We start from the raw sequence: 144179 nt of genomic DNA, 5'->3' as shown, positions 1-144179 counted from the left end.
TTCCCCTGAATGACCAAGAGTGGCAAAGACAGAAGCTGCAATGTTTTCCATAACTGAAACTCCAAGTCACACACTGGTCACTTCCCCAGTACAGGAGGCCCCCCTTATCTGCATAAGATACCTTTCATGACCCCCAGTGGACACCTAATCTACCTTCTGTCTCTACGGTGTGCCTACTCTGCACATTCCATATAAATAGAATTACAGCGGAACCTCGATTCTTGAACTTACTTCATCTGGAAAACTATCCATGAAACTGTTCAAAAACCTAATCTCCTTTGTTTGTCTCCAAAGACACATGTGGCTGATCATACAGATATCAGCATGAAAGGGTTGTCATCGGGTAGAGAATTAAGACCCAAAGTTTTATTAGACAACGGAAACACTTTTTCCATTGAACACCTTGGTCAAGAACCAAATTGTTCAAGAACCAAGATGTTCAAGAACCAAGATTTGACTGTACATAAAATGTGGTCTTTCTTTCCTTGGCCTCTTTCACTAAGCCAAATAAAGCCACGTTTTCAAGGCTCATCCATGTTACAGCATATATCAGCGCTTCATGTCTTTCTATTGACAAATGATACTATAGCTATTGTAACGTGTGTGAAGTGGTATCTCACTGTAGTTTTGATTTGCATTTCCCTGATTGCTAAAGATGTTGAGCATCTTTTCATATGTTTATTGGTTATAGTATGTCCCCTTTAGAGAAATATCTATTCAGGTTCTTTGCTCACTTTTTTCTTTTTTGTCATAGGATTTTGTCTGCATTTATTATTTTTTATTATATATATTTATTGATTATGCTAGTTCAGTTGTCCCATTTTTAAAAGGTTTTATTTATTTATTTTTAGAGAGAGAGGAAGGGAGGAAGAAAGAGAGGGGGAGAAACATTGATGTGCAAGAGATACATTGACCTGTTGCCTATCGCACATCCCCATCTGGGGACCTGGCCTACAACCCAGGCATGTGCCCTGACTGGGAATTGAACCAGTAACCTTTTGGGTCACAGGTTGGCACTCAATCCACTGAGCCACACCAGCCAGGGTAAGTTGTCCCATTTTTTTCCCTTTGCCCCCTCCACCTGGTACACCCATTCACTCCAGCAATCCCCTCCTTATTTCATGTCCATAGGTCATACATATGAGTTATTTGGCTTCTCCATTTCCTGTATTATTCGTACTATCTCCCTGTCTGTTTTGTATCTACTAATTATGCTTCTTAGTCCCTGAACCATTCCCCCATTCTCTCCCTGCCCCCTCCCAGCTGATTACCCTCCATGTGATCTCCATTTCTATGTTTCTTTTCCTGTTCTAGCTGTTTGCTTAGTTTATTTTTGTTCTTTTAAATTCCATTGTTGATAGTTGTTGAGTCTGTTGTCATGTTACTTACTATTCATTGCTTTGATTTTCTTCCTTTTCTTAGATAAGAGTCTTTAACATTTCCCATAATGGAGGCTTGATGATGATAAACTCCTCTAGCTTTACCTTGTCTGGGAAGCACTTTATCTGCATTTCCCTTCTAAATGATAGCTTTGCTGCATAGAGTAATCAAGGTTGTAGGTATTTGCTTTTCATCATTTTGAATACTTCTTGCCTTTCTTTTGAGAAATCAGCTAACAGTCTTATGGGAACTCCTTTGTAGATAACCCTCTACTTTTCTCTTGCTTCTTTTAAGAGTGTCTCTTTACCTTTCAACTTTGGCATTTTAATTATGTTGTGATTTGTGTAGTCCTCTTTGGGTCCAACTTGTTTGGGATTCTCTGAGCTTCCTGGACTTGTGTGTCTATTTCCTTCACCTAATTAGGGAAATTTTCTTTCATTATTATTTCTAATAAGTTTTCTAAATAAATTTCTTATTCTTTCTCTTTTCCTTCTGGTACCCCTATGATTCTGATATTGGTACGTTTAGAGTTGTTCCAGAGGTTCCTAAGTGTCTCCTCAATTTTTAAAATTTTTTCCTTCTGCTCCAGTCGAATGTTTATTTCTTCTTTTTGTTCCAAATCATTTATGTGAATCCCAGCTTCTTTCCCTTCACTGTTGGTTCCCTGTATATTTTTCTTTACTTCACTTTGTACATCCTTCATTTCTTCCTTTATCTTGTGACCATATTCAATCATTTCTCTGAGCATCCTCATCACCACTGTTTTGAGCTCTCCATCTGATAGGTTGGCTATTTTCATGTTACTCAGTTCTTTTTCTGGAGTTTTGGTCTATTTTTTCATTCGGGCCATATTTCTTAGTCTCCTCAATTTGGCAACCTCCCTGTGTTTCTGTGTATTAGGTAGAGCTGCTTTGATTCCTCTTGTTGATGCATTTGTTACATTGTAAGGAGTGGAGCCTTAGATATTTGCCAGGGCGGTCCCACCTGCTTTGCTGCTTTGTGGTGCTGTGTGTGGGGGAGAGGTCAATGCTACTTGCTCAGCTGTCATCCCATTTCCAGTCACTTCCCCCACTTATCATAAGCAACTGGTGTCCTTCTAGCTGCTGCCCTGGTGCTGATTCCCAGATTGCATGGATTTGCATACATTCTAGGACCCTGTGTGCCTTTAAATGGACTCTCCTGAGAGACTGGCTGTTTCTTCCACTGCCCCTACCCCTACTGACTTTTATAGCCAGAGGTTATGAGGTTTTATTTGCCCATGCTGGAACCCTGGTTGTGCAGTCTGGTCTGGGGTTGGAATTACTTGCTCCTCATATGCCCCTCCCAATTTTTATCTGCACACATGTGAATGTGGAACCACCCATCCTGCCTGCCACTGCAGCTGCTGCCTTACTGTTGCCACCTCGATGTCCTCTCCGCTCCTCCTATCAGTCTGGATGGATATTTCTTCTTTAAATCCTTGGTTGTTGGATTTCCATACAGTTTGCTGTTCTGGCAGTTCTGGTTATTTTTTGTTTTTAGATTGGTCATTTTTCTACTTATGGTTGTGTGAGGAGGTGAAGTGAGTTTACCTGTGCCTCCATCTTTGCCAGAAGTCCCTTTGCTCATTTTTTAAATTAGATTGTGTGTCTTTTTATTATTAAATTATAAGAGTTTTTTATACATTTTAGATATGTGTCTTATTAGGTATATAGTTTGCAAAAATTTTCTCCCATTCAGTGGGTTGTCTTTTCACTTTCTTGATGATGTCCTTTGAAGCATAAAGTTTTAATTTCTATGATATCTAATTTCTCTATTTTTTCTTTTGTTAGTTATGCTTTTGAGGATATACTTTAGTGTTCTTTTTAATCATCACCTGAGGATATGTTCAGCGCTGAGAAAGAGAGAAAGAGAAACATTGATGTGTCTCTCTCATACACATTGACTGTCTCCCATACACATCCCAATTGGGGATCGAACCCACAACCTAGTTTTGTGCCCTCACTGGGAATTGAACCCATAACATTTTGGTGTATGAGATGGTGCTCCAACCAACTGAGCCACCCAGCTAGGGCTCTAAAGCTATTTTAAAAGTGAGTTTTTCCTAGTTTCCTGTTCAGGTTCAGAAATACAATTCTGATTTTCATTTCCTAACCCAAATTACTTGGAGTAACAAATGTTAATATTTGCAAAGCACTATGTGTCAGACTCTTGCTAAACATTCAGAAGGTAGGGTAACCAGCTAAGGCTCTTAGGGCTAGTAGGTATCGGTCCAGCCCACCTGACTCAGGAGCCCAAAGCTTCAACTACTTTACTGACCTACTGAACACATTCTCTTCATCCTGACATTTGTTTCATTTCTGTAAGAGGAAAATGGTGTATCTGCTGTTGGTGTTGGACACATTACTCTGCTCATGTTCTTTGTTCCTTCCCTTCCCTGAGGTGAGTCCCTTGTCCCACCCTTTCTAGGACTGCCAGAATCTCCAAACTGTCCAACACACACACATACTCATCCAAAAAGGCAGAACAACACCCTCATTCATGACATAGAATACCTAAGGCCCTGATGCTATAACTGCAGTGACTCCCTGACCCTTGCCCCACCCTAAGTATGAGGCCTTTTCTTTATTTGTGGTAAACAAACGTTTATTTGTGGTAACGTCTAGGGTCTGACGTTAAGGGGCAGCATTGACACTCCTTGGAGGTGAATTCCACTCTGGCTTGATTGGAACCCACATTAAAAACCCCCAGGTTTAAAGCAGCTCAAATGTCAATTCAATCAAGTGTCAGTTCAATCAAATGTCAGATCAATCAAGTTTTTGTGTCACATGGAATGGTAGATGACAAAAGCAAGTCAGAGGAGCTTCTTGGTTTCCTTTCACTTTGACAACACTGATGTTTAGACTTCACCTTTATTTCTGTTAATAAGTGAGCTTCTCCTCACCCCCCATTCTGCCTCCTTTCCCTGTACTCTCGATTGCCTATCAAATCTGTTTGAAACTACTTCAGAAATGTCTCTGAGACGCATCTCCCTCTCCCAGTTCATCCTTTTTGCCATTGCATCTCTTGAGATCATTATCATCTCTTACGTGAGCTAACTGGACTCACTCATTCCATAGTCTGCCCTTTAAACGAATTGAATTGTCTTGCTCAGTAGATTATGAGATCCCTAAGGTCAGATATAAAAACAGTTAATTCCCCCAGGGCTTAGCATAGAATCTGCCATCTAAAGGTATTTAATTAACACATGTGGAAGAAACACTGTGCCATATGTGCCTAGCACCTACAAATCGTTTAAAAAAGGCTTTGTGATAATATTAGATGTCACATGACCCAGGTGTTTCAGGAACCCCTTCCTGTCCTGCTATGCACATGAACTTTGCTAGCACTCAAGGGGGATCAGGGCAAAGCCAGCATCTTGTCTCTCATGATGAGGGAGTCATCTCCTGGTCTGTACACTTCTCTTTGGTGGTGGAGAGTCTGGCCTGTGTTTCTCTTATACCCATCTCCACCAGGGCCCACCAATCGATCAGGAAATTTGTTGTCTTTCTCAAACACATCCATACCCACCTTGCTGAGTCCCAATTCACCCTGAACTCTGATGGAGTAACGAAGAAAGTTAGGTAAGTATTGCAAAATCATTCCTAGTAGGAGGACCAGTTGTTATAACCATATCTTAGTAACCTGCTCCCCAAGACCACATGGGGAAGGCTGAAGGGAAGCAGATTAGACAAGAACTCACAGTTTAGGTCTTCAGAAGCTATCTCAAATGGATGCTGTCTTGCTCTCTAATTCTCTCCCCGCAGGCTTCTGGGCTTCAGCAGTCCTCTTCTTATATTCTCCCCCTATACTCTCTAGGTAACATCCCCATCCCTTTGCCACAGAAAACTGCCCTATTCTGCCCCATTCCCCACAAGACTATTTGTCTCAAGTTGTTGCTGTCTCTTCTTGTTTAGTGCAGAAAGCATCTGTGGTTGCCAGGGGCTTGGGGGAAAAGAAGGGAGGGTGAACAGGTAGAACATATTTTTAGAGCAGTGAAACTATTTTGTATGACACTGTAATGATGGGTACAAATCATTACACGTATGTCCAAACCTTTGTAAACTATAAACTTCCGGTGATAATATGTCAGTGTAGGTTCATTGATTATAACAAATGTACCCCTGAGGTGTGGGATGTCCCTAGTGTGGGAAATTGTGCATCTGTGGGGGTAGAGGGTATATGGGGACTCTGCACTGTACACTCAACTAAATGAATCTAAATGTAAAAAAAAAAAAGAAGAAGTTATCAAACCATGAAAAGACATGGAGAAACCTTAAATGTGTAATGCTAAGTGAAAGAAACCAATCTGAAAAGATACACACACACACACACACACACACACACACACACTGTGGTTGCCAGAAGTTTAGCAGGAGAGAGGGAAGAGTAAATAGTTGTAGTACGGAGAATTTCATAGCAGTGCAACAATTCTGTATGATACTGTAAGAGTGAATATGTCATTGTACATTTTCAAAACCCATAGAAATATGTAACACAAGAGTGAATCCTAATGTAAACTATGGAGTTCAGTTCACAATAAAGTATCAGTATCGGTTCATCAGTTGTAACAACTGTACTGTGCTAATGGAAGATATTAGGAACAGGGGAAATAGAGGGGTGTGGGCGCAAAAATTACATCTTGGCACCCTTTTCACTCAATTTTTCCATAAAACTAAAACTTTTCCTCTAAAAATGTTTATTAGCAAAAGCAAAAAGAAAAACATTTTGAACACATTAGTTAGCTATTACTACTAGTACAATTATTACTTTTCAAACTATTACCCAGTGTTCCCTATATGAATTTTACACTGTCTTTCTAAAAAACCCTCTAGGCCACTTCAAAACCAGAAGGGCCTTTGAAGTATGATAGCTTTATACTCCCAAACTTCTTAAAGTTAGGTTTCACTATATAATTTGTGAAATGTAAGATTTCCAGGTATGAGTTTAAAAGCCATTCTGCAATTGCCTTGGACCACATATGTTGAAATAAAACCACATCAGTTTGGGTCCCCAAGTGACTGTGAAGTGCATAATTGCTCTACCAACCTGTATTGGCATGTTACTTGCATGAGAAATTAATTTGTATTAATTCATGAAAAATTTGGGATTTTTTTTTGTGTTGCATAATCTAGCCTATCCAGATTTACATTCCTATTAAGTCCTGCCCAGTTTTCATAATTCCATTCAAATGACCTGTTCTGCATAATCTTTTTTTTTTATTTTTGAAGCTGAAAGCAATCTTCCTAGTTTCTCAGTGCCAACAGTAGCTTACCTGCACCTTCTAATGGTATTCAGCACTTTAAGTGTTAGAGTAACTCTTAATCTTGTATTAAAAGCATATGCATACATGTCTTATCTGTCCTTCTAGAACATAAGTTTTTCTAAGGTCCATAGAATGTCTGATTATCACAGTATATCACAAGCACTAAGCATGTGGCATAACTTTTTAATACTATACAGGTTTCTATTCAATAAAATGAGGTTCTTATTATAGACATCAGAACCAACAAGAGAAAGAAAATGCTTGTATAAATAAAAGAGTTACTGTTCTCAGATTTTATGTACAAAAATATACAAAATAAACATCTTCCTTCAGATTAGTTTAACACTTTTAGACAACAAATTTTAGACAATGCTCTTCTGTACAAGACAGTTTATTTTTAATTTAAAACTATATCTCTGTTCCAAAAAATTATTACAATTAACATAGAAATGGTGAATGAACTAGACAGGAACAGAAACTGTTCTAAGAAAAGATATTATTTTAATTTTATTTATTCATTTGGGAGAGAAACACACACACACCAATTTGTTGTTTCACTTATTTATGCATTCATTGGTTGATTCTTGCATGTTCCTTGAGTGGGGATCGAACACTCAACCTTGGCATATCAGGACGACAACCCAACAGCTGAACTACTTGACCAGGGCTGGAAAAGATATTATTTTAAAGTTACTGGACAGATATTTTCTTGTCTCTTGCTTTTGGTCTTTTCTGCATATTTGGATCATGGCTAGCAGAAATTTATGTTTCAGATATTATTTGTTGTTTCCACAAATAGCCTGGATCATCTAAGGCAAAACTAGAACTTGCAACACACACATTGCCATTCAGCAAAATAAAAGTTGTAAAAATAATGTAATAACAACTACTAGGAAACAGGCTAGCAATGAAGAAATACCAGGAGCAATTTTAAATCTATCTTGGAAAAAATGTGTAACATTGAGGTTCCTTGTCTTTAAGGAAGAATGAGAGAAATATCCTCTGCTGTAAAAGTTTGCAATCTAGCTGGTAGACATAAAAAGATGAATAAAAATGCAAAGAGACCTAATGCCAAATGAACAGTCTAGCACATAAATGCAAAAAAAAAAAAAAAAATTTAGTCTAGTTCTGAGGATTATGGAGAAGACTAGGATTTAAGATGTACATTCAATTAAAAAACAATAACAACAAAAAAACACCCTCATGATATTTGTAAAGTAGAGAGGGAAGGAGGAAGGGGGGGGGAGAGAGAGAGAGAGAGAGAGAGAGAGAGAGAGAGAGAGCGCGCGCCATCTAGAACATCAGAGTGGGGCCAGATGATAGATAGCCTTGAAAGTCAAGGATGAGCCTTGACATCTGTCCTATAGTTTGGACAAAGGAGAGCTCCATCCTTGACTTTTCTAACCTGGAAGGACATGTGAAAAGTCATCTTTCAAAAAGACTTATTTGGAAAAAGCTTGTAGGATGGCTCAGTGAGAATAGAAACTTAAGTTCTGGAAAGAAAGCAGATATTTGGAATAAAGGACAAATGTGATATATTGTTCTTCTCCTGAGACAGGAAATAAGAGACTGAGGTGAGAAAGTAACAAAGGCTGAAGTAGAAGAGTACCAAAGATGATTTCTAAGGCTGAGAGGAGATAAAATGAGAATATGGCCCCTCTTCCTCCGTGAAGTAAAAGAGTCAGCCTTTCAAAATGAGGGTGCTGGAAATAAAACTGAGACTTGAGATATATAGCAAAGATTTGAAACTGCTATAAGATATCTGATGAGGAGCTTACAAACTACAGCAATGGGATTTGGTTTAACTTAGGACGAATTTGTAGTGAACCCAAGTCTATAAATTCCTCCAATTACTTCTGGCCAGCAAAACAACAGTTGAGATGAACCAATGCAGTGGATCAGAGAAAACTGGGGAATTACAGTAGAAGGGTATACTGTTTTGTAAAAGTCTGTGTTAAAATGTGAAGTCAGAGTTTAAAAAAGGGGGATGTGATAAAATCAGAAGGGGGTTGATGGCCTGGAGGGACTGGTAGGAAGTATTTGAAGAAGTAGAACAGGTAAGAAAAAAGTTCATGATGTGTGAATCACAGTGAGAGAGTATTTGACATATATTAAAGGACTCGTGGGGTAGGTGAATACCCTTCAATCTCTCAGAAATGGTCTAAAGTGTCATGTTTTAAACACATGCACTAATGAATACTTCAGAAAATATTTTCTTCAAAGTGTCCTGCCTATAAAATGCAGTGTGGTAACTCGTCAAAGAATAACACTTAAGAATGAGAAAAGGTGAAACTGGAGAATATTTCTCTAAACGAACTACTTTGAAGTAAGTTCCTATGTAAGAGGGATTTTCTGAAAAGTACTGAGAGACTTTCCCCTCAAGACTTTGATGGACACCAATGGAAAAGAAGCACATGAAAAAATGCTCAACACCATATATCATAAGGACACTCAAATTAAAACAAAATGAGATGCTACTACATATCTACTGGAATTGCTAAAATCCAAAACACTGACAACGCTAAATGCTGACACGGATGTGGAGCAACAAGAACTCTCATTCATTGCCAGTGGGAATGCAAAAATACAGTCATTGGAGGACAAAACAAAACATACTCTTACTACATGATCCAATAATCATGCTCCTTGGTTTTCCCTAAATGTGTTGAAAGCTCACTTATGTCCACAAAAATCTGTACATTAATGTTTATAGCAGCTTTATTCATAATTGTCCAAACTTAGAAGCAACAAAGGTTTTTGTCCACACAACAAACTAACTACACATTCTTTCTCTCTCACCTTCAGTAGGTGAATTGACAAATCAACTGTGGTACATCCATACATATGGTATGATTCCAATTATATGACATTCCAGAGAAGGCAAAAAACCATGGAAACAGTAAAAATTAATGCCTTGATCATCAGCTATAATGTTAATGGAAGATTTCTCCTGTCCAGCTTGTCACCAATTCAAAGTCTATGTGCTCTGTGCTTCAAAAGGCCAAAACTCAAAACATTAGAATTTGGAGTAAGCAAAGTTTCACTTATCGAGAAGGTGCCAACAGAGAAGATGGGGGCCCTAGAGGCACCTGAAATTCATTTTTTAAAGTACAGAGTTCAGGCTTCTTTTATGTCAAGGGAAAAATGGGAGATGCTGTCTTGTAAAACTCCAGCCCCAAGAATTCTTCTAATGATTAGCATGTCTATGTGCAAGACAAAGCAGGAGCTATTAGCTTTGGGAAGGCCTTGGGAACCACATAGTCTTAAACAAGATGGAGTCAGAGAAACTGAGCGTTTCACGGTTACAAGCTAGCAGCCAGATCTCTAGTGAGACCCATGGGTTGGTCCTGTGGTGAAACACACCATGTGCCTTAAATTCATTTCACTCTCAGAAAGCGAAAGCTTGCTCCTTTGATTCTAAAATATAAAATAAGTTGCAAATCTGCCATTCTCAATTCACTGAGATTTTGCTTCCCAGCAAAATTGTCATCAGTTTAGCTCAAGTAAACTCATAAAACTTCTCTATAGGTTTGGACGTTTCTCAGGTTGACAGCATTCTTTTCCCAAAGACAACACAGGCCAGTAACACAGGAGCAAAGTATTTTCAGCCTACTAACATGTTCTTCACCTGACCCTATTATTAAAACTGAGGTATTATTGGAGTAAAGTAGTTTTTGTTTCCTTTCTGGATCTATTTTATTGCAAAGGTCCCTCCTTAGTTGGGCATATTTGTTTCCTTCCTATGATATAATTTGTTGCTACCCAAATTTCTCTCCTGGGGAAGTGGGGGTTGGGAGGAACTCTGCTTATCCTACTACAGAGGTAAACAGAAACTTTAGAACTTCCCATGTATAATTAGCAAGATAATTGAAAGGGGAATGTTTATGGATTCAGGGCCTTGATCTCAAAGTCTTCTTGAGAAACAGATGTCTTCAATTTCAAAGGAAATAGTGAGATTGCTAATCATGTGTCTTTTTGCCTAGGAGCTAGACTCCTCCCCCTCCACTTTCAGCTCACTATCGGTAAGACGAAAGGAAGCAATCTAAGATTTGTAGAAGATTCTTGGAATTTGGTGTAACTCAATTGTCTACTGAGTATCTGCTACGTGCAGTATTGGGTGGTGAAATGCAATTTTGTATCATTCAGGGAAAAATTCCCATGGTTTCTTCTACAACCTTTCTTTGAGAACTCATGCTAGAATAAAGGTTGACACAAAGAGTATTATTTCTTTTGCCATGTCAACCTGATAGCAAAGGAAGAAAACATTTCCCAAAATGACTTATCCTAAAAGCCCTGAGCCCCACCAGGGATTCTCACGGGATAGGTCATTGAGGTTCAGAGATTATGAAGAGGCTATCCAAATTTCTTCTGTTCCTTCAGTAGTGACTTCACATAACCTTGACAGTGACAAAGTTACTCCTTTAAGAGCAAAACTATTTCAAAAGGAAAAAGACGGACTGAATAGTAATTCAACCTTAACCATTCTTTCAACTGGATATATAAGCATATTAATGCTACCAGAAAAACGTATTAGAGGATCGATTGAATTTTTTAAAATATGACTTTTTATTAAATTCTTTCAAATGACAGAAATCATTCATGAAAATCCAAAAGTGAGCAATTTTGAGAGAAAAACACTACTATTTTACTAATCGGTCTTCAGAAATACCCTAACTTTCCATCCATCCTTATTCTAAGAAGTCATCTATTGCCACTGGAAAATTCCAGGCTAAGGCAAAAAAGTTTATTTAACTTGCATTATAATGCAAAACATCTTTTGCCAGAGAACTTTAATTACTTATAAGGGTAGCTTTAAAAAAAAAAAAAAAAAAAAAAAGAGGCATTATCAAGTGATTCTAAATTCTCAGATGTATTTTTCTCTCTGCCTTTATTCTGATGTCAGATTCTAAACAAAATTGGAATCATCACACATACAAACAGGTGTTTGAAAAGTAAGACATTCTTGATGACTTTTCCTTTTCCATTTGCCAAAAATACAAGGATGTTTTTTATTTTACATCTTATCGAGCAAAACATAAACCCAGTTGACAACCTTGATTTCCCTTTCCCCCCTTCCCCGTGGCCAGTCCGTCCATGTGACCCATTGTCACTGCCCCTAATCATAAGCCAGGCCTTTTGCTTCTCTCTATCTCCATGGCTACTGGCCAGTCCAATCCATCAACATCTCGTACAAGGAGCAGTAGCCTGATCTTCTACAATCTCTTCTCCTTCCACTCTTGCTCCCCTAAAATTCATGCTTTACATAGTTGCCAGGTTGATATTTAAGAGCTTAAATTTGATCATGTGACCTTCAACCCCTTGAAATCTTCCAATGTTTTCCATCACACTGAAATAAATGAAAGCAGGCCTATAAACCCACATAATTTGGCCTACTTCTTTGACCTTATTATATACCTCTCATCCCTTACCCACTACTACCAGAACTGGTGTTTCTCTAACTCAAATATCAAACATTTTATTACCTCAGCGCCCATGCAATAGCTGTTTCCTCTTCCTGGAACTCTCTTCTCTAGATTCTTTTCATTATCCTTTCTACACAAAAAGTATTCTCTGGACTAGCAGTATTAAGTGTCACTTGTCACCTTATAAAATATGCAGCTCTCAGGCACAATTCCTCATCTACTAAATCATAACCTGCATTTCAAACAGATCCCCAGGTGATTCAGAAAGGCTTTGCTGATGCTCAGTCTAAACCAGCTTCCCAGGCCAGGCCAGGCCTGAAGCAGTACCTGAAGCCAAGATGGAGGTGTCTTTTTGAGACTTTTATCTTACTGTCTTAGAAGTTTTAAGCAACTGTCCTAAATAAATAAGAGAAATAAACCCCAACAATAGATTTATAATAGCAAAAAAATGTTAAATTTCAACAATACCAAGTTGTTTATATAAAACATTTCATATATAAATGAAATACTGTAAAAGAAATAGAAATAAAGCCATTCATTAAAAAAATAAGAAATAATAACTAAGCTTCCCAAATCACTCTCTATTACACCTGGTGTTTGTTCCTCATGGCAATTAGATTTAGACGAAAATATCTTAATTGTTAACTAATATCTTTATTGTTTTTTTTTCTCCACTACAGTGTAAGCTCTATGAAAGCAGGGGCCAAATTTATGTTGTCCAGTTCTGTTTTAGTACCTACCATATCTCATCAATAGATATTTAATAGATGAACGACTATTCAAATACATTTATAATCTTCATGATCAAAAAGATGGCAGAATAAATTTTTGATTTCTGTTTTTCTGGCTTTTTCTGACTGAATTACCATCCAGAAGAATTATGAGTCAAATCAGAGTTGTGGCACAATCATTTCCAATATCTTAATCAAATTGAGGGAAAGAAGGGAGGGAGGGAGGGAGGAAGGGAGGAAAGTGATTTCTTACTTTCTAGAGCTTTTAAACACTGAAGATTGAAGCTTTATATTTCCTATCCTGCTGCCTAAAACATACCACCAATTAGCAGCCATTGAGTAGGAAAAAGTATGTTAACATTGGTGTAATGAAAACGCTCAGTCCCATGAGCTCTCGCACCACTCACACTACGGCTACACTCAGACCCCTTTTGATACCAGATGCATGGGTTTTTTCTACACTGAGCAATATTCCATGACACCAGCTGGGTCCTACAATTTATATCAATTCCAACACCCTCTACCTAGAGATAACCTTCAAGCCCACAGGTTAAGGGCTCAGTCCCAAGAGCATGCCCCCCACTCCACTTCACTTCAGACGCCAACCACAGTAGTGGGGCCCCATGTTACCCACAACTTTTGTCTATCTTGGCGACAAACCTGAGGTTCCCATACCTCCTCCCCCTTGGATTTAATTGTTTGCTAGAACAGCTCACAGACCTCAGGAAAACACTTATTTTTACCAGTTTACTAAAGGACACGATTTTAAAAAAAAAGTAAAAGACTAGATTACCTTTTTCCCTCAACAGGTTTGGGATGTTTTCAGTCATTATTTCTTCAAATAGGTTCTTAATCTCTTGCTCTTTCTCTTCTCCTTCTGGTTCCTCTACGATGCAAATATCGTTATGCTTTACATCATCTCAGATGTCCCTTAATTCATTTTTGCTTTTTTGCTTTTTGCTGCTCTGACTGGGTGTTTTCTGCTATCTTTTCTTCCCAGTAACTGATTTGATCCTCTGCTTCATCTAACCTGATATTTATTCCTTCTAGTGTATCATTCATTTCAAGTATTGTCATCTTTTCTGACTGGTTCTATTTTTATAGTTTCTATGTCATTTATTTATGTTTACTGTCTCTTTAAGTTCTCTCATTGAGTTCATTCATTCTTCCCCAAAGTTTTCTGAGCATCCTTTTAACCATTGTTTTAAACTCTGCATGTGGCAGATTGCTTACCTCCATTTCATTTAGTTTTTGTTGTTTTCTGGGGATTTCTCCTGTTCTTTTATCTGGGGTGTAGGGGGAAGAAAAACCAAAAACCAGAAAGCCCGATGCTATTAACCAGCTCGGCTCTGGCTTCTGTAAATTTGCTTAGCCTCTCCCCGCCTTCGCCAGCTGCGATGAGCCCTCAGACAAAGGGCTGACCCTTACAATCTACTTCCGCGTTCCGATCCTTTTCCTGCCCAACTCTAAGGCTGGTAAACCCCGGCCTAACCCCAGTTCGGGGCGCAGAATTTGGAGACTGCCTCCTCCGAGCCCGCGCGCGTGAATAAAGGCTTACTCCGTTCCCTGAATCGTGTCTGAGTCTGTTTTCCCGCAACAGGGGCATGTTTCTTTTGGCTGCTTGTTTCTGTGTGTTATGTAGATCTGTGTTTCTCCGCCTTCGTAGGGCTGCCTCATGTAGTAGGTGTGCTGCGGAGCTCAACGGCACAGGCTCCCTGATCAGCTAAGTGAGATGCCCCTGGGATGTCCCTTGTGTGGGTTACGTGAGCCATCCTGTTGTAGTCGAGTCTTGACTGTGTGTGCGGAGTTGATCTTCGGGATAGCTGACCATGAGAACTGACGCTGACCAGAGTGCACAAGCTGCTGGGCAGGGACTGACTCCACAAAGCAGAATTGGCCCCAGCAGGGTCTGGTGCCTGCTGAGATCTCCCTTTTGGGCATGCCACTTGTGGAGGTAGTTAGTCTGTGCTCTGATGTGGTCTGAAGCCTGCCACTGAGTGTATTGGTTCTGGGGCATCTTGGGAAGGACTCTGGTGCAGATCAACGTGACACCTTGCCTGTGACAAGACCTGGCCTACCTGTTAGAAACTACAAAGTGATCCACAGTTGTGGCTACCTCTGCTGGACCTCAGTGTGCTTGTGAGAAGCCTAGCTGTATACCAGTGTGGCTTCCACCTGCACTGGGCCTGGGGTCAGGTCAGCAAAAGGTCCGAGGCACCCCAAGACCCACCTCTGCCTGCCAGCTGCAGGTTAAGCTCAGCCACTGAGAGAGCTCCCGGCAATGTGAGTTAGGAGAGGTAGGTTCTCAGTGAGTCACCAGGTAGGGGCACGTGGTGTTGATAAAAATTTGATCTTGGCGCCAGTGCTGGGTCTGAGGCCATTCAGCAAAAGCCTCAGGGCACGGCAAGGCCAGCCCCCACCTGCCTGGGGCCTGTCGACCTTTGTGTTGGGGTGGTGTCTCAGGGAGTCATCAGGGTGACGCCAGTAAAACTCATCAGAGACTAAAACAGATTAAGATTTGGCTGTGTGCAGGCAGGTCTCTGCACAGGAACGGTGCCGCTGGTCAGAGCGTGTGCAGGGGGGAAAACTGACCTCCCGGAGAGTCTTTCAAGAAAATCTGTGCCTCAGGCCCAGGCTGGCTGCAGCCAGCAGACCCCTCTGCAGGGTGTAATTTGGCTGGTGGGGCCACAGGGAATTAGGAGGGTGGAGCAAGGACACCTACCCCAGGCTGTTTCCACCTGGATAGGAGTGCCCAATGCGGGGAAAATGACATCTGTTTGTGGCGGGGAAGATGGACTCAGCACAGGGACAACGGCAACTGTCCTTATAGCTTTCTCCTCAAAGGTACACAACCCAATCTCTCCCTGTGTGACCCCAGTATGATCTGAGCCACAGTCCCTCAGTGGAAGCCCAGGATGAGTGCCCATGAACAAGATTTTGTGCTCTGGCCCTTTGAGACGGGGCTTAGGTCTCTAAGAGCACACTCCTGTCTCTCCCTGGTGGATAGATGTTATAAGGGCTCCTCTTCCCAGCTCTGGGGCTCTGGGCTGGGGAGCCCGGCATAGAACTGAGACTCCATACCCCCCAGGAGGGACCTTTGCACCTGAAGTATCCCTTCCAATTCTCAATCACAGCACATGGGCATGGGCTCAGCTCTCCTTGTATCTTTACGCTTTCTACCAGTCTCGACAGGGCTTCTTCTATAAATCCTTCTGTTCAGCTAGTGTTCAGTTGGTTATTCAGTTTAATTGTACTATAATTTAGCTTTAGTTCTGGTTTGGTCCTAGGAGGAGGTAAGTGTAACTTCGACCTACTCCTTAGCCTTCTTGGATCTCCACAAATGTCCAATTTGCAAGGGTTTTAGAAGACCCATGTGAGGGATGAGGAGCAGAGACCAATAGAGATGTTTTCTATTATCTCACAATATCCAATTAAGAAAATTAATCACATGACAACTTAATGCAAGTTGTGATTCTTGATTGGATTCTGGGGCAGAAAAGTAAAAAGTATTTTTGAGACATCTGGGAAAGTTTGAATGTGACTTGTATATTAATAATGTTTGTATAACATCATTCAAAAACATAGTGGCTTATAAGAACAATCTTTGTTTCATTTCTCACTCTTTCTTGGGTCGGGAATTTCAGAGTAGCTAGGCTGGGTCGTTCTGACTCAAGGCCTTCTATGACGCGGTGCTGAGATGCTGGCAGGGGCCGCAGCCGTCCAGAGCTAACACGGGCTGCAGGACTCGCTTCTAGGGGGGTTCCCTTAATGGCTGTTAAGTTGGAGCTGGCAAGTTGGCTCCTTTCCATGTGGCCGCTTGGGTATCCTCACTGCATGGCAGCTGCCTTCCTCTGGAATGAACGATCCCAGAGACCAAGGTGGAAATTATAATGCCCCTCGTGGCGTAGTCTAGAAACCACAAACCACCTCCTCCACCCTGTTGTATCGCATTCATTTCATGAGCCAGCCCTGATTCAGAGGGAGGGACCTGCGTGAGGGTATAAATACCCTGAGGTGAGGATTGGGTGCCAGCTTTGAGGCGGGCTGGTACAGATTTTATATTAGATAGCATATTAATTTAAATTTCTTGAATGTGATCACTATAATGTCCTTGTTCTTTAAAAAAAAGTGCTAAGGTGTTTAGGATGAAATGTCACAATATCTGCAATTCGCTCTCAAATGGTTGAGCAAAAATTACCATAGACAAATCCAAAAAACTAAACACCATACATACATACATTTTACATTGTTACACATGCATATATAATTTTATATACAGGTTTGGGCAAAAGTTGGTTTACAGTTGTTTGTATGGAAAATAATACAATAATAAATAATAATTTAAGGGTAAACTCTGTTTCATGTACTTACAACTGTAAACTTAACTTTTACCCACTCTAAGTGTGTGTACATGTGTATATATATGTCGCACGCGCGTGTGTGTGTGTGTGTGTAGCAAAAAGGAACCAAATTAATATATACATGTTCCAACAGAAGTAATGCCTGCTTGACTATGGTTGCTAGGGCAATAATACAGGTGTAGTAATTTATAGTTTTAATTTGAACACTTCACCTAAAATGTCATATGGTGTGCTTGAGTGTGATGTTGTTATGTTACAGAATTACATGCTTATGATTTTGTAATAAAATATTTTGTAATAAAAAAAAGGGGGGGCATTACTTGTGCAGGACCCTGTATAAAGGTGGTTAATCAGAAAGATATACTGCTGAAATGTGACCATTGTTAAGGACAAAAATGTTCATCAAAATTTATTAGTCATTCTCAGGCCATACCTTGGAGGGAGATAGGATGCATTTAAAGGATATATATTTGCAAGAAAATTTGAATGTTCAGTAACCATACTAGGGACAGGTTGCCTCTGTTTATGAAATCTGAACCATAAATCTTAAGGTATTACTAAGAGCCAGGTTGAATAATAAAACATCAGGAGCTTGTGTTTGGCACACAGTAGGCAATCCAAATCTATGTAGTGAATGAATTAAGAACAGAATGACTCCCTTTCCCGATCTCTTTCCTGATCTCTTTCAGGATAGGCGACTCCATAAATAAATATTAACCATCTCTTGGCCAAAGATGGAGACTGTGTAGAGAGAACAATAGAAAACAGAAATAGAAGAATGTGAGCCATGGCTCCAAAACTGCCCTTCCCCTTGGCATATGGGGAGAAGCAAGGCCTGCTTTAGGAACAAGAGACCTGTACAATCACAGCACATGCATTTAATGCTCTATGGTCACCGTCCTGAGATTTTTTTTAAAAATAATTTTATCTTTGAATTTGCATTTTACAACTTACGCTGATGCATCAGGGGCACATATATGTGAGCAGAGGAGATAAGTATGAGTGTCCATTTTTTCTTGATGTTCCATTTGCATAAAGAATTCTTGATGTTTCTTGAGCGCTGAATTCTCACGGAGCCCCAATGATGCCTGGGAGTTCAGTAACTCAAGACAAGTACAAGGTAAGTGAGTTGCATCTATAACGAAAGAAGGAGAGGTGAGAGGTCACTCATAGCTCTGAGAAACCATGCTGTCTGCTTAAACCAGAACTTGATTTAAATGCACACTGTAATGGCACTCTACATGTAAATGTTAGTTATTTAATAAATGAATAAAGAACTTTATCATATCCTTTCTTCATTCATGCTACACCCCTGTATTGGGTGTAACCCACTGAGGTTCAGTGTAACACCACTGAGGCTACAAAATGGTGAAACAGAAAGGGAAAACTGGCAACCCAAAGTTCATTTTCCTTCGAGCCTTTCCTTACTCATCAGTAAATGATAGGTGGAGTGTGTGTGCATCAACAGGTGAAATAAAGGTAGCTGGGTTAGTTTGGTGCAGCATTTCCACTATTCCAGTAAGAACAAAATTGAATGAATGCTTGAGCTACAGAATACAAATTGTCTAATTTCACTAATTCTGCATAGGAATGTAATGCTCATATTTTCATACAAAACAGATATTGCACAATAAAAGAAATGGTAAACTGTATGCTAATAATGTAAAATTTTAATTTTCCTTTACTTAGAATGACATTAAGTAGCAAATTGAAAATGCCATGACAAGTCAAGAGAAGGAATGAGGCAGAAAGGATAAAACTTCCTGTTTTAAAAATGACTTCTGCAAGCTGTCTCTCAAGAAGTTTTTCTTGCCCTGGTTGCTGTGGTTCAGTGGAATGGGTGGTGGCTTGAGAACCAAAAGGTCACCAGGTTCGATTCCCAGTCAGGGCACAGGCCTGGGTTGTGGGCCACGTCCCCACTTGGGGGCATGTGAGAGGCAACCAATTGATGTTTCTTTCCATCTTTTTCTCCCTCTCTTCCCTTCTCTCTGGAAATAAATAAATGAAACCTTTAAAAAGAGAGAGAGAGAAGCTTTTCTTAAAAGGGACAGCCTTCTTCTCCACCCCTAAAAGCATCAAAACACATTTCAATGTACAGAGTTGAATACTTTCTCTTTCTGGTATCATTTCTCTTTGATATTAAGATTTGCTCCTTAACCAAACCCCTGAGTGGAACAGCAAGCAGCTCAAAGCTTGAGTGAAGGTTGATTTATGCTCCCTAGAGGCTCAATCCAAGGCTTATCCAGACCAAGACAACATGGAAAACACTGGTTAAACTTGCAGCTTTAAAGTTCAACTACTCACAAACAGTGCAGCACTGTCTAGGGCAAGGTCCATAAAGAGAGATCCCAACAACCTTAGCTTTTAGTGTCTTGATAGCTCTGAATCATGGAGACCTTTAGGTTTTGACCTCTATTCGGAGATTTCGGAGAGATAAGGTTTTTCTTCCTGGCCACACGGTCTGTTGCCACTTGGGTAATCAAACTATTTCCTCTACAGAGCTCTCCAAGCACAGGTCCCTGGGGAGGGAAATATAAAGGGCAGAGTGTACATTTCTCCTGGAAGGTTGCACGATGGCTGATGAGAGCCTTGGACATGAAATCAGAGTCTCTTCTTCTCAGTTGTGTAAGGCTGGCCCAGTCACTCTCCCTGTCTAGGCCTCAGTTTCCTCATCTATAGTGATAGCAGTGATACATAGCCTGCCTTCCTCGAGAGGGTATTGTGAAAAGTAAAATGAGATCATTTTAGGGGAAAGTGTTTTTTAACAGTCAAAACATGCCCAAAGTGATACGATTATTAAAAATGAAGGGCTCTGGAAAACACTTTCAAATTAATGTTTTCAGTCGCTTAAATATTCATTAAGCACCTACCACAGGTCAGGCTCTATATACATCAGTGAAGGGAAACAGACAAATACCTTTTGTAGAATTTGTAGCTTGTTAATTAAGGATAATAACAATGAAAAAGTGAGAGTCAAGTTGCAATTTTAATTGGCTGGTGCAGCAGACTGTGACAACTGCGCCCCCACAAACCATGCCATCCTGTGTCTCCACCCCTTGCAATGCACTCGGCTGTTCCTGACAAGCTGATTGGGGGCCTGGGCCCTGAGAGGCCTTGGCGCTGCCGTCTCACTGGTTTGAAAGATTCGCGCTGTTGTGTGAGGAAGCCCAGACTAGGCTGCACGAGAATGAGATACCCCGAGAGGCCCCTGCCAACGGCGCCACTCCGGCCCTGTGATTGCAGCTCACGGATAACTCCAGTGAACCCAGCCGCCCACAGCATTATGAGAAATAATAAATCAGTGTTTCAAAAGGAGGCCAGGGAAAGAAAGCCTCTCTGGGACGGGGACATGTCAACAAGAACAGAAGAAGGAAGTTATCGACTGAATGCTTGTGTCTTCCCCAAATTCCTGTATCGAAGCCCTAACCCCAGCGTGGCTGTATTTCAAGATGGGGAAGTAATTGAGGTTAAATGAGGTCATGAGGATGCACTGAGAGAAGGTCATGTGAGGACACAGCAAGAAGGTGGTTGTCTGCAAGCCAGGAAGGGAGTTCTCAGCAGAAACCAAGTCAGCTAGAACCTCGATCTTGCTTGCACTTCTGTCCCCAAGCACTGGAGAGAATATATACATGTCTACCAGACTACGGTATTTCGTTAGGGCTGCCCGAGCTCACTGAGACACAGACCATGCAGATATCTGAGGGAGAGCATTCCAGCAGAAGGAACAGCTGTGCAAAGACCCTGAAGTGCAGGCAGGCTGGGATGTGAGATGCTGGATCTCAGGAAGGGAGGGCAGAACTGGGGACACAGGGTCAGAGAGGTAAGAGGGGTGCAAATCAGTAGGCCCTTGAGGATTTTGTTTTTCACTCTAACTCAAAAGCAAAAGTCTGTGTGGGGTTTTGAGGGGCGGGGTCACACGTTTTCAAAGGACACGGTTTTCTGTAATACTTGACTTTTATGTAACGATAAACATGTGTTACTTTTGTAATCAGAAAAAAAGACATCAGAACACTTAAAAGACTATATAAGAATAAGAAGGCAAAAACAAGCTGTGTCCTTTAATGCCAACATGTGGGCACAGAGGAAGGGTAGGGAGCAGAGGACGGAGCTGATTAGAAGGGCAGGTCTCAACATCCACGACCCTCGGACTCTTTGAGGCCTCCTTGTGCTCTTTGACTCTTCTCCCACTGGTAACCGCACGGCTGTGGAACCGTGCCTGGACAGAGGTGGGGGCAGGGAGCAGAGCGTGCAGCAAACACAGAAAACTAAGCAGGGATTGCATTCCTTCTTGGTAGGATTCAAGTACATATGATTTACCCCAGCACTCAGCACATTGCCCAGTTTCTATAAGGTGGGCGCAAGATTATTTCTTGAAGGAATGAATGAACTGACCTGAGCAATTTCCCCGTTATTCGGCACCCGAGTCTTCCCATTATCGTTTCCCCTTCTTTGTTGGTACAACTGAATTCTAAATGGAGTCTTTCAGACAAAGAGTGGATAGAGCGGAGGATTGATCTTTGAAGTAAAAGAACAGTAAAAGTCTGCTGTATTTAAGCCCTGAATATCTCATCATCTGTTTCTAGTATTAAAAATGTCATAAATGGAGCTGAACTTTCAAGTCAAGTGGAGATTCAAGTCACAGATTCTCAGATAACTGTGTCCATCTCCTCGTTGTTTGTAGCTAGGTATGGGCTGGGACTGGCAGAGTTAAAAGTTTGTCATGTCACTGAAACCAGAAAAGTTGGTGTTCATGCTGCCAGTCACCACCAGAACCAATAAGCAGAGACAAAGATTGGATATTTATGGGCACTTTATTCAGATGGTCAGCAATCTGAGAAGATGGTGGGTTTGTACCCTAACAGATTGTCTTACATTTCATCTCAAACCAGTCTATTTTATAAAGAGGAAATAGTATATAGGTAAGGGATTTGGAACTTAGGAAAGAGTTTAGTCAGATAAAAGCTGCAGTCCTGCAGTCCAGCAATTTCCCCAGCATCATTTCATCCATTGACTGGCGCCTCTTCCTCTGTGTGTGTCCTGGGCAGCAGGGTGTCTCTCCCTGGAGCACAGTGGCTCAGATACCATCCTGACTGCTGGCAGTCCCCTCTGGAGCACAAAGGTCAAATCGCTTGTGGACTCCTGGAGCCAGGGTGGGTCATATCTTCAGTTCCTGAAACAATAGCTTTTTACCGGCATTAACTACTAAGCTCATGAACTATTAGTTAAAACTAAAATTTTCCAATCCTTGAGCTCCACCATTATCTTGTAAAAGCTCTATTCACTTTTATTTATTTATTTTGGTTGGCAAAGGTGTAGATAAGTAAACAGAGGTGCTCAGTGCAAGCCTGGATAGAAATTACTTTTTAAATAAGCATTCTGTTTATGGTGCAAGTGTGCTTTGCTATGACCAACAGATGTATTTCCTAAGCGTTGTATATACCCACCTTTTTTCTGACTCCAAGAAGAGCTAACTGACCCTTGATGAACAGAAGGATTTTGTTTTGCAAGTGATTATCCCCTTAGCCATAAATTTGGCATTTTTAAAAAGGTTTTATTTATTTATCTTTACAAAGAGGGGAAGGAAGGGAGAGAGAGGGAAACATTAACGTGTGGTTGCCTCTTGTGCGCCCCCTACTGGAGACCTGGCCTACAACCCAAGCATGTGCTTGGACTGGGAATCACACCAACGTCCCTCTGGTTTGCAGGCTGGCACTCAATCCACTGAGCCACACCAGCTGGGCAGCATTTTTGAATCAGATATTTTAAAAATAGGGCACACACACAAATATATATCCATATTTGAAATGAATTCTTTAAAGGAAGCAACAACCAGCTATTTGTGATCAGAGAGATTATTTTTCATCTTCTTGAATAGATTAGAAAAGGTTGAATACTTTCAGCTCCAATGACCAGTCTTAGTACAAGTTTCAAATTAACCAAATAGAAATACAAAATATTGATCAGCCCAGTGAAGGGTAGCAGAATATGCCATTCCAAAATATGACACTTTAGTATAAAAATTATTTTGAGCAGAAGGGAATTGAGAAAAAGTAGATAGAAGGAAAGTTCTCTGCCCACCTGTGTTTGCCCAAAAGCAGGATGTAAATTTGCAAAGGTGTCCTGTCTCCCCTCTTTACCAAAAAGGACAGAAATTGATCATTGCAGACAACTCTACACCCTTATCAGCTCAGAGATGACACCAGGGGAATCTATATAAGAAACTTTGCTAAACTTATCCTTATCTACCATTAATTTCCCCATACACATACCTTTCCATAATCTGCTACCCCAGAAAACCTTGAAGTCCTTTTGCTTTGTCTTGTCATTTCTCTAAATATTTAGGTAATTAATTTTTTGTTAAAATACTATATAAGCCCAAGTTCTGACCATGTTTTTGAATTGCTCATCTCTGGGTGCTTCCGTATGTATGCATGATGCACTGGTTAATAAACTTCTGTTTGTTTTTCTCTTGTTGTCATTTGTCAGTCTAATTTACAGGGCCTTGTCAATGAACCTAATATGGGTAGAGGGAAAATAATATTCTTTCCCTCCTCTATAACAGCAACCGATTCCTATTCCTTGCACAGCTGGAGCAGTCAACATTTTTACTGAGGACCTAATAAATTGGCCCAAGACAGAGGTCCTTGTAGCTGTTCTTTGGAAATCTGTTTTTAGGCCTTTGGCCGGATGGGACACTGGGTCTGATCCAAGTTTAGAGAACTACTTAGAAACCTTCATAACCAACCAAAGAGGGTTCTTAATAATACAAAGTCTGGTTACTTTGATTTACTAAGCAAAAATAAACAAATCAACAAATGTATGAAATGCTGCTTGTGAGACACTAAGTCCCCAGTGATGTGGCTTTGCTGGTGTTTGAAAGGAGGGGAAGGCAGACGTGAGTTTTACATGAGCTCATTTCCTTAGCTCTAGTATAATATCACATTTAAATCGTTTTCTAATTTTTATTTTTTGCTATAGGCACATCTCCCAAATACTTTAGAAACATTCATGAAAACAACTGAAACATATTAAACACTCAACATGGTAGGCATTGTCCTAAGCGCTTCATGTGTGTTTACTCGTTGACTCAGACAGCTGTGCCGTGAGGTGTCTGCTATCATTAACCCCGCCCACGTGAAGTAGCTTTGCAGTGAGGCTCTTCCAGCCGCTTGATTCTTAGCCACCACACTCTGCAGCCTCTCAGTTCTGGTGACACAAAAAGCAGGTGGTTGAACTGTTGGCAGGAAGCTCTGTTTATACACAGGGAATTAAGTCTGAGGCCAAGAATATCAATTTAATTTCATACAACTAGGAGAATTTTAGCAAGGAAGAACTCAGTATGAGTAGTTACTACCTCTTGCAATGTCCCCCAGAGCAACTGCCACAGGGCCCGATTCACATGTCATTTACCATTGTGTCTTCAGCTCTGGCTGGTGGAAGAACTGAGGCCATACTTAGAATGTGTCATTGGGCTAATTTTATTCTGTAAATAATAGAGTAACTGTTTACATTTTAAAACATCCCTGCCCTTTGCCAGGCCTCCTCTGAGCTTCTTATTGCTCCATCCGCAGACTTTCTTGGTCACTACTGACCCTAATTTTAGTCCTAGTGCTTGAGAAGATTCTTCTGTTTATACTGATTGTAAGAGTTGTGTTATCTTGTAAAAAAGCTCTACTCGCTTTTACAAGGGGTCAAAGATATAGAACGAACATAAATGCTTTTCAAATGACAATTTTTATTTTGGTAAAAATTTACTCCACCAATTTGAGCTTACTTTAGGTTAAGTATTAGAACAAATTACAGTGAAAAAGGAAGGCAGGCCAAAAAAAAGGAAATCAAAACACTCTGGAGGTTTCAAAATTCAAATCTGGAGGTGAGGGGAGCATAAAGGTACCAGCAGGGGGTGGGAATGTTAGTTTGCTCAACTTTCTTCCTTCTTTTCTTCTAATCAGTTTTTTCCATGTAAAACTTTTGTTTTCCTCCCCACCGACCACAAATATCTGATTCTTGTCCTAGTTCAGACGGTGGAGTCTGTGACTGTCAACAGAAGAAAAAGATCCAGTAAAAATAAAGGTCAGGATGATGCAGGCGCCAGAGCCGCCTGGGTTGGTAACAGCTCGGGAATCTGTCTGAGATGCCGGGCTGGAAAGAAAAGTCACCTCTGCCTGGAGGGCCCAGCAAATGTTGCCGTGTTGTCCTGCGCCCACCGTTCTGGACCTGCTGAATGTCACTCTCCACCGCATTTACTCTGCATCAAATAGCTGAGACAGAGCTTTCTCATTTCCGAGTAAATGACCATGAGCAAAGGCGGTCATGCCTTGAACATTTCATGAAGGAAAATAATTACATGACCTTGGGCGGGGTGCCGTTCATGACTGTCAGGCAGCCTAACAGAGGAAACAAGTCGTAACGCTAAGGACAGATGCTGAGACACATCAAAAACTTCTAATAGTAAAGAATGAAGGAAAATCCTAGCTGGGGGCAGATTTATGTAACTGGATGTCAACATAGATTTCAAAACCTCTTTCTCAATTGCTGACAGAGCACCGGCCCTCTCTCCTGTGGTCTGGTGAAAGAGCACAGTTCTGGCTGTAGGCACGTCTGAGTTTCAGACTATCTGCTACTTACAGTGTGGAACCAGAGACAAGCTACACTGAATCAGTTTGTTCATCTCTTAAATGGGCCTAATACCTTTCTATTAGTGGTCTTGTGAGGATGAGATTAAATATGCACAACGACTGATTTAGCAGTGCCCCCGTTTCCTGCTGCCTAGATGACCATGAGCGGATTGCCTAACCTGTTTCTTCGTCTGTAATATGGGGATAATTGACACCTCCCAGGTCTGCGGTGACAAGTAACTCAGAGGAAGTCAAGTGCCTATCTAGCATAGTCTGAGCTATTATATTGTTCAATGCACTTCCTGTCTTCTTCCACCTTCAGAATCAGAAACCTGAAACAGAATTCCCTAAAAAACAGCAGTTGTTTTCAACAGAGAAGTGGAAGGTGTAGTCTTGAATATGCATCAGCTACTTCTCAGGCAGAGATGAACACACTGTCTTCGCCTGAATTTCCTGCCTACTGTGATGATAAATTAATAGCAAGCTGTACTTAGGCTCCGTTTGTCTCCACGGTACCTAAGCACCATGCTGACATAACCTCACAACATTCTGGAGAGCAGAAGGTTTTGAGTGATTTAATCACCACCTTCAAAAAGATGAAGGGTTAGGATCTGGCTGGTGACCAGCTGTTTCTACCACAACCAAAGCCAGATAAAGAGCCAATGGGCCTGTGTTACAGGCAAAATTTGTGCTAAACCCTTGGAGATATACCTTGAAAAGGTTTCCGTCTAGGTAGTACTTTATTTTAAAGTACTGAATTATGTACTGTTTACTTTTTCACTGGTATACTGAAAGAAATGTGTTTCTTCACAGTGTTTATACAGTGTGGCTTAACACCTGGGTGATTCCTTTGGGCGGGTCTTCCTCAGAAATTACTCCAGTCAACTATGTCACGCAGGGCTATTTGGCAGTTTCCCAGGGACATTCTGAAAAGGCTCGAAATGAGCAGGTTATCCCATGGTTGAGTGAGCTTTAAACAGCTAACTTCGACCCAACCCGAAGGTTAAACAGGGGTTTTTTAGTTACCCAGGCTTGTGAAGGGCATCTATGGGCTAAGCACGAGCGCATGTCATTAGGGCAGTTATAGGACCTTCAAAACCTCAGGTTCCTGGGAGAATGTTATACAAATAGCACCCTTTTGTTATCACAAAATCAAAGCACGTAATTCTGTAACATAACAATATCACACTCAAGCATATCATTCGACGTTTTAGGTGAAATGTTCAAATTGAAACTGTAAGTTGTTATACCAACATTATAACCCCACCAACCACATTCAAGCAGGCGTTAACTTCTGCCGGTCTCTGTATAAGACCATCCACCCTCTTTGAGCGGTGGACAATGGCAGTTTGACTATCACCCCTCCTTCCTGTGGTGGCTATGGTGACAGTATGGCCGCCAGCAGGAGCAAATGGGGATAGAGGGACATGGACATTGGTATAAACTACAATAACCAGCAAAACCCCAATTCCTCCCCAACTGGAGCCCCGCAAGAGGATGATAGGAGAGGGAGAACCCAATGGTGGTCAAAAAACTGGCCACCAGCACCACCCTCTTTCCCAGCCCCTGATGATAACCAGCTGGTTTGTTGATAGGTCTGTTCTACAGGACAATGCTTCTCAAATTTTAACCTGCATGTAAATTACCTGGATATCATCTTGTTAGAATATAGATTTTTGACTCTATAGGTCTGGGGAGGGATGTGAGATTATGCATTTCTAAGAAGCTCCCACACCCTGTCCCTGCGGGGCGGATTGGGAAGATCTTTAGCACTTGCTGCATGTATCAGAGCCTTCTCATCCATAGAGGCTTAGACAAGACAGTTTATTTCCTCTGAACGTAACCTTGCTCCTTTAAGTTGTCAGGAGCTGGGCTTCTTCTCTTCTGCTGCGGGGCCAGGCCTGGCCCTAACGGTCGACACCGGATTCATTTTTTATCTGCAGTTTAACAAGCAGGAGCGGAGCAGAGGCCGGCACGCCCTTACCAGCAGGGCCCTGACCCAGAAATTGCACGTTCCACTTTCATTCCCACTCTTTGGGCTAGAATGTAGTCACATGCCACATCCTAGCCCCGAGTAATGTTTTATTTTATACACCTTTTATTCTGTGTTCCCAGGTGTCCACTGAAAATTCCAGGACCAGGGAAGGAGAGAATGTCTATCAGGTGAGGCTACGAGTCTTGTCAGTCAAAGGTAAAAGAGTAATAGTGAAATGCTGTTGAGTACTTACTATCTGCTGGGCACAGCACCTTAAATCAATCACCTCATTCAATCTTCCCAAAACATGCCACTGGTAGACACTATTATTATTCCCGTTTATAGGTGAAACAGGCCGAGAGGTTAAGTAGCTTGTTTTGGTCACACAGCTGAGGCAGCAGCAGATTCAAATCCAGGCACTCTTGCTCCAGAGCCTGGTCTCTTAGGGGTAAAGGACGGCCAGATACAGGGACAAGCAGGCCGTTTGTACCACCAGGGGCCCCACAGAAGCAGGGAGGAGGGTAGCAGATTATGAGTTTACCAGACAAAGCCTGCAGGATTGACTAAGCAAAAAAATCTTGTGTATTTCACAATGCCTTTCCTGGGACAATGTATATATTGTACTTTCAGAGGCAGAAGAATGAATTTGGGAAAGCTACTCTTCTTCGGAGTTTTAAGACTTGCGAGCTAAGGGGCTTCTTGTTCCCCACGCTGGCAGGGTGAGTCGGCCCAGGCCCGGCCAGACTTGCGGCAATGGTCTGTGGCCCGCTCTTCTGCTGCCCCCTCCCCCGCAGCACACACCACTCCGAACACCTGGTGCACTTGTCCTAGGAGAGCCACAGCTGGCCAGGACCAGACGGGCCACTTCTTTGTGTCGCAGTCACAAGTTAGAGGACATTTGAAAACTGTCTTCCAGGGTTTCTTTTTTTACCCCCCTTCTTCTTTTCATGAAAGGGGCTTTTTGTTAGTACGGTCTTTGTTTGGGGATTCAGTTGATAAAGGGGCCATTTTATTGGAATGAATTACTGACGCAAGTGGTGCCAGAAATCTTAGGGAGAGGACAACACTCTGGCTTTCATTCAGCAAGGTGAATGGAAACAGCTCTCAGGCATAGGTCTCAAGGGCACTCTGGAGTCTGCTGCCATCAGCAGCTTGGAGCTTACTTGCTGGTTGAAATAGAGTCCAGGGGAGGTAGTCAGAGAAAGTACTAGCGACATTAATAAAACATAAGACTTTTCCTTTATTTATGAAAAATGTCAGATGGCCGACTTGCAGGCCAGGGCTTATATAGAACAAGCTCTTTCTACCTATTACATTGCCTGTAATGGGGTCCCTGCAATCATCTCAGCTCATCTTTCCGAATCCCTGAAAAGTCCTCTCTGCTGAGCCAACTGAATGCTGGTGGGGAAAAAAAAGCTAAACAGGAAAAGTAAACCAGATTTTCTCAGACTTTATGGGACACACATGCACAGCACATTGAGATACTTGAAAATAATTCTTCAGATGGTACTCAAGGTACTTTGAAAAAAGATATACAAATACTAGTAAGGCATAACTTGTGCACTCTAACTTGTGTTCCCATCTGCTGCATGTGGGACCAACATAAATTGGTGAAAATACATGGGTCTAGTGTATTTGGGCCCATATTCTAATCTGCTGTTTTGTTGAGACTCCAGGGCCCAGCACATTTAAAGTCTGTTGATGAATCAGCATTTCTTAGGAAACTGCTTTTAAAATATTGCTACTTGCAAACAGTGGCAAGGAATGCAGCATTTAAATCAATTGACCGTGACCTCGTTTGAGTTCAAGGAAATCATTAAGGGGCTGATAAGGTCAATAGAAGTCTGGGTAAGAGAAGAGGTACCCCTTGATATTGTTTGAAGGCATGTAACACCAATCAGTTCTAAGTGACTGAATCCCAAGTATTGATTTAAAAACAGGTGCCTACAGGCAGCTGGCAGTGGTCAAGCTTTGGGAGTGTCGCACAGACTCCAGCTCCTACGGTTCTCCCCTCTGCAAAGCAAGATAAGCAAGCAGCGTGTGGCCTGCCACCCGTACCCTTCAAAAACAACACGCACGTGTTTTAAGAAAAGAAAACAAGTTTCCTATTTCGTACAGCAAGGATCGTAAGACCTGGCCTCTTTTAATCTCATGAACAGGATGATGGGGCATCCTTCTAAAAATGGCAGTGGCATCACTAAGCAGGGCGAGCAGTGCCCTGTGCAGCTGGTGGGAGGGCACTGTCCCGGCATGTTTACAGGCAGTTTGTAAGTGCAAAACTCCCCGAAGGTCCTCTTTAAGCGTGACCCCATCCCAGCCATTACTCATTCACAGATTCTGTACACCTTGTGTATTACAGTTGTAATCATTGTTTTTATTATTAATCTCCCGTTTGCTATCAAGTGCCATGCAGCCAAGGGCTGTGACCTGCTCCAACACAGAATCCCCAGTTCCTTGAACTGGCTAGGCACAGAGTAGGCGCACCATCAACACTCGTGATTATATTAATGAATGCTGATAGAAATGGAAAATATGGACATGGGAAAGAATTTCCTTATCCCCCCAATTTGCCAATGTCTGCTGATTTTCTAAATGTGGACTTTTCTAATCCTTTCCTCTACCTCGGGTCTTTTAGGAGAGGGAGTGGCCAGGATGCTGGAGTTGGGGTCAGTTCCTAAATAAGCCACAGTGGCCACAGGCTTTTCGACTGGAGATAATCCTCCGAGCACTTACAAGCGGTATGGTAGGCAAAGGTTCACCACCATTTGCAACAAGGCAGTACCCCCAAAATTCAGTTCTCGGGAAGAAAAGCAAGGATGTGAGTTCATCTTTTCCTATTCTCTGCAAAATCCTTCAAGTCATAATAAGATGTGGCAAAACAATGTCCAGCGTTTCATTAAGTGATACAGAGAGGATACCTCTGTACTTTGTCATTCAGTGTGCCAAATGTGTCGTTTCTCTTGGAACAACAATCCCATAGGAAGGCCTATGAAATACTTGCCAACCGATATCTAAACAGGTGGCAGGAAATTTTTTGATTTTCTGAGATGGATTTAGGCACTCTCTAAGTTAGATAAAGAGGGAAAACTATCATCTAAAATAGACATTCTGCCAGAACTTCCCTGGACATGACCCCTCCTAGCTGCAGACAAACAGAGGAAATACAGCTTGTCACTAAAATGAATAGGGAAAGTTAGGAGTTTTCCAATGAACTACAAGTCCATCCCACCCCCTCCCCAGCGGTGAAAACAGGGTGAGAAATTAAATACTTGCTTTGATTTTGTGTTATCTTCCAAAAGGTGATAGTGGAAGGTCGTTAATCATTAAGCCATTAAAATTTTTTTGTTGGTTGTAATCAGATACATTTATTTTTTAAAAACATTTTCTATTTATTGGTAACCCTATGTTATTAGTAGAAAAATGCACCATATAATCATAACTCCAGACTATGGAAAAAGCAGCTGTTATTAAAAGGAATGCTATTTTCTATTATTTTTGTCATTATTCTTTAAAAACAAACAAAAACCCGAACAAGCGACACACCTTTACTGCATTCCAGACTTTTAAGAGTGTAAAATCTATAAACTGGGATTCTCAGAAGCAGCAGTACCAGTCAAATATTATAAGAAGTGCTTATTTGAGATGCTTTAAATTAAAACAGGAAAGAAATCAATACTTTAGCAAATCTAAATATACAAGTTTAGACCTGATGATGTGTCTTTAGTGGTCTGAGTTAAAATGATATTGCACCAATTAAGCAAAGTAAATCAAGACACCTCAAAAAAGGTGATATAGTAAGAAAATGTCGATTTAATCATTTACTTTAGCAGGCAAGCAATTTGTAAACATTCAGTAGCGGCAGCATCCAAGTTACAAACAATTTAAAAAGAAACCAAGATTAGTGATTATAATTTTTGCTTCCCTTTCCCCCAAAGAAAAAACAAAAAAGAAAAGATCTGGAAATGAATGACTTAAAACACTACAAACATTGAACATTCAGTTATGTCTTCTATCAGCCTTCTATGCATCCTCTCTGTGTTTTATTTTTAAAGATGTGTCTACTCCTAAAACGCATTATTTTGCAATAACTTGTACGTGAACATTTGCAATCTAGGAAGTTGTTCCTGCACATGGCTGTGCACGTATTATCTCAGTTTAAATCCCATTTGCAAAGGGCACATTTATGTCTTGATTCAATGCTTCTTTGACTTCGAGTGGCAGGGTGTCAAAAAGGTGATCTTCCACAACAAGCCCGCTTTTCTTGAGCAGGCGACACTGGCCCAGCTGGGCTGGCAGGCGGTCCAAGCAGTTGCCCTTCAGCTCCAGCTGGGTAAGCTGGGAGAGCTGACCAATTTTGTCTGGAAGGGAGGAGATGCAGTTTTGCCCCAGATTCAAAGTCCTCAACTTAACGCATTTAAACAATTGTTTTGGCAGAACGTCTACTTTGTTCCCAGTGATATGCAAATGCTGCAGGTTCTGAAGCAATCCTATTTCTATTGGAATCATTGAAATGTTGTTGTAGCTTACATCTAAGCATCTGAGTTTCTGTAAACTAAACACTGCCACTGGTAAGGATTCGAGCTTGTTGTTGGAGAAATAAAGCGACTCCAAGTTTTTGACATGGGTAATGGAGGGAGGAATGGTAACAATTTTATTATGCCACAATTTTAAACAAGTGAGTCGTTTTAAATGCTGGAAACTAATGATTTCTTCAATTGTGCGTATGTTGTTTGATTTTAAATCCAGTTCCTGTAAGTTGGAGAGGCTGAAAATTGCATGTGGAATTCTCTCTAGCTCACAGTTCTGGAGTTCGAGCTCGGCGACATTCATCATTTTCTTAAGGCTGTTCAGTACCAGAAGTTTAGTGCCGTCATTATGAATGACTAACTTTGTAAGATGTGGAGCCACATCTGTAATGTTGGAGGGAACTTTGGTCAAATTGCTCTTCACGTGGAGAATCTTAAGGTGCCGCAACTCTCGGAGAGATTCAAGTCCTATCATTTTGTTGTTTTCAGAGTTCAAATTGCCTATCAAGTACAACTCTCGAAGGTTTTTGAGCAAATAGACCCAGGCAGGAATTTCAGCCACATCGGTGAACTTCACGTGAAGGCATCTCAAGTGATCTCGGAGAAAGCTAAAAGCAGTCTGTTCAACTTTTGCAGGGCAGTGGCAGAGGTGAAGCTCTTGGAGATTAGTCATCTGAGAAATCTTAGCAGGAATTTTAGCTTCTGGAATCAGTTCAAGTTTTAGCACATCCAGGTCTGTGAGGTCAAAGACAGCATCGGGCACACCCGACAGCATAAACAGATGTAGTTCCTGCTTGTCCTGGGCATTGCGTGACACATGCTGCCTAAGTTTTTCAAATGTCCACTCATGGTTCAAACTAATTTCCCTAAGTTTATTTTCACTGACTTCTGACAAAAACACACCAAAACGCTTGGAATATAGCTGGTCATACTGGTCTACCATGTGTAGAAGGAACGCAAAATCGTTTTTGACATCGGGAATGTCGCTGAAACTGCTCTCTTCTCTGACTTTTTCAAAAGAATATTCCTTCAAAGGTATCCTGAATAACCAGAAGAGAGTGTAGAGGCAGATAAAACCATAAACACAAATAATGGATATGTAACTGATGAGGAGCTTTTTCAGCATGTAAGCCATGTTGTGGGTACACTCAAATACCTCATAACCAGTCAGGTGCTCAACTTTCGGCTTGCAGACATGTTCAAAGCTGATTGCGTTGACGAAGTTTGCCGTATAGCAGAGAATAAAAATGAACTTGGCAGTTTTGACAACTGTTTGGACCACATAGAGTTTATAGATTAAGTCACTGTCTTCCACATGGGCACGGAACTTCCTCACTTTCTCAAACAGGGCTTTGGCCTGTTCTCCGTCTTTTTTATCCAGGATGGTCATGCTGGGGACTTCGACCACGGGCTTCTCAGCTGAAAATTTGAAGCCACTTTTGTTGATCATTGGGGTACTGGCGCTGGGGCTCCCTTCATCACTGCTGGTAGACACATGCTTTGGTAGAGTCTGGGCACCTGTTATTCTCTGCTTGTTTTCCTCCGAGTCTTCACACGCTGTCTCAGACAACGCTTTCGTAGTCCAAGGAGATTCAAAGCACTTCCCTAATATTGAAACAAAATGTTCTACTTTTGAGCATGTTTTGGGATATTTGAACCAAAAGTTGCTACTGACCATAAGAATAATAGTATGTATAAGAGCAAGGTATGGAAAGTACTTAGAATACCATGGAAGGGCCAGATGGTAACACATCTGATTAATAAATACATATTGCTGAAAATCCAAGTTTGTTTTTCGGCCCGTTGGATCTTTCTTCTCTTTCTTTGCCTCCTGATTTGGAACTGTGGAATCTGGGTGAGGATATGTGGCTCTGAGAGGTATGTCAGGTGTCACAGCAGATGTGTCAAAGGAAATGTCATTTGTCGTCTGCCCATGTTGGTCTTGGTCAGTGGCTGCTTCCGTCTTCGGGATATTGGTGGTAACGTCGGCATTTCCAGGTGGCGTGTGCGCCTTTGAATTTACAGGAGATGGCAATACTGGCAAGCAGACCACCTGATCTTTGGTAAGTTGCATGGTTCCCGCAAAGATGGCTACCATCAACATAATGACAGCCAGGTAATCCATAAACACGTCCCACCATGGTTTCAGGATTCGGTAAGTTGGCTGAATGTCATTAAGTGAAGCAACTTCCGCAAGGGTAAACATTCCTAGAAAACAAGCAAACAAAAGACATGATTACAGAGATGTAAGTGAAAGCGTTAAACGAGAAAAACTCTTTACTTGCTCCAAGCTAAGTTTTCTTATCCTTTTATCCAAAACAGGTGTGGCAGAAAACAAACTAACTAAAAGGAACATCCTTGAGAAAAACAGTGGTTTGTTGTAGTAGCTTTCTCCCAGCCCAAGAGGAGGAAAAAAAAAAAAGGGTGGGAAATAGAATACCTTCAAGGTCCAAAATGATGGTAGTCTTCACAAGATTTATGGTGGTTAGAGTAAGTGGGGAGTAGACATTTGAGAGCTATTTTTTTAGAAGACATAAGTGGAAGACCTGTAACTCACTGGACCTTGAAGAAGGATATGAGAACAGGATGGTGTCTGTTGTGGACTGGACTGATTTAAAGTTGAGACTGAAGTTTTGAGGTAGGGGGTGGGATGACTTCTATTTCTTACAAGCCAAAATTGAAGAGTCTGTGTATACCATCAAACTCTGCATAGCCTGTGTCCCAGCCCCAGACCTACCACTAACAAATGGTGTGATTCTCCAAACCTGATGTTTTTCATCTGTAGTAAGGGGATGATAACTTCTAAGGGTTGTTGGAAAGCTTAAATTAAGGCATGATTGTAAAGCTCCTGGCACAACTTCTGGCCACAGGTATCTGTTAGCTCTTTATGTTAGCTCTTGCCACCCTGGTGGAAATGTCCCACAGATGGCTGAAATTAAGGGTCTAGAGTATATCTTAGTCTACATACTTGGCATTTATCAATACATGTAGCTTAAAGTCTGGCCCTTGATGTGGCACCGATGGAAAATGTGGAACGAGAAGGCCAGAGGCACAGGTGGGCATGGAATGATCACTGATGGCAGTAAGTTAGGACTAATGAGACCGCTGATCCCTGACAAAGCTGATGACCCCAGCAGCAATGCAGAGACTCCTGGTGCCAGGACACTATAAAATGCGGGCACCATTCACTAACGGCCGGCAGCTCTACAGTCCGGAAACTACTCATAACACAGCACAAGGTCAGTCATTCTGAGAGTTACCAAGAAAAACACAATGCCGATAGTGGCAAATAAAGGGAACGGGCTCCTGTAATCATGGATGGGAAACAAATTTCATCTTCCTGAATAGCAACAGTACCACCTTCTGCTTTCTCAGGAGGTTCTCAGGTTCCAAAAGTCATATAAAATGGCTGCTAAAACTTGTAAAAAATGAAAAGATAAAAAGCAAGGAGCGTACCTAAGGTTCTGGAAATGTATTTAATTTTTAAATAAAGGACAGAAGGTAGATTTTTATCTCTATACACACAAGTTGCCCTGAGTGCCACACTGAAAAAGATTCTGGGGCTGACTCTGGCTTCCATGGGAAACAGTATTATGACTGATGACTGGTGTCCCTCCTGGAATGACAAAGTGGAGAGAGCGGTGGCCTCAGTACTTTTATTCTGCTTATCCTCTGTTACAGAGCAGGTGCACAGTATTTCTTAATAAAAGACAACAAAGATCTATTTCATTGTAAGAGCAATTCTCATAGGAGTTTTTTTTTTAAAGTAAAATATCTTTCATGTAACCAGGTAAACACAAGCCCAAGAACTCCAAACACATCTAAACTACTAAGCCGTGCTTATATTTTGTGAAAATTGCTAGAAATTGCATTTCCAGACCGCAGGACTTAGGTATGAAATGCCTGGCACCCAGTCTTTGTAAAAAATTACTAAGGAAGTGGGAAAAAGAAAAAGCAGATAACATCCCCACAGGAATCTTGTTTGTGTGTGGCCTGGGAATTCAAGCAGGAAGCAAGGCTATTGGAATGCACAGTGGGCCAAATTAGATGACAAACTGTTCAAACACGTGCTATGTGAGCTCTTTAGTCCCCATCTAGAAGCACAAAACACAGCACCCAGCCAGAACTTACAGAGCGGCTCTTGCTTCGCGTACAGAAACTGGAGAACATACCTCACACAGGTTTATTCCTGGCAAAAAAAACTTTGTATGTATGATCACACCGGGGACCACAACTTTAAAGGTCCATCAATATGGACGATAGAAGACACAAGGTTTTTTTTTTATTTTTATTTTTTTGCACACAACACTTCTGATAAGATTTTTCTTCACTCTTCAGATAGCTGTACTGGGCTCTAAAGAATTCAGGAAATTTGGGTTGGAGGACTGAGGGAACAGGGAATTTTAAAAGTCACTGTACTGGGAAGGTTGGCTGCTTGTCTTTTAAGCCTTGATTACTACAGCTGGTTTCTCTGCCTCCAGTTTTGATCTCCTTCACTCCACCTTCTGCCCTGCTGATGGTCCTCTGGTGAAAATCCCTCTCCTCTCCAGACACTCTGTGCTCTAGGTAGGTTTTCTCTTCCAGTTTCTCCCATCAGCCATTCTTCCTTGTGTTCAGCTCCTACTACACATTGTTCCCTCTACCTGGAACACCCCTTCCCCAAACCCCTCCACAAGGCTACCAGGTGTCTGTTGTATTTTCCACGAAGCCCTCCCTGATCCCTTGTCTGGATGAGATGCTTCTCTGATATGCTCTTACTGGACTCTGTACCTCAACCCATCACAGCCCTTATCACACTGTGGTAGAACCGACTGTGTACTTGTCTCATTCCTCAGTAGATTACAAATTCAATGAGGTCAGGGACCATGTCCACCTTCCTTACTGCTATGGAGCAATGCCTAACACAACCAATGAAAGAATGTATGAACTACTAACAGTAATCTTCAGCAGCCCCATCAACATTTCTCAAGAATATTTATTAACTGTCTCCATATGGTATTGGGCAGAAGAGCATTTTCTTAAACTTAATTGCCAGCACAAAGCAACCTGGGCCAATGCAGGAATAAAAACTCCAAGCTGGCCTCAGCATACAGATAAATAGTCAAGGACCCCACAGCAGAGAAGCTGTGGGATCCTTGTCATCAATGATTATTTTGCAGATGTCAAAGCTTCAAGAAGTGGTTTTCAAGAACTTCATACTCGGGACAGGCTTTGTTCCCATGAGAGAGAGGAGATGGACCACTTTTTCAGAGGAGGAAGAAAGTGGTGAAAGGCGGGAGCAAAGAACGCAGCCTTCGAGGACTGTAACTTCACACCGAAGCCCCCACAGCTGCCGGCCCAACGCCCCATGTCCTGTGAGGGTGACAAGAGCCAAACACCGGAGACCCGCGTGGGAACGCTGCAGCCTCAGATGGCTCCTCCCGCCAGCTCGCGCTGTCCCCTCTGCCACTCCCCACCCAGGGCTGTGTGCCCCTGCCATTCCCTCCAGCGCGATCCCCTCTTTTCTTTCTGTAGAACTCTAAGGTATTCTTCAAGTTCCAGCTCAAGCATCAGCTCCTTCTCCAAGCTCCTATCACACTGTCTAATTATAAACTTATTTCCAATGTTGGTCTCTTCAACAAGATGAGCTACTCTTGGGCAGAGACTACGTCTTACTGTATATATACCATGTTCTACTCTCTCCTGAAAACAGAGAAGGCATTTAATGATGGTGATGATAATGATGGTAGTAGTAGTAGTAGTAGTAGTAATAATAATAATAATAATAATAATAGCAGCAACTATCATTTGTCATCTTCCTTCTATACTCCAACCACTGGAAAAGGAGCTTTATATCTGATATAATTCCCTGATTGTATAGAGCGCATTCCTGAAGAAATGAATGTATCAAAGTTTAGGGTTTCAGATTTTGGGGACTGAAAAAATGGTTCTATTTCCAAAATGCTACACAACATTATAAAATCCATCAGAATTTCTAAAATTAAAAGGACAGATAATACCAAGTGCTGGTAAGGTTATGGGGCAATCAGAACTCTTAAACACTGCTGGTTGGAGTGTGAATTGGTGTAACCACAGAAAACTTTTGGGTTAGTATCTACTAAAACTGAACATATGTATACTCTGTGACCCAGCAATTCCACTGCTAAGTATCTCCATGAGAAGTACATATACTCATCACAAGACATGTACAATAACATTCACAGTAGCACTATTTGCCACAGCTCTAAACTGGAAACTATGTAAATAACCATCAACAGTAGAATGGAAAAATGAAATGTGAAATATTTCACAAAATGGAAAATCAGGCAGCAATGAGAATGAATGATCTGGTTACACAGGTACAGATTATAAAATGTAATCTGTACACTTAGGCTACGTGCCTTTTTTGGCATGTATGCTTTAACTCCAATAAAACATTTAAAAAAGAAATAGTAAAGTGGCTGCAGCAGAAACAGCTGCCGCAGGAATGTGCCATGACACCAGACTGAGGTTTTGCCTCACCCCCATCCCAAGGCACACCCAGGCTGGCTGGGGTCACAAGTCAGGGAAGCCTGTGACCTTCCTCTGGAGGCCTCCACTTGCTGTCTATCTCCTTGGCTTGAGAGAAGAAGCCTGTTGTCCCTGGAGTACAAGGGACTGAATCTGTCACAGAAAATGGGCGCAGAGGTATGCATACACAATGTACAAAAGCTCTGGCTGGTAACAGCTGAATATATTCGGATGGAACACAAGTGGAACACTTCCTGAATTCCATCTAACCTTCACATTACTCGAAGCTGCCAAAGTATTATGATTTTCCCTTGACAGATGAAGAAACAGGCTTGCAGAAGTTATGGTGGTCAAATAATTAGTGGCGGAGTCTGGACTTAAAATCTTATCTAAAGCCAAATGGCATGTTCTTTCTACCAGATTACATTTGTGTCTCTTTACTACTTGCCATGTTTGCAGTGCTTTAAGTTTTCGAATTACTTTTCTATAAATGATCTCAACCGATTCTCACAATAGCTGAGTGCTTAGTAATTAGGCATACCTATTATTGCCGAATAGTACTATGAGGAAACCTGAAGCACAAACAGCTTAAATGACCTCCCTGAGCTAATTATGAGAGCGCCAACAGAATCTTTCATCTCAAAATCTTTTTCTCTATTACACAGCCATCTGATGTCTGTGCTGTTGGCTAAACACTGGCTGTTGAAGGTGGGACCTTTTCACTGTTGTCCTTAACTTTGAGGGTACAAAGGAATAAAGTTAGGTAATCATCAGGTTTCCTAGGACAACCTTCATGACATTCACTCAGAATTCAGAAAACCATGAGCCAGGCACCATGATGGGAATATAAAATGACGTAATCTAGTCCTTGCCCTGGAGAGACCCCCAGTCTAACGGGAGACGACAAGCAGTTAAGGTTGCTACTACAATACGGTAAGAAAAGTTGCTCTGACCTGGCTAATACAAAGCATAGGAGAGGCACAAGATGGGGCAAACCCAAGTGTGAATTTGATAACTGGCAAGGTTTCACAGAGAGGTGGTTTTTAAGCTGAGACCAGAAGGAAGGACCATCAATGCGTGGTGGGGAGAGTAAGGAATTTTGCAGAAAAAATAGCAAGCGCAAAGGCACAGAGACAGGAAAGAAATCCTGTTATAGAAACTATGTATAATTCTAGCATTACACCATTATATTAGTGTACTATGTCCTCATACAGACATCACATTTTATGGGTACATCAAGAGATGGAAGCTGAGGCATGGGTGATTTATCTGCAGTCTTGAGGAAGTACCTAGGTCCTCAGGCAAGAAACCAGTACTTTTCTGCAGTGTCAGCCACTGACAAGCTCTTATCTCAAACACAGGACTTCAATTAATGTGTCTGTCATCCCATCTGACCAATTGAAAACTAGGTAAAAACTTCCACCTCCCAGGAAATGTTTACCATCTGCTGAATTAAAGATGTAGCAGCACTTTGAAAATAAAAGCTGCTTTTCTCATAATGTGTGTGAGTGTGTACAAATATATATCCATATAAGATAGTATATTAAGTACATTGTAATCCTCAAGTGATTTTCTAATGTGAAAGTCAAAGAGAAAGAAGATCAATATTTAGCTTTCTAAATCCTGTATCTTGAAGTTAAATCTCTTCAGTGAATCCAGACTCAGAATGACTATAAATGGTTATCAGGGTATCTTTTTATTTATATTTTTAACCCGAGAAAGGCACATTTAGAAAGTACTAGTTGCAGCCATTCTTTGGGTTTTCCTTTATAGTACATCTGTTAACAAAGAACTTAAAGAATCATGTTATGAGGAAGTGGATTTCACATTCCAAGGCTTCTCCGTCTATGGCACATATGAAAACTAGCTTAAAATTCCTGTAAGCAAACATTTCTCATTGAAGTTGAGGATGCTTTTTGTACTAATGTGAAAGGGAAATGTTATTGGACTTTGGCTGTACAAAGAATATCAGAGATTGAATCTAAATTCTTTTATGATATATAATTATGTTTTCTTATCTAAAAGTATGCCCATTAATGATGGAATAACCCAATACCCAACAGCTAAGTTCAAAATTAGAAGCTATGATGGTTGGACAACCCCATGAATATACTAAAAAAACACCCCACAATGAATTGTATAGTTTTATGGTATATGAATTATATCTCAATAAAGCTGTTAATATTTAAAAGCTAGACGTCAGTCTTTATTTTACTGCTTAAACTGCCTTTTCAACAGAAATAGGATAGTGAAAGTAGATAGGGGTATAACTTAATTGTAGATTTTATGCTAGATTATATGCTAAATTCAAATGTTTTTCAATTATTGCTGTGTTGTTATGATTACATTTAACTGGTTCTGGAGAAAAATTTTTAGCATTTTAATTATCCTCACTGAGTGTGCATGCCTCATCTATAAAATCTTGACAATAATACCTACCTTACAGGGTCATGTACTGAAAACACCCAGTTCGGGCTCTTATATAAAGTAATCCCCCCAAGATTTTTGATGAATTCTGAATGCAGGAAAAGAATCTTTGAGAAAAGCAAACCATTTAATTGGTCTTTAACTGTTGAAGATTAGGCCAATTTCTGAATTTTGAACTATCATATAGCACCATCCTCATAGAAGTAATCCTAAAATAAATGTTTGACAATGAAACTGTGTTCAATTTCACACAAAGAACTTTAAAGAATTTTTTAATTCTTTAAAAAATATTTCAATTAAAGTTACTTTTATTAGGAGGTGGCAAGTTATACCAGAAAGAGCAGAACTTTGATGCCAAGTAGAGCTGGATTCAAATTTTCTCTTTGTTCACATTTATTAGCAGTGTAAATGTGAGTAACTTACTGTCCATTGGAAAACATATTAATGAGTTTATTAATATGCAGCAAAATTCTAGCATCAAAACAGAAAACTAAGATCACCTAATTTAAAACTTTAAGAAATAAGTCCCACCTGCATTAGGAGGTCATTTTCAATACCCCTTTTTAAAAAGGAAGTCAAAAATGGTTTTGAAATGTTATTTAATGTAAAAAGTTTAGTGTACAAAGCAAATAGCTTGATTAATCCACCTAATATATAAATTTTTCACATAGGTATGAGTTCCTTAATACTTAATGAAAAACCAATTTTTATTTTCTTTTTACAGTGTTCTTGAAAAAAAATCAATCAGCCTTTTTGGCCAAATTGAGGAAATGAGAGAAGACCCAAGAGACTGGTGAGGATCAAATTTTCAAACCCTTCATTGAATAAATTGAAGGAGAACCAATTCATCAAAATGCAACAAACTATATCATCCCTATAAATAACACTTTCTCAACATTCAATATACACACCCACCATACTCAATTCAGATACCAACAATTCATATGGTTAAAAAATAAATGCTTCAGATCCAAAATGAGAAAGAATGATTCAGCTTTTCCCAAAAGAGCTCTGTATTACTGATATTATATAAGTATTAGCAATTATGGATATTGTTATTATGCAAGGTACTCTATAGCTGGTATCATTCTGTATACAAATGAAACAATTCACTAGTGTTACTCCCTTGTAAAAAGTTATTAAATGATACTTTAAAATAGTTTTCTTCTTATACTACTTTGGTTTGGATACCTCAAAAATAACTGAAAAAAAGTCTTTAGGGAAAAACACCCCAGATTTTATAAACATTTTTTATATAAAATCTACCAAAATCAGATTTTGCATTGGGCAAAATGCACCTATTCTGCTAACCTTCAAATGGTTTTTATAAATCCATTCAACACCTGAAAATAAAGGACTACAGAAAATTCAGAACTTGAAATATATAAAAATAGCTTTATGCAAAGTATAGTTTAGTACTTGTATTTTAGTACCTATTTGGGGTTTCTTCCTAGAGTACTGCTAATCATGGAGAAAATTTACTTCAAGGTTAAGGAATAGATTTTAGTAGATGTAAGGCAAAATAGCTTAAGAATGAACAAAGTGTGTTAATATACTATTGTGAATTTTCTTGCTTTTTCTTCTCAATTCTAAAAGTGAAGGCCTGTATTTCAGAGCTAGAAAAGGAGACCTCTTTCAAAGAATGACACAAAAGAGCCTATAAATCAATGGCTTCCACATTTTATTCCACACAACAACAGAGCTTCTTCTACAAGTTACACTAGCATTCCCTTAACTATGAATTTTGGCCAACAGAATTTCACAAATGTTTCAGTACCTACACACCTCATTAAGTGTACTAGAAACTTCACTTCATTCAACAAATATTTACTGAGCATCCTCTATCTGCTAGATACAGGTTCTGAGGATAAAAAAAGGGAAGAATAAAAAAAAAATCGTAGCTCTCCTTACTGAGAAAGCAGCCTAGAGGAAATATGGAGGAGATAATGGCTATTGTCTGATTAGCCGGTAAAAAAGATAGCCAGCAGCTCATGGACCTTAATAAAGGTTCCAGAGAAAGTCAAGCCAAGCTCAAAAGGGAGGCATTTGGTCAGCCCTTTGTAATTCTAACTTCCGCCAGTTTTCAAGGCAGCAGTGGGAATTCTAAGAGGAGCTTTGCACTTCTAAGTTCCTGCTTCTTTCCATCTGTAAGATAAACACCTTAGACCAAAACTGACAGTTTTCCTTTTAAGTTTACTTATCTTTAATACTGTTTTTCTAGAGTATGACCGCACAATGTCTGAAACTGGGCTAAAGGAAGTGAACCAGGATGGAGAGCTCTCTGATACCCTCAGCCACTTTCCATGGTCCCGGAAGCTTGCCACCCTCTCCTCCAAATGCCACTGGGACGGAAACCCATGGATATCTGCTCTGCATAAGGACCACTGAGAGAGAGCCTCCCAGTCCTTTTTCCTGGTTTGTAAAGATTGCTAGAAAGCACCTGAATACCTTGCCCTGGCACTCATTTTACTAACCAAAAAGCTTCTCAAAAGTTAGTAAAAGATACTCAGATATTTGTTACAATATACCTTGGCTAGGTAGCATATTTAGTTAAAAGTCTACTTGGTAGTTTATATTAGGAGCTCTTAGCCATAGGACTAAAAATGAAAACAGACTTAGACAACGGTTGCTCCTAACCCTTGCTGAACTGAGTTCCGTCTGTCTGTCTCCCTTTCTCCCTCCACCGGGGTCTAAATTCCTAACCTAAAGGGAAAAAGAGTTTCTTTATCTGCATGTCCCAGGGGCTGGCACAGGACCAGTGCTTAATAAAGGTCTGTAATGAAATAAATCAGGCAGACCCATTACAGCGTTCTGGAGGAGGTGCTCGGAAGGCACTGAACTCGTGAGCCAAATGCTGTCACTATCAATTACAATGGCATATAAGGTCATTATTAATTATGCCAAAGTTAAAATGATCAGCTCTGACAGGCATTCTTCAATGTCCGGACGGACCATTCTATACAACTCTTTTTAATAGGTGATTCGGAAGGTAACTCATCCTGGTAGACCATCTGCATGCAGCTTGGCTCATAAACATTCTACCAAAATAAACAAAAAGACAAAGGTAAGCTTGGGCACACCCTCACTGGAAGACAAGACCAAGAGCTGAGCAGCACCGTTTCAGCACGCAGCCAGGGGAGGTGAGAGGCCAGGGAGGAGGGAGCCCCAGACAGGCCGACTCCTGAGACAGTGAAGCAGCCAGACAGAGCCTGAGGCCTTCCTTCTCTTGGTCCTCACACAGTTTCCTGCCCTTCTGCACAGGCAGTGGACGCAGAAGTTCTGGAGTTGATAAACACCTAATCAGAACACCAGTGTTCATCAAGTGTTCAGCAAGTGCCCAGAACCTCGTAAGTGTTCAATAAAAGTTAGCTGCTGTGGTTACCCATTGTGTAGAATACGCTGTTTTATACATAAGAACCCCATAAGAACTCTTCTTGGCCAGTTGGTACTAAGAGAAATTTGTCTTTCATGATGTATTATGGCTATAAAGAGCCATGGAATTCAGATGTTCTCCATTTACTTTTGGCTTCCAAGAAATTCAGCTAAATATTCTAAAGACATTATGAATGTTAACCCTTAACACAAGTCTTCATTTAATCATTCACTTATCCCTCCCCATCCATAAAATATATACTGTATACTCAGTGTTAACACAATGCAAGTTACTGGAGAAAAGCTGATGAGCAACTGAGACATAGTTCCCTTCTTACAGAGTGTATAGTGCAGGAAAGAGAAATATTCATTAACTGAATATATAAAATGGTCAACTGAGAAGAGCTACCAAGAGGAGGAACGGGCAGAGGCAGATTACTGGTGCGGTGGAAGAAGATTCAGTTTCAGGACCCCTCCTTTTCAAAGGCTTCTTTTAAGGCCCTGTACCTACTTTCTATCTCTAATTTTGTGTTCCTTTTGTTAAAGAGAGCTCTCCGATTTCAGACCCCAGAAACCCCACACCTTCCTCTGTTGGCATCGTATTTTGAAGATAGGTAATAGGGATTTTCTTTCAGTCGGCTAGATCAGGGAAGCCACAATTTGATTTAAGTGAGGGGTGAAGAATGCAAGGGTAAGCAGGACCAGAATGTCCAAAGGCTCAGGGCGCAGGGAGAGGGCGTGAGTGAAGAGGGGGGGTGGGGAGGGCAGTGAGCACGAGCCAGCAAAGAACACATGAGGGACTGAAAAGGCACAGCGAGTGAAAAGAGTGTGTGGTAGGAGATGAGGCAGGGTCCTACAAGCCAAGTGAAAGTTTTTGATATCCTCAAACTACGGGCAGTGGGAAGCTACTGATGTATTTTTAGCTGAGATGGGAGGTGGCTGACAATCAGATTTGTGTCTCTTTAAAAAATATCACTGTGGGCCCAGTGTAAGGTTAGTGGGGGTTGATGTGAGATTAGGAAATAGCTGTTGCATTACTCTGGGCGAAGGATGGAGGTAAAGATAAGGCTGTGAGTGGTTAAGAAGGGGGTGAGTAAAACAGATGTATTTATGACCTAATAGGCCAAAGAAATAACAACAGGACTTAATGGATTGTGTGGGGAGAGTGAAGGAGAGAAAGATGTCAAGGATGACACTCAGATTTCTTTTAATTCTCCACTTCATTGTTCCATACCCGTTGTGTTTTTACATCTATTTACATGGTTTTATTGAAACTAAATCTTAAATAAAAAAGAAACTAAATCTTTTTTTCATAAGCTCTTCAAGTACCTTTTTCTCACAGTTCCTTGAGAACTTCTTTTTTTTTCTTTTTAAAAAAAATCCCTTTCAAAAGTAGGCAAATTGTACCTGTAAGCCCTCATATACTTGGGTAGGCAATCTATAAGCTTAGTTTGAAAAACACTGATTAGTGATCAACATACAGATGATCAATAACTATCTCTTTAGAATACTTCGGGAATGCAGCATACTTTTGAAGCCAGAAATAGTTGTCTCCATGTATTGCACTGTACAACAGTATTTACAATATAATTAAAAGGAAACCAGGAAATAACACCGTAAGAATTCTACAAAATCCATGATATTCATACTAATAAAATATGGTTTCTAAAATAAACTAAAATACAAACTAGTAAAACAACAAAAACAAAAATAACCTTCACTGTACCTTTTAGAGGAGAAAGGGAAACACAATTTCTTTTTTTTCTATGTTTTCTTTAGGCCAATATTAAAATGAACTTACATTTCCTAAGTATATAATAGCCGAGCAATGGGGGAGCAAAGATAGAAGGGGTAACACTATGAGAACAAAATCAAATACTTTAAATTTGTACAATGATAATCAGGAAATGGCATGATTTGTGCACACATAACCTATAATCTCTTTAACTGAGCTAATAATCTAAAATAGAATTTTAATTCTCAACAAGTAGGTAACGTAATGGATAAGGACATGGCTTAAAGGGTTAGCCTGTCTGTGTTTTTATCCTTTCTCCACCTCTTACCAATTTATCTGTAAAATGGGAATACAAAAATGTCTCACATCACTAGCTGTGGAAACTTGGGCCTTCATTTTCCTTATCAATGAAATGGGGATAAATAAAACACCATTGTTAGAAGATGCACACATCACCCAGAATACTGGTGAACACCTCGCAGACACACTCAATGTCCCCATCGCAACTACTCCCCCAATATCAAGGAAAACCCATGATTTGAGACATGGCAGCAGCAGAAATGAAAAAAGACCATGAAGGCTTTGAGGGGAAAGAAAAATTAGTTAAAAAAAGAAGAAAAAAGAAAATCCAGAAAACCAGTATAAGAGGGGGTTGGAAGAGAGTAAAGGTATAAATCAGTCAATTATGGCAGATTAAAGACAGTCAAAACTCTTAAAAATCATTAATGACCTTTGACAATATAATCTCTAATATAGTGGAATTCATTATGGGCATTAGAAACCGCCTTATAGTTAATTAAAATTTCCCCCAAAGGGTTATTAGCCTTTTAAAGTAATAGAAACAAAGCCTTATTTTAGAATTATTGATAAATTGGTAAACTTTGCTGAATATCACTTTTGTCCTATTTTAAAGCATTTGATAAAACAAAGAAATGTTTTATTCATGTTCAATTGAATTAATCTTGTTTCTAAGGACTTATCATCTATTTGTGTAGCTCCTGTGAAAATTACAAATGATCTTTAGAAAAGCAGGTTTGATAGGACATTTAACTGAAAGATCCTTCACTAGATAAAGTGTGCATGGAATTAACGGTCTTTTCCTTTTCTCTGAATTTTGATGAACTAGTAGGGTTTTCATAGAGAGCCACAGTTATGTTACAGTTTAGAACATTTCCCTCAGTTATTATGCATGAGTGGCGTTGTAATACTGAATCACAATTGAGCAGCCTACAGTTTGTAAACCCCCTCAACATTTTTGTATTGGGAAGGCACAACATACAAATAGGCATAATTTCTAATTCAGTATGCTGTTACTTATTTTAGATGAGTTCCTTCTACACAGATTACATGAAGATCTTTGACTTTAGAAAATTATGGATATTTATTTTCTGAAAAGATATGACAATTTTTGAATTCTGAAAAACAAAATGGCCCAAGATAACATGTTTGGGGAAAAAAATGTGTTACCTACTTGAGTGCCAAGGATGCCAATGTATTCATTTAAGAGTCTGCCATTTAACTAGGGATAGTTGACAGTGCATCCCACGTCAAGGCCCACAACATTTATACAGGCTCTTGGGTAAACTGAAGAGAGTGAACACAATCAGGCTCATGGCTTTAAGCTCCACCCACCACAAATTCCAGACTAAAGTAACAAGTATTGGATAAAAACTGAGGTCTAAATCTTCTAAGATCTAAATGATAGAATTTATCCATTTGAGCGTGTGATAATTTTTGAAGCAATGAAATGTTACCTTTCTCTCTTCCTCATGAAAGTCAAAAACAGTAAAAACATTATAATCAAGACAAAGTTTGCTCATTTGTGTAATTTTTACATACAACACGTCAGAACTATAATTATAATGTCTACTTTCTTCATGAACCAAAATCATTAGGTAGAAGCTGCTAATGCTAAGAAATATTTGAGAATGAAGTTGGCTGTTCATTCACTGATCTGTTCTCAAACACCATACACTGTGTTAGTTACTGGGGACTTGTAATTGAAGACAATTCACCTTGCCCAGAAGAATTTTCATTAAACCTTTGTTGTCATGATGTTGTCAAGCTTGTGCCATCTGCATTTTCAGCAAAGACTTGGCTTAGGTAATGTGGTAAGTGCTGAAAATATATACATAGAGCAAGACAGATGCATTCTTTGCCCTCCCAGAAATTAAGCATTTTTCCCTGCTGACCCTAGTACTGTGGAAAGCATGGAGCATGAGCCACTACTCTATCCAGAATTATTTCCTGGATAGAGTTAACTGTCCTAATACACCCTAATCTAAAATGGCAGCAGAGGTAAGTGTATGAATGCCAAGAACACTATGATAGCTGAGGTGAGGAATATGCAATAAAAGTAAACATATAATTCAACTTCTGGAAAACTTTTGAGAGAAACAAAAAACAGCTGACAATTAAGATGATTTTATTCAGGCTCTTCCAATAGGGAGAAAAGTTGTTAATGAGGGCTGTCTCAAAGACAAGGAAAGGGCCCGAGTTTCAGAAGGGCAGGTGAACACGGGAGCCATCTGAGACCCTTAAGGGAGTCAGGAAGGATGGGGATGGGCCTTGTCTCAGAGTATCTGAGAGCAAGGTATACTTTCTGGTTTCCTAGAACACAAAAAGGTGGGGGGGGGGGCCTTTCCATGGGTAGCACTCAGGAAAAGTGCAACACTATCAGATCTAGATAAGAAAGGGGTAATAAGGAACCCTTGAATGGTTTGAACAAAGCGGGAGGGTGGGGAACAATGAGTTCAGTGTTCCGATTTAGAAAGAATTCTATCCAGAATATGGAACAAGGACTGGAGAGAAGAAATACTGGAGAAAAGAAAAGGAATGAGAAAGTCACATTAATCAAGATGACTTCCAGGTAAACTCAACTTTCAGCTTGAATAGCTCGACTTTTAGGAAAGATGTTTAGTAGTTAGTTGAGTATCATGAGAGGGTCTAGGAAGGAATGACACATTTATGACTAGTCAGGATCTGGACGATGACATGACCCAAGGAGACCTACAGAGAAAAAGGTCAAAGGATGCTGGGGAATCTCTAACACTCAAGGAACAGGGAGAAGGAAAGGATTCAGCAAAGCAAAGGGAGAAAAAAGGATCAGAGGAGGATAAAGAGAACTCTGTCCTGGAAACGAAAGGAGGCAAATACTTAATGAGAGTGGTAAGCAGTATCACGAGCTAGTCAAGGAAGCTGAGGAGTAGAGCAGCTGCAGCTGAGTCACTGAGACTTCAGCCCAACATCAAGCGAAGTGTGGCTCACTGTGGGCAAAGACGAGGTGGCTAAGGCAACGTTCACTTCTCGAAACTTGGCTGGGAAAGAAGGAGAAGCAAGTTTGAGGGCAGGGTGTATTTTTTGGGATAGGAAAGGAACAGAGAGGTAGACATTGAAAACAGTAGGGTGAGAAAGTAGATTTTTTTTCATGTGGCTGTTTCTTATTTTGAGCATCAAGTTAACTCATATGTAGCAAACACATTTCTACTAGGAGCTCGCACTCAAGTATGTGGCATGCTGTTATAACTAAATAAAGGTACCAAGATTAAAGAATTCATAATTCTACGGAAATTCTTAAACAGAGGTTGGATATATATTGTTTGCTTTTCCCTTCAGTAAGTTGGTAAATATTAACCTTGCTAACCACAGTAGTACTTATCCAGTCGTAAAACTTTAAAGGGTCCTTTTGGGGAAAGTCTAAATTAAAAAAATAAGGCGCCTTGCAAAAATAACTCCACAACTCATGTAACTTTGAAAAGAAAACACAGCACATGGACATAGGAGCGAGCAGTTCAGTACATGTTCAAGTAACCCAAACAGTGTCAGGCCTTCTCACCCATGGAAACTCCCTGGAAGGTCAAGCATTAAAAGAACTCAAGTTAGAAGACACTGAAAGGAAGAAGGTGGGAGAAGAAATATTTATTATTCCTAAGGAAAGTGTTAGTGATCTAAAGTAGCTTAATTTACTTCTCATTTCCCTGGTATAGTTTGGAGGGGAAAGATGAGGCAGGGAGGAGAGATGGCATGTGTTGCTGGTGTCTTTAAGTGGTAATCTCAGGGTGTATCTCATCATTCAACACTGAGAGTATTGCAAATATACGGGAGGGGACAGGTAAAAACCTATCTCGTATTGAGTAACCAAACACTCACATACTTGAGCTCATTAAACTGTCACAGCCTCCCCGAGCAGTGTCATTACTGTTCTTGTTTCGTCGAGAGAGAGAGAGAGAGAGAGAGAGAGAGAGAGAGAGAGAGAGAGAGAAGTTTAGAAATTGAGTTTGGCCAAGATCATGCAGTTAAAATAGAGTAGACCAGGATTCACACCCAGATCTACCCTACACCAAGCCCATATCTGCCCTCTTCAGCTTGTTTTAAATTAAAGATTAGTTCGAATTAAATTATATCGCACCCCCTGCCGAAATTACAAAATATTAGAATGAACCCTTAGGTGAAGCAAACAAACCTTGGTGTTCAAATGCTAACTCAGGACACAAGGAGCAAAGTCTAAAAAGCGAAATCACAATTTACAACCTGACCGCCATTTAATGACAGTATTACCTAACATCTTTATCATCATCTCAACTTTTAAAAGCACTTGCACAGATTCCAACTAATCTGATCCTTACAAACTGCTGAGGGAGGGAAAAAACCCCAACACAACAACAACAACCAACTTCGTTATCTTTTTTAGCCAAGAAACTATTACAACAAGGAGATGGCATAGCTGAGATTAGAACTGGATAATCCTACACCATCGAGTGTGCTGGAACAGGCCCCCGTGAGTGTTACGGCCTCACAATTGTAATGATCTTCAGGAGGAGGTGTTCAAACGTCAGACCAAATAGTCAGTATAAGCTCTTCTTTAAATTCAAGTTACGAAGATTTCCTTTTTATTCTGAATTTATTTATTGTAAACTGTAACTGTAATTCTTAAAGAGTAAATAAATTGGGCCAGCCAGTTTGTAAGTGCACAGTATGTACTGATTACCCGTTGTGAACGGAGCACTGCCATAGCGGGGATTTCAGGAATATTAAAGGAGGGGCAAAGGAACCTAATCAGAGCTAAGATTCTTGCATAGTGAGAGGATGGGCTACAGTCACTATACCCTCACAACTCTACTCAGCCAAATACATTTCCTTCAGTGATTCTGAAAAGCACAACTGACACTCCCATACATGCCCTCTGTTTCTTAAATTAGCAATGAAAATAATTGGCATTAGAGAAAATATCTATCATTTTTAATTATGGAGCCATTGGTTATACAATCAAACCCATCAAGTTGTACCCTAGTAATGTACACCTCATGGCTGCCACCTTCCACAGACTATGGCATGTGAGGCGACAGTGCGCTGCTTACATGACTCAGGACTGTTTCACTAATAAGAATTATAAGCAGGAGTAAAACCAGACTTGAACTGCACAAGAAGCATAATTGAGACAGTTATTCCACTGATATAAATTACAGGCCTCCTCTCAATCAGAGACAGTCATCAATCTCATTTAGAGCTTCTTGCCCAGTAAAACCTGCTTTAATTGGTTTTCTTTCTGTTGTTGCTGAAAAATACAAGAGCATGAGCTAGCCCAGGCAGCCTCATGGGAATTTCTCTCTCCTCCTCGCTCTCTCGCTCGCTCTCTCTCTCTCTCTCTCTCACACACACACACACACACACACCCACCCCCATTTAAAGCCTAAGTGAGTACATTTAGTTTTTAAGGAAATACTAACAAGGATCAGGTTGAGGGTATTTTCCACTGGTTTAAAAATAAGGCATTCTACCCTTAAAAAAAAAATAAATCTCTGAATTACAGAAACAGGAAACAGCAGCTGGATTTATCATCTTCCATTTCCTCTGAGAGTAGCAGTAAGGAACTCCCCATTGCGGCGAAAGCAATGGAGGGGTGAGCCTCCTCTCGTCTGGACCCTGTGACCCACATGCTATTGCTGATTGTTACAATGCTAGCTGACCACTTCAAAATGAAATTGCTCATTTTATCTGATAAAGTTTTCTGTACCCAGACGCTGCATTGCGATTAAATGAAAAAATCTGACTAAAATTTAAACATACACATGTAATTGCCCTGCTGTTAGAAAAGCCAAGCTCTCAACTCTCCTGCAGGTCTCTCTCCCGGCTCACTCCTGGAGGCTTCAGGAGGATGATGCCACACCCAAGGGACTTGGTGGCTGCCTTCTGGTGGCTGTGTTGCAAGGGGGGAAGAGGCTAGGCTTCTTTTAGCCACTTGTGGTTGTAACTGAAGTACTTCATCTTTTGCAGCTTCAGTTCTCTCATCAGTGAATTGGCAAGGAGATCATCTATTGCACAGGGGTGTAATGAACAGTGAGATACTGAATGCAAAACACTTTGTATATCACATGTCAATAACAGACTAGATAGAGCAACAGCAATAAAGGTCCTTGGGGAGGGGGTTTCACCAGTTCCAAAGTGTTCACAAATATTATCACTTTGTTTGATTCTCATACTGATGCAGTAGGACAGGTGGTGACAGTGGCAACTATCACCACCTTCATCATCAACACGACTGTTAGTATCATTTTATAAATAAGCTAGTCTAGAGGAACATAATATGAAAATGGTGTCCTAAGTCCTTAGCAAGATTCCAGATCATTTGGAAACATCTCTGGCAGCACGTGAGTGATAAGTACCAGACTGGGAGTTGGAAAAACTGTTGACATTTCAGGTCTGCTAATCCGGGCAAGTCCCTTAGCCTCTCCAGGCAATATGATTCATCCCTTTGTCACCAGGCTTGTGGAAGACAAAAATAAAGCAGACCTGGTTCCAGCTCTAAGGGCTCACTTGGAGGCAAGGGTGGGGGAGGGAAAGAAGTGGCATATAAACAGATTAATTACCGAAAAAAGTATTTACTTAAAATATAGAGTATGAACAAAGTGCCATGGGATCACAGAGCAGGAAATGACTAACTTCTTGTTTGTAAACTTGGGGGAGAAAAGGAAATCGGAATACATTTTTACCAACGTTCCTTTAGAGGCTAAAACTCAGAGAAAACTAGGCTGAGAGACGGTCAGCAAGATAGATACATAGAACAACTCCTTTCACACATCTGTTCATAGCTAGTATATGACTTAAAATAATTTAAATATCTTAAGTGCTAGAAAATTGTATTTTAGAAAACTGAAAAGTCAAAGATTTTTTAGATTACTCAATTACAAATCATATGTGTAAGTATATGGATGCTTCTGGAAGCTGAGTCTATAGGTACCCCTATGTATAGTAATTACAAGAACATACCCCCAGAGCCAGATTGTCTGGGTTCAACTCCTGACTATACCAGTTACTAGCTGTGTTACTATGGAAATTTATCGATCTCTCTATGAAATGGTGATGGTGATGGTGGTAGTAGTAACAGTTGCAATAATAATAATAATAATAATAATAATAATAATAATAATGCCACCCCCTACTTCATACGTTTTTTGTGAAGATTAAATGATAAAAGCACTTACAACAGTTCTGAACACAAAATAAAGGATGATTTTGTGATCTGTGAAAGCATAACTGGAATTTTTGGATTACTTTCTTTAAAAAGTATATTTTATTGATTATGTTATTACAGTTATCCCATTTCCCCCCCTTTGCTCCTCTCTGCCCAGTAGAGCCCCTCCCTCCAGCATTCTGCAACCCCCAGCTCATGTCCATGGGTCATGCATATAAATTCTTTGGCTTCTCCATTTCCTTTACTGTTCTTAACCTCCCCCTCTATTTTGTACTTACCAATTATGCTTCTTATTCCCAGCACCCTTCCCCACATTCTCTCCCTACCCTCTCCCAGCTGATCACCCTCCAAATGATCTACAGACCTAGGATTCTGTTCCTGTTCTAGTTGTTTGCTTAGGTTTTTTGGTTTTTTGCTTTGTTTTTAAGGTTCAGTTGCTGATAGTTGTGAATTTACTGCCATTTTAATGTTCATAGTTTTGATCTTCTTTTTCTTAAATAAGTCCCTTTAACATTTCATGTATTAATGGCTTGGTGACGATGAACTCCTTTAGCTTTACCTTGTCTGGGAAGCACTTTACTTGCCCTTCCATTCTAAATGATAGCTTTGCTGGAGAGAGTAATCTAGGCTGTAGGTCCTTGCTTTTCATCATGTTAACCACTTCTTGCCAGTCCCTTCTTGCCTGCAGTTTCTTTTGAGAAATCACTGATAGTCTCATAGGTACTCCTTTGTGGGTAACTCTCTGCTTTTCTCTTGCTGCTTTTAAGAGTCTAGTCTCTTTAGATCTTTAACCTTTGGCATTTTAATTACGATGTGTCTTCATGTAGTCCTCTTTGGGTCCAAACTGTATGGGACTCTGAGCTTCCTGGACTTGTATGTCTATTTCCTTCACCAAAATAGGGAAGTTTTCTTTCATTATTTTTTCAAGTAAGTTTTCAATTTGTTTTTCCTCTTCTCCTTCTGGCATCCATATAATCTGGATGTTAGCACGTGTGGAGATGTCCCAGAGTCTTCTCATACTATCCTCATGTTTTTGAGTTCTTGTTTCTCCTCTCTGTTCTGGTTGAATGCTTATTTCTCCCTTATGTTGAATCCCAGCTTCCTTCCCATCACTGTTGGCTCCCTGTGGATTTTTCTTTAGTTCACTTAGTATAACCTTCATAACTCCCCCTGTGTTGCTGCTGTACTCAGGGAGTACTCTGAGCATCCTGTCACCAGTGCTTTGAACCCTGCATCTGATAGGTTGGCTAGCTCCTTGTCACTTAGTTCTTTTCCTGGGGTTTTCTTCTGTTCTTTCCTTTGGGCCATATTTCCTTGTCTCCTCATTTGGCAGCCTCCATGTGTTTGTTTCTGTGTATTAGGCAGAGCTTCTTTGACTCCCTGTCTTAGCAGTATGGCCTATGTAGAAAAGTCACTTGTAAATTGTGAGGAGAGGAGCCTTAGGGTATTGCCAGGGCAGGACAACCTGCTTCACTGCTTTGTGACTCTGAACAGGGAGAGGGCTCAGAGAGGGGACTGTGTCGCTGCCTGGCTTCTGGAGGTTTGCCTGGCACTTGCTCCGTTTCCAGTCACTTCACCCACTCCCACATAAGACTGGCACCCTTCCAGCTGTTGCCCTGGCACTGAATTCAGAGTGGGGTTGCATACATTTGAAGACCGTGTGGGCCCTTTAAGTGCAGTTTCCTGAAAATCCAGCAATTTCTTCTTCTGCCTCAACCCCTACTGGTTTTTACAGCCAGAAGTTATGGGGATTTACCTTCCTGGCGCTGGAACCCTGGCCTGTGCCACCTGGCCTGGGGCTGGGGTCACTTACTTTGAAGGTATCTCTCCCGATTTTTGTCCACCACATATGAATGTGGGACCACCCATGCCCATTCTGCCACGGAAGACTCTCTGCAGCACACTTAGTCTCCTTGCCTCTCCACCCCTCCTTCTCATCTGGATGAATATGGCTTCTTTAAATCCTTGGTTGCTGGACTTCCATATAGTTTAATCTTCTGATGGTTCTGAGTGCTATTTGTTTTGAGATTTAGTTGTAATTTCTTTTGTGGTTGTGTGAAGAAGTGAAGCATGTCTACCTATGCCTCCACCTTGACCGGATGTCCTGGATTGCTTTTCTAAAAATATTTTCTTACACCTGAAAGTTTCTGATTTGGTCTCATTCCACAATTTCCACTTTTTAGAAATCTGTGGAAAGTGATGAAATGTAGGTTGTCTGTGTCAGAAATACACTTCAGCAAAATTTTGGAAAATGTAATAAACTAAGTATGGTTTTTAAAAAGGTATTTCCAGTGGCAGATATGAGACTAACACAGGCAATATAGGCTTAAGGTGAAAGAATAAAAAATGTTTATATTTTAGAAAATTGTAGGCATTCCTAATGGGAGTTTTGAATAGTATTTTAGAAATTACAGAAAAGCAGAAAAATGAAGAGGGAGAGACGCCAATATTCCCACAAAATTTCTATTGTTTTAGTTTTATATTTAAAACATAATTTATAATAGTTTAAGATAATAAGCAGTCATGGTAATATTAAAGAGGTAAACAGCCAATCAGCAGAAAATATAATCACTTAAATAGCAAAGTCATTTTTATTTTTGTCTTTGATTCACACAGAATTTTAGCAAATTCTTTGGACCATTATCAGTATCGTTATTAAATAGTAACTGTCAGGTTAAATAGATGGTATCCATATAAAACTGAACTCCTGAAAGTCAAACTGGATGTTTTAATTGGCAGTGTTAGCAAAACTCACCAAACCAAAAGATTCTGCATTTAATATTTAATATATTAAACATCATTCATCCACTGGCTGTCTACCAACATCAATACTTACTCTTGGGGCCTGTGGTTTTTATCTTAGTCAATAATGCTTAGGTTCAGACCTCAAAATTAATCATTAAAATGTGCTGCTGCGGAAGGTGTTCACCAGAACCCAAAAAGAATAAAGGGAGAGGCAGGATATTTATCATATTCTTATTATGTTCTGGAAAGAATGGGGTACTTTTCCCCAATAACAAACAGGTTTTCTTTCTGACTATTCTTAATGCTCTATAACACATCCACAGGAAATGCAGCAAAATAATTTAAGCTGTAATTTACTGTGATTCATGTATGTGCCAGGCACACTGGGAGAGAGTTTTTACAAGGACTATTTCATTTATTTGGTGCAAATCCCTGAGGCAAATTATTTCCCTAATTTTACAGGTCAAAAAAATCAATATCAGAAATGTTAGGCAACATCCTCATAAAGTCAAAGAACGAAAATATGATATACCAGAAAGCAAAACACACACACACACACACACACACACACACACACACACACACACAGAGTTTTGCAGGTTGTCTAGGTGATCATTTTAGGGAAATATGAGGAAGGCATTCAAATATTTCCTGATTAGCATACTAGTCTACATAATTCTACTAGTCAGGAATTAGATGATATTATAAAATAAACTTGTAAGCATTTTGTGGACATAGTCAAAAACTGAGAAATAAATTTTATAGGAAAAGAAATTTTAGGTACCCCATAAGGTCAAAAGACAACTCTCTCACCTAACCAATCCTTATAATCTAAATTAACTAAAAACAAAAAGTATACAAGCTTGTTAGTACTTTTACAGAAAAGGTTTACTTAAGATAGGGCTTAACATTCAAATAATTCAGTGTCATTTATGTTCTATTATGTACTAGGAACTAAGATTAAGAAGATTCTTTTATCCTTTCTTTTTCCTAATTATATTGCGTGACTTTCTGGTATATTTGGTGTAATGATTTCTATCTCCTAGATTACATGGGAGCCACAAACTACTCCAATTAGCAAGTTTCCAGACTGCCCTGCCTTACAGTGTTTTTGTAATAAAATATCAAAATGATGTGGTTAGTCCATGTACTAGGAGAGCTGTTACTTTAGGCTCATACAAACAGTTAAGCAATCCTTTTAAGACAGCTTTATGATAAACATGGCTCTAAAAACAGCACGCTGTTCCAGGAGAAACTATATTCAGAGTCAATCCCATTTTCTCAAAACAATTACAATGTTTCTTCGGTACCCAAAGTTCTATTTTCAGAAGAAATAGTAAAGTTCTACTGGAACTGTAGTTCTGACACTAATTATTGGATCCTACTAATGGCAATTACAATCTTTAGGTCTCAGGCTTCTTATCTGCAAAATGAGAAGTCTGTGATAGACTGTGTCTTTCTTCCTGATGTAAAATTCTATGAGTTGGTTCACACTTAAAATCTAAACTCAAACACAGGGTGCGGCAAAAATAGGTTTATACTTGTGAGTACACAAAACAGAGTTTACTACTGTATATTAATTATTGTATTATTTTCCAAACAAACAACTGTGAACCTATGTCTGCCACCCCCCCATACATCTTTCAAAGGAAGCTATTTGCCTCCTGCCCCCAACCCAAGGCGGGGTTAGCTACTCAGAGTAGCTGAGTCCCCATATTGCTTTATTCACAGATCATTAGGGTTATCATTAAGGTAGAATTACTTGTTTACCCAACAGATGGTAAGCTATTTCAGAGAAGAGATTGTGCCTTACTGGTCTTTTTGTATTGTCATCTAACAGTTAGATTGTAATAGCTTGGTATACAAAAAGTATGCAACAAATGTTCATAGAATCAATTCTTTGAATTATCTTATCAAGTATTTGTTTGGTAACCCTTTTCTCTAGGCCCTAAGACCACACTGTGGAACTATACCAAAGTTCTCTCCCATGAAGTATTTGAAATTCAGAAAAAGAACAATCATGTATGATGATAATTAATAATATGAGTTCAGTATACTTAGAGTCGTAAGTTTGAGTTCTAGTCTATAAGAAAGAATATGTTCTTGAGTCAAAGACCTTCAAGATCCTTTGATGCTTTAACATTTTGTGGCCTTCCTTGCAGAGCCTTACCATTTTTCCTCCTCCCATCCTGCTCTCTCTTATGGTCACGAATCTGTGTCATGCTTATTTGCAGTAATTCAACTGTTTGGGAGAAAAAGCGATCTCAAAAGACTAGAGAATGACTCAGAGCTGGAAAAGACCAAATACTTGACTATAAGCAAAAGAAAAAAAGTTAGGGAAGGCTAACAAAAATTTTTAATGTGTGGTGTAAGTTAAGAGTGAGGTTACATCAGGCCAAGGCAAGGAAAAGATATGTTTTTTGGCCTGAAAGTGTTTAGCTTTCATGTTCCAAAACAAAATTTCATGTAGAACTTGTCTGATCCTAGATATTTATTTTTCTTGTTCATGCACATCCCTGACAGTTAGGAACAAAAGGGAGTAAAGGCAGTTGGCACTTGTGCATAAAGACACAGTAGAAGACGGGAAGCCCAGCACCTGAAGGACGGCCAAGAAGCCCTTTGGGACTCTTTGTGTTCTTAATGCGACAGATCATAATAGCCTCTCTGCATGAATAAATGTTGACAGGTTTGTATGGAGGAGCTTGAGTTACCCACTCTTCTGTGTTTCTTCTAAAGTAACACCTTAATCAAGATGAGCAGGAGTACGTATTACAAATCCCGATTCCTGATCTCCTTCTAGACTTACTACCCCTTTCTTAATGAGCCCCCACCGATCTCCAAAAGAGCCTCTGATAGGCTGGAATGCAATGAGCAATAGGGCAAATGAAATTCAGCGAGGCTGAGCTGAGATGACTCAGCAGGTTAGAGCTGTGACCCTTTACTTCTGGAGTCACTGTTCTGGTTCTTATCCAGTGGCTACTACAACTGCACATGCATGGGTTGGTTTTACTCCAGAGCCTATCTGGGAACAGCACGGAGTGGCTATCACAACTTGGCATGATACATGGGCAGGTTTTTCTGAAGAAAGCTGGTTGCAGGCTCTGGTTGACAACTAGCTCCAAAAAGTTTGGCTGAGAACACCAACAAAACCTTTAAGCTTTAAGGTAAACCTTTAAGGTCTACCTTAAATTCTGTAAAATCCTTTTTAGAAAAGGCACAGAAGTTGGGGGTGTAGAAGAAAGAAGATGGGTGGGAGGTGGAATTGTGGGGTTCTGTCAATTAAGTACTACAATTTCCAAAGCTATCAAATTAATCATCATCATAATAAATTCCCATCAGTGATGACAGTGACTTTACTATTTTCTATTCTTCAGCAGGTACAATGCATCTGCTTCTGTTTGAAATGGGTGTTGCCATGCAATATAGTCTGTATCCTGCTTACATTTAGGGTAAAATTCACCTTTGGGCTAAGTTAAATATCCCACCAGATATTCAGAAGGCAGCACCTGTTTAGCACTTTTCTATGAAGAGGAATTGTTCCTCTCATCCTTTTTTTAAGCAAATGAGGATTAATTTTTTAAAGCCTAAAAGTGGTGCTTGAAAGAAGCTCCACATATAGGACGGAGCCAGAAATGATGGCAGCCAGTTAAAACACCAGGGGAAAAAAATGTGGCAGCCACATATAACATGCTCCACATTTAAAGCTTTAGCTAAGGCCGTGAAGAAGGGCAAAGAAGGGCAATCATAGTGCACAGATGCCGTGTCTCCCTTCCTTGTTGAATATCCCTGGTGAGCCGGGCCAGGTCTGATCCTCCTTTGAAGACTCCACAGCAGGTGCTGCAAGAGGACTTTTATTTATTCACTCTCCTCATATTATGCCCTGGAGAGAATTCCCCACAGTAGTGACCCAGCCTCTCTGTCCGCCTCTCCTTCCTCCTTTTCCTCTACGGGGTCTGCCAGCCTGCGGAGATGGTGGATTCTGGACGCCTCTCCTGCTGGGTGGTAGGAGGCTTTCCCTGCTGGCGGCCAGCTTCCGCTGTCCTGCTGTGCCAGGGAAGGGTGGTTAAGACTATCTGATTCAAGGATGAAATTTCAGAATGCCCATTTGGCTACAGACCGAAAACCACATTCTCCAAAAAAGCATTTTCAGTAATACAGATGGTACGGTGCTGTCCGACAGCCTGCCTCCTTCCTCTGTCTCAAATGCTTTTTAACAGGGGCATGGAGAAGGGGTTTTGTGGGCCCCCTCAAACCGCTCGAGTGGGTTAGTCTCTTTACCTTGTATATCTTATAGTTTTTAGTGACTATTTACTGAAGATAGATATGCAAAAATTTGGTGAGAAGGAAACTAAAATAACCTGGGTTATTCAAGTCTTACTTGTTCCTGGGTGGGTATGCGACCATATCCCATTCCACCAAGTTCTTGGGAAGGTAGCCTAAAACATGGTATCTAATTTCTGTGTGAATTCTTAGAGGGCAAAAATTCATCTAAAGTATATTCAAAAGGGAAACAGCCTTATCAAAAATATTTTTGGTGGCTTAGCACATGGAAATAAGTTTTTGACCTATGAGGATCATTAACCACCTGGAAAGTTTCTTCCAAATATTTTATAAGCCAAATGACACAGGTGAAAACTTAACCCTTAGGATGACTTCTTTGTGTGTGCTAAAATAAACATGAAGGGCACTGAGAAATTTCTTCACAAGTTCTTCCCCATTTTTACAGCCAAATATACTACACTATTAATCTTTTATTTTTTTAATTCTCACCTGAGGCTATGTTTATTGATTTTGAGACAGAGAAGGGAGAGAGGGAGAGGGAGGGAGAGGGAGAGAGTGAGGAAAAAAAACACTGATATAAGGGAGAAACATCAATTGGTTGCCTTCTGTACATGCCCCAACCGGGACTGAGCCTGCAAACCTAGGTTATGTGCCCCGACCAGGAATCAAACCCACAATCTCTTGGTGTATGAACGACACTTCAACCAACTATGCAACCTGGCCTGGGCTATATTACCAGTCCTTTATAGAAAGGTTATTAAAAACCTACAAGTCATGGCTGGTGTGGTTCGAACAGTTGGAGTATCATCTCATAAACCAAAAGGTTGTGGGTTCAGTCCCCAGTCGGGGTGAGTGTAAGAAGCAACTGATCGTCGTTTCTCACATTGCTATTTCTTTCCCTCTCCTTCTCCCTCCCTTCCCCTCTTTTTAATATCAATGAACATGTACTAGGGTGAGGATGAAAAAAACAAACCAACCCTTGAACATAACAGTGTCTCTATGTAAAAATTCAGGTAGCTAGCCATTTGCAACAACTCAATCAGCCTGCCATGGGTAGAACCATCACAGCAAGGGTATTGGACAGCTAACTAACAGAGTGACTTAAACGTGTCATCACTTTCATTCATCCTCACAACTACCCGGTGATTTAAGTGTTATCATCAATCTGAAATTAGGGGAGAAAGCTGGGTTCAAGAGTTTCAACTTCTGGCCCAAGATTACTGAGCTAATTAACAGTGACGGCACTGGGGCTCAAACCCAGGTCTGATAACAAAGCATGTGCTTTACATGAAGGCATGATTGTGGAACTGGGAAGCAAAGGTATGCACAGCCTTCCCTGCAGCTTACTGGGACCTGGGACCGTAGAAGTGGTAAACAGAGCTCCAGGTAGAACAAACTAGCTCGCTGAGTTCAGAGCCTCTGACCTACATTTGTATTCCTGCAGTCTTTTTAAGGAAGAAAAGTGAGCGAACTCATTTAATTTTATTTCCTTCCTTCCTTCCTCCCTTCCTTTCCCTGGCCTGACCCAAAAAGACAGCCTAGGACCCAGACCAGTGGGCAGCTGACGTCTCTAGGAACAGTGTCACATCTGCTAAACTACTGGATGCTCCGTTAACTCCAAAAAGAACCCGAAGGTCCAACTTTCTCAAATCCCCCAGGGTTGACAGTCATTTACAGCTACGATGGAAACTGCAGCTGAGCCTGGGGACTTGTGAAGAACCAAGTTAAGGGTAAGATTCCTTTGGCTTTGACAGATGTATGGAGGGAGGGAAAAGGAGATGCTTTTCAGAGTGCTCAGAAAGGTATCTCTACTGTCATGTTTTCATTCAGCCCTCTCACTCAAATTCTTCCTCCTCTGGTTTGTCCTCGGAGTGACAGCAGCGGGCTTGAAGCCTGAGTAGGGGAAAGTTGGGTGGTCTCAGGCTAAACTGGGAAACCTACGACAATAATTATTCTCAGAGGCAAAAACAGTGAGCAATTGGAGCCTCCCAGGGCACTAGAATCATTAAATAAAATGACAAGTGGATGTTAGATACCAGAGTTAAGAGAATTTTAAAAGTATACTTATGTTTTGGAAGAGATCATGTCAGAACTAACTATAAAATTTCTGGCTGTAACTCAAGACATCAAATTAGTCTTAAGAACGCCATCCAAGGGAAGTAGCAGATTGGAACGTTCATAAAATTAGAGACTCCTTTTCACGAATCATGGTTATCACCACATTTATGAACATCAGCAAATGCCCCCAAACAGCCTCCCCACAAAAAAAGCAGCAGAGGAAATAATGCTAAACTTTCTTAAGGAAACTCTCCTTCTTAAAATGAACCAACAACACTGAAAAGACACATTTCGATGCACATTAACTGCTTGCTTACAGAGAGGCGATGAGATATCTAATACCAGGTATCTCTAGTATTTCTGGCTAATCATGCCACTTCTGTCAGGGCTGAGAACAGTGCCACCTGAGTGGAAATTACATCTGGCCATGTGATACTTTGTACGTCATTGAAAAGTCACCCACATCAGGCAACTTGTACTCTGATCAGATATAGGGCATAAAGAATGATGAGGAGAATTAGAGAGATGGCCTTACAGAGAAATATCTTTAAGAGAAAGCACTTTCTGGAATTCATTCCTGTGAACAATTCAAACAACCTCCTTCTCAATGGAAAAGAACTCAGAGTCAGTTCTTCCTCCCCTCCAACACCGAGCAATACTACTTTGCCTACGCTGTCCCCAGCCCACCACACGACCCGGCTCCTCTTCCTTAGAACACAGAGTACAGTGTAATGGGTAAGGGCAGGGCTCACAACTCACATTGCTGGAGTAAAAATCCTCGCTCTGCCATATGTCAACTGTGTAACCTCCAGGCGGATTACTTAACATCGCTGTCCCTCCCTTTCCTCATCAATGAGATGGGAAAAATAGCATTCATCTCAGAGGCTGTGGTGAGGATTTAATAAATCCACTCGTGCACTGCCTTTGGCACAGTGCCTGTCACATAATAAGCACTCGATACATTTAACTTTGATGATGATGATGCTGCTGCTGCTGACGACAATGATGACACGGGCTTAACTAGACTGTGGTGAAAAGGAGGAACTGGGGACTACTCAGGGACTATACAAAAGCTGTACGTTCCTCATGGCAACCACAGAGATCAAGGCCACTAGAAAAATGCCCTCTTATTCTGTGGGCCCAGGGGTCTCAGCTTGTTTTTTCTTTCCAGTGGCTACAGCCGCTTATCAGAAGGGACAGACTCAAAGGACCAAACCCAGGGCAGGAGAGATATGGATGAACAGAGACAGAGTGCCTGAGTCTGGGAGAAACTAGTTTGGGGCAGCTCGGAGAATAGGTGGCAGCCAACAGCCCACAATCATGGGATTTAGAATCCAGAAATAAAGTCACAGGCCATTCAGATACGCACATTTCGTTAATATGGTAAAATTCTCACCATCTCTTGGTCGAGTTCCCTTTAGCAGGAAGCACCTTCCAGAAACTTCTCTTTCTCTGAGTTCCTATAACACCCCTTCAAATATTTATGGACGCTTTGGTGTTTAACTGCTCTGGAGAATAACTATGTCTTTATTTGACTGTAAATTCTGGAGAGGGGAGTGGGTGTGTCTCTCATCCTGACCTACCTGTGCCTGAGGGCCTAATCCCACCATGGAAATGTTCACCTGGAAAGTACATGATCAAATGGAAGGCTTTGAGTGAGCTGGTTCTCTAGAGATGCATGGTACTACTGTATTAAAATAAGCACCACATGGCTAGTACAGAGAAAAGGGCATGAACAAGGTAGCATGCCTGTCTCTGCCTCTTTGGCACTTTGGTGAAAAGGCTGAGTCCAGGAATTTCTGAGGTAGAAGATTAAGCCTCCAACAGTCTTACATACTGAAAAGATTATACTGTTCCCCCAAACAGAAATTCAATTAAAAAAACCAAACCATAAAATAAGAATAAAGAAGTTCAGCATCCCTGGCTGGTGGGGCTCAATGGATTGAGTGCCAGCCTGCGAACCTAAAGGTTACTGGCTCAATTCCCAATCAGGGCACACGCCTGGGTTGTGGGCCAGGTCCCCTGTTCGGGGTGTGCTCGAGGCAACCGATTGAGAAGTTTCTCTCCCTCTCTTTCTCCCTCACACCCCACCCCCGCTCTAAAAATAAATAAATAAAACCTTTTAAGGGGAAAAAAAAAAAAGTCCAGTAAAAGTCTGCTCCCCCTCCCCCATGACGATGGCTCTGATACATTTTTTTTTTTTAAGCAGTGAATATCAAATTCTTTTCAAAACATTTTCTAGTGGTGCCTTTGCTTTGTGGGTGCCCTAAACACATGTTTAGTCTGCCTATCTGGTAATCTAGCTCTCCTTGGACACCAAAAGGTTCCCTCAAGATACTGAGAGGCAGCATGAAAGAATGAAGTCAGACAAGGGCAGGAAGTTGGAAAAGGAAGAATGAAGGTAGCAGTGGGAACCAAAGGGAAGGAGCAGAGACGAGGAGAGTCAGAGATCAGGCAATGACGCAGTTAGAGTCCTGCCAGCTTAAATCTAAAGAACCTCAGAGATGATCTAAACCCCATCTTCTCCTTTTACAGGAGAGAAATTATAACCCTCTGATGATAACCTACTCAAGGCCAAAGCTGCTACTTTCAGGTGGAGCTGAAATTGAAGTCAGGTCTCCTGGCTGCCTCCTTATTGCTCTTTCCACTCATCACATCTCCTCTGGACATTCTAAGCAGGGGGAATAAAGGATATTCAAATAGCTCAGGACTCAAGTGGCCATAAAAAGCTATGCAGTCTCCCCTGCCTCAGTGCCACGTGTTGACAAAGTCAACAGAAGCCACAATGGGGATGAGGCCCCTGGTTATCACATTGTTCTTGATGAAGTAACCACTGGGTACCTGGCATGGTAATTTCTCAATTACTCAAAGTGTATAATTGTGAAGAATATAGGATGAGGATAAGACTTCTGTCAACTGAAGCAGCTGCTTGTAAGAATAGCCTTGAAGGGATGTTGCTGTGGTTTTGCTGGCTGTAAAATCACACAGACGTGTTCCTGCTTGGAGCTCTGCGTCGTTCACGAACCATCTCTTGGTTTAATTACAGTTCAAACTTCTTGTGCTAAAAAGACTTTCTTTATAAAAACTAGCCTCCTCTCGCTAAGAGAGACTTTCTGTAAGTACCATTATGCTTCAAGTGCTAAACATATATGGCACCCGATCTGGACAAAGCATTCTTTTAAGAAACATCGATGTGCCAGAGAAGCATCGACTACTAGCCTCACACACTCCCTACTGGGGACCTGGCCTGCAACCCAGGCATGTGCCCTGACTAGGAATCGAACCAGCGACCTTTTGGTTTGCAGAACAACACCCAATCGACTAAGCCACACCTGCCAGCGCTCTTTTTAATCATGGGGTTTTGATGATGTACATAAGTCATTCAACCTCATTCTATCTCATTCCTGTTTCATATCCCAAACACCTACACAAAATCAGACAATTGAAGAGGGAAAGATATGATGACTCTTAATCTCTTGCCTTCCTACCTCCTTCGAATCCTCTTCATACATCCTACTCAATAAAAAGTCATTTCTCCCCAGGGAAAGCAAGTGGGACTTGAATAAAATGCCTATCAGCATCACAACCTCACTCCTTCCAGGTTCTCACCTACAAGTCTGCCCATTCTGTTCTCTCTGCCTGAAATATCCCGCTTGCTCCAGGCTCCAGTTCACCTTGTTAGTTTCCCTTTTGTCCATCACTAATACCTGCAAGACCCTTTTCCCAAAACCTCTATGCCAATAACCCAGTCCTTCTCAGGAAGCTTCCTTGATGCTCCCTGAGTATCCTGTGCATTTGTGCCCCTCCACACTTTTTACAGTGACCTGGTTTTGAGTCTATCTCTTTCACTAAGCCGTAAGATTCTCCAGGGTAGGGATAACTTGTTCAGGGTAGGGATAACTTATTCATGCTTGTTTCCCCAGGGAAAAAAATACAGCACCTCACAGATGGAGGGGGTATAACACATAAACAACTGTAAAGTATTATCATACATATTTTTAGCTGGATTCTTTAAGTGACATGTAGGCAAAGAAACTGAGGTTCAGAGAGGTTTTATGGGCTCCCCAAGGCTATTGGCTCTGGCACCTTCGGGTTCCCAGGCTAGATTTTCACTGGACCACATTATAATCAGTTAACTATACTAGTTCCATACCGAAGATAAAAGAGAAGGCACTGGTCCACTGATGTAGGCATATACATAGTGACCTGCGCCACCAAAGAAAAGAGATGCAAAGCTTTCAAATATGGGTAAAATCGTTGTTCTGAAAGCAGGAACACTGATTGGATATGGAGATGGAGTTCACACTAGTTCTACTCTGAAGGACATTCCCGTCCTAAAGCTCTGCAGAAACGCCTAATGGACATGAATGAACGAGGTACAAACAAAAGTTCATCGGGTTAAATGGGTCAAAAAACATCTCTGGTTAAACTGCCAACACTGCCTCAGACATCAGAACTGGACACTGAACAGCTGCTGCGGCTGCCAAGCCAGAAGTAACTCGGAAGTGGCAGGTTCATCTCTGGGCTCAGAGAAGCAATAGCAGGCAGGGACTGGGGCAGCTGGCAGGATGGGGTTGGTTTGGGTCTTTGACCCTTCATGAACCTCTTAAGAGCCTAGAGCGGCTCCTCAGCCAAGGAAAGGAGTTTTCAGCACAGCTGCAGCCTAGGATAACATGGGGCAGCCTCCAAAAGGCATCCAGTGCTGGGCCTGACCCCCAGGGGTGCTGACTTAGCTGCTCTGGGGTGGCCCTTACTTCTGCTTATGAAGAGTTTAAAAGCTCCTTTGCAAGTCTAGTGTGCAGATGACAAGCTCAACTGGATTATCTTTTGGGTTCTTCCATTTCTACATGTCCATCAAAGTTGAAAACGCTGAAGTGAACAGCTGCTTAGCACTCTGGGGGGTGTTGCAACTGCTTTTGAGTTACTTAACATTAACTCCTCTGGAAATGAAGGCAGAGCATTCTTCTACTACATATATATCCTTGACTGAGAGATTTTCCAGCCTCCTCTTCTTTGAAATTGTATGCTTAGAGCCGGTGAATGTTAGCATCTATAAATTCTATCTCAGTAAAGGTGTTTCATGTATGTTTTTTAAAAGGCACTTTGTTTCATTTTGGGAACAGCACTTATTACAAGAGAGTACTTCTGATTAACCTGTGAAATTATCCTCACTATACACTATACCTACTGGGCCCAGCTTTGCTAGTGGGGCACTCAGACTTACGTCTAATTCCTCTTCCACTTGACTTTGCATTTAGGCGTACCCAGGTTTGCATCCATTTACCAGCTAAGTGACCAACAGCAAATGGTCTCTCTCTAAGCTTCAATTTTCTGATCCATCGGAAGTGAGTGTATTTCCTTTGTAAGATTTCTGAAGATTAGAAAGCACCTAATACCTGGAACACTATATGATGATCAATGAATAACGCTTTCCTTTCCTTCCCCATTAAGTGGGAGTAAAACCTTCCCCCAAAGCTGTCCTTTTTTTAGGCTAAGCATCCATGGTTTTAGCAATCCACAGATATTTAATAATTCCTCAACGGGTTGTGGTTTTTTCCTTCTTCACCAACCTAGTTCACATGCTCTGAACTGCTTAGATTTGACAGATGTTTGTGGTGGCCTCACTTTAGCATGAGTGGATTCTCATACAGTAAATGTGGTATACCTCCAACTGATTACCGGCTCACCATAAAAGTTTTAGGAGCCCAGGATTTTCCCTCCCAATATCAGTTGCCTGTGGGCACTAAACCATATACAGAGATCTAGTCACATTGCAGAGAGGATGACTCATCTTTATTCAGCTCCTCAGAAACAAGCATGGAAATTAGGTGGTAATTCCTTCTGTTATCTGCTGTGTCAGGAGAGGTGGCCTCCAATTTGTGACACCATGACAATGCTGTTCCTTCACTGTAAGCCTCCAGGACCAAGCACATACTGTGCTGCCCCTTACGCCGCCTCTATTCTCTATCACATTTGCCCAGTCTTTTTTATCTGTGATCCTGGCTTGACACATAACACTGGAGAAATATGACAGATTTGGCTAAGGCAAACAGGTTGAAAAATGAAGTAGCATGCACAATAAAATGCACAGTTCAATGCCTGGTGTATAAATGGTATCCACAAAGCAGAAGAGTAATCACTATCACCACCACTGTGGTATGGCGATTTCCCATTCTCAGACTGGCCTCTGTCCTGAATGCTAATCTACTTGGCTAGGGTCCTGATCGCTCTGCTTAGTTCTTGCCATCTCTGTCCTTTGGGGGAGGTAAAACCTGATCCTGATACAAGAGCTTCCCCGATTTCTGCCCTTCCTCACAGCCTCCCCCTCTAAGCCCCAGGGTGTGACTTCTCAGCTCCTATCAGCACCTGCCTGTATAAAGGGAGCTGGGAGTCAGGAGACCTGCATTCCAGGTCCCGCTTGGCCCCTAGCTGTTTCCCCTCTGTAAGATGATGGCATCAGACAACACGATCTCTAAGGTCTCTTCCTGATCCAAAGAATTATGCCTCCCAAAGCCCCGCATCCCCAGCCTCTTCCTAGCCATCCTTTACCACTCTCAACGCACCCCTCTGCCTTTCCACTCACCAAGTGGGTGTCCTCCAGCACTGACCCCCTCTCCACACTCTCACTTCTGCTCAAGTCCTGTAAACGTTCTGCTTAGCGGCCAACTATTTTTAAGAAGCCACTCATGACACAGATTTTTGAAGGTTGGTTTGGAAACCTAAAATTCACATACCTTATATCTGTTAGAGAATATATTTGTAAACTATATTGAGATTATATTAAGACTATAATGTCCACTAATGATTCCAACAATTACCTATACGAGAACATGTAGTATATACACCATGTGAAAGGTTTAATAAACACTGGCATGGTTTTCTTCTTCTGGGGTTTCCCATGGAAATGCCCTACCATAGAGCTGGGGATAATCCTCTGGAGTATCAGACTCCTGGGCCTTAGACATTGTACATTGATGTAAAGTGCTTTAAGAAAACCAGATAAAGAGATCACTAGCATCATAAAAGATATTAGCGTGATTGTTCTTTTTTAAAGAGCTCTTCTAGGACATCTAAAAATAATTTAGCTTATAAATGTTCAAGGTCCCTACTTTTCAGAAGCTCAATTGCTGTGTAAAATGCAATGTATCACATATGAAGGAAAACTTGTACACATGAAGATATTTTTAATACATTTAAAAATTACATAAGCCAAAACTGTTCATATAGAAAAATAAAAAACTAAAGATAAGCAAAAAAATGAACAGATAAATCTTTATATACTTTATCAAATCAACATATATACTACTCAGAAGATATATGTACTACATGGAAAAATTTCACTTCACACATATTCATATACAATTTTATGAGCTTGCTCAGGGCTAACTCAAGTTACCTTTGAAATTTAAGCAGATATTTGAGATAAAATTACCTAGCTGTGAATTTTTCTAAGCCGTTTGCCTGTTTACAGCAATAGCTTGAAGAAAACGTATCAAGTATGTCAAGTCTGTAAATACATAAAGATTTAAAACTCTCACCAATATGGAAAAACAAACAAGTTTAAACACCATCTATGAGACTTCATCATATATTCTAGGAATATTAGTAGGCTTATTTTTTTGGGGTGGTAATATAAAAGTTCCATATATGCTCTCAGTATATTCAGTTATATTTTTAGAAATACATAATGATTTTGTTTTTCAAAAATTTTCACTATATTATCGTACACGTTATTAATTATCCAGGACAACTATCTGTCCTCACGCAAGCAGTAGATGAGTCAGTTAACAATGTTCACTGTAACCACTCAAACGCCAGCTTGTGTGCTCGCCGAGTGATGGGTGGGTGGTGTAGAGGACACATCTGAGTCCTGGGGCTAGCAATGAAAGAGCATTAACACATTGCAGAAAATACATCTTTTCCCTTTTTCAATTCTTTCTGAACTAAACAGAACCTCCTGCAACATAAAGGCCAAAAGTTTCCTTACTTTCATATGGTACAGCTTGTATCCTGACAACTATTTAAGTGGATACTCATATTCCTTTTAGGAAAATATACGTATGTCACTCACATCCAAATAATAAGTGTGGCTTACTTTTCTATAATTCAGGTCACTTAATATTGTGCTGATAATGTACACAAACTTTATTTTCTCGGCTAGCTCTGTTCTCATTTCACTGTCAGCCAGTTTATGCCTCCACACTTGATTATATTACCTGCTTCTAAACCTAAAAGAGTATGATTCTGTCTGATTTTTAATAGACTTTAACTTACCTCTTTCTAAATTTCTATCTAAAATAATGGTCAAGGGACCATCTGAATTTCCTGTTTTGAAATTTAACATAGAGATAAACAAGAATCAGATACTTCTACTGTACATTCCAGTCATCTTTTAAGCATTTCCTTTCAACTTCTGTGCTACTGACGCCAAGAATGCGTGCACTTGGCTGACTCTTGAGACAAAGAGTAAAAAAAGTGAGAGATGACACAGAGATACGGAGCATTCTGCTTTCAGCACATACTGCTCTGATGAGAATTATGAGGGAAGGGTTTAGCACATTTCAATCTTAAGCCCATTTGGAAAGGAAAAGCCAAAACTCCAAAAAGCCAATTATTTGCAAATACCAGAACACAACAATCCCAATGAATAATTAAATTACTCCAGATATAGCTGTAACAAAGCTCTTATTTTCTAGTATGCTTTATTGAAAAGACTAAGGAAACAACTCATATCATCTGATTTACACCAAGTCTGCAGTCATCAAAACGTCTTCAATCTAAAAACTAAGTGCATAGTTCACAGCAGTATATTACACTAAGATATTTATGTAGCCAAAACAATAACCCATTATAGTACAGATGGGTTTTCCACTTATGAAATATCATTGTAGTCACTCTAGGGAAAAAAAATGTACACTTGGAAAGATAGAAGCATTCTTACCGACCCTGGAGAATATATAATTTCTAGTATTCTGCTTTGTTTTGAGACGATACTTTGTTCTTGAGGCAATGTGCTAAACCTCTTCTTGCCATTCCTTTCTACTTTTTTTAAAGCTTTCTGAGCAAACAAGGCCAAATTTTAAGCATTAAACGACATTCTAGGAAAAAAAGTATTAACTGTATCTGTCAAGTAACTGGAAGTTATAACCATGTTTTAGCTCTATGACTACTCTTCTGTTCTTTGAGTATGCCGAGCTCACACATGCCTCAGGACCTTTGCACCTGTTCTTCCCTCAGATCTCATGGCTCCTTTCTTCTTACCATTTAGGCTGTAGTTCAACTATCACCTCTTCATTGAGGTCTTTCCTGTTAGTCCCTGCTCTATTGTCTTCACAGCTTTTGTAACTATTTGAAATGATCTTGTTCATATTTTTGTTTGATTGTTTATCCATAGCCAGGACCTTGTCTGTTTTATGCACACTATAGTCATATACCTAGAACAGCGTCTGTCATATAGTAGGTGTTCAATAATTATATGTTCAATGAGTGAGTGAAAGAAAAAAATTAACCAGATGGCAATGAAAGGTTATGAAGAACATATTATTTCAAATGAATTTTGTCTCACCGAATCTTACCCTTCTGTGGTATAGTAAAGTATACCAGAGACAGTCTATCTTGATTTCGGAACAGAGATGAACACAGTAACTGTGAAATTGATAGTAATATCAATCCAGTGAGAAGTTGTGCAGATTTTTACACGTGAATCATTGCACCTAAAGAGAGTTAAAGAATGTCAGCAGGGTTTCTTTGTGCACTTGGTCCTGTGCTATCCTACACTGTTATCAATGGTTTGGAAGGAGAAAAATGCTTAGTTTACACAGAACTGAAAAAGAGTTGGAGAACAGGATTAGGTATCAGAAAGATCTCCACTGGTTGAAGGAACAGGCTAAAACAAACTATAATATTTAATATGGATCAGTCTAAAGTCTTAAAACACTTAGTGAAAATTATTATTTTATAAACAACATTCACAAAAAAAGATCAAGAGGAGAGAGAATTCAGGACACCAGGTGTAACATCAGCAGAACTTGTGAAAAAGGTCCAGTTTTTATCACTGACCATGAACTTCATCTGGGGCAAAAACATGGCTTGCCTACCAAAGAGCCGCTACATGAATGGGAAATAGGAGAATGCAGCATGATCAGGGAGGACAAGCCAGGGTTATAAAGACCATAGTAATAAATTATTTCACTCAATCTTCTCAACTTATGATGTGATAGGCATTACACACAGAACTGGTGATGCACGGATAAGGGACTATCTATTGTCTAGTGTGAGAGAGAGAAAAACCAGAATTGCCACAGATGATAGGATGGATAATGGCAGAAGGGCAAACTGTAAGATACAAGAACAAAGTTTAGCATAGTGCCAGACACATAGCAAGTCATAATAGCAATGCTGGGCACTACTATTCTTATAAGAATCCATATTATTATTTTATGGTTATTATTAAAAATGAACCCATCTTGACAGCTCTTCCTTAGAGCAGAATTTCAATTAATAGATGTAGAAAGAATGATGGAAACACAAAAGCCACCACAAGGCAAACACTATAAAATAATTGTTACAGCCAAGAATCACTGATGGAAGCTAAAATGAGTAGGCAAAAGTGTGATGAGAAACAGAGTATTTGCATGGTCACAAAGTTATCTCTCCACAAGATGCTTACTACAAAGGGAAAACTAGTAACTTGAGAGTGGAGAAACCTGGCAGATGCAACCCTGACCAAGAGATCAAAATTAACGTCACCAGTGATAAGACTTAGCAACGTCATCTATCACTTGTAATAATGGAATCGGGAGAGCATGTCCCTTCTGTGCTATCCTTGCCAAAAACGCACAACCCCAGTCTAATCATGAGAAAATACCAGAGAATCCAATTGAAAGATGGTGTACAAAATAACTGGCCAATATGCTTCAAAAGTGTCAGGGTCATCAAAGACGAAAACTGAGAACTACCAAAAATAGAGGAGATGACGTGCCACGTATAATCCAGGACTGGATTCTGAACCAGAAAAAAACCATTAGCAAACAAAACAAAAAACCTGGCAAAATTCAAATAAGGTCTGCCGATTAGTTCATTGTATTGCATAAATGCTAATTCCCTGGTCTCTGTAACTGTTCTAAGTTATGTAAAACATTAACAATTAGGGGCAGCTGGATGAAGTGTATTTGAGAAACTATTATTTTTGTGACTTTTCCTTAAGTCTAAAAATATTTCAAAATAAAATGTTAAAAAAGTAGATGTACCTGAGCCAGGAGCCTTAGATTCTGCCAGGAGATAAAAAGAGTGAGAAGAGGCTGTCTGACATGTGAATTTTGGATACTGAGACTCCTAGGCCAAACTGCCTCAAAAAGGTTGAATGGGGGATAGACTGCGTCCAGAGCCTGTGGCCAGAAATACCAGAAGTTGGTTTTGACCAGAAAAATGCAGGAAGAGCTACTCTGGGCTGAAGTGCTTGCAGGGGAAGAGCTGAACCTGTTCTCGATGACTCAGCTCTTAACATCAAGAGCAACAGTGAAAACACTGTTTTGTACCATGGAGACCCTCAGGCTCCTGGGGTGTGGTGGGGTGCACGGACTCTTTCTCGCTGCTTCTGGAGTTTTATACAAATATACTAAGTTTATATATAGTACATACTATATTTATATGTCATATATAACACATAATATATAAAATGAACTCTTTTATTTTTAATAGTTTTAGATTTACAGAGAAGTTGTGAGGCTGCTACCAAGAGTTACAATATATCTCACCCCCAGTTTCCTTTATCATTAACATCTTAACATTAGTATTACATCTGTCACCATTAATGAAACAACACTAATATATTATTCATTAAATTCCATGTTGGATGCAGATTTCCTGATTTTGCCTAGTGGTTTTTTCCCTATGCCATGACACGAAATTACATTTCATCTCCTGTCTGGAATTATGGATTCGTTTCCTGTCTGGAATTATGGAAGAAAGACCCCAGAGGTAAAGTGTCATTTTCATCATGTCCCATGAAGGAGAAAAACCACCGTGGCTTATCCCTGTTAATCTTGATTACCTGGCCGAGGTAGTATTTATCAGGGTCCTCTTGTCCATACCATCCGTTTTGGAGAGAAGTCACTATGCAAACCCCACACTGGCAGTGAGTGTGGCAAGCTATGATCCATCTCACTGAGGATGGAATAGCTATGTAAATCATTTGCAACATTTTTGCAGATTTCTTGGTTCTCCCTCATTGATTTACTTGTATCAGCCTAGATATACAAGTATTTATTTTATAATTTGGGTTACAGCTCATTACTATTTTATTTTGTTGCTCAAATTGTTTCAGCATTGGCTATTGGGAGCTATCTCAGTTAGCTCCTGTGCACCTTTGATAGACCTCCATCATTGCGGATTTTTGTGAGCATTTCCTCACTTTCCAGCACTACAAAACACTCCAGGTTTGCCTGTTACATCCCTGCCCCAGTCCTAGAATCAGCCATCCTGCAAGGAATCCTGGTTCTTTTTATTAGAGAAAGGTATTTACTGGAAATCAAGATCTGGGTGCTAAGTATGCATGTTGCTTCTGGGGTGTTGCTGCTTCCAGGCCCTCAGTTGACAGAGCAAGAAACGGGTGGGTAGCCCTGGCCAAGTGGCTCAGGTAGTTGTCCCATGCACCGTAAGACTGCGGATTCCATCCTCAGTCAAGGTGTGTATAGGAGGCAACCAACTGATGTTTCTCTCTCTTAAGTCAATGCACACACACACACTCGGGGGAGGATTAAAAAAACAGTAATAAAATAAAATTTAAAAAAATGTGTGTATACTAATCTATATATGTATACATATAAATATTTCTATGTGGGTCCATCTGTATCTGTATGAAGCTCAACATGACTTCATACTGATATGTATCTCCAACTCTAATCCAATACTCCATGGATTAGTCCCTTCCCTGGTTTATCTGTGGCCTCCCATTCCACAATCAAAAACCAGGCTCCCAGCCTCCACTACCCATTTACTTGATTATTCAATGTAGTAAACATACATGCAGTGGTTTCACACTCATTAACCCGTACCCTAACCCTTACGGGAAATAACTTCAGCTCGAGTTGAAGAAGTGCTTATGTGCAGTTCCTTTGTCTTTGGTCTTTCGGCCTTCACTCATTTCCATTACTCTGGTCAGTACCCTTTTGTCCACTCCCTTCAGTGAGTGCATTTCATACATTTGTACAGCAGATTTCGTCATAGTTTGAATTCCATCCTGGGACTCCTCCAACCCCCTAAATGTCATGTATCCCCTAGGGCATGTTTTACGTCTTTTTGTCTCCTCCTGGGGCATCAGACCATCCTCTCAGGCTATAGTTAATTCAACCATCTCTGAGAATTCTCTCCTCTTCAGCTTGTGGCTGCTAATCTGTTATTAGCCAAAAAAGCTAATTAGGTGAGTTGTTAGCATTATAAATAAAATAAGAATAAGCAGGTATTGAATGAAGCCCTGAAATGTTTATGCCACCTATAGGAAAGCCTTAAACGCCACTGCACAGGGCTTTCTGCCCTGTCCCACATTTTAAATCAATGCTGTTACAAAAACAGTTTTGATTATACAAAGCTTAAGAGTACAGAAAATAGGATAGAAGGAGAACGAGCAATAAAAACACCTCAACAGCATGAACAACAAACCAAAACAAAATAGATAAGATTTAGCAGGGGTCAAGTTCAACAGTTTAATTCAAAAAATTTCATAAGCACAGATCAGGGTAGAACTTGCTGAGTATCTACTGCAGGTATGAGAAAGACTTCCATGTTTTCATAGATCAGGACCTTAACATGAGGCAAAGATGAGACCTGGCCATCAAACAAGCATTACCAGGACAATGACCAGAACAGCGGAGGAGCCTGCCCACTCATCTTTGCACTTATCAGACCATGTCTGTTATTCTGCATTCAACGTAGCTCTGGTCATCAAAGTCCACGTGTTACACAACCAGTAGGTAAACCAGGGTTGTGAAGGGTCTAGAAAATTAACTCAAGCATTTAGTGAGTACTAGGATTCGGACGGGCCTTATAAAATATAGTATCCAGAGGTGATAATGGTGAGAATAATAATAAAAGTTAATCAGCTTATCACATCCCAAGCATTGTTCAAGATGCTTTTTATAATTTAATTAATTTAACCTGATAACGTACTTTGCTTCTTGGTGACTGGTTCAGATATCTGAGGTTTCCAGATTTCTGCCCAAGAGAACAATTACTATATTCAACAGGTTATAATTAATCACTTACTCTCCCACATTTTACACCATATGTGTTCCTCCATTTTGTTTTCCCCCCAAAATAAAATTTAAATAAACACCAAATTGATACACACCCATCATTATTTGGCATAACTTTTAAAAAAGTGACTGTTTAGTGACTTTCTGATTATAAAATTAATAACAATGAACAAAGAAAAACTGAAGAATGTAGACACACAGAGAGAGAAAAGAGGTGAAACAAATCAGATAATTTGTTAACATTTGTGGGGTTTCCTGACACTTTTTGTTATGGGTAAATTTGTGGTTTTTATTTCACATTGCAGTTATCATACTGCATAGGTACTATCTGAATTTGACCTGGTTAATCTGATAAGCATTTTTCCATTTATTAAATTGGTTGTGTTATTGTGAATTTATGGACTGTGACTATACCATATGTTTTAAGATAAAAAAACAAGAAAAATGTTTCCTCCTCTGGCCCATTTAAAATCACTTATTGCTAAGTGCTTTACGGCTTCTAAATAGATGTCCTTCTCCTTGTAAATGAATGCTAATAGAAAAAGAGAAGCAGCCTCTTAATTGCTACTATGATTTAAGGAGCACTTATCTGATTGGATAAGGAGAAATTTTACTGAGTGCCCTAGATTACAAAAGAGCTATCAGATCCTTCCACTACTGAAACCTTTAAAAAGAAACTTGGGCAAAAAAGAAAATCCTAAATGTGACTGCCAACACATAGGCAGTCACAAATTACAACCCCGTCTGGACCTCCTGTGAAGAGAAACTCCCTGTTTAAGGTAGCCTCTCCCATTCGTCACAGACTAAATGACTTGGCCAAAGAGAAATGGCAGGATATTTAAGTTCCTACTACCTGTCACAGATGAGGCACGAGGCTCTAGAAAATGGAAGAGAGACTTTCAAAGAGCAATGAAATTCATCATGGATGAGGCATGCCATAGAACAATTCTCTCAATATCCCTCTTAACTTCTTATGGAGATAAAGGCATAGAAGGAAAAATGCAAGTCAGCGCAGTAAAGTATCTCAACAAACCAGGACAGTTTTAAACTGTGAAGACAAAGCCAAATAGCGTTTGTCTATATGGCCAAGAAACATCAGATTATGCCAAAGAATGCTGATGGCATTAAGGAATGACCTTAAATGCCTTTTTTTGCCTGATCCGCCTCCAGAGCCTGCAGGTTTAAGTCATGGTGTGAGGCGCTGAGCTTCCTGGCAGACACAGACAGCAGGCCTCCATGGGCCTTTCTAACTCCATCCAAGGAAAGAGGTAAAGGAGAAACAGTGAAAACCAGCAATAGCAAAGCAAGGATTCTCCGGGGTGCGGAGAGGGGGAGGTTTAGAAAAATGTCTCTTAGGGTGCATATACCAGAAACACTGCTTTCTTGCCCTTCTCAAATCCCCTAACTCAAAAACATCTTCCTCCATGCTGTTTAATACTCTGGTACTATCGTTACTAGGGTGCAGTGATGACATTATGATGGTCATGTATCCCCGACATAGTCAGAAAATCAATTATCAAGACAAAAATTAAATGGAAAGCAGAGGGATGAATGTATCAAGATATAAAACTCCTCATCCTCTTTTAGAAGAAAGCTGTGTTTCTGGGCCCTGATATTTCTTTCATGATTAATGATTCATGCATACATCATGCATATTTCATATGTATATGAAAACATAAACAATGCTGTGTACAGTATTGTACGCAGGAGGAACAGGAGGAGCAGAGGCACATAGGCAGTTCACTCTTTGTTGAAGGTTAAGATACCTGGTGTGACTGTAGCGTAGAGTTCGTATTGAGTTGTCATACAAAATAAAGTCAAAGGTAAATTTCAGTGGAGAGAGTTTGGTTTTCTTTAACAGGCAACAGAGAGACAGTGGAAATTCACGATCACATGAAACAGCTTTAGAAAGCATAGTCTCACCATGACACATGAGATATATGGTGGAGACAACACAGGGTGGGACATAGGAGAATGAGAGACTCTAGAGATAGGCTGGGAGGTTGCTGCCATAACTTAGCTGGAGGTGAGGTCAAGCACGGTACCAATGGGAATGTGGCAGAAAGCAAATGCAATGTCTCAAAAGGAGAAATGTTAAGTGGAAACTGCGATAGTCTGGATACGCGAGACAAAGGTGAGGAAAGCTCCCCGATGCCAAGATCTGACAGTACACAAACTACGTGATTCCTGTTAGTAATAACCAGTCACTGCGCATTAGGTAGTTTGCTGAAGGCTACGCTGCTGAAAGAGTTGAGACCTGAACCCACGTTTGTCTAGCTCTGTGGCTCTTATCCACATGATTGCTTCCCCAGAGTCAAGGCTTGAAGAAGCAGCAGCAGCCTGCCCTTCCCCACAAATCCTTACCTAAATTAACACAATGCCCTATACACGGGATACCTAGCCTTGCTTTCATTAGTTTACAATATAAAATCGCATACATGATTTTTGATGTTTGGATGCAAATATATATGACACTTTGGGGGCTCTAAAGTGCTGAACAGATGTTAGGTATTATTTTTATTATTATGTGGGCGTTTCCATTCAGTGACTAATGCCAGGAAATAGAAACTCTCCATTATGCAGACTCTACCTTGTCCGCAGCCCACCCTAAAGATGAACTTATTAAGTTTGCTTGTTGTGAGATCATTTTCCTTTCTGCCAAGGTATATGGAACAAACGAAAAATGTGTTTTCACGTGTTCAGGATTCTTGCAGAAAGGCCCATCTGCAATTTTAGGTTCAGGCTATAGCATGACAGACGCTGTTCCAACAATGTGCCCTACTTTCTTCAGCAATGGCAAAGGAAAGAGAGGTTAACAGGAAACACTCTAAACTAGCTTGTTTGTTTTCCTATAAATGTTATCTACAAAGTTAGTAATAATGAGTAAGCAAGAAATGGATCAAAGCAGCCACACTCTGCCAGGCTGGGACGCCCTCCCTGAGCTGGAGCCAGTAGAGGTGCCTGGCTGGGCTTTCAGACAGCAAGCAGCTTCTATAAAGTTCCTTATGTCTCTGCTGACAGACTCACAGACGACTAGGGCTGAACAGGATCTGAAGGGCTATTTGACAAAGGAGGTAATTAAGGCCCTCAGAGAGGAATGCTCCGAGTTCTGCATTTTCTGCCCAGTCATCAATATTCCAACTCCACCAGGGCTACAATGGAGATGTTGTGAGGCATACAACCGGTGCAGCATTAGCCTCTTCTGGTTTTCCTTTCTTGTCCCCCTGCCCAGCTGAAACCCTATGGGTAGCCATTTTCCCAGTGGCCTCCAAAGGCCCAGAATCCCAGCCTAGGCCAGCGCCTCCAGCAGCTAGTTTCTAGCCCCTGTGCCGACTAGTTTCTAGCCCCCCACAAAAGCATGCTGCTCATCTCTCCCTCTTACCATCTCTGCAGGACCTGCACCTTAGAAACAACCCCCTTCTCTCACTGGTCCCTTCCTCTTAGCCCCCACTAAAAAAAATAAAACTCCATCTCAGTAAAACTGAAAAATAAATAATGATCCTGCAACCTCTTCAATCTACCCATCACACTGCCACCAAAGGTAGTTTCTGAAGTACCTCCAGAACAACCCTTTAAAAACTCCTCTGCCCACTGACCAAAGCTGACAGTCACCTGATTGGCAGCTGAAGTCCCTCCATTACCTGCTTCCATTCTTTCTCATCTCTCCCCATTTCCTCATCTGCCCTCAGCTTGCCACCCAAGAGAACCCCTTGTTGTTCCCGGGGCTTCATGCAGGGCTCTTGACATTTCTGGTGTTTAAGCCACTTCCTCTCTGCTCATGTGGAACTGTCACCTGTTTTCCCAGGCCTGGCTCAAATGTCAGTCTTTCTAAAAGAACTGCTATTATAGCAACAAATTAATGTCTGTCTTGCAACACACACATATTTGTTTATGAATTCAACCAACATTTTTTTAAACACTTGGGCACCAGGTACTCTGCTAGAAATACAAAGCACAAAACAGTGGTAAGTTTAAATAGCGGCATGTGTGTTTTGGAGGCGCTATGCCAGTTCTCCTCCTGAGAGGACTGTATGTTCCCTGAGGACAGGGAATGAGCGAGCCTTTTTCTTCAGGATCTTCCTCATCACTTAATACATCTGTGGGCTCACAGAACTCTCAAGTGATTTCACCTTCAGAATAAACATTCATGAGCTGACATTTATATGCTTATCTTTGAGAAGACTGACATTAAATTTTTTCATGTTCCCAACAACCCAGTCCAGAGCATGGCATATAGTCGCCACTCGAGAAATCTGAGGACTCAATAATGGCAGACAGGAAGTTAAGAAGCAAACCACCATGACAGCCTCTTTACCTTTGTGTCCCTGGAGCTCAGTACAAGGCCTGGCAAATAATGGGAACGTAACAAACATTTAGGATGTATGCACAGCCACTGTCCTTGAAGAACCTGTCTCTCAATTGTCAAGTTTCTAGTCGTGTCTCCCAGTCCACGGCCAAAGGAAGCTCTGTGGGCCGGATTATAAGAGGAAACAGAAGTCCTGGTTCCTACTTCTGATGGAAACGAGATCTTAGCTTCACTTCACTCTCCCTGGCACCTGCCCTGAGGGGCACAGCCTTAGCACCCGAACCCCCCACCGCCCCAAGACATGACTCCATTACCTGGATAGGGCTGTGGATAAATTGCTTCCAGGATGAGGCTGGTGAACAGCTCATCAGAAGGCTTAAAGTTACCAGGGCCAACTCCATCTCTTAGGTCACGGCCAGGAGTACCCTCAGCATGGCCTTGTTGCTCTGAGCCAAGGCTCATCGGGCCAATGACAACTTCATTCAGTTATCAATTTGGAAGTGAAAAGCAGAAGCTAAAAATAAAGTTCAGTGAAACTCTCCAAGGTTAATGGGATGGAAACCACAAAGAATTCATGCCTGAGAGCAATGCCCATGGTTCTGAGAGCATGTAATCAGCACCACACTGGTCGGTACTTTGTAACCTCTTGCTGGGCCCCTTCTCAGAATTGTGCTGGTATCTGTGTATTGGAGGACAGAGCTCAGTACTTCAGATGCCTCAACCCTCTTTGGCTTCAAATTCTTTCTTGAATAAGGTGAGTTACAGGTGCAGTTTCATGTACACAATTCTCATTTCCCTGACAGAAAGGACTGTTCTCAAGGGAAAAGTGGTGGTCTGGGGTCTAAATACGAGTTGCCACTGTGTTTAGTTTAAAAAAAAAAAAAAAAAAAAAGAAGGAGTCAGCATTTATAAACTGGGAGATTTCACATTAAAATCCTGTCTTTGTTGGTTTTTTTTTCTTTTTCTTTTTTTAAACTGGTAGACCTAGCAGCCCGGGATCGACATACCCCTATGGAAGCAACGACAGCTGTGCTGCCCCCTTTCAGGACCCCATGCCTCCCAGGCCACCACAGTCCCCCCCGCCCCACACCTTCTTTTTTGACACTCTTACCTGCGGGGCCTTATGACTACCTGAGCTTAGTAACTGTATTTATCTAGTTAACCCAAATTAAAGCCTGAGCATCATCCCTGACTTCACTCTTTCCCCCACATCTAATCAATAGCACGTTTTACTTATCTCTTAAACCTTTCTGAAACTCTTAATTTTTCCAAACCGCTCCCCTGAGCATTCACTCTTAATAAACTTGTTGATCCTACAAAGACAAAAAGCTCCACTGGTCCTACACTTTCCCACTGACACTCAGACCACCCATGTCCTCTCTCTCCACGGGCCTACAATTACAAACACTTCTTTTCTTACTCCTGTGTCAGAACACCTTGCCTCTCTTTCTCCATCCTCCTCATCTGGCAAATCATTGCTCTTGTTGTAAATCTTAATCTCTGCCTACTCTGCACCTGTACCCGGGCTGCTCAACATCGCTGAAGACAAACACATAATCGTGTTGACAAACAAGCTTCATTTAAATTCGTGACCACTGATTTCAGGTGAGTCTTAGGTTACCTGGCGATACCACTGTTTCCCTAGTCCATGACTCTTCTCAGTTCCTAGATCGCTGTTTCAAACATTCCCTCCTGTTTAAAAATCTACTTCCTCATCTGCAGCTGAGAAACCTTTTGCTTTATATTTAGCTGTGTAAACAGAAGCAATCAAGGGAGAATTTCCACACACTTGCACATTCTCTTTTACCAATCTTCCTGCACTCATACCCACACGCTGCATCTGTGAATGAACTATCTGCCCCTGTCTAAAGCAACTCCTGCACTTACGCACTAGACCGCAACTTGTCTAACACCCCCACGGTCATTCCCTCAACAACTGTCTCTTTCTCTCCTACACCACCATCTCCCCCTCGCTGCTGGGTTTTACCTGTCAGCAAGCTGCATGCTATATAATTATTTCCATCTTTAAAAAAAAGCAACAAACTCTCTTTAACCCCACATCCTCCTCCAGGTTCTCTTTTACTCTTGTGGTCCTCTTTACAAGAAAACTTTTCAAAAGAGCTGTCTACACTCATTCTCATTCTCTTTAAAACCCAAACCATCAGGCTCTCATCTCCTCCACTCCAGCCGCCCAGGCCTCCACGCTGTCCCCAAACACATCGCGCACTCTCCTGTCTCAGGGCCTTTGCCTAGGCCAGCCCTCTGCTCGGCACACTCTGCCGGAAGCACATCCACATGGCTCCTCCAGCACATCCACAGCAGGCTTCCCTGACAACCCTCCTCTTGCGCACACACGTCTGGACACTGCCTAGTCCCCTTGCTGTGCTTTATTTTCCTCCACAGCCCTTATGAAATTACATATTCTAAATTCGGTTGTTAGCCATCCCTCACTCTTCTCACTGGCTTTCTCAATATTAAGTTTTAAATATGAAAATGTATGCTGACTTTTACTCTCTGACCTGTGAATATTATAAGATCACAGAATATTCCCTGGATTATCCAGAGGCTAATAATTCAAAATACATCATTTGCCCTTTTTAGAAGTCTTCTGTCTACAGGGAAACACTCCTATAGCTCTCAAACAGGTAGCTGGGAAGACTGGTAGGAAGCCTGTTAGGTCCAACATTTCAACACAGTGAACTCAGTACAGGTCTTCAGATGTCTGATGCAATGGATTACACACACACATAAAACCTGCCACTTACCAGCACATCAAAGTAGGTGCTGAGCATACAACTCTATGCAATTAAGTGCTTGTTAACAATGTTCAGAAGATCTTTTTATAACCATTCAGATGCTAAAGTCACTTGTGGACAGAGGCATAAAATTTATATTTTTCCAAATCACTCAAAGCTGTGGTCAGTGGAATATATCTCAACTACTGTTTCATTAAAATGATACTATCATTTTTTCATCAATTGTCCAGAGAGGAAATAGGTAAAACAAGTACTGTATTTTGATAAAACTATTCCACCAAATGCTTCTGCTGTTGTTGCTGTGTGTGTCGTTTTTGAGCATTAGAAATAAAAGAATCGCATTTTGGAAATCTTACCTAAGTAAACTATGCCAAAACCTAGCAAAAAACCATGGGCCCATGAAAATCAGCATTACAGGTGACAGCATTTTGCATCGCAGAAAAGCACTGTAAACAATGTGATTTTGCAACCATTGAAAAACAATGGTATGCCCATTAAATGGAATGTTATATAGTCTTACAACCGTGATGGTTATATACTAATATGGAAAAAATCGCAGTATCTCAAATGGTCTCTATACCACAACTTTACATGTTAAGAAACACAAAGAGAGTGAGATGTTAATAGTGACTGTGTTAAGGTACTTGCTTGTCTCTATTTTTCCAAAATTTATCATATTGCTTTTATAATTTAAATGTGTAACTAAAATTTAAGAAAATGTAGACAATTTTGACACACACATATATTAACACAAAAAGGCTCAACTCCACCCACATGCTATTTTGCAAACTACTAGGTCTCGAGATTTGTGTCCACATCCTGTTCCAAGTCTCCTGTCACTCCTAACTTCTCTTTAGTTTCAGGCAATCTTCTCTGCTTGATCATTCTATTTTCACTGCCAAGTAGTTTAGAGATCTCTAATTAATATACACAGAAGGTAACAGACACCTTAAAATGTTAGCTCTTTCAACAGAGTAAATTATATACAAAAACATGGAATATCAATATCATTTTAAGAAGAGGAGTCCAAAAAATATCTATTCACTGCCCATCATGTTTTTAATTATAAAGGAACGATATACTCATTTTACAAAATGCGAAGACTGAGAAACTGAGTGAGTGGTTATTGTCTCCCTCAAAATGTTACAGTGCATCTAGAATTTTATATAAAAAATTAGAATGATTTTGTTAAACTAACATAAATCCAACCATTTATTCAACAAATATTTATATGTCACTAATGTAAGGCATCTAGTGCTACAAAGAAATGTCTAAAGAGTTCCAGTCCTCAGGGACTGTGTGGTCTAGCAATAGTGATAAGATGTAAATATCACCGGTGAGTCAGCTGGGGACATGACTCATCTTACTGACTGTGTGTTCCCACCATCTGGCAGTGTGTGGCACACACACAGCTGCTCAATCAATATTGGCTACATAGATGATTGGGTGAAAAATGTCACAAGGGCTATAAAGAGCAATGAAAGAAGGAGAAATCAACTTGGACTAGGAAGGTTAGAGACAGAAGTAGAACTAAAAATGAGAAGAGGCCCAAGATAGGCAGGTGAGAAGGAGAGATTCATATTGGACCAGTTGGAGTCAGCAGGTAAGAACCTACTTTTCCTTCTGTAGGCAATGCAATGCCACTGAAGATCTTATATGGGGCAGTAACATGACATATGCTATTCTTGAAAAAAATTAGTCAGACATTCTGCATTCAGGAGAGCAAGTGTGGAAATCAGTTCAGAAACTACTTCCATAGTCCACCCAACAGAAAATAGAGGTTGAAGGGGCATAGAAGGAAAATATTAGTATATTTAGGATACCCAGTTGGCTGGGCAAGAGCTGCTGCTATAAATTCCATTTTCTGACTTAGATTCAATTAATATTTATTAAGCTTTACATATATGGCACCAAGCCTGAACTGTCGTATACTCGTAGGAGCAGTATTATAGCTCTTCCTGTTACGGATGAAAAGACTAAGTCTATACAGGGTACTCAACATATTGTAAGGGGGCAAAAATCAAACCCAGGTCTCTTAACTACTACTCTGGTATACTTCCTGCTTTACAACAAATATTCAACCTAATGAGATTTCTCTGTGTGACAGCCTAGTACTGGAATCAAAATCTCAACACTCCAATGCTGGCATAACTTGCATGAAACACTCAGCTTCTGATGGTTCTTGGAAGTAACTCTGGAAAATCAACCTTTTCATTTATATTAGAGAATCTGACCCCAATATATATATTTCCCATCTTGTATACAGTTCCCTGTACCCACAAACCCATACACTGACTACTCAACATTCCCTACCCTCACTTACCCTGAACAAAACCTCTCCTTATAACTAACCAACTTCCTCATCAGAATGAGGATTAACAGCACCAAGCCTCACAGAGACATGCAAAAAGACATAGAAAAATGTCTTACACACAGCAGATACCAAAAAGTGTTAATTATTATACCTACCCCTTCCAATCTTGTCTTTTAAAGTACAATCCACATCAACTCCTTGGATTGCTCCAGGAAGAACTGCATGGCTCCCTCTTAACCTTTTTTTTTTTTGGTAATATGATCACAAGTTTCATAAAAAATATATATTTTTGTTGTAATATCTTGGAAGTGTACAGTACCACCTCGTCCGGCGTAACATTTTCCACATCCCTAGCAAATCATTTGATTGAACACGCCCAGGGTCTGCTAAGACTGTGGGCCAGCTCTGGTGCTTACAAATGCTTCCTTGAGCTTACCAGTCTTCTCGTAACTTCTACTCATTAATTCTCACTTTGCAGTTTATATTAATAAAGTTCCTACCCCCCAAAATTTATCATTGGAACCAGTGTCTTCTAAATTGCAAGCTGCATCCTCTCTCTACAGTTAAAACAAAAGGTGAGGGGGGGAACTGAATTTACAGCAGGAGAAAAGGTTTTATTGCCTACTTTCATTTTGCTGAAGTGATGCAAATGGATGGCAATGGGCTGTAGACAAACCTGCTGGAAGAGCAGTACATAAAGACTAGCAGGCAAATGCTGTGGGGGGGTGTGGAGCAGGGAGGCACAGAGAAGTGTCTATAAAGACAGAGCCTGGAGTCAGGCAGGTATGTAACCTAACCGGACTGGACCACCTAACCCCTCACGGGCCGCAACACAGCAGACTTGGATACTCCCACATCCCCTCTCCCTAAGATGACCAGTTTCGGGCTGTCCATGGTTTCAAGCTGGAAGATACTAATAGCTGATCATTTTCCCATTCTCTCTGCTCTATGTAAAATGCGTCCATGAAAACTCTCTGCAGGTTCAATGCAACTCAGACTCAAACACAATCTAGAATTTAAAAACAGAAAACAAACCGAATACTATGACCTAAAGAATGGGGTAACTACTTGCATAGTAAAGCAGCCCCTGCCATCTGGGCAAGGCTTTCTTCTTATATTATTTGCTTATCAAGGAGCGTTGCAACAATCTTCCAGATCAAAAAGGCAGCCTTGGAGAGTAACTGTTCTGCCCATAGTATCTGCTGAACACTGTTTTTCCAGCCTTGGAGAACAGATCTAAGGACTGAAAAAGCATTGTTATATCATTACTGTCTCAGAAAACCTAAAAGAATATTTTCAAGATACCACATTCATTAATTTTTTAAAAAGTGGTATTGTTTCGCCACAGCAAGTATATACTACTGGATTATTAGTACATAATACTCATGGTGATATCATTCTGAATTTTTTTTCACTTTTGGATTTCTATTGCTGTTATCATTTACACACACAATTGCAACTGCCACCTCCCAGTATGTTCCTGCTTGCCCTGCTCACACTTCTGTAAGACATCAAGATTCCTCATGTTAAGAGATTCAGATACATCAAAATAAAATAGAAACATACTTCCCTTCAAATACTACCAGGATGTCTTCAGGTTAGGAACAAGCACGGTGAAATGTTCTGTTTCTCTTTAACTATACGTAGGTTATTTGTAAAGAATTTCTGCAAAATAACCTAGCCACATATCAAGGTTTACAGTGACTGTCAGTAAGACCCAGACAATACCACGCTGCACCCAACTGGGTTAATTGTAATAAACCTACATGAAAAGATATGAAGCACAGCCAGTCTCCAAGTTAGGAACAGACTATATTAGCCAGGTTAGTGCACAAATTATTCTGGAATTTAGAACTCACTTTCTAAATAAGAGTTACTTTCCTTAACTGGGCCACAAAACAACCTATGAAACAATGATAGTAAGAGCAGGAAACACTTATAAAGTTTTTACTATGTGCAAGGCACTGTTCAGGCAGTTATACTCAAACTTCCTAACAATCTTGTAAGGTAGGTACCATTACTATGAATTTTACAAATGAGGAAATTGAGACAGAAAGAAGCTAAATAATTTGACCAAGGTTAAAAAAGCTAATTAAGTAACAGAGCTGGATCCTAATATGGGTACTCTTTAAAAAATCGCAGAAAAGTTTTTCTAAACAGCATTCTTTATAAATGTTCGTTTTCCTACTCACCCTTTTTGCAGTGGCCTGAAGCAAACCCTCGTCAGTACTTAACTGACATCCTACAGCCAACCCTAATCTGAAAACTGTTCTTGTCCAGTACAATCAGATACAGTAGACACTAGCCAAATACGGCTATTTAAATTTAAATTGATTTTTAAATTAACTAAAACTAGATTAAATGAAAATGTCATGTTACTTGGTCACATTACCCACCCATAAGTGCCTAATATCCAAACTTCAATGTCAGTGGCTAGCATATTGGAGAGCGCACAGAAATATTTCCATCTTTACAGAAAGTTCTATTAGATAGCTCAGCTGTCTAACTTTTCCTGTAAAGGGCCGAACAGTAAATGTTTTAGGCTTTGCAGGCTGTAGAAGTCTTTGTAGCAATGACTCAACACTATCATTGTTGTGCAAAGTAGCCACAGAAAATACATGAAGGAATGAATGTGACTATGGTCCCCCAAATAGGCAGCTGTCCCCCAAGCAACAGTTTACTAACAGTTATTCTAGATGACACTGGAGTTTTCACTCAGATTTCTCCTTAATTTCTTCTTTTTAAAAAAAGATTTTATTTACCTTTTAGAAAGAGGTGAAGGGAGGGAGAAAGAGAGGGAGAGAAACATCGATGTATGAGAAAAACATTTGGTTGCCTCTCGCACGCCCTTAACCAGACTTGGCCCACAACCCAGGCATGTGCCTGACTGGGAATTGAATTGGCAACCTTTTGGTTCGCAGACTGGCACTCAATCCACTGAGCCACACCAGCCAGGGCTCCCCATAATTTCTAATCTCCCACTATCCTATAACTTATCTTCCTTAAGCAGCCAAAAAAAGAACTGTATGGTAGGATTGCACAATCTCCCTGTGCTCATGTCATGAAACTCTTTTCTATTTCATTTCTTTCCCTTGAGCCCCACAGTGGTTTTAATCCTGGTGGAAGAAGGGATGGAGAGTTAGGTAGCAAATTCCTCTCTAGAAACTGTAATCCCCAAACCACAGAGAGAAGCTACCACTTAATCCTAGCAGCCCCAGGAAATCTCAAGTGTCAACTGAGCAGATGAAAGTTCTCAAATGCGTCCAGCAGGAAAAGAGCTTTGGGTACTAATAAAAGGGGGTTGGGGGGGCTTTAAAAAAATTCTTTAAAGGAAATTGACTGTTTGGCTCTCAAGTTACAAATTCATTAATTTGCTTCCATGGGTTTCACGATGACTCTTTAACAATGACTTTCATTGTGGATTTATATTGTTGGTATGGTTTGTGATGTGTGGTATTATCTTCCTAGCGTGAGAGTGTCATCTTACAGAAAAGTAAAACTGTTATCACCATTCTTTAAAAAAAAAAAAAAAAAAAAAGTGCAAACAGCAACAACCTAAATGGAGAGTGTGTTCTGTGATCCAGAAGACCCTTGGCAAGCTGCGGCCTGCCTGCCACCTCCCTGCTTCCCGCTCTGGTCTCCTGTGCTCTGCCCACACTGCTCACTCTGTGCTGCCGGGTGTCCTTCCTCAACCACAAAACTGCCATAAGGCATTTGCACTTAGTTTTTCTCTGCCCAGAATATTTTTTCTTCCATATTCCATCTGGCTTGTACATATACTTCCTTCAGGTCTCTGTTCAAGTGTCACCTAATGAGGCCTTCCCTGACCACTAATACCTCCTTCTGTTACTCTGCCTATGTATCCTGCACTTATTACAGGATAGCTAATCCACATCTATAGAATTTATGCTTATCAGCCCATCCTCTACATGATCTCCTTGAGGATAAGGACTTTGTTAGGTTCACTCTGTGTCTCTAGGTCCTGAAACAGTGCCTGGCATACAGCAAATGATCAAAAAACATTTTATGACATGAACTAATGAGTGAATAAAAAACGTTTAACAAGACCTTATTTTATTATGGTATTTTATAAAGGCCTGGTAGTCAGCTATTTTGGAGCTTCTCCCTTTTACTCACATGCATATTTTAAAACTTATAATCTAGGAAATTCCCTATTTAAAAAAAAAATCAAACTTCAATATCTGACTATCAAATGGATATTTTTATTTTAATTCAAGTCCAAAGAGTCTACTTGGCTGCTTAATATGTAAAATATTTATAGTTTTATTTAGGTATCCTATTTAGCCGTATCATGTTTTTGAAGGGTAAGAACAGGATAGATACTTCCCTAACTTAACGATGAGAAAGGAGTCAAAAGAAGTTGCCTTGTCCACACATACCCCACTCAGCAACAAAGCTGAAAGTCCATGCACCCTCCCCTCTCACAAGTTCTGCTGAATCATTATGGCCAAATGATTCAAATTCTGCTTATGAGATAGTCCTATTATAGAAACTACTGAAACGGCAGTCATGACAAAGTCTTAGTAGAACTAAGAATTAAATGGGTATATGAATAAATATTCTCATGAACCAATTCAGCTTAGCCTCCTCCTCTACCAACCTCTTAGCATCTTCAGACTATTGCTTAAGGCAGTGATTTTTCAAGCTTTTTCATTCTTATGGCACACAAACAAATCACTAAAATTTTGTGGCACACATCAAAAAATTTATATTTTGCCGATCTGACAAAAGAATAATTTTCATTCATTCATATCTTGTGGCTATAGTTGTGTTTTGGCTGCCGACATTTTTCTATTTGACAATCTAAGGGAAAAAGAGGTCAGTGCCCCTGACTAAACAGTCAGGTACTGCATGTTTTAAGGCTTCCTGCAGCACACCAGCATGCTGTGGCACACCAGCTGAAAATCGCTGGCTTCAGGCATTATCCTAACTTTTACCTAGGAGCAGCAGTGACTCTTTAAATGCCAACTTTTGGCTACAAGTCAAATTAAACATTTACAATTTATATTACTGCATATGTAATCACCCCTAGGTGATATTGGCATCCTATGTCAATACATCTAGAGTGGAGAGGAATAGAAACAAATGGCAATACGTGACCCCAAATCTTACTGGGCATGGGTTATTTTTGTAGGTGATAAAGTCAATGCAGTAGAACAATAATCCTCATTACTCTTAGTGCGACTCATCCAAGTATAACACCTCTCTCAACAGACAAAAAATAGTTTCATTCTTCTCAAGGAGCAATGAAAAAAACCAGATTCATTATCTAGGAATCATACGTAATCCTACTCGCACTTTATTACAGATAAGGAAATTGAGACCCAAAGAAACTGAAACATTTTTCCAAAGCCATGGCTTGTTTTTGGAAGAGCTAGAACTAAAACCCTAGCCTCCTGTCTCCCCACTCATGGGGCTATGTTTACAAGCTTGATAATCCATGTAAACGGGGACCTTTTCCTCCTACTTTTTCTCTTTAATGATCTTTTTGGTTTTGTGTAGAGGAAAATTAGTCATTAAACAAGGGCTTTTTGATTGTTAAGTGCCCCATAAATATTTGAGTGAACTGAACCAAATCTGGATATGACTTATCCTCATGAGAAGCACATGCTTAATACTTGACTAACCCATTTGTGAATTTTGGTCGCCATAGTGATAAATAACATTTACTGGTACATGTGGCCTGGCTAACATCTATGAACAAGCATTTCCTGATGAATGGCAACTCCCACAAGATATAATTTCCCAAATATTTTAGACAGCTGATGAGGAAAAAGCATTCCTCATTAGAAAAGATTAAAGATGGATTAGGTCATTCCCCATTGAAAGGCACTCTCAGTTTGCTATAATACAGATGATACTCTGCCCTTATAAATTTGTTTTAGGAAAATAAGGGTAAACATTTGGACTTTATTAACAAACTTGAAAACATTATACCACTTAGGTGTAAGAACTATGCCATAAATTTGATTCAATAGTGTAAATCAAGATAGTTTTCAATCTTATACAATGACAAAGATGGTATCTCACATTTTTTTTCTTCAACGTTAGTTTCAACTTCACAGAAGGGTCCTGTTTTGTAAGATAGTAACACCCCTCCCCTATCATAACCAGCATATTTGCAACACAAGAGTTCTTTCAGCCCACTTTGAGTATAAACATGGAGCAACCATGGAAAGCAACCATGAACTTCAATAGTCACCTAGTCTTTCTTTGTTTCCAGCTGCCTTTTCTGTGGGATAGTTCAGTTTATCTGGAAGAACTAAACTTTTCAAATATGTTCAAGGTATTAGGTCTTTAAAAATACAAGAGAACATAAGAAGGGTATATTATGCAATTATACATTTAAAACTATTTCTTTTTCTCCTAACATCCTCTTCCCAGAAGGTTATAACATAAAAATTGTTTTGATCTCTTTCCTATTTTGCAACTTCGTGTTGACAGCTTTGAGGGGTTGCTGAGTTAGAGGGAAGGGGTCAAATATTTTTCAAAGAGGACAGGTTGAATTAGTATCTAAATGTTCCCTGGATCTCTCCCCCGAACAATTACAGAATCCTGTCCACACTGTTTCTAAGAACATTCAACAAAATTGTCTTTGGTGAGAACAAGACAACTGTTCACAGTCTGGGCAGAGTTAAGTAAATTTAGAAACCTGGCTGTAATACAGCTTAAAAGTCTATCTTTATTCATTTCAGGTTGCAAACTATTTCCACTTAAAATTCTCAAAATTCTACCCCAATTTTAACTCTACACTAATCTTCTCCCAAACTTGTGGGAAGTAAAATATTGTTAATTAAGAGTTAAGCCTCTTGCCTTGGCTGGTGTGGCTCAGTGGACTGAGCATCGGCCTGTGAACCAAAAGTTTGAGGCCTGATTCCCCAGCTGCGGGGTGTGAGGCAACAAATCGATGTATCCCTCGCACATTGATGTTTCTCTCCCTTTCCCTCTCTGTAAGAAATAAATAAATAGAATCTTTAGAAAAAAGAGTTAAGCCTCTTAAAAATATTCATCCACGTAAGCTTTGAACAAACATCATAATCACTTATTATATATGTGGCAGAATGCAGGAGGTAGAGGAGTACATGGCCTTTGGTCATGTATATTCATCTAAGAGGAGAGGGGGAAAGTTGGGGAAGATAACGAAAACAGACCAGCATTCACTTCAGGGATATGCAGTCACATTAAGTAAGCAGACAGGGCTCAGAGGAAAGTTCAAGAGCTGAATACAAAGGCTATCTGGTTTCTTCAAAGAACAGGAGAGGTAGCCCTTCCATAGAACTAGGCATATTTCCATAATATCGCTATGATTATGAAAATTTTCTGAGATGTGGAAAGAAGAAACCAAAGCTGGGGAAAACAGAACAGATTGCTAATGTGTCTGGCACAGAGTATGACTGGGTTGGCTCTTGTCTTGCCTCCCCTCGACCAAACAACAGAATACAGTCCTGGTCACTACAGCAGAAGGACCTCCATAAAGAGTAAAGAAAGCATCAATAGCTAATTAACTGATTCCACTCCTCACTCCACTGGGCCTTCTCAGGTGTCATGTCTTGGCAAGGAGTAGTTCGGTCTAGAACGGATAGGCAGCATCTCTGAAAGCATCCAGCAGAGCACTGTGTTCCACTTCCAGATAATAAGGCTGTCCATCAGGCAACCCGGGACAAAATTTGATGAGCACTTAGCACAAAAATACCATGTAGTTTAGCAGTATGCTAGTTACTGTCAGTACATTGTTTACATTGAAACCATAATTCTTGTCCCCAAAGAACTTGCTTTTAAGTTGGAGACCTACTATATTCTCAGAAAAGTGATTATGTATAGACCCAAGCGACATTTCAATGTATAAAATATAAATTTCAAATTTTGCAAGAGATAGCCAGGTACTAAGGACGAGATCATTCAAGGAACTGAGCTATATATACTAAGTCAACAGAAATATAATGGCCCTAATGCCAAGTGAAGGTAAAAGCCATAGGTGTCCAAAAGGAAAACTAGAGAAATAGGAGATAGCACTAGAAAGCAAGTAAGCGAATATAAAGATGGCAAAACAAAAGGACAAATACCTCATAATATTTTCAATGGAATTTTACTACAGAAAAGAGCCACTGAAAGTATTAAAATAAATCTGTCCACCTTCTGTACCAGATATTATGAGTTGCCAACATTTTCAAACTGCAAATCATCAGGAAGTTTTATAATAATTGACATAAATCACTATATCTCTAAAGATGATGGTTAAGGTATCTTATTAGTATTCATGTAACAGAAAGAACTATAATGTTAATGAAATAAAACAAAACCTTGTTCCTATCAGAGACCTAAAAGTAATTATGTCCTATGTAAATTAATGTAGAAGCAAACAGTGTAAGCTTTGAATTCTGTTCAAATATATTTTAAGTCTAAGAGTAAATATATTTTTTAGGAATGGTAAGAGATATCTGTAGCTCTTGAATATTTGAACCCTGAAAGACCGTTAGGTACAAGCACTTAGAAGAAAAGTACTTCTGTGTTTTTAATTAATCATTAATGAGGCTCCAAATACACCAATCAACCTCAGGTAATCATCTACTCACTTTCTTAAACAAAGTGTTGTACAAAAAAGAAACTTTGTTACATTATATTACCTAGGAGACTGTGACATTTAATCCTAGATATATATAAAATAATCTGACTCTGTAAACAAAAGACCAGAGATTCATCATGCTGAATGCTTGGGGTCTGTACTTTCTAGCAGTGGCAAATGAACTTTTCTTCACTAGCCTTTTATCTGTAAACAACTTACATAATCTAAAAGAAAATTTTGCAAAAACATAGGAAAACTTTAGTAAAAATACTAATAGTTTAACTAAACACTTTTTTAAAACCTTATACAACTCTCCGAGTCCAAGAGAAACTTTAGTGTTCATCAATTTTCTACAAAAACTACCAGGCAGGCAAACACAAATCTATCTTCTAATTTGATTGACCAAAACATCCAAGATGAAGAGAACCACGTAAGTTCTGAGACCATCAGAGCAGAGCCTTGAACCTAAGTCTACCACTGGCTTCTGTCTTCTTCACCCTGTCTCTCTCCAAACCCCCAAGTCTGCATCAATATGGTACCTTTTCCACATCTCCCATACTAGAATTTTAAAAGCCATCTTCAAGTTCTCTATCTCTCAACTCTCACATCCAAAAGGTTGCCAAGTCCTACTGGCTTCACACCCAAAACCTTTTACATCAGTCCTCTCTCCACTGCCTAAACCTAAGCCTTAACCCAAACTAACTCACTCCCTGCCACTCCTCTCCACCTACTAGGTCTACCCTCCACAATGCTACCAGTTACATTTCTTCAGAAATAGAAAATTTAAACATGGCTCTCCCAAAGTTGAAATCTTCTGCTGGTTCTAGATCAAGTCCAACCTTCCCAGGTGTGCACGAAGCTGCAACGACCACTCCAGGTGTAGCCACGACCACACACCCTGTAAGGTCCTTGCCACTCTCAACTGTACGTGCGGTGAGCAGGCCAAGGGAGCAGTGACAACATCTCCGTCAAAGTAATACTGAGTCAACATGTATACATTTCCCAATTCCTGGTGTAAAGACTTATATAGGTAAGAAGGACTTTTTATATCAAGTACAGTAGTTCTGAGCACTGTCTGGAAGCCTGGAATCCTCCTGGACTGCCTTTTTAGAGCTGGTGTGATACTAGGCAAGTTATTTAAATGTTGAGCATAAATTTCCTTTTCTGTAACATGGGAAGTAAGAGTAGGACTGACCTCACTGCAATGCTCTGTCAATTAAAGACACAATATACACTGCTTAGCACAGTCCCCAGCATATATTTAAGAGCTCAATAATGAACTCTTTATTACTCTAAGAGTTGATATGCCTTATTTAGTGGGGAGAGGGTATGTGGGTGAGGTTATTTACATAAATGAACCTCACTGGCACTATAGCATAATACCTTTCATGTGTGTATGGTGATAGTTACTGGACAGATTAGGCAGATATTTTAAAAGAAATCTGTGTAATCTGAGGAGGCCTGGTAGCTTTTAATAATTTACTTTAGGGACGTTTTGTTTTGCAACCCCTTTTTAAAATAATGCAAAATGTAAGAATAATTAGCTTCTAATTCTTATATTTTATGATTCTAAACTCGTGGTGTGTGTGCTGTATTCAAGTTTATATTTTCTTTAAAACTAGTAACAAATAGTTTGTGCTAGACACCAAAGGCCATTCGTTGGCTTGGTTGTGCTGGTAACTCAGCACCTTGTAATCTCTTACATTTGAGCTCATCTTCCCCCTTCTCTTCCTTCCTTTGCTTATCACAGACAAGGACTCCATTTAGCAGGTTCCTGAAAATCAGAGATTGTTCAACTGCTTCTACTTAATTTCTGATCTGCCATTATCAGTTCTTACAATGAGGACAGCTGTATTCTCTACTTTCAGTCCTTAAATATTAGTAATTTGAGTCACATTTTATATCTTTCAAGATTCCCAAAGGCTGTATTTCCTTCTTAAATTGTAACCTTGAGATTCTAATAAACCTTCATTTTTAAGAAAAAAATTTAAATTAAATATCTTCACATGAAAAGATGTTCTACATCATTGGTCATTAAATAAATATAAATAAAAAATCACAATAAGATAATGCTTCACACCTATTAAGATGGCTATAATCAGAAAGACAAATAATAGAAAGTGTTTGCCAGAATGTAGAGAAATGGAAACTTTCATACATTGCTGAACAGAATGTAAAATAATGCAGTCACTTTGGAAAAATTTGGCAGTTCCTTAAAACATTCAATGTAGATTTACCATATGACCTATCAATTCTACTCATAGGTATATACCAAAAAGAATGAAAACATATGTCCAGGCAAAAACTTATACACAAGTGGTCACAGCAACATTATACACAACTGCCAAAAAGTAGAAAAGAACCCAAATGTCCATCAACCAGTGAGTACAGATAAATAAAATATGGTATAGCTAGTTTCAGTTTTGCAAGCCAAAAATGTTCTGAAGATCTGTTTCACAATAATGTGAATATAACACTACTGAACAGTACACTGAAAATTTTTTGGCATATGTATACAATGGAATATTATTTGACAATAATATTAATGAAATACTGATAGATACTTCCACATGGCTGACTTTGAAAATATGTTCAGTGAAAGAAGCCAGTAACAAAGGACCACATATAGTATGATTCTTTTTACATTAAATGTCTAGAATAAACAAATCTACAGGAACAGACTGCTTAGTGGTTGCCAGGGGATGGGGGATTGGGACGAATAGAAGATGGAGTTTCTTTTTCGGTGATAAAATATTCTAAAATTGGTTGTGGCGATGGCTGCACAACTCTGTGTATATACTAAACCCCACTGAATCATACACTTTAAAAGAATCAATTGTATAATATGTGAATTATATATCAACAAAGCTATTAAAATTATATATCCAAAAAATGTAAATGACTTGGTTAGGTCCTTAGGCTAAAAGCATGATGTTACGTTTGACTTAATAAAATGCCTTCAACTTTGGGCTCTAACTCAGTAAGATTTTTTTCCTTTAAATTAAGGCTCTGACACACTTAAAATCCTCACCGCCTCTCCTAGCCACATCCCCTCCTCAACTGGTTTTCATGCTCCAGATTTACCCGGCTGCAGGGGTACCTAGGTAACCACAAATAGCCACGGACTCCTAACAGCGAGTGTAGAAGGCCTCAGTGAGACCAGAAAACAAGGCTTCCCCATCCCTCTCACCCAGAAGGGGCTTTGTAAGATGCAGGGATAGGCTTGTAAGCTAGATAGAGGTAGAAAACCAAGGGACTGACCCACTTAGCCGGAACACCCCCGGAAACGCAATGATCTGGCTTTATGTTTGTGCACGGCCTGTGTTCAGCTATTGAGAGCTATAAACAAGTGTTCTCAAATGGGGGAGGGGGAGCCTAAGGATCCCTATAGGACCACAGATACATTCAAGGGTCTGTGACTTCTCCAAAATAATCTTTCGATTTTGTATTTTCATTTCAGTGTTAATCTAAAAGAAAGTGATATGAATACACACTGGGCTGTCTGAATGACCCCTTCCCATTCCAGCACTAACACCGGCACTTATGACCGCAGGGGCACCAGGCAGTTCTCACCAGCAACGACACTTATGATGTGCTGGCAAGCAAACATTCATCAAGTTAAGACTTCGATTTCATGGCACCGTGAGACAGGCCGTGGAGTGCTGTACTATGTTAATTACCACAGGCTAATAAGGAAAGGAGAGAGGTAAGCTTGACACATAATCAATACAGGCACACCAAGCAAAGGTCAAATGACAGTAGGGTATTCATAAGAGTATCCTCATAATGGCATGAAGGTATGACAGAAAGATTTTATTTTAGTGGCTCAAAAATTACAAGGAGGCGGCAATTATAAAAAGTTATGTTCAGGTTGTTTTCCAAATAATGTGAATGAGTCATTTCTATTACCTACTGACTTCCTTCAGCAGTCTGACACTTAGCTGCATGCTAAAACTTTAAAAATTTTCCACATCTGTAAGGACTAAAATTAACAAACATCATAGTCCTACTTCTGATTATAGCAATAGTTGAATTAGATATATGTTTGATGTTGACTTTAGTAACTCTAGAATTCCAACCTTATCTTTGAATGTACAGAAAAGGTATTTACAGCATTAGCAAGAAAATTAGAAATCATTAAAAGTGTAATTCAGTGACTGGTTGAGTTGTGGTCTGATAGTCCTGAGACAGCAAGCAAGGTTTTCAAGTCCATAATGTGCTTCTCAGTAACATCTTTATTGCAAACAAGTATTACCTGCATCACTATTTCCAAAATCAAAAGACTCATACATTACGTATATATTAGGACTTGAGCAACTTTATATATTTTAAAAAATCAACATAGATGATTTCGTTTCAGCAAAAGAGCCTTTGTTCATTATAATATTTTAAATTTCAATGGAATGGTTCTTAAATATTGTTTGCATTTATTTGTGATTTTTCAAATGTTTTCATATTGCAGAAGAGCAATAAACATAAGGCATGTACATCTTATTCATGTTTGTATACAGTTAGTACAAAATGAGGCAAGGCTAATTTATGTTAACAAAGGGAGTTTGCTGAAAATTTTAAAGGAAAGAGATGCATATATGTCTGTTGGATAAGCACTACTATACATAATAACATGGGAGTGATTTGGAAGATGTTCATTCATTCAAAAAAACATGTGAGGTCCAACTGTGTGCTAGACACTAGGATAGAGTGGGGAGCAAGGCAGACATGTGTATGACCTTATGCGACTTGGAGTCCATTAGAAAAGACAAGTTGAGTTGTAGTAAGTGAAATACGGGGGAGGTACAAGGAAACAAACAGAAACAGCAGGACTTCAGGTTAAAGAGGGCTTCTTGAAGGGCATGACACTAAGACAAAAAGAAGACACAGGACTTAGCCAGACAAAAGTGAAGCAACAGAGGGGGACAGAGTATTGTAGACAACAGTCACGCCCTGAAGGCTTGTTGTCACAAAAACAGCAGATTAGAGGAAGAGAAAGAAGTTCTGTGAGGCTGTAAATGCAGTGTGTGTTTAGAGTACGGTGTGGGGTGAGGTAGGACACCGGGTATGAGCTGTAGATGGAGGCAGGGATTTCCTCTCGCAAGGTCTTGAAGTCTTAAGGAGTCTGGCTTTTAACTCCTTATGAAAGAATTCTGAGGGCAGTCAAAAGTCCCGAGAGGGTTTTTAATGGACCTGACATACTAAGTTCTGTTCTATAAAACCTCCCTAGGCTTCTCTGTGCGTGGAGCGCTCTGGAGGGCAGGGGCCGGAATGGCAGCTGGAGGCGGCCTCAGCAGTGGCGGCAAGACGGGAGGGAGGTGGTGGGTCCGGTGGAGCTGTGCACTGGAGCACCTCGTAGGAGAGTGTCAAGAAAGATCAGATAAAATGTAAGGATTTACGAAAGAATTGAGATAACTTGGCAACACACTGTGATGGGTGAACCCCAGAATTGGAAAATTTTAGTGTTAGGTTAACAGTTAATAAGGTTAATAACCAATGTATGTAAAAAGCTATTGTTTCAGGAAGGGAGGATATGACCCACCCTAACTCCAGGAGACCACAAGGAATTCTGACTTCTGTGCCCCAGGGGAGGACTGCAAGCAGTCAAGATGGTATCTGAGCCGGGACAAAGATAAAGAATCACAGTTCAGTGGATGAAAGGATGCTAGGGAAACTGCCTGGCTGCAGCTTTTACCTGATGAACCTTTCTCCTGAATTCTAAACCCCTTACCTACGCTTTTTTCTCCTTATACAAAAAAAAGGCTGGCTTGAAATGGAGTATAAGATGGTCTGTTAGGGTACAAACCCAATGTCTTCTCTCAGATCGCAGGCCTTCTGAATAAAGCGCCAATGAAGAGTCAGTCCCTGTCTGTCTCTACTTATTGGTTCTGGTGGTGACAGGCAGTATGAACTTCAACTTTTCTAGTTTCAATTGGAGGAGTTAAATGAGAAGGATATATTAAGGAAAAGGCCAAAGTGGGAATTGGTGGATGGTCTTTCAACAAGATGAAGAACTGCAGATCCTTGTAAATTGAGGACCAGCTGCATTCAAAGACTGCTTTGTACAGTTGCTTGTAAAAGTGCTTCTGTTTTTCTTGCAATTTCATACCTCTCCATCTATTATGAATATTTTTAAAAAATAAACAAAATTACTGACTTGCATAATCACTCACACCCAGAGGCGGCAATATTCAAAACAAGTCTGTGTTCTTTTTGTAAAGTCTTGGTTCAAAGACAAAAATCAGAAAACAAATTTCTTCTTCTTCATCTTTTTTTGTCAGGATCCCAAAGTAACTGCCTCCTGGCTCCCCCAATAAATCTTTTGATCCTTACTGTTGACATGTTGCTTCAATGCAAACCCAAGAACTACAATAGGGAAGACCTTTCTTTGATGGGACAACAGTGACTGGCTCCAGAGGCACTCAGGTTTAAGAGGCTTGCAGCTCTACACTTTACTGTTTTGTGTCTCAGAAACAAGGATTTAAATATCAAAAGAAATGGGAACTCAAGTTCAAGTGACCAATGCACCTGGCAGAATTTAACCCCACATTAAACCACTCCATGCACATTCACAATATTCTAAGAACAACCCTGGGAAAGTGTTCCCACGACCCACCCCTTCATGAATATTTTTAATATTTCAAAATGCTTAAAAACCGGAACAAAGCAATTTAAAAATCTCAAAGGGTCAGAGCAACTGTAAGTAGTTTAAGAATGCATTACACATGAAAGACACCAAGGTTTTATACACAGGGCATCCTCTTTACACCAAAGCACAAGAAAACAAAGGAAGAACTAAACACAACACAACACAACACACACACACACACACACACACACACACACACACACACACACAAAATACCACGTGAAATTCTTGTGTGGCCTCGCCTAGGACAGAAAAATCTCAAATAAACAGACTTTCTTTCTGTGGACTCCCTAAAAGCAAGAACTAGAAAAAGGAGAATCACAATCACTTTAAATATCTTGAAAGTGAGAGGCAGCAGAATTTTATAAGTATTCCAGGTTACCGAGATTATCGCGGAGGCGAATGGAAGCAGAGCGCCCGGGCCGCTCCCTGACCGCTTCCACACGGCTCCGCCCAGCACCCACTCACAGAGCGGCAGGGCCTTCATTCCGGGTCTGCAGCTCCCTCTCTCTCCAGAGGCGACAGCCCGTAAGGCTATTTACATGGGCGAGCATTTATTCTGTTTAATCAACATTTGTGTTATACTTCCTATACGTGCTAGGCATTGTTCCTAATACTTCACAAGAGCCACTTAATCCTCATAGCAAGTGTATGAAGCAGCTACTGTGATTACTGTTTTACATGGGAGGGCTCTAACATTGGCCAGTCAAACGGCTAGTGATACAGTGAAGATTTGAAACCACTTAATCATCTGGCTTTGGAACTATAAATATAAAGGTTTTTAAAATTTTCTCCTTTTTTTCCCTCCATATTTTATATTTTCTTTAAATGTGAATTTATTACTTTTATCATAGTAAAAAATCTAAAAGATCACTTTCATTTTGAAATAGCAAACCAAAAAATAAATAAATAAAAACAAGACCTTGAATACCTATTGTATGAAAAGATAGGAATAAACACCTCATGTCCAAGAAGCCAAGGAGCTAGGCCAGTTGATCTGGATTCATTTGCCTCAGGATCTTTAATTCTATGCCCTGTCCTCCATTACACAGGCAGTAAGGAGAGCACAGAAGGCAGACAAGGGCAGCAGCTCTGAACATGTGGTCTGGAAAACTAGCATCTACTTCTAGCTTACAAGCTATATAACCAGGAACAAGTTGCTTAAGCCCTGTAAGCCTCAGGTTTCTGATCTGACAAATGGGTATAATTACATCTCTCTCCTAGAGTTAACTCACGTAAACCACTTAAACACATAAAAGTGCCTGGCACAGAAAAAGAGGTAAAAACTGTTATACATAGAAGAACTAAACTGCCCAAATATTTGCTGGTTTAGAACATTCCTGGGCCTGAGCAATCAAATAAAGCAAATATTTTATAAAACCATCAAATGTGGACAAAAGAACCCAAGAACACAAAATTTTTCACCAATGCCTTAGTAAGCCATTAGGGCTACCAATGCAAAGACCCTTTTTGAGCTACAAAAATGCCTCTCAAGTCCCGAGGCTGCAGTCACGGTGCTGTGTTGGAATGTAAGGAAACCGCGACAATGTTAGGGGCCGTGTCTCCCTGATTTGCAACCCCTCCCCCATATGAAGAGTTATGTTTCAAGGAGCAAGTTCCTTCACCTCTCTAATTCCCCATTTCAATTTACAAAAGAAAATCACTGAATTGAGTGGTCCCAAAGAGTCCTTCTAACTCCAAAAATCTGTATACCAGATCTCTTTAAGTCATGAAGCCTGTGCAAATGAGATTCCCTCACATTTTTAAGGAGCATCACTCTGTCAAGCCAGTGGGTCTTCAAATAGAGTGTAAAGAAAAAATTATTTATGTTGCCCCTTTAGTACCACAGTAATTCCCCCAAATTATGTTAAATGTACCTGTTAAAAAGAATGCTTCTGGCCCTTCTGATAGTTTCCCCTCACAAAGACAACATTCTCAATTAAGGGCCTGGCTCCAAAACAGAAACTTAAATAGAGGGAAAATTAAATGCTACCAACAGATTTCTACATCCATAACCCTTTGTATAAAAAGACTTTTCTCATATCCAACTCCCATTTAGTGTTTTCATGACCATTAACTATGACGCAGAAAGTACTACAGTAAAAGCTCATAGGAAAGATAAAGTAGCATTATCAAGGTGTTCAGAGCATCCCTTGTGTCAAATCCAAAGGACACAGAGGACCAATAGCTGCTCACTGCCTTGCCTATGTATCATATATTGATGGTAATGCTTCCTGAGGAGCTCAGGGCATCCCTAGGCACCACTGGAAGGCCCTAAGACATAGGTAAAGAAGACAGCAATAAAAGGAGAGAAAATAAAGCCTCTAAGAGAATGAAACAGGGCAGGAAAAAAAAAAATGGGTCATGGAGTGAAAAGTTACAGAATCACAGTCAGTTTTAAGAAACAACTACACCGAGTGCTTTACATACATTTAATTCACATGATAAGCCTCACATCATTTTATCCACATTTTAAAGATGAGCAAACTGAGGTTTAGAGAATTGGCATTAGTTTCCTAGGATCACACAGCTAGTACATGGCAGAGTTGATATTTAAATGAGTTTTTCCAACACAAAGCTTGTGACTGGTACATACATACCTCTGTGACCTCAGAGAGCATACCTGGCCCACCCTCCCATGGGAGAGTTCTAACCTCTCTAAATCCTTGGCCAAGGATGGACAGCCTCTCCAAGATGCCTTTAATGCTGTGCCCTAGACAATGCAGGCATTTCAGTCCAGTCCGCATGGCTTTAAAGATTTCTCATTTCAAGTCAAAGTCTGTCTCTCTGCAACTTCTACCTGCCTTTATCCCAGATCATCACACCTGCAGCACATGAGGTTTCCTGCCAAAGTCCCTATCAATAGCTAACAGAAGAAATGGAAAATGTTACAAAAATTTCAAGGAATCCCTGACTGATGTGGCTCAGCTGGTCAGGCACTGACCTGCAGAGCAAAATGTCGCCTGTTCGATTCCTGGTCAGGACACATGCCTAGCTTGTGGGTTTGGTTCCCAGTTGGGGCATGTGTGAGAGGCAACCAACCAATGTTTCTCTCATACACTGATGTTTCTCCCCCTCCCTTTCTCACCTCCTTCCCCTCTCTCTAAAAATAAATAAAATCTTAAAAAAAACTTTCAAGGAAAGTTTCAAAAAAAAATTCCTACATATATATTTTTAAAGACACGGCGTCTAAGGTAAAGAACCTTGGAAATAGTCGACTTACTACAGAGAAGGTTGAAGGTGGGCCTATTTTTGGTTAGTTATTTTGTAAAGGATGATATATATCTATTTCTATTAAGAAAGAAATCAGAGTTGCTTTAAGTTTTAGTATAAAAGATTTACTTTAAAATATTACTGATTTAAGAGACATCAGAGAGTGCGGAGATTTTTACTTCTTCCAGAAAAGCTTAAATTATACATTTCCTTTATCTTGAAAGGATTCAGATAAAAGCCTGCCTTAAGTAGATTTGTTAGCTTTCTTTGCCAGCACTGATTACAGCTTACTTAGGAATGAAAAGCTCATCTAATGCGTGACCTTCAACTTAAACTACTTTGCTTTTGGGTTTCATCCATAAAGTGGGAACACTACTTGATAAATTGTATTATAAGACTATTGTAAAGATGTTGCTTTTTGGCCTATTACTGCCCCCTAAAATATATGATTTACTCATTTAGAATTAAACACTAAAAGGCAGGAAAATTTACTCCAGCAAACATATAAAATATTTCATATGCATTATACATATTTATAAAATGTACATTGGTTTGGCAATTGTATAAAAATTATTTTAATGCTCAGGATTTTTACAGGGTACTGCCAAAATCATTTTTGCAATTTTTAAATTTTCACTTCCCTGTTTACAACCAACCTCCTTGAAAGCACAGAATGGGACTCAGCCTCTTTTGTTAGTGCACTGCTCTAGTATCTGGCTCTCGCACTGACCTGCTCAAAAGCTCATTACTTCTTTTGAAGAGTAAATGATTCCAGAAACACAGAGGGGAATCATCATGAAACAAACAAAAAGGCAGATCGAAATTGGTAGCTAACAACCTTTTCCTAAGAGTAATTATTAAAGCATTATGGTTTACATTTATAAAGGCAAAGATAACCTATTATACTATCGTTTCTTTGGGGGTAAAAATCTCAGGGTTGCAGATAATCCTCTTTCCCTGTATTTAAAATAATGAGAGGATTATTTCTTTCCTCCATTTACAGTTCTTAACCTCCAAACATTTCTCACTTAAGTAATTTTCACAGCTGTACTTGAGGAGCAAAAAGGCAGAGAGAAGGCTATAATGTAGACTTTGACAAGTTAAAACCCAAGGGAGGGACCAACAGCAGCAAGTCAAAGGCAGCAGGGGTAACAGGGGTAATGTTTAGACAAATGGGCTAATATAGTAACAAACCCCTAGATTTCTCACCATTGTTTATTATTTTCATGTATTAAGTCTCTTATTCAAAAACTAGTGTTAAAAAAAGTCAACTTACCCTTATTCTCCCCACACTCTGCACAGTCTAATTTATATTGCAAATACATTCACTGACATTTTAAACTTAGCTACCCCTGAAACTTCATTTCTGACCTCTCTACTTCGTGTAAAGTATGTAACATTAAAATATTAAAGATAATTTATTAAATTTTACCCATAATCCCTTAAACAGCAATTGTTTATATTGTTGCATTCCCCTCAAAATTTGTATATACTATAAAACAGTTGCAACAATCAGTGTACTGTGAATGAATTTTTTACACTTCATATTTTTTGTTTTTATTTATATCTAAATGTTTAATTGTATTAGCTTCCAACTGAATATGATTACTACTTCATTTCTTACACAATGATATATTCTGGTTTTAATACTAGGATATATTAAAATGGAGGCCTAAAACTTTCCAACTGGAAATAGAGGGGAAAAAATGGTTTGCTTTTTTAGACTCTTTTCTTTCAGAGACTCAAAAAGCTTTGCTTGGCTTTTGTTTACTTGCATGAAGCAGATAAGCAGCAGAAGAGAAACGTTCCAATGTTCCAGGCTAACAAGCTACAATATTTAAAAAATTTATGACTTTCTTAAAAACACCGACCAATTAACTGGTAAGAAAACCATTTTTAAAAATCTACATTTCACGCTTGCACTGAGCAATGCCACTTTCCGAAACCCTGAATTGGATTTAGTTTACATGAAATCACAAATAAATTCAGAGGATGTAATCAACATCACAAGAATGGCAATGGTAATTTTCTCTAACATGTCATGAAGGGAACTAATTTCCTGAAATCCAGCCTGACCAACAGCCTCAACTTACATTACAGTCTCTTCACTTATTGCCATTGCCAGTACCCCTAACACCCACCCAAAAAGAGAGCAGGTTTCATACCAGCACACCAAAGAATTATTTTAAGTTTTGTGTAAAAAGCTATACTTTCAACTAGTTTTCAAGTGTTCTTAGTCTACTCACTGTCTCCTGAAATAGAGTTAAAAGGCATAAAAGCATTCTCTGTAGAGAAGAACTTAATTATGCAGAAATAGAGGGGTTTGGTTAACTCTGCATTACATGCAGACCTAAGACATCCTGAGGGCTCCTTCTCACTGTGCAGGCAGAGAAGGTACAGGGCAGGAGCCGACCCGTTCCCAGTGCAAGGTCAGGAGCAGCAAGCCCGCTCCCTTTCTCCTACCTGTGGCTGTGGGACGCTGTGCTTATCTCAATGGAGAAAGGGTATACATTGTAAAACGATGGGAGAGTCTCAGTTTGTCTGAAGTCTTTCTTTCTCTTCAAAATGAAGTCTCTTGTTGTTTCTGATTATAAAAGAAATACCTGCTTGCCACCAGAAAATACAAAACCTATAAAAAAGTAAAAGTCATGTATAATCCTACCACCCAAAGATAACTACTGTTCATCTTGTGGTATATATCCTTCCAATTTTTTCTATGCTTACACAAGCTAATGCTTTTGTGTTTTAGAAAGTGAGATCAAGCCTAAGTAAACTCTAGGGTAACCACTAAAAATTGTGTAAAGGAAGTATAACTTGAAAGACTAAAAGAGGAGATAAAATGCAGTCTTATATAATGCTCACTTAAACCCACAGAAGGCACCAATTCCTAAAAAGGGAAAAAAGAGCAAATGCCACAAACAGAAAACAGTTACAAATGTGGTGTATATTAGACCAATCATATCAATAATCACTTTAAATGTGAATCATCTATATTTACCAAAGACACAGACTGTCAGAGAATATTAAAAATAAAAAGACCAAAATATATATTTTCTAGAAGAGAACCACTGTAAACATAAAGCGATAGGTTAAAAATAATGGGAGAAATGGAGCTAATAAGGTATAAACTGCTCTGAGATCTGTTTTTCTACCTTTTCTTGAAAGATGGGTGCAGTAGTAAAAGCCTAGACTATTGAGAGAGTTTATAAATTTCTCCATGTATATATAATTTTACCAATATATATACTGTCCAATATTTCAAAATGTTGACCTACTTTATAATATTTGGGGAATATAGAATTGTATATTATTTGAGCCCAAAAATTAGTAGATGAATACTTAATACAAATGTTCCCCATTAATCTTGTTTGTATCTCACAAACAAATGCGCCAGCCATAACACAACGGATTACTTTTCTTTAAAAAGGGCTCTCACTCCTTATTTCTGGAAGCAGAGAATTACTAACAAATGTCCTTATTCTTACCTGAGAATGAATGTGTATGTACATATATGTATGTATTTAAATAAAATTGCTGTAGCAGATTTCCTCTTGAAGGTACATAGTTCAACGTTTCAGCATGAGCTGCTAAGCTTTTCTTACTAGCGGAGGTATGAAAAAATTTACTGATTTGGCAAGTTCATGTTTACATGCAATATGGTTTTCTTCTAAATTTAATGCCCAGGAAGGACACGTCCCATGGCTGCACGTCTAGCATGTCCACACTAATCAAACACATCTTGCAAACAGCCTTTCCTAGACATCATTAGACACTCAACATTCGGGCTCAGACAATCTCACATATCCTAAAGGTTTGTTTCTGAAATGTACATACACAGCCCGGTTCCTCGTGTTTTTGTTTTTGTCTTTTAACAGTATTACATTTGATTTTCTGAGGTTAGAAAAAAATGCCTGAAAATTTCCCATTGTGTGATGATGCAGGAATCTTTGATCTCCACTACTGAGTTCATATTCAGGCTACTTAGTTTATTTTGAGAAAGCAAATCCTTCCTGTTGTTTCTCAGGAAATGGAGGAACACATTTTTAGACTATGTTTTAATTTCACAGTTTAAATGGCTTTAACTTTTTAACTACGTTTCACTTTGAAGAAAATTTAATTATGTGGATAAATTAAGACTTTCAGAGAGACATTATTACAAGAGCGGGGTGGAGAGAGAAAGTATTCTCAGGCTTCAGCTACAAGGTAAATTTTTTTTAAAGACTTTATTTATTTACTTTTAGAGAGAAAAGGGAGGGAGAGAAACATCAATATGCGAGAGAAACATTGATTGGTTGCCTCTTACACACCCCAATGTGGGGATCTGACCTGTAACCCAAGCATGTGCCCTGACTGGGAACTGAACTGACAACCTTCCGGTTCGCAGGCTGGCGCTCAACCCACTGAGCCACACCGGTCATGGCAAGGGGGAAACAAAAATTTTATTAAAAGGCTCAGACCCTGCTATACCTTGTTTCCTCCTGGGAAGAATTTTCTAAGCACTAAGTTGTGTAATATAGGTTAATGAAGAAAAAAAGAAATTCCTCTCAAATATATAACAGCATGGAGAAAGCTTAATTTTAAAAAGAGTGTCCTGTCACCTGCTTGGGCTTGCTAAATTATTACAGTAATCTCTGGAGCCACTCACCAGATCTGGATTCACCTTCACATCTAGTCACACCTCTAGGGCTTTAAGACGTCATTTCCGTTCTTAATTGGAGGCAGAGACAGTTAAATGGCTTTGAAGAGTAAACCTTCAGGGAGAAGTACACGCCCAACTGAAAAGACTGATGAAATGCTTTAAACTGTTTTGGGTTTCAATAGGCAAAGAAAATCAAGGTGTAGTGAAGGACGAAAAACTTAAGGTAAGATGCTGTTAATATGTTTAGCCTTCTTCAAATGCTGAATTCTCTTCTACAATGCCACACATTTAACCAAGAGGGAGAAATAAACCCAGTGAAAATAAAACTCAGTCATAGAGAGAAAAAAAACAACACAGATGATGAAGGCAAAGAACATCATCACCACCTTTATGAAATGACCCACTGATGTCTCAGGGAGCCACGGCACACAGCTCACCCACCCACCCTACGCCCCACACAACTCCCATCACAGCCCCGTGCTCCTGTTCCTGTTTCCTGGCGAGCCTCCTCCCTCCCAGTGCCAGGGGCAGCCTGGTGGCAAGCACTTGGCATGGTCAACTGACAGCTGTCCTGGTCTCATGTTTCACGGTGTCAACTCCCCAAAGGCGTTACAGTTGCTCTCAGAAAAACTCACGAATGATAAATGACAGGAATCAAACCACTCTTATTCTTTTGTCCACTCATATCTGTCTAATGATGTAAGTCTCACAGAAGAAGTTCTGAGAATTACAATCGACTTTGGAAGACTTTAAGTGTAACTTCCTCCACTGAAAGGCTCAGAGGAAAGGAAAATGAGGCTCAGAGACATTAGTTGACTTCCCTGAGGTCCTCTGTTAATGGAAGAATTGAGACTAGAATCCAAGTTCCATAATACTCAACCTATTTCTCCTTTCGTCCCATTTTCCCTCCCTTCCCCCTATATTCTTAAGCTTCCTTAAGTCACCATCTTAACATTTCAGGCAAGGCCTGTGTGTTTTATTTTAAAAGGTCATTTATAATATTCATCTTACTCTATCAACCGGAAAATCAAAGAAAACAAACAAACAAAAAATACCATCAGCACCTAATCTCCACTGACAAAATCTCAACTGAGCCCTCAATGACATATGACTATTACTCATCCTAAATCAGTGAGCTCCTTTTTCCAAATTAATTGTTACAAACTTTCAAATGTCTCCTGCAGGCCTCCTCACTCTCAGCTGATTTCATCCGCTCCTACTTCACTGCAAAAACACAAGTCATCAGGAATGAACTTTCTCAGCTTCCTTCCCCTCCACTTGCACACTAACCTACCATCATACATATCTTTATCGTGTCCTTGCCTGTCCCAAAGGAATGAATGTCCCTATTCTCTGCCAAGACAAGTCCCTATTCTGAACACGCTTGTACTCCGCACCTCGGCCACCTTGTCTTTTCTGGAACCATACTCCACTCGTTATTCTCTCTTCTACATTTAGTCACTCCCATATTCTCAACCAAAATATACAATATCGGTAAACAAAAAGAGTACATGGAAACAAAAGAAAAACACCCTGGTGCTCAACATTGCTACCACTTTGTTTATGGGTTTTCCTAATCCTCAATTCTCTTTCTCCTTCTGTTATCTGCTCAGAATTTGGCCCTGGGCCATTCCTGGTGGGTCTCAACTACATTCATGGATAAAACCATCAGCTTTAGTCACTTTCCAATACTTGTCTCCAGCCCCAACTTCTCTCCTGGGGCCTCAGGCCTCTCAAGATCAGCAGAATCCCACCCAGGCACCTGGACTTGACTTCACAGTGAACTGACTGTGCTCTCTCCAAACTTGCTCCTCACATGTTTTCCACTCTAACGATACCTCACACAATCAATCCTCCCAACCAGAGACACTGAGAGACACCTTTCTTCTTCCTCCCACTTTCCATCAAATCAGTAATTCTCCTAAATAATTCTCAAACCCATCCTCTCCTTTCCTTTCCTACCACCATTACCTTAGTTCCAGTCTTCATTACTTCCACCTGGATTGTTTTAATAGCACTGGACTTCTCCTTGCTTCCTTTTCATATTATCTTAAGGCAGTAATTTCAGCCTTCATCTTTGATGATTCCACAACTCCCTCAGGAAAAAGTCCACACTACCAGAAGTAGCACATATGGCCCAAGACAAGGCTGGACCAAGCACCAAGGGGCACCTCCAGCCTCATCTCCCCACTACACCATGGTCTCTCTGCTCCAGTCACTCATACTCTGGGTTCCTCACACACTGAGCAGTTTCAGGCTCTCAACCTGGGCTGTTTTTTCTGTCCCCTCCCTGCTCCTGTTCAGCCTGGTAAATAATCCTATCTTATCCCTTCAATATTCAGCACCAAAACCCCCTCCTATATGAATTATTTCCTTACTAACAAGAAAGCAAATCACTCTCTCCTTTGCACCCCACTCTCCATTACTATTTATCACATTGTATTGCTGCCAAGTGCCTCACATTCTGAGATCCAGTTAATGATTTATGTGTCTATCTTCTGAGGTCAGGCACTTTGTCATATACACAATGTGTCTTCAGAACTCAGCACACTGACTGGAACACAGCAGGTAGGAGGAAGAGAGATAAGGGAACTAGGATTTAAGTTTAGAGCTTGGCAAATGTCTCCTGAAACGGGTGAAGCACCTTGGCTGTCAATGATATCAGAATAATTGAATGAGAGAGAAGGATGGTAGGACAGGTGGATCTGACAGCTGTGAGGTGAGCACAGAGGCACCTGAATAAGAAATGGAAGACACCCACCCTGATGCAGTCCTCTCTCGGGTATGTAAGTTCAGTCAGGTCAGTAGCTGGGGCGGTTCTACTGAAAATCAGGTGAATACCTAATAAATCCTGTTTAATGCACAATAGGACAATTCCAATGGCCCAAGGACTTTGCTCTTATCTATCTAAACAGGTTTGGACTCTAGGACATTCTACATTATAATTTTATTGGACTTTGTACAAGCTTAGTACATTTTAGTAGTGAGACTGCAACCCTCCCTTATATCTATAAAGCACCTTAGAAACTGCAAACAAAAGAAATAAAATATAGCCTATTTACCAACAGAATTCTGGGATTGGTAGCTAAGAGTAACACCTTTGACTTTAGATGAACCATGTCATGCAGTATCTATCTTGAGACCACAATGTGTCCCCCACAGTAATTTCAAATCACTTCTGATGATAAGCCATGTTATACACAACATGCTTTCATCACATTTCATATTCTAAGGAAAAAGTACTCTGTATTCTGTATAGGGATGAAAATGCCTGCTTATCAATAAGGTGATGTAGCATTCAGTGACATAAACTGGAGACTGGAAGAGGAATGAGACCCAGTGAACTCTGAGTACAGAGTGGAGAAAAGTAAACTTGAAGAATCCAGCTGAATCTGGCAATGTTTTCCCATTAATAAAGGGACATCTATAATTAACAGGCTTTCAAGAGTATTCAGCCATGTATTACAGCATCACACCTCATAAAACATTCAAAAGCCATACCAGGAAGGCCCATCTCAGCTCGACAAGCACATGGAGAGAACTGAAAAAGCAAGAGAAGCCTTTGAAGTGAGACACCCACTGTCCTACACAGATGACCAAGTGTGAAAGACAGCTATAACTGCTAAAAATAAAAGTAAAACTGAGAAGAAAATGTAATGTTAGGAATGTTAAAATTAAATTATGTTACGAAGTAAACAAATTAGAGACTGTTCCCAGAGAGGTAAACACATTTCTAAAAAATATGTTTGCAGATGTAAAGAGTTAACACAGATGCAAACAATGGCAAGAGGAAATGTAAATAAAATAATCTTAAATAGTTTGAACTCTTAAATTTATATCAATCATGCTACTAAAAGCAAGTAATAGAAATGTACGTGTAACAAGATAAGACATATTTCAAAACCACAGTAATTTAAAAGTATATCAATGGCCCAGGAATACACAAATATACCACGTGAACAAACCAGAGAGCTCAGAAAGAGACTTTTTAAAATGTGTGTTTATGTACTAAAGGTAGCCCCCAAAAATCTGTGGAGAATGGGTTATTTGGAAAATAGTGTGGGAAAACTGGTTCACAATATGACCAGTTTTTTAAAAAATAAAAATGGATTTATACCTCATATCTCCAATTTCAGACAGTTTTAGGAACCCAAATAAGAGAAAGTTTATAAAGCTAATGAAGTGCAGAGAAACTATATTGTGAGCCTAGAAGAGAAAAAGATTTCTTAAATAACTCAAAAATGCATAGACTGCAATATAAAAAATTGGTGGGTTCAACTATATTAACATTAAAGATTTGCTGTTTCGTTGCTGTTAGTTAATGAAATAGACAAAGTTATTAGGGAAGTGACATACTAGGAGGAGATATCCACAATACCTACAGGTAATAAGAGATTAATTTCTAGAATACACAGGGAACTCTACAAGAATTCTTTTAAGGAACTTCTTATAAGAAAAAGGGAGGAGACCCAATTCACAGAAACAGGAAATTAAATTGCTCAACCTTTCCTGAAATTAAAAAAAAAAAAAAAAAAAAAAAGGCAAAATTAAACTATGAGGTACAATTAACATCTATCAAATTGGCTAAAATCAGAAAATTTATTAATAAAAAAGGAATTATCATGTAGTATTTACATGGAGACATAAACCTGACAATAATATGCACAGTTTCTAGTCAAATTAGTATGCTTACTTTCTAAGATCCTGCTTTGGACAATACTGCCTCAAGAAACTCTCGCCAACAGATTTAACATACCTAGGCTCCTTAAGAATAAAGCAAATTCATACTGCATGAAAGCCAGAAATATTTATAAAAAGGTTGACTCTATGTGTCTCTATTCCTAAAGTCTGCATATTCTCTATAGTTTTAACAGAACTTTTGCTGAAAAGGTAGGTAAGACTAAACAAAATGTTAACATTTCTCTTCATAGTTGAGTTTAAGAACCGAGAAAGAAGCAGATGTAACGTTTTCACGTGAGGGCTGACAGACACGGGTCCAAGTCCACATGACCTGGATAAAGTGCAATCTCCCTCTTGGGGTGATCACTTTGTAAGACATATAAATGTCTAATCACTGTAGTGTATACCAGAAACTAATAAAATATTGTATGTCAGCTGTAATTAAAAATTAAAAAACAGAATCTTAAAATTTTTTTTAAAAAGACACCCATAAAATAAAAAGTTATAATCTCTGCCTGCCTTAGTTTCATTATCTATAAAATGGGGATATTACCTGCCATGCACAACACTAGAAGGATCAGAGGTAACTCAATGTAAACTGTCTACCGCATACAAGGTGTTCAATAACTAGGAAGTGATTTTTTTTTTTTTTAACCAGAAAAAAGATCATCCACTAACCCTAACAGGTTTTGGTGCCCTGCCTACCCCATCTTAAACAGAATACTCAAGCCAAAGCAACAGGCATGGAAACCAGAGACTGATTCAATATGAACCTATATGTCAGTTTCTTCCACTATGGAACAGAAATAATCTCTCTCCTTCCATATATTTATTGAAAACTGAAAAGGGTATGGTTGGGAAGCCCTTTTTAGCTTCTGGGAAATGAGTAAGGCTACTGGTGGCAGTAACTGTGACAGTGACGATTCTACAAATGGTGTCAGAGTCCTAACTCTACAAACATAAGGAGGGACTACTCTAGAAGTATTGCGAGGAACATGCTCTTAGAAGAAATGCCATTACCTACGACTGAGTAACGGCGAGACCTCCAAGCTAACCATGAAAAACAACCCAGAAACCAGACTTCACACATCATGTACTTAACTGCAACAAAGAGGGAAATTTCCACCTGGGAACCTTTATAACCTGATACATAACATACCACACATTTTATGTGGCCACTTCAATATTCTCAGCCTGGAACAGTTGTTTTACTTTGGTCCTGACTTCCAACCTGAGGAATTCTGGGTCCTGGCAGGGGTCTGTAGACCAGAATCATCTCACACGTATATGTACTACTATTTAACAAATCCAGGAGATGCTGTGATCATTATTTACAATATATATTCAGCTGCGTGATATTAAATACTCACTTTGTCATCAAATATTAGCAATCATCAGAAGTAAAACTCTAAAGTCAAAATCTTTTTTTTTTAACTGGGCTAAGCGGCTTTTTGAGAAAAAGCCAGGATAACAAAGGACTTCAGAGTTGTCACTGGGGCCCTTCTTCTTGCCAAAGGTGGGCACCACACTGACAAAACGCCGGTTGCACTGCATCCGCCACTTGGCCTGACCAGTCTTCTTCTTTTTCTCCTGTTTGGCCACCTTGGGGGTCTAACCTCTTACTTTTCCAGCATGGGCCAGGGAACCGTGGACTTTACCTCCCAGCATGCAGCCGGCTCCTTCCAGAGTGGTCATAGCCTCCACCCCACGTTGGCCCAGGGTAGCCTCATCCTCTAAGGGCGTGCCCCCCAGGAGCACCAACAAGTCAAAATCTTTGTGTAGTAAATAAAAGCTTCCTGATTTTGGTAATGGTTGAAAACCACCGCTTTAAAGTTTACAATTTCCAACTGAAGATACTTTCTGTTTTATAACAGAAATGAAGAAAAAAGAAAGGGATTTGAAAAAATAAAATTCACAGAAATAAAATCCTAACACACATTTATCTCCGCTCCTAGTCCTCTCTTGGCCATAAACTTTTCCTTGGCATTTAACATCAAAGCTAATTACCCTTTCATTCTTAGTTCACAAACCATTGTACCGATCCAACACAGACAGAAATGGCAGTGCACTATGTATTAAGAAAATACACATATTATCTCATTTCTCACTTATAAAAGAAAGATCACGTATCTTTCTTTTCCCTACTTTCTCCTTCTTCTTCTTCTGATGCTTTAACATAATTTTATAGAGGTGAAGTTACAGATCACTACAGATATCGATTGTTGAAAAAAACATTTTATCCAACACTTTTGCATCCTGTGAAAATGTACCCCAAGTTTTAATTTATATTCTTCTCAATACAACATAAACCCGTAGGTAAAGAGAGCCTCAACATTAAGCACTATAAAGATAAGAAAAAAATACTTTTCCTCTGAGGACTATTACAAAAGTATTTAATATATAATTTTAAGTGTACATGGGTTTGCCTATGTCTTTCCGTAATACTGGCTTTTCAGTGGGTCATCCTGGACTAGGGTGGAGAATTTGGGAAGCTGTGGAGAGGGGTGGTATGGTATGTACATATTGTAGGCAGATGTAGGGAGCATCATATACATCATTTATTAATTTATTATCTCTCTTCTGGGATGTAAGCTGTCCTACAGATAAAACAGAAGTGTTGCTTTTTAATTATAAAAAGTTAAAAAATGCTAACCTGATCCTTCATAGAGATACTGTTCACTAAGGCCTGAATAAGATATCTGTAAGTTAAAACATGCCATTAGAATTGTGGTAGCCGAAAAACAAAAATCAGACCTTTGTTCAAGTCCCAGCATCTCCATTTACTAATATGACCATGAATAAGTCACATTTTGTCAATCTCAGTTTCCTCTCTCCACAAAATGAAGTAAATAAATTCTATTTTACCAGACTGTTACAAGAAGGGAGACATTATAAATGACTATAGAAAATGTGCTCTGTAAACACAAAGTGGTAATCTAAAGACTAGTTATTATTATTCCTATGTTATTATTTAGTTATTATTAAATTCTGCTCGAGTAGGTATAAATCCTGTTCCTAACTATAGAACATGTTTGGAGAGTCACAAAAGCTGTTCTATTTTATCTTGAAGCAGAGTGACAGATGCTGAAGAAAGTCCTCAAATAAATTAATGAACCAGAGGGCCCGGTGTATACCTGGGTATAAAACAAGAGGCAAAACACTATGATTGTACAGGTCTTTCAAGAGTCTCTCTTAATGACTTGTTTTCACTTTTATCTCATGATGTATTTGGGAAAAGAAGAGGCATAAACACAGGCAGTTTACAAATAAGCTCAAATATTAGAAGCCCACATCTCTGTTTCTAGAAGGAGATGAAATTAATTGCTCAGTTTTCATAGTGTATCTTGGCTACTTACTGCTAACACGATTATGCCAACTATTGATACTATCACAAATGCTCAAGGCAGCTGCATTTTAAAAGAGATTAAAGTTCTGAAGGACTGTTGGAATAATGGGATCTTATCATTCAAACTACCACCATACTGTTTAGAAAAAATGGGAGGGAGCAGTACAAATTTACTGGGCTACCTGACTACAAAAGATTTTCCTTTCAAAGCAAAAATTAATTATGTTGTGAACATATTTTATTATAACATTTTCAAGTTAGAAAGGTACAGTTGAGCATTTGACATTATGAATTTAAAAAATACAGCCTACCCTGCTTCCTGAGGAAGCTTGGCTGCCCAATCATCTGCAGGTGCTAAAAGCATGTCATACTGTCATTATTCACTTCCCTTCCCGCTACAGAAAGAGACCCTTCTTTGTATAGTCTCACTTTCCTCCCAACTAGTCATTTGTTCATGTCCCTTCCACCATGATAGAGTAAGAAGGTGCTCCTTGCTTCGACATTGTTCAAACATTTAATGTGAGGCCATACAATCTTCCCATCAAACTGATTCTTCTCGGCCATCCCTACTTCCCTAGTGTCTCTCCACAGAGTTTTACCAGGTAGATAAATATGGCTGGAGAGACAAGCTGGGCTTTCACTGGGGAAGAAGTCAGTCTGACTTAGTCTGTAAAGACAGGACCTGACTGGCAAAAGCACCAGCAAGGAGTCTGTGCATAAACCAACCTTTTCCTCTAGCATTTTGTTTTCCATAGATGGAGCAAGATAAAGACGTGAAATTATAATCCACCTAGTGGATTTCAAAAAAGTCATCCTCAATTTTACTGATGAAAAATGGAATGTAATGAATAAAGATGCCTGACTCCTACTTTTAAAGTACCTTCTCTGTCTTAGCAAGGGAACCTGGCTCAGAAACCACAACTGGCGTTAACAAGCCAGACACCAGACTAAACAGCTCAGAACTAGCTGTCCCTCAATCCCGGTCACTACCATTCCTGTGTGTGTCTGCATGACCAATTCCCTCAGTTCCCAGTTCTTGGCTCTCCCGAAATAAAAAGCAAAGAGCGGGACTCCTCTATTTCATCAGATGAAGAGGTGGGATTTCTGAGCCAGGACGCCAAGACTCTTGCTCTCCCTTCCACCTTCCACTTCACCTACAGCTCATCCTCTTCCCCTGCATAGGACCCCACCTCTCACACTCTGAAGCACCACTCTTAGTAACACCCAAGCCTCCCAGAACATTCATGTAGATAAGCCCAGGCCAGCGAGTGAAGAACAAAGAGCCACTGCTTCAGGCAGCGGCGGCGGCGGCGGCGGCGGCAGCAGCAGCAGCAGCAATAGCAGCAGCAGGAGAGGGCGGCTGGGGACCCCTGGACACAGGCAGCCCAGCCTGGAAAGCTCCTGCCTCAGAAGCTCAGGGAGATCCCGCCCGGGTTCAGCCCCCCAGCTGCGCTGCGACAGAGTTTGGCAGACACCCTTGGGGGAGAAAGCAGTACGTGGGGCGCAACCAAGAAAATGCACGCAAGTCAGGCTGCAGCGTGGAGCAGGAGATCCGGCTCAGCAGCACTCGGGCGGCGGCGGCCAGTGACAGCCCAGCGCCCTGCCCCGGGGGCTCCCCGCCCGGCCCCACGCACCTGGACCAGGCGGCCACCCTGCTCCCTCAGGGCGCTCTCCGGGGACTCGGCTTCCGGTGGGCTCCGCAGGCTGGAACCCGCCGCAACGCGGAGACTTCACTCCTCCATCCTGGGACCCGGCAGCACGTTACAGACAGCCGTGCACTTCCTGTTTGAAAACACAGGGGAGAGATCGAGCGAGAGTGTTGGCAGAGTGGAGGGAGGGGCGCAGAGCCGCGCGGAGACGGACCGAGGGGGCTGCGGGTTGCGTCACCGCCGCCCTCCACGCCATGGTGGGCACCGGGCGCTCGGACCCGCCACCGCAGCGCCCCGCGAGCTGGCTCCCCAGGCCCGGGCCTCCCCCTGCCGGCGGCCGCCCAGCGCGCGCAGCCCTTCCGTTTCCAGCCCGGCCGAGGTCTCCCCTCCCCGCGTGTACCTAGTCAATCCACTGCACGCTTCCTCCCGGTGCTCTGAGCGCAGTCTGCCTGCGTTTCCCTCCGTGCGTTTCCTCCCCTCCCCCGCCCCTTAAAAACACCGTCTTGAGGAAGGTATAAAGACAAGACTGAGCCTTTGCAAGAGAGTGGAGACTGGTCTTAGACAAAAATTTGAAGTTAAGAGCCACATCCCAGTATATCGCCTCAGCCTTAAGAGCTTCAGGATGGGAAACTGCTTGTCTCGCACCTGGCCGACCCGAGAGTGCAGAGTGCCTACAGCTGTCCGGGCCCTGGGAAGGGGCAAAGCACTCTGGGTCCCTACGATGTCTGTACTGGGATCCTCAACCTCACAGTCCTCTAACACTAACATATGCCAACTTCACACACAGGACAATCGTGTAGTGCATTCTTCCAGAAAACAAGTATTTATCTGTGCATGAATCACCAAGCAGCTCCAAAATTTTGGGTTTCTGTTCATTTTGTCAATCCCTGACTTAGATGAACTTCATGGTAGTGTTTAAAAAAAACAGTAAACAGATGGTTTAAGAATCTGCCATATGCAGAGTGTGCCAGCTCTCCAAGCTTGTATATGTGTTCGGTGCCCGGGTTCTGGGCTTCCATGTGTGGAGGGCTTCATCTGTACCCTGCCTGCCCCTGCACACAAATCTATCAGGTTACAAGGCACTTACAGGGCCGTCTTTAACAAACAGCTCCTTTTATCAAGCTGATGGCTTAAATAAAAGTTAGTGATGTCTCAAAACTCAATGTGGAAAACAGAATATAAAGGATGATTATTCTACATAAAAAAAGCTAAATTGTGACTGAAGTAGAAAGAAACTGATGGACATAAAGCTCTTACTCAGTGCTGGATGGCATCTCATTTTAATTTCCTCTTAGTCTAAACATTTCCCAACAGATCTGCAAAAGTCCTATTCTGTAACTGTCCCAATGTCTCAGCTACAAGGTGGTCAAATGGAGAGCTGAATAACAGGTCTTTCCTAAGTATGAAATCTGGGCCATTTCCTCTACACTGTGCTAATTCTCAAAACAACAGTGAATTCGGAGAGAAAAATCAAGCCCAGTGCCTGACCATCTGCGATCTACTCCTTCATCTTCATATGATCCCACAATTTACATGCTCTCGTTGTCTAGGAGCTTTCCTTACCCACCTGAACGAACAATGTGTAGCTTGATTACTCGAGTAGAGGACACTGTGCTCTTTCTCATTATCTACTCACTGGCTCTGTCAGTCTTTTCAGAATTACTCTGTGGCAAAAGTTCAAAAGGTTCTAGGATAGCTACTCATATGCCAAGGTACAAAGTCTGTCCAATTTAGAACCTAATCAGCTGACTAATATTTGTTTCTTGAATTCTTTTTCCCTAACTGGGCCTTTTAAAGAAGGCAAAAAAAGGGAGGGGGCGGGGAGACATGCATGGCCTCAACTTTTACTGAACCTTTGAGATTTCTGTTTCCGTTTCCTCCTGCTTTAGCACTTAGTGTACACTCACCTGTCGGTAGCATGCAGCTATTATCCTCCTGACAAGCCATGAAACAGAGCACATATTAAAAGATGATTAAGAATCTTGGCAATGGTGAGACCTGAGGCACTTGCAGAGAAAGTGAGTGCTTTTGTCTTGTCTCCAGATAAACTGCACCCCACTTGCCCTTCCCCATCACCTCCCTAAACAGCACCGGCTCTGGAGCTGCAGGGCATGCAGGTGAAAGGCAAGGGCAGTTCCTGTGTGAGGGCTGGGCCCTCATGATGGCAGGGGCTGGGAGTTGGCCCAGAGGCACTGCCATCCTTCAGATGCGCACCGTCTAATGAGGGTTTATTACTAATTACTAATGGTTCTTAGCACCCTTACAGGGTCCAGCTCTGCCTTTGCTGCCACCTTTATCCTTCTCACACTCCCCTGCTTACCCTGCAACTCTCGACTCTTCATCTCTTTTTTTAAAAACCTAATGCTTCTTCCCAGAGCACTGCTATTTCTTTCCCACAAGAAGGAAGACATTTAGCGTGACACTTCTCTCACTGCTCTCTCATTTAATAAAATGCTGTCAATTTAAAAAATGCGACTTGGTATTCATGCCTTTATTTCTGTTACTCATTGTAACTCCAAGAGCTTAAAAGAAAAACCTCTGAAGACAAATGAGATTCTTTAAGAAAAAGCAAAAAAAAAAAAACCCCAAAACCCCATAACCATACTTAAATTAACCTGTGTAAATTCCAAAGTTCATAGTTAGGATAATATATCACTCCTAAGATTGTATCAGATCCTAACATGTTTCCTCACAAGGCCAAGCATCACATTGTACCGTCCCATGGCTTATCTATTCTCCTGCCTCTTTTGTATATGGGAAAGTGCTTCTTCCTTAGCACTACTGAGTAGAAAAAAAACCCAGTAAACTCACAGCTTCATAAGAAGAGAAAATATACTCCCAGGTAAGCACAAACGATACCACAAAGGATAAAACTGATTGTGGAAGAATATTGGAGGTTCATTCGCAGTGTCCATTCTCTAAGCACCACAGTCCACGGATGACGACAGCAACACTGTGAAACCAATTTTAGAGGCTCCAGATTAAGTGACAAGAGATAGCTTTCCTCAGGACTAACAGGTATGGAGGAAGAGATGTTAAACTCATATCCGAAATGCTGCTGCTTATCTTCCTTCATCTTAGACCTTCCTTTAGTGGTTAAAAATGTTTGCTACAAGATTTCTCTGTGTAAGTATTCTTGATCATTATGATAGCTGGATTTTACAAACAAAAATGAAAAACAACAAGCCCTCTGAAGCCCTAAGAGATTGCCTCTCTGTGCTAGCAGGTTCCACATCTGTATTGCCGTCTCTGTCTTCACTTCCAGGGTAGCTCCTGCATCAGGCTTCTCTGGGAAGGTCTCTGGCACTCACATTCACCGCCTGGCCTCTGCAAAACCCGGGCTATGATTTTTAAGAAAGATGTCCCCAGAGCCAGCTGGCTGGCCTGAATGGCATTTGCCCCCGGAGGGTTATTAGCCATCTTCACGGAGCCAGAGTGTCATTTCCCATGGGAAAATATGCAGCAAGGGGTGCAAACCATCTTACAAAAAGCTGCCTGCAAGATGGTTTCAGCTCCCTTCTGGGAACAGTTTCTTGGTTTTGAGCAAGTTGAGAAGGAAAGCACTACTTGGAGCACAACAGGACTTGGAAGACCCAGCTACAAGGCAGAAACGCAGGGCCAAGTGGCTCCAGGCCTGAGCCTGCACGTTCCTCAGTTTCCTCAACTTCCAAACATGCATACAAACTCACCCACACTGCAAAGAATCAGTAACATTTACACAGCACCCTTATGTGCCCTACCTCACTGAATTCTCAGCACTGCCTTTGCAAGGAGTAGCTGTTATCCCTGTGTTGGAAGAAGCGGCAGAGCTCACAGACACTGCCGTTTTTTTCAAAGCTGTAGGTAAGTAATAGAGCTAAAACTCACCCTGGGTCTGTTCTTCCTCCTTTTAATTGAAGAGAAAAGAGTGGGTGCATTTTGGCTGTGCTGCACATCTACTGAGAAGAATCTCACTTTTAAAACACAACTTACAATGCTCTCTTTCAACTACATGTTACTTCATCACCTTGCCAAATTTTTGTATAGTATGAACCATAAACATGTATCTTGCAACAAGACAATTAAATGTAAGCCCTAGCAATATGAGTTGATATCAATTAGGTTAAATATGCTCTTGGGCTGCCAGCTGAATATTATTTTAGAAAATAGGTTAAGACAGATCCACTGGTCAATCAAGCTGTGAAAGACAAAATCTTAATAGACGTTTTTCAAGTTTCCCCTCTCATTGTTGTTAGTATGCAAATATACACGTAAAGTGGGCCATATTGACTGATGGACTGTGATTTAATGATCATTAATATGAATAGCAAGAAACCACGAAAGTTTGACTAAATGCAAATACCTGTGCACAAGTTAAAAGTATTCAAAATGTTCCTGGCATAGACTGCTAGCAATGAACAGCATTGGGCTGTTTACTGGCAGTTGATCATGATGTGTGTTGTGTAGACTAAACACTGTCCTATAACACAGTTTTCTTTGGAAGGCATGTTTTGTCTGTTCATCTTGTGTAGTCGCTATTTCTGCTCCATTATTAAAGAAATATTTTAAAGTTCTCTTTAGACGTTCACTTAAAAAATAATATATTAAAAATCCAACAAATTATACGGATCGGTCCTAACAAATCAAATAAATATAATGTTCATTACTAAAGAGAAAGTGTTCTTAAAAATGATTTAAAAACATACAAACATCTGTACAATATACATCTGAAGGTAGCATAATATGAGTTGATGTGGAATAAGTCACACATCACTGTCAATTGAATATATCATTTCTAAATTATGTTATAATGGAATATTAATGAAAAAAACAACTTATGAATAATTTAAGGTATGAAAAACTGGGTAATGTGATATTTCATTTGCCTGTAGTAAGATGGCTAAAGTAAATAGCATGAAAGAGAAACAAAGTGTCTGGAAAACTTAGAAACATTATTATAAACTTCTGAAAGATTACTCATCAATTTTTTTATTTATTAATTTTTTTTAATTTATAGATTTAAGAGGAAAGGAGGGAGGGGGAGAAAGAGAGAGAAATAGCATGTGTTGTCCCACATATTTATGCATTCATTGGCTGATTCTTTTATGTGCCCTGACCGAAGAGGATCAAGCCCGTAGCCTTGGCATATTAGGACGTGTCTCTAACCAGCTGAGCTACCCAGCCAGGGCAATTTTTTATTTTTAAAATTTATTTTTTAAGTATAGTTGACAACCTTATATTAGTTATATTAGTTTCAAGTATACAATGTAGTGATTTGACATTTTTAACCCCACTAATTCCAGTAATCATATTCATCAATTTTTAAATTAAATGTTGAAACAAATTCCAACCACTTTACATGTATTGACACAATTATTCCTGATGACAACCCCATAAGGTAGAAATTCCTCCATATTACAGATCAGGAAAAAGATACAGAAATATAAAGTCATTTGCCCAAAGTAACACTGCTAGAAAAATATCTGAATTTGGGCAGCCTGGCTGGCCACAGAATATACTTTTAACCAACCCATTTTACTGCCATTATGGCACAATTGGATTGGGCTTGCTTTCTTCAGTATAAAAGTTGCTGGGGTACAGGCCCATGGATATGGCAAAAGGAGCAGAGTGACTCAGAGGCTTTTCTTTTTGCAACAAAAATGTAACTACTAGTTGCAGGGAGTCAGAGGTGCAGAGCCTGCTACATGTTGCTTGATACATGAATACTGAAAAGAAAGGAGAAGATATGTGCAAACTAGAAAAGCCAGGACAAAGGGATGCTCCCTCACCTTGGCCAGAATCCTGGACTGCAAGGCTCCAGGACTGCCTGGTTACAACACAACTGAACTAGCAAGGAAAGGGAATGCAATGAACCCCCATGTACTTCAACCTTGGTGAAGCATTTGATACAGTTTACCATGAAGTCAGGATTGTTAAATCAACTGAAACTTTCGTGGCTACAAGAACCACACAGGAGTTAGCAGGCTCAAAAGAAAAATACTGGATCTTATCTACTAGTATGTGAACGAAAGAACCACAAGGAACAGTATTCAATCTGTATTCCAAAGTAACTTAGAAAGTATTCACACTGTTATAATCAAATTTGCACAAAACATTAATTTGGGAGGTGTGAAAAGGGCAAATGAGGGAGAGCCAACTGACTTACCTCAATTAACAGAGGTGAGTAAAAACAAGAAATTCAGTTTCACTTTTGTGTTCCCTTTAACTTCCAGGGAGGGACTAGATGCCCAATGGGTAGAAACTGCTTCTAGACCTGAAATGCCAAGACTAAACCAAGTAAAAGAAGCAACAGCACATTGGATATGTTTAAAATTTTAGGACCTTAGGTCTGACATTCAAAAAGCACAATCCTATATTATTGCACACACACCATCAATAAAGTTCCATGGGAAATAATATTTCTTTCAACAAGACGACTTTGTTAGCAAAACTCAAAGAAATGAAGGGGCTCTGGCTGAGTTTAGAAGTCAGATGAAAAAGTCAATGGTGTGTGTATAATCTGGCCCTACTACAAATATGCCACACAGGCAGAAGGTCATGAGAATGGTTTGGGAACACATGGCAAGATAAAGAGCAGCAGAGAAGGAAGAGAGAAGAGCTAAAACTTGGACTAACGTTATTTTTTTAAGCATAAATTATAATTTCTAAATTCTTTAATGTTGAGAAATCGCTTCTCCCTTGGTAGAACTGTTGGCCTTCCCAGAAAAACATATTATATTTATAATGTCAGTAGTTGATTTAGAACAAAAAATGGCTAAACTCAGGCTGGGTCCCAGGAAATGTACAAGTGCGCATCATTTCATGCAACTCCTCAGAGACTGCGGAACTGAACTGTTCCGCCTTGTAGCCGCTGCACCCCAGGCAGCCGACTCCAGAGCTCAGGCTCTGAGAGAGGCTGTCAGTGAAGTCACCAAGGGAATCCTGCACATTCCATTTCTGCCTAAATAAACAAAAAATGAAACTTAGCACAAAGGCATAAAAATGAGAGCCATAATACATTCTGGATTAATGAATGGGAAAATTTACATGAAAATGACAATGCTCTGAAATTATTATTGATATCTATGGAGAAAAAGCAAACCATAAAACCTAAATACATCTTCCCCAAAGTTTGACTACTGGCCTCCTCCCGTGATTTAAAAATCATCCACACAATGACAAACCTGAATTAGCCTCAGTCCCAGACCCTTTGCTCCAAGATCCTAAAGTTTGTGCCCTCGTCTCAGAATTACCTGCAGGACCTTTTAAACATAGGTTTTCAGGCCCCACCCCAGACCTACAGCATTGAAATCACTGGAGTGAGGTGTTTCCAGAATCTGTACTTTTTTTTTTAAGATTCTATTTATTTATTTTTAGACAGAGGGGGATGGAAGGAGAAAGAGAAGGAGAGAAACATCAATGTGTGGTTGTCTGTCATGCTCCACCCACTGGGGACCTGGCCTGCAACCCACACATGTGTCCTGAATCAAACTGGCAACCCTTTGGTTTGCAAGCCGGCACTCAGTCCACGGAGCCACACCAGCCAGGGCCAGAATCTGCACATTGAAGAAGCCCCAGACAACTCTAAAAGTGCAATTTGGCTGAGGAATCTCCACTACATACATTCTACTCCTTTCTTCACCACCACCAGAACTACTCAAGTCAGAGACTAGAGCAAATGATTTCCCTTCACAAGAACCTTTAATGGAATAACCTTCAAAGGCAAGGCCCTCTGTAATATCTGTCCCAAACTACTTTTCTGCCCTTCTTCCCTCCCACATCCCTCAACTCTGTCCCCAAACACATTGCAAACGTCTTTTACGTCTTCACACTTTCCTGTCCTAATGCTCCCTCACCTCTCTCACCTTTCCCTACTAGCCACCATCTTTCTCATCCTTCATGGACTTGCTTGCTAAGGTTATTTTTCTTTGTCATATCTTCTCTGATCTTTCCAGTCAAAATCAATCTTTCCTTCCTTTGGGCGAATGTCCAAAAAGTTCAGCTCGTGCAGGAATTACAGTATACACTGAACACTGCTCTCAATTACACTAAGCTGTTGACACTCTATTCTTCCTGTAAACAGGGGTGTATCCTATTTACCTTTCACATTGTGCATGAGAGGCAAAGCTGGGTTCAAGGTTAAGTTCTCCCAGTTACTAGTGCCGTAACCCTTGCAAGGTTATTTGAACATATTGAGTCTCAATTTTTTAAATCTTTGAAATGGGACCAAAAAATGATACCTACCTTCATGACCAATATGAGAACACAGCACAAGAAATGTTTGGCCCAATACAGACCACCCTAACATGCACCAAAATGGTAGCTATTATTAACTTTTGTTTCCTATGCTATTCGAATGCATTGCAGACATAGTAACTGCTCAAAAATCTGCTTTCATTAAAAAGAAGAGAAGCATTTGTTTTCAAGGTAATAAGCAGTGACTTGTTAAAGCCCTTTCACTTTACTCAATTTTGTTATGAAGGGCATTTAATAATATTTCTTTTGAAAAGTCATCTCTTACTCCCCTTTCTTTCCTTCAAAAATCAATGCACAAAATTCTAAGGAACAGGCTGGGTCAGTGCCCCTCCTACTCCAGCTTGGCTTTTTGCTTTGAACTACAGTAACTGCCTGCAGCCACAGTGTCGCTGCCCAGAGAATTGCCTGCTTCACCCTTACAACAAACAGCACTTTGTAGGCAAACTGGAGGCGAGCCCAAAGTAGGAGGGGGGAAAAAACCAAGGAAAAGGAGTGTGGGCCAGAAACTGAGTCAACACCCACACTATCGTCCACATTATAATACAGGTAAGGGGAGAACAGGAAAGGAAAGAAGTTCAGATCGACGCAAACCTTCCCCAAGTCCTCCCAAGCATCCACCTCACCACGCACCCACCGAAAATGACTTCCAAGATTCCCACAGGACTTCCTGGTCCACTCACTGCCTAACACACTTGCCTACTGTAGTTAATGCAATAGTCATATAGAATAGCTTCTTATCCTCATCAAACCATTCACGCTGCCTTGATTATAACCTCCACCAGTTACAGGGGATGAAACCCAAGTCTTGAGAAACACAAGGTCACAGCAGAAGTGCCAGGACAGGAGCTGAAGCTCCAAATCCTTGGTCCCTCCCATGGCCCTATACTCATTGTGGAAAGCAATTTTAAAATCATTCTCAGCAGCTCAGCAAATTCACTAGCCGTAAAGGTAAGGTAATATAATTTTGGGGCTCTTAAAAACAATTCTGGTGCCAAGAGTGAGGGTTGCCAAAGCAACAGGACCCCAACTGCACCCCTCGGAATTTTCAGTGCAGTGTTTTAGTTCAGTGTTCCAGAAAGATGCGTTAGCTTTCTGTTCCTAGATGGAATTTTTTCCCTGACAATTTTATTTATTCATTTGGTTTGGGAAGAAGTATTAGGGAAGGGAGTATAATTTTCTTTTTTTATAAGCAAGCCCTCATCCTGAGTTTAAAACTGAGGTGTTGTGGAAAGCAAAAGAAGTTTCTAAAGCATACGGTGATACCTATTGTGAGAGTTTAAGAGGCAAGAAATCTGTCCTAAAAACCCCAGATCATGAGGCCATGACTGCTTTGGTTCACATCACAACGCTGCCACTTTTAGTTACGTGGCCTTGAGCTCCTTGGCTGCTCATGCTGATGGGAGGGAGAGGGAAAAGGAGTGCAGCTTGACTGGGGAACTCAGCCTTGGTGTCCTCTGCTACGAAATGGGCCGCTGTGAGGAGTGAATGAGCTAATACACATAAAGTGCCCCCAACAGGGCCAGGCACGCATGAATACTACCTAAGTGTTTCCTATTATCATTTCCAGAATAGATTGGTCTGTACCTGAGCTCTTTCTAAACTGTATTTTATAAGAAGGTTAAAGACATTGTAATATTTGCTAATCCATAATGCCCCAAACCAGCACAAAGATTATTTACAAGTTTCACTTCCCGATAGGATCTTCCAGGACTTCCATCTGTGGACTAGAGTCCCTAGAAGAAAAAACAGTGGAATTTGAAGAATTTTTCCTTCTTCCCAGCAACAGTTGCAAGCAAATGAGTACCCATTCGCTCAATACCACAAACCAGCTTCCGTAAGGAGAAAAAACAAAGACCCTTACTGCATTAAACTAAGGTGGGTGTACATTTTTAAAATACATTTTTTATTCTGAAAGCAACCAAAGTGTTAAAAAGTTACACCAGCTGAGAAAGACGAGGTTCAGATCGCCCAGACATGACAGTCCTAAGGCCTGGAATAAAACCTGACGAACCAAAAGGTTTCTTTCTCAGAAAATGCTGAAATTCCAGGAACAATGAGCTATACTTGGGATAATTAAGAGAAAAAATGCTTTTAAAAATCCCCTCTTGGGCTAGGAATCTAGACTCAACTAGCAATAAATATCTGCTAAGATATCACCTCTCTTTTCCAGAGAGCATGTGCATACAACAAATCATACTTCAGCGATGGAAGGATTTTCCCCAGGAGAGCAGATAAAACTGAAGACAGGGGCACTAGTAGGGTCGCACAGCAGGTCTGAGGGTGCATCCTGCACAGGAGCAGCCAGCAAGGGAGAGGTGCTAAAACTCAGCCCAAGCAGTGGGGCCTGGCGGGACAGATGCCACATGCTGCCACTAAGGGCACACAGAGGGACGGTGGGGGCTGCTTCAAGTGGCACTGAGCATACCAGGCCTCCACGAGCTGCTGAGCAAAGCCACTTGAGAGGTGGGGGCTGCTGTGCATCCTCGTGCAGACAATGTGGTGGTTTTGTGGGGGAGGGAATGTATGCACAGCAGCCCCCAATGTGGTGGTTGGGGAATGGGAGGGAATGAACGCTGGCCAATTTTCTACACTGCTAACATTTTCCAGCTTCCTTGGATCATTTCGGTATCAGCTGTTCTGCAGTCCCCTCTTCTTTTCCTTTCTGACAGAAACGCTTTTCCTTCCTTTGCATTCCAATTCTCCTTCTGCAGAAGCCACAACACGAATTAACACGCACACACTAAGAATGGCAAAATAATAGGGTTCTGCCCACCCACACAGGTTCTGCACTATTTTAAATATTTACTGGCCCACAATTTTCCCTATGTAACAACTCTTCCTTGTTCTCTCTCTCTTCCCCATTACCCCCAAATCAACTCTAAGATATAAATCTTCCTCTTCCTTAGCTTCCAGGGTAAGTGATCTCCTTCATGTCTGAGGGGCACTTTTCCTTCATTCTCCACCATTGGGCCCACCTGCCACCGTGCACTTGTATCATTTTCTGCTAGATGGTTTGTTCCCATACTCTACATATTTTTCCTGGAATCTATTACTCCTCAGGCAGGACAACCCGTTCAGTTGCATCCGCTCCAGACATAACATACCAAATTTAAAGGGCAGAAATCATTACAAGTGTGGGGCTTTCAGTTTGGGTGAGGTATGCGGGGCGGGGGGGGGGGGGGGGGGGACGACGACAAAACAATGAAATCAAGTTTTCACTTGTTTCAATTTAAACTGATTTACAAAATTGTATTATGCTTTTTGTTCAAATCCTATGTTTCCTTTTACCTGGCTGCTAAAGGGCTATTTACCCTACCCCAAGGGCCAAAGCCCACAGGCTGTATCCACTCCACAAAGCTATTTTGTTTGGTCTGCAGGAAGGACTTAAAATGTTGAGTTAGCCAATCTTTTAAAATCAGGAGATTTTTATGTTATAATCCAGATTTCTGGTTTACAGTACAAAATCAGAAGATCTGGTAAGACTAGCCCACATTCCCATATGGTAACAATTGGCTGCTGACTAGATCTGCTAAACAGACCCCCCCTTTTGACAGGACCTGCACTTTCAAGTTCATTGCAGGTCTACACCCCACCCCCCTTACTCTACCCAGAGGCTGAGTACCAGCAGCCATAAATCATCTTACATGAGGCCCACTTCAGGCACTGTTTGGTACTTGCCTGTGACCCTGAGGGATATTAGCTAATATCCAACTCTAACTTTCTCTGGTGCTTGTTAGCACAGAAATTACAGATGTAATTATAAAGTTTCTGCTTGGTCAGGTTTTTCCAGGTACAAATAACTTATAAGGAAAACAACTTAGAGCTAAAAAAAAAAAAAAAAAAAAGTTTCATTAACAAAAATATTTGAAAAATACTAAGTTCAAGAGAGGAAAAAGTGTCTCTCTCCACCTGCGTGTAAAGAAAGGGGATGCGTTTGTGCAAGCTGTGTAACACTGCAGACCACGTCCCAATTTGCACTTTATTATTGGCTAAATGTTAATATGCAATATAAAACCCATGTAGTAGAAACTGTAACATGAATTCACTCCATGGAAATGATTATAGTTGAGCATGATACACCTATACATAAAACAGACTATAAATATATGATATAGATAGATGGGCATTTATTACATCATTCTTTACTTAGAGGACATGAATGACTGGTTTTGAATCCATATATTTGGTAGAGCATTTATTCAGTAAGCATTTGGACATAACCCCTAACAACAAGCAGCTACATCTTTATATAGTTATGGACAGCAGTTATTGTAGGGTCAGGCCTAATTAGGAGGAGGGTACTTATTGTGTACTACTGGCATTCTACTACCAGTTGGTGATAAAAGATAACAGGGCTAAAGAAAACACCAATGACAAGTGATTTTAAATTACCCTCTCAATTCTATGGTGAACTTCCACTCAACTGGCTTTACCAACGGGCTGATATTTTCTAAAACCACTGTGTGCTGAAAAAACACAAGCCTGGAAGCTTTCGGACCCGGGTGATGCCCCAGCCCTGCTCTTCCCAGCTGCGTTCCTATTTCAGATCTGATCTCTAAATGAGAAGCACAAACTACCCGAGATGAGAGGTCCCTGTACACCTCAAACTCCGATTCTCCGTTTTGCTTTTTTTATTTTTTACAATTAAAATATTAATAGGTATTATAGATAAGAGAACAGACTGAAATAAGACTAGTTTCAAATCCTACCTCCACCACTTCTGTGTGATTTTTTTTTCAAATCACATCATCTCTCAAGCCTCAGTAACCTCATCTGTAAAGTGGGAATAAGCCCACCCTCCACTCAAGATAGTATTTAGTGAGAACGTATGTAAAGTCTAAGGCATAGCTTTAGATAATCAGTAAATGCCCAGTGGTTTATTAACTTTGTGTTTCCATAATTGTTCAATTACTTCTTGACCAGTTAAGTTTAGAAGAAAACTAGTTCTATCTGATGATAAATTAATTTTAAAGCTTATTCAGTTGGGGGCCACTGAATGCCTCACAGAGGTCGGTTTCCAAAGAATTTGAAGATTTGAAAATTTAGAACTGGTATGAGACCAATGGGTGAGAGAATTCTGACCGAGGGCTTTCACACCCAAGGTGATGGGCAGGGATCTGTCCCGCCTTTCCTGTGCGAGACCTGGAAAAGCAGCTTTCTGGTGGTCCTTCAGAAGGGAGTGTTGTCATCCACTTTCCTTCTTCACCCAGCATTGCAGAATTCATTGCAGTGTTGGTGATCTATCGCTGAGATTTAGCAATGGGATTTATGGGTTGCTGGGGAACTGAAGCTTCCTCTGGCAATGTTCCTAACTATTACCAGCAAGCAGAGGAGGAAAGTAAAAACATTTTAAAGAAATGAAGTGTTCATAATGGAATCTAACATTGGGCTCTGTGAGCGTTCCCCAGCAGCAGGTGTGAAGAGGAGGACACAGGCATCTTGAAAACCCCAGAGCAGTAGCAGTGCCCAGACTTTTGATTTCAGAGATCAGTAAAACTTCAAAAGGAAGACTGTCATAAAATTGTCAGGTTTTAGATGACTAATGAATGACACCAAAAAGCAAAACATCAAGACCCTTTCTTAAGAGGAAAAAAAAAAATTAACTCCTCAAAATAAGAAGGACAACCCAAGGTTTGTTTGTTTTTTTTTTTTTTTTTTAAGGCTATTTATATTGAGTAAACTTAACACTAAAATCAAACCTGAAAAGCTTGCTGTATTGTCTTGATTCCTAGTTTTGCAGAGTCTGGTGCAGCTGCCATCATGGGCCCACTCTGGAAGTGACTGCTCAAGAATGAACTGTGACTTGGCCTCATCCTGGCATCCAGTGCAGGATGCAGTGTCTCATGGAGGCGCCAAGGGCCACGCCGAGGAGCATCTTCCATCTTGGCCGTTACCTTCCAAGGATGCAGACGTTATCTTTAAAGCTCCTTCTTTGTCTTGATAACCAACTGTGGGTCTGACAGCCACAAATGTTTCAAACCTTTCTGAAGGTGTCTTCAATCAGTACCCAGCCTTTACATACAGCCGTGTAAGACGGTGGTTCTCAGTTCTGGGTGCACATCACAATCACGTGGGGGCAGGAAGGGCTCTTCTCAAACTGAAACTCCACTCCCAGGCACTCTGATTCAAAAGACATGGGCTGGGCTCATGTAACTTTATAATACAGTTGACCCTTGAACAACGCAGAGGGTAGGGGTGCCTGCCATCTCTACAATCAAAAACCCACCTATAACTTAAATTCGCCCTCCACACGTGAGGATTCCCAACTTCAGATGGAAATTATGTATTCCCCAGACTGATTATGATGCCAATCACGGTTAAGAAAAACTGGTACAGCTTTTAAATAAATTTTTAAGGTAAACCTCTTCATTCCTTCAGGTGACAAATATGAATGGAGGACCAGCCAGATGTGGGACACAAGGAAATCAATCACAGGAGAACAATGAAGATAGGAAAGCAGGCAACTGAAATACTACATTCAAGTTGGCTGGGGTTAGGTCAATAATCCAGATTTCCTCTGCCACTACCTTCATGGTTTCATGGGCTTCGATAACATCTCCTCCCAGCTGTCTTCTTTTCAGATGCTAGAAAACCTAATATTTTTATCAGAAACACAAAGGGGCAAGGCCTTGTTCTCATGGAGCCTCCTAGATTAGATCGTAGACACTGTATTATAGCAGGAATGTCTATACATTGGTCATTCCAGCTTTGGTGCTCTTTCCTGAAGTCAGGGGCCCCATGCTTTGAACAAAGCACAGTGGAAAACTCAATTGAGACTGTGTTTCCACAATCTTTTTGATGGAGCTTAGCATTTCCTGTCCTTTGTAATCGCAAGTGGGACAACACTGTGAAAGCATTTTTGAACCCTTTTCCTGGGGTCTCCCACCAAATCACCAACTTATGACAGTTCCATAATTTGCCCCTTCATACCCAACCTCATGTTTGCCCACAAAGAAACTCACCTGCAAATCTTCTGACAACTAACATGCCCTACGATGGTTTCCCTGGAGACATTCCCCATTGGTTAGATACTTCATAATTCACAAGAGCTTACTGTCATCTGTACGCCTAGAAATTCCACTGTGGGCTCCTTCTTTTGGAGCAATTATGTATATAAGACCTGAGGGACCATGCTGTTTACACACCTCTAAGCAGAAATCTTTATCCTTAGAAATCTTTATTTGTGGTCTTTAAGGCCTATGGAGTCAAATGCTTGCTCTGTCACTGTATGTGTAAACTGCAGCCAATCATATCACCTCCCTGTGCCTTGGTTTTCTCATCTATAAAATTCAAGTGTTGATTTCTGCCATCTACACACTTCTTATCTTTCTATTCAAAACGACACACTGCACCCTAAATTGAAAGGTGAATTCAACTTTGATACAACCTTTGAAAGAATAAAAGAACAATAGCTAAAGGCTTTCAAATATTTTTTCCCTCAAAAATCTTATATATCCATAAAACATCCCTTCTTCTCATAGTAATACCCTTCTTTGCCAGAGGATATAGACAGGTTGCAGGTGTAGACCGGTACAGAAGTGAGAGTAGGACGACTGTACCATCTGGACGGACAACACAGCAGCAAGGGATCGGGGCACAATAAACACTCCTAACAAACAGGCAGTACATGTTGGCTCTGAGATCTGGAATTTTGCTCTAGCACTCTCAGCACTGTTAGATGGTTGCCACTCGAAGCAAGTAGTTTATTTAAATTTAGTTTGTTGGAAAAATCTAGAACATTTGGAGAACTTGGCACCGAGTCACCTGTCTGTCCTGTCTGCTTTAAAAGACATCTGAGAATGGTAATTTCCTAATGTCTTCTCAATGAAATCTGGTAAGAAATCACACCAATGACAAGCTAAAGCCTTTCTCTGGGAAAATAACTTGTTTCTAAGCCCCTATCCTCTCTCCTCCTTCAAATGTAAAGCTGTCACTAATTAAGGATTTGGGGCATACAAGCAAAAAGGGAGAAAAAGAAAAAAAAAGCTTAGCCTGAGTGGGAACCAAATTTATGTGTTTTTTTGCCAGTACCAGTTATCCTGTTTACCTCTTCACAAATTTCAAGCAATTCTGATCATACACGCTTCAGACTGGCACAGAACATTGAAAATTCTCTGCTAGATGTCTTAAGAGAATTACAAGACCCCAAAGGATGGAGTACAGATTTTAGAAACTTGCAACAGACTCAAATAATTTCAAAAGGGCACCTCAGGTGCAAACATTAGCAAGAACTAAATGCAGTGCAGCTTGGCCATGAACACAGATTTGTCAGAAGCCCCTGAACTAAGGACGACCCAACCCCTGGAATTCACTTCTATCACTCAGCACTCCAGCTCTCAAATAGCACCAGCAGTGCCAAACTCCTAGGCTTCATATTAATTGTAGTATTGTAATGGAGTATTAATATTAGTGACAATAAAGCTTTGGGCAAAGTCATCCTCCACTCCTTTTTCACGTGATGAGAAGACAGAATCAAAATCTTACAATCTCAAAAGGCCTGAAAACGGAATCACAATAAACAGGATATAGCACTGAACAGGGACAAAAACAAACCAACCAAGAGACTGCCACTCAACTTCACACACAAAAATCTGCCCAGTGAATAGGATAGAGCAACTCATTCAACAATTATCTGGGAGTTTTGAGTATCCAGAATGTATACATGAGTCTGTAATACACACTGCTGGGGGTTTTTAAAAAAAGATTTTTTTTAGGGTAGTATTGTCAGCTTAAGCTGCAGTAAGTAGATGCTTATGCTTTGGTGTCAGGAAAGAGCTATATAACTGTACTCTTGGCTGACTAGATGACATCTCAACTGCTCAATTCCAGACACCCCTTAATCTCCAGGAGATGCTGAAAGACTGAGAAGACACCTAGAAACCACGTCCCATGCAGGACTGTGAAAAGAATTGGGACTATTTTGCACTGAGAAAAGTTCACTGGGTAGACCTCATACTGTTTTTATGCACTGACGGGACTGCCCTGTGGAAGTGGGTAGTTCCAGAGGAACAGACTCAGTGGCGTGGAATGAACTTTCAAGGAGGCAATCTTCAGCTCAAATCGTTATCATACACACAGTCCAAAGATATAATGGCATGCCTTCCAAAGTAGAGCAGGTCCTCGAATAACGTCGTTTTATTCAAAGTTTTTTCACTGTAACACTGATGAGGGGCTGTAGGAACTTAAAACTCATGTTTTCAATTAACCTACAGTAAAAAACAACCTTCATTATACAACTGTTTCACTTAAAGTGGCAGAACCTATGGAAGATATTAAGTGAGGACACTTAACAGAATTCCCTATTCCTTGGGGAGTTTAAACAAAGGCTGCCTGCCAAGTGTTCCAATGTACTCAAGTTTAGACTAGGACCTCTCTAAAATTCCAGTTCCCCATTTACCCAATATTATACTGCCCTGCTAGCTCATCTGCTGTGATCTCAAAAATGCTCTTTTCTTGTTGGGATTTGCCTAGATCCTAGTCACATCAGGCCTGAGCACAGCAAGTCTCCTAGATTGGCTTCCAAACCTCAATGTGTTTCCCCACATGTCAAGAACCATCTTCCTTCAAGGCCCATTCTGAGATGTTACTTTACTTCACAGTGACCTTTATGTACACTGACTTGAGCAGTGTTTCTCAACCCTGGAACTCTGGCATTTTAGACAGCCTAATTCTTTGTTGGGGGCAACACGCTGGGCATTACAGGATGTTTAGCAGGATTCCTGGCCTCTACCCACTAGATGTCAGTAGCACCTGCCTCCCAACTCTGACAAGCAAAAATGTCTCCAGACATTGTCAAATGTCTGCTGGGAGACAAAACCACACCCTGCTGAGAACCACTCTTCTTGAGGCAAATGATTAACACCACTGTCTTACGGTTCAAGTTCTCCACTAACCAGATTCTCTCTACCTTCCTTCATCAGTCATGTTCTCTGCTCCAGCCAGGCAAACCTATTTACTATTTTCGACCTATGACAGACCTCAAAGCTTCCCACAATGTGCGTTCCTTCCTGCTTCTCCAACATGCACAGCAATTCCATCTGGCTCCAAACACCATTTCCACTTCAGAATTCCTAGACTTCCTAGACAAATGCAATTGTTCCTTTCTGGTGCACCTGTCTTATCTATCCTCTATTAGTTCAAGAATCCTCGCTTCCTTTTTAAGGCATCATAGCACCCATTCTGGTTCTCTGCTTACTGCTGGTAATAACTACTGACTGCTATTTCTTAGGATGTCAAATAGCAGCTCCAATTATACATGAAAAATATGTGAAATCCCTTACCAATTACCATTTTAAGGACATATGTGATCATGAGTACACAATTTTGACAAAACTTTGCTTTTTCATAGCCAGTCCCAAATAGCCTACAGTACTGAGACTTAACCAAGTCTAATCTCCAAAATACAGCTATGAAAACAAGTTACCTAGTGAGGTATGACAAACACATCAAAATTTTCTAAAATTAATAAAAAAGCTCTGCACAATATAAAAGTTAAGAAAAAAAGGCCAAGTTTTGACCAAGGGTGGGGGGGGGGGTGTGTGTGAATTCTGTAAACCTTGGCAAGGAGAAAAAGATACAAATATGGCTCAATATTTTTAATGTTTCATCATACACTCCTCAACATTGAAACAGGACACACTGGGGGACAGGGTCACCTAAGGACAGTTTCCTCTCCAACCTCCTAAGGTGTTAAGTTTTAATTGACAAAGTGTACACACACACACACACACACACACACACACACACACACAAACACTCTCTCTCTTCAATACAAAGGAGACAAAAATAAGAGAAAATGTTCAAATACAGAACTAAATCATGCCATTTCAAGATTTTGACTTTTTTTCCCCAGCTTCATGGACTAATTATTTTATGGGAGGCTCCTATTTAACCTAGAGAAACCAAATACTCCAAATCAACTTTTGCCAAATTCATATTTTAGCTGCCTAATTTTCATCTCAGAATCTTTCGCATATTGCTCTGGCATTTTTAATGGAAACAGGAGAGGCAACAACTCTAATCCTGTCCTAGCTGATGGGTAGGTGTTCAGTCAAGATTTATACACTATGAACAAATGCTTTATGAAGACCTCATTAACTAGTTATGGTCCAGAATTCTTCCCACAGGTCTGTAAGAAGCAGAGGCCCCAGGAGCTTTGGCGGGGAAGGTCTGAATCACTGTCATTCTTGGCACTTGGAAGTGCCCTTTGGTTGTTTATGAGGTAAATAGCGCTCACCATGACTGCAACCAGGAATTCCCAACTGGTCCCAGGCTCTTCCAACGACAAGCACTGAACACATAATAGGTGGTCAGTAAATGCTTCCTGAATGGTATTTTATTATCAAAGCTACTAGGGGAAGTTTCCAGAGATCAGCTCTTTATTACTATATCTCTTTCAAAATATGCCCTAATAGCTTTCTTTGCCCAACAAAAAAACAGTTTTCAAAGTCAAGGAGGAAAGGAAGAAAAATCTGCAAAGCTGAAGGAGCCATGTATGAACCCAAGTGGTGCAAGTGGCTAGCGCACGGCCGGCTAGGGCTCCCCAGTACCTATTCACCAGCTCTCTGCCTACCTCCTCGATTATCTCCCTCTCTCACCTTTGTGCTTTCTCTTTCCGAAACCCCCCCACCCCCGTCCCCTCCTTCGGCCACAAACCCCAACTGTGTGCCGAATGGGACCCCACACCCCCCATTCCCTCTCCACCAGGGACCTACCTCTCCTCCCCTCGACCTGTAGCAGCTTTTCTTCACTGTGATTGGCTTTTTAAGAAACCAAAACCTTATTTCTTCATCCGTAAGAGATACCCCAAATAAAGGACCCCTAAAAGAGGAAGGCCCCTATCAACCCTCCAGTAAGCGAAGGTGACAGTTCGCTGGGCAACCATTGCCCAGTCCTATCCTTTCCAAACCCCTGGACAAGATTCGAGCAGAAGTCCCGCTCCCAAGTGCCCACGCTTCTAAACAAGCTAGAAGCGGATTATACCGGTACCCAACCCGGAGATGGCCCGCGGCGGGTTGGGTGCACCTGCACGCCCCCAGTTCCCTCCTCCCGGCGCTGGGGGCGGGGCGCGGCCCTCGCTTTCACGTTCAGCTCACCCAGCGCGGGAAGGAGACCACGGGGAAGCGTTTCTGGAGAAGTTAAGGGCTCACCTTCTGGGCACCAGGCCAGCAAGGGCAGACACCAAACGCCCACCTCCGGGAGGAACCAGAGGAGCCGCACCCTGGTCTCTCCGCCCTTCCGACTGGGCGGAGGGAGGCGAGGGAAGGGAGCGCGCGCGCGAGGGGGAGCCGGAGGGAATCGGCACGGCCTCTCCTCCCGCAGGGCCCACCGCCTGCGGCCCAGGCGCCCGGGGCGCCCTCCACTCAAATAGCCCAGAGCAGAAGAATCTTCCGGGCCCAAGGGGTCATTGGCGGGAGCAATGCACTGCCCCGCTCACCATCCGCGACGCCCCTTTCCGCCCCTTGGCGGCGAGTTCGCGGCCACAGCCTCCGCTCGGGCCCCGGCGTCGCAGGGTAGGACGCCTGCGTGGCGCCGGCGCGCTCCGACTCAGGCGCGGCTCCCACCTGCGTAGCGCCGGCCCCTGCCCCGGAGAGGTGCGCACCCACCTTGGGGGGCAGCCCAGGCAGCTCGGCCGCCGAGCCACGGCTTATGCTGAGGCGGGAGGTGGCGGCATCACCTGCGGCGGGCGGCGGCTGCACCCGAACGCAGCGGGGCGGCGAAGGCGCGCGGCGCCCTGGACCCTGCTCCCGCGGCCCCGCCCGCGGCGGCCACTTAGAAGCGCGGCGGAGGAGCCCGGGCACCACGGGCGGCGGCAGCGGCGGCGACCGGAGCAGCAGCACATGACTCTGTAACGGGGGGAATTAGACAAAGCGTAACATGGACTCCGGGTCCGTGCAGGCGCTGCTGCTCCGGGACCAACCGCGGCCGGCGAGCTCCGCGACTGGCTCGGCCGCAGCCAATGGGGCGGGCCCGGGCCTCCATGTGATTGCGAGCGCTTTCTTCTGGTTGCTCCGCCGCGCCTGCGGAGGGTCTGGGTGCTTCCGCAGCCCAGCGGGCCGGCTGACCAGGGCTGGGTGTGTGTCGAGTTAGGGTGCCCCGGATCTGCGACTGGCGACCAGAGGCTGCCAGACACCGAGCAGGTGCAGGGGGCGGGGAAGAGAGGCAGCCTTGATCGTTGTCGCCGAAATGCTGTCGAACTCCCACCTGGGCAGGACATAGTGCCAGACAGCCGCTGTCGTCAAGGGGGAGCGAGAAAAGGTCAGGAACCTTCGCTCTTCGTAGGACTGTTTACTAAAACTCATATTAAGGCATGGGGAGAAGTAGAATGAAATAGGGGAAATTTGCGTAAAAGTCATGTAAGCGGCTTCCAACACTAAGGAGAAAAGTACTTACCTAGGATTTGGGGCACAGGAATAGCTTCCCAACCTCATTGTTCTGTCTCTGCTATTAAAGACGTATTGGAGGGTCAGCTCTTCTTGTAATCTGAGTCTACTTTTTTGCCAAAAATGCCTTGCGTCTGAAGGAGGCGGATGAAAAGAGGCTGGCCTTTGCTAAGAGGTGTTTTCCAACCTGATAGTTTTTCCCTCTTGTTTTTGTTGTAGGATCAAAGTACGCATATCTGCGGTCTTTTTCATGGTTGGGGAGGAGCAGGAGTCAGGAAATAAAGTAAGGAGGGATGTTGGGAATTTTTGGTTTTTAACAAGACAAATGGTTCCAGCCCAATACTTCGGTATCTCCTTGTACCTGAATCTACCCATTTCTGTGAACAATGGGCGGTCTTACCTCTCCTACCAAATTCTCTCCGTGTCAGTAGTGTTCAGTCAACTCAGCACCTAAAATGTTCTTCGTAAACATGCTGCACGAAGTGTTAACGTGTCCTCGGGAAGGTGTGGGTTCAGATACAGTGAAGCATTAAAAGAGTGGTGTTCTAGGGATTCAGGAAGTGCTTCAGAGAGAAGGGGGGATAGAACTGACCCTCGGATGGTGAGCACTTGTTCCTCAGGCCCTGGAAGTAAAGAAGAGCAGCACTGACAGGGAGGAGTCTGAGCAGAGGGGTCCACAGCACACTCAAGGGACTCCTGGACTAGCTACAAGATGACCTCAGGTTTTGAGCCCTCCTGTCCTCTTGCTTTCTCACTTTCCTTGCCCCTCATGCCAGCATCCTCTCTATTCCACACACCCAGCAAAGAGGAGGTGTGTGGGCAGGCAGGTGCTGTGTGTCAGGTGATCTAATCACGGTACCACATTTGAGGAACTGAGGGGTTAGAGCAGTTTTCAAAATGTCATCTAACCGTGTGACATTTGAGTTAAAACATTTTACTTTTATAATTAAATTAGAGTGTTTGCTGTTTGCAAAAACACTGTTCCATGTTTTGATCTTCCCTGGGTTTTAAACTAGGGTTCTGGATTTGAGAGAAATGTGTTTTCAAGATAGGTATAAAAAGAAAAAGTAACACCCGAGAAACAGTCAAATGTGGAGAAACAGGCATTCTCATATGCTATGAATGTGAGTATCAAGTGGATAAATTCCTTTGGAGGACAATTTGGCAATTTTTGAGAAAATAAACGTGTGTTCTTTGACCAGGCAATTCTGCATCTAGGAATATATACTTTGAACATATTTATGCCAAGTTTATGTATTTCAGAAATACACCTGCGTACAAAAATATATATATATATATCTAGGTATGTTTATTGTAGCATTGTTTATAATAGTTGAAACACATAACTGTGTAAAAGTCAAATAAAACCCCAGGTGGGAAACTAGTTAAGCAAATTATGCTGGATGTGTAGAAGAAAACCTTAAGAAGCTATTAATAAAAATAAGATAGATCTATTTGTGCTAACACAGAAAAATATCTAAAATCTAAAAGTGGAAGAAAGCAAGTTGCAGAGCAATATGAGTAGTATGATTCCATTTTTATTTGTATCTCTTGTCTTTATATCCTTGTTACTAGACGTATGCTTAGCAGAAATCTGGAAGCATACATAACAAGCAGTTAACGGTGGTTATGTGTGGATGTAGCATTACCACATCTTGGCTGTTCACTTTTTGTTGAAAATTTTGTATGCTTAAATTGTTATTATGTTGAGCACGTATTACTTTGATAGTAGAGAAGATAATTTTAAAAGGTTTTTTTTAAGATAAAATTGGTAAGAGCTCTACCAATGACAAGTAATGAAAGATCATTCTGATGGTCTAGGATGTAAAAAGCTGTCAGCTTCCCCTTTTCTTCCCATTTGGGAAAACACATGAGAAGAAAGCAGCAAAGGACAATAACTGATTTGGCATTGGGCTGAAAGCTAAGAAATATGGTAGAAAAAGACTGAGGCTACACTAGACATGCCTACAGAAATGAGGTGGAAAGAACACAGTAAGGTGTCAAGGAAGTTCTATTCAACACAACTTTACTAAGCACTTACTGTGCTTTGCTGAGTTGTTGTGTTTAGGAATGGCAACTGTTCCAGCACATGGTAAACCTGTATCACACTAACAATAAAATAGTTACTGTGCTTATGATGGGCCAGGCACGTCTCCAAATACTTTACATATATTCATGTTTAGTCCTCATAACAGCCCTATGAGATGGATACTATCACCATCCTCGTTTTTATTTTTTTATTATTTTTTTTAGACAGGAAGCAAAGGCCTGGAAAGGTTACATAAGTAGCTCAAGATTTCCTGGCCTTTAAGTGGAAGACCTAGACTTTTAAGTCTGGCAGCCTGGCTCTAGAGATCCAAGCACTTAAAATTCTGTCTAAAAGGATAAAGTCAGATAAAGACCATTATGTGTGCATCTCTTTTTTTACCAAGAATTGTAATTCTAAGTTGATGTGCATATTTAAACTAGAGCATGTGGCATGCCCTAAGGCTCTCAATGATACATATTGAATGAATGAATGAATGAATGAATGAATGAATGAATGAATGAATGAATGACTTTTCTATTAGAGAAGAATCTGAGCCCCTTGGAGTGATTTTGCATTCTTCCTTTTTTCATCACCTAGTAGCGTGTCCAACATGTGGTAAGCAATATGAATTTCAATAATCTGTAAACGTTGAAAAATTGTAACGAAATCAAACTTTATAAATTGATCCCAAGTACAGTGGCATAGCTTACGAATAATATCATGATGAATTTCTTGTGAAGAAGAGCCCTGGGTGACAGGGCTAAATTTGGACACACCTGCATAACCATTCATACATAAATATAGAATATTATTTGCATGGAAAGTGGCAGTAATGCTGAAGAGATGCAGAATTTCAAATTTTTGGAACCTCTCTCTCTGTCACCTCTGTTGGTTTCTTAAGTGGAAGTAGTAATAGACATCTCCAGTTATTGTGAGGCCAAGGATTAAATGACATGGAAATCGCTTAACCAAGTGCCTAGAGCCATAGGTATTGCTCAGTAAATGTTACCTGTTATAAATGTGTCCTGATTTCTTAATGTAGTATGACGATACATACCACAGATAGCCTAATTTACAACAGCTGGGAGCTTATATACATAACATGCGTTGAAATGATTTAGTAGGGGCTCAGCCTCAGCAAATGGTAAAAGTAGTCTTCTGCCTTCTCTTCCCTTCCAAGACAGTACACTCACTCCCTTCAAGCAGCTCATCCAGTCATGGAGCTTTGAATTCTCTATGCCAACAATTCCACATTTATATCTCCAGCATAGCTCTCTC

At 40.7% G+C, this 144179-nt stretch overlaps 1 protein-coding gene across 2 annotated transcripts; it reads right to left on the bottom strand.

The window, feature by feature from the left end:
• Window positions 1-31178: 31178 nt before the first annotated feature.
• Window positions 31179-140988, bottom strand: LRRC8D (leucine rich repeat containing 8 VRAC subunit D). 2 transcript variants are annotated; one of them, XM_054592105.1, is made up of 3 exons: window positions 140883-140988; window positions 119241-119388; window positions 31179-34506 (listed from the first exon to the last, which is right to left on the bottom strand). In XM_054592105.1, the coding sequence occupies exon 3, from the start codon at window positions 34502-34504 to the stop codon at window positions 31928-31930; it is 2577 nt and encodes an 858-aa protein (XP_054448080.1). In that variant the 5' UTR covers window positions 34505-34506; window positions 119241-119388; window positions 140883-140988; the 3' UTR covers window positions 31179-31927. The 2 variants fall into 2 exon arrangements, with proteins under 2 accessions (XP_054448080.1, XP_054448079.1); XM_054592104.1 differs by lacking the exon at window positions 140883-140988 and adding an exon at window positions 140096-140212.
• Between the last annotated feature and the right edge of the window lie 3191 nt (window positions 140989-144179).

The sequence above is a fragment of the Pteronotus mesoamericanus genome, unplaced genomic scaffold, assembly GCF_021234165.1.
Source record: "Pteronotus mesoamericanus isolate MK-2021 breed Mesoamerican mustached bat unplaced genomic scaffold, CSHL_Meso_final scaffold_31, whole genome shotgun sequence".
Taxonomy (NCBI): Eukaryota; Metazoa; Chordata; class Mammalia; order Chiroptera; family Mormoopidae; genus Pteronotus; species Pteronotus mesoamericanus.
The sequence above is the reverse complement of the archived record's forward strand: the minus strand, read 5'-3'. Positions and strand labels throughout refer to the sequence as shown.

What these genes read in the sequence shown, in the direction of transcription:
- LRRC8D (XM_054592105.1), bottom strand. Translation starts at nt 34,504, where the DNA reads ATGTTTACCCTTGCGGAAGTTGCTTCACTTAATGACATTCAGCCAACT.